Source organism: Brassica napus, chromosome C3, assembly GCF_020379485.1.
Source record: "Brassica napus cultivar Da-Ae chromosome C3, Da-Ae, whole genome shotgun sequence".
Lineage (NCBI taxonomy): Eukaryota > Viridiplantae > Streptophyta > Magnoliopsida > Brassicales > Brassicaceae > Brassica > Brassica napus.
In genome coordinates, this window is record NC_063446.1 from 72,926,411 (window position 1) to 73,041,888 (window position 115,478).

The window sequence follows — 115,478 nt, forward strand, 5'->3', positions numbered from 1 at the left end:
TCACATTCTTAAAATATATAATTGGCATGTGTCGCGATCATGTTAATTAAAAATTTTGAAGAACCAAACTTTAAGAAAATAAAAATTATATTAAATAAATGGTTTTCAATTTTTTTAAGGATTTTGTAAAAAGAAAATTTCTAAAATAATTACTACTAAATATTAAAAAAAAATGGTTTTCCATTTTTTAAGGATTTTGTAAAAAGAAAATTTCTAAAATAATTACTACTAAATATTAAAAAAAAATTACTATTAAATAATTTTTAAAAGTAGTTTTTATCAAAATTCGTTTCTATTATCTTATTATATATATGTTTAATCATTATATATTTAAACACATGTCACAATATTATAAGGAAAATTATTATCAAATAGTTTTTGGCAATTATCTTTTGATTAAGATTTTAAAAAAGGAAAATTACTATTAAATAATATTTTGATTACTTGTTAATAAAATTCGTTTTTGTTGATATCTTAGTATATATATTTTTAATTATGAGATAGATTAACACATGTCACAATCTTAAAATATATAATTGACATGTGTCGCGATCATGTTAATTAGCAACTTTGAAGAACCAAGCTTTATATAATAAGATGTTAATAAAATTCGTTTTTGTTAGTATCTTAGTATATATATTTTTAATTATGAGATAGATTAACACATGTCACAATCTTAAAATATATAATTGACATATGTCGCGATCATCTTAATTAGCAACTTTGAAGAAACAAGCTTTATATAATAAAATTAGATTTTGATATGCTCTATAAGTACTGAATTTTGTTTTGGTTGAGAAATCATATAATAATATTATAGATTTTTATAAGATTTTATGTATTAAGAAAATTTTATATACTTAATTTTCAATTATTATTTTAGGTGGACAATAACTTTGGATTTTGAAAATAATTGTAATTCAGAACAGATTTTCTAAAAAACCAAACCGTGAAAATCTATTTACATATTTGGTTACTATAACACAATGTAATAATCTTTTAAATGTACATTAATTTACTTGTAGATTCTAATAAACAGTTCTATGAATATTGTGTGATGCAAATTTAATATTTTGTGTTTTGAGTTAAATATTTTATTTTTGTATAAAATAACACATAATTTATTTATAGATTTTTGTATAAAACAAAACATGTTTTTATTTAGAGTTACCTAGTGTAATATACATAAGAGAAAATGAAACTAAATAAATAATCATAAAGACCGGATGGGACAGGTATGCATTTGTGAGGATAATATTCTTCTTGCTGCAAATGAACGTATAACAAAGACGTTATAAAATTTTGTCAACAATAGGCTATACAATACTATTTTATTTTTATACATAAATAAAACAATTTATGTGAATACAAAGTACAATATATAAAACGTAAGAGAAAAATCGTAAAGTTACATTTCTATTATATTTAATAAATAAAATAGAACATACAAAATGATATCTTATTTAAGAGAGAATTTGAACTATACTATTTGAATTTATAATATAATATAATATAGCTTTAAAACTTAGTTTATGTAATATAAATAAAATTTATAAAATATGTATGTTTTTAAATGTAAAAACATGCTATTTGTAGAAAACCATCTATGTTTTTAATATGTAAAATACAAAACTGAATTATTGTATTATGCAAAATTAAAATATATTAAAAATTGAAAGGAAAACATGATTATAAGAAGAAAAAAAGAAAAGAATGAAAATAACCCTAGACAAACCTAGATGTAAGGATGAAATGGCAATTAATATATAATGTGTAGGTTATATTCTAACCATTCAATTGTAATATATATTCACTTAATTATAGTTTTTTTTAGGTTATAGATCAAATTTCCCTTTTATTTATCCTTTGTGGTTTTCCTATATTTCTGTTGACAACTTTTTGCCGAGTTAGGTAATATGATTAAATAATAGCTGCAGAGAAAAAAAAATCCAACTATTGGTAGATATGAATTGCTTAAAGGCTAAAGACTCTCAGAAAGACACCATGCCACTAAGAAACTGAATACAGTTAATATATGGTATGTATGATTTGTAAATGTTTATACATCATAAATATATTTTAATTGATTGTTTAAAGTAATAGAAAAAATGTTAAATAACAAATAAGGAATACATTTTAATAAATTATGGCACGAATTTTCAAAATTTGTATGAATATTTTTTACAATTTTTAAAATCATGGGTTTCTATTGCATATTTTCCTATATTTTTAATTTCGATGCTATTGTATTAATTAACAAGCATAAATGCATAATATTTGTGAGATAGATGCATAATATTAACCATCATTTAGTATCATGTAAATGTATATAAAATATTAAGGCAAAATAGTTACTAAATAACTTACATTAACTAAACAGTTCTAGAAAGATTTAGTATCATAATAAATAAATTTAGCTGGAAATCACATGAACAATAAGATACGTGTTGATCATATTAAATTCACATAACTTTTTTAGTAACACTAAATGCATATAATATTTAATTTAAAAAATTGCTGATGGTCTAAATTTAATCTCCTATTTATAAATGCTTAACGATTTTTTTTTTTTTTTGATAATCGAGTGTCCTCACCCTACGAAGATGGTTTTGACTGGAGACCGAAGCGAGCAAGGACACTGCCAGGGCGTCACCATGTGACTCACTGTGAACGGTCTTCGGTCTCGGGCGCTGGAAAGTCCGCATGTGAATCCTTCAGTGATCGGATTTCAAACCCAGGTGGCAGAACTCACAACCGTGAGCCCTTTACCACCAGAACCAGAAGTCCCGGTTACTTAACGATTTTCTCTCATTTGAATTATGTGAATGCCATTAATAAAGAATTTAACTTTTGTCTAATCATGAGTGGCAATTTTTGTAATATTACATATGAGAGTAGAGGTTATTTCTAAAGTGAACTTAATTTTTAATAGAATAGATTTATAAATGCTACACGATTTGTTTCTCATTTGAATTATGTGAATGCCATTAATAAAGAATTTAACTTTGTCTAATTATCAGTGGCAATTTTTGTAATATTACATATGAGAGTAGAGGTTATTTCTAAAGTGTACTTCAATTTTGAATAGATGGTTTCTTGTGCATATTTTCTTATATTTTTATTTTCTATGCTATTGTATTAATTTAAAAAAGCATAAATGCATAATATTTGTGAGATAGATGCATAATATTAACCATCATTTTAGTATCACGTAAGTGTAAACAAATATTAAGGCAAAATAGTTAAATAACTTACTTTAACTAAACATTTCCAGAAAGATTTAGTATCATAATAATAAATAATAACAAATAATTTATAAATATTTTTATTTTGAATAGGATCCCGCAAATCTTAAGTCCCGCTATGCAGATACCAATAAAAGTCAATAAATTAGTGTCTATTAAAGCATTAAAAACAAAATGAAACGCATGTCCAACTTCCAAGTAATAGGCTCAGATCCATGCCAAATAGTGGGCTCATATAAATGTCAAACTCAGACCATTGTATAATGGTTTTTTTATTCTTTTTTTATCGTTAGAAAGGAATAAAGATAAATCTTAGTACGAATATGCCAAAAGAGAGTTGGCAGTATCCATCCAGTAGGGAACGAACGTGCTCACATATGAAAAAAACACGCTTCCTGGTTCGAGCTTGTCTTGCAAGGAAATCCACTTGAAAGTTACTGGTCTGGCCTCGTAGACCACTTTGGCGCCATGATAGGCCTCCTATAGAGAATTCGACTCACTAAGTTTTGAATCAAAAGCTGGCCAGTTTTTGGGCGTATCAATCATTTTGACTAATTCTTGAGAATCGGTAACAAAATGGTTGCAATAGCACTGATGGCGAGACAAGCATTTTAAAGCCCATGTCAGACTTTTAAATTCACCATGTAGTGGCGAAATTTCCTTGTGCCCACCTTGTAGTCCAAGCAAATCAATTGAGCCATCTTGCAGATGGAGAATCCAGTCCACTCCGCTTGTAGTTTTGTCATGTTTCCATGATCCATCCACTCGGCAGGTAAATGTTGGAAGTTTTATATGGTTACTTGCTAAGAGTTCTGAGACGGTTTCCCCCAGATCTTCTTCTTGATTGGCAATAAACCAAGCATTGCATTCAGGTAATCAAGATCAGTTGTGTCCACAAGAAAGAAATCACGTCCATTAAATAATTTTTCATTACGCACTTTCCATATGTACCAAATAAGCCAAGGAAAAACTCGGGTGGATTCCTCTATATTTCCTCCACCATGGGACTTTGTAAATGAAAATATATAATCTTTTATCTATTATTGATACAATCTGTGATTTTTTACTAAATAATATTTGATTAACAGAATTTATACGATTTAACCCTATGGTTACATATTAGAAAAACAAATTGTAGATTTTGAAAGCGAGCATGAAACACAATTTTTTTTTGCGCCGGGGGGGGGGGGGGGGGGGGGGAGGGCATTTTGTTTAAAAAGAAGGTTACATTTATTTTATTTTGGATTACATTGCATTTAATTTTCTTATAAAAAACTGTATTTTCGAAAGAATGTTAACTTTATTCCAATAAATAACATTTTTACAATAGTTCTGTTGTTTTTGAAGCTCAAAAATGTTGCTCAAGAGAATTGACGAATCATTTTACGAACATGATTTTCGTAAAAAGAACCATATTACCATTTTGCCTTCTTCTTGGGTGTGCTAAGACGAGTTGCCATGCATTTTAAGATGGCTCAACTGCTTTCGTCCATTTTTCTCCTTGATACTGAATGTACTACGTAGGCATGCGGATTCAGGTAGTTCTGGTAGTTTGATTCGAGTAGTTCTATTTTCGGGTAGTTCGGTACCATTAAAATCTTGCCGAACTGAACCATAAAAATTTGAATCGGTTCGGTATTTGGGTAGTTCGGTTTTTTATAAAATTACTGAAACTAACCGTAGTATTTAGTATTGATTATATTTAGGTTAAAAATTAAGGTAAAGTCAGTTAAATACGAATAATTTCAGTTAATTTGGTTTATCTAGTTAATTCGGTTCAAATTTTAGTTAATTTGGTTTGGTCGATTCTAAATATTTGGATAATTTTGGTTACCTCTCTTCGAAATTTTGATTAATTCGGGTTTTTCTGTACGAAATTTGGTTAACAAAATTATTTTCTGAAGAACCGAACTAACGATCACCGAACCCAACCGAAAACTAATGTTTTTTTTAATAAATATACAGAATCGAACTGAACTTCTCATCGGACTAACCTAAATTTCGGTTCTAAAAATTCCAGCCCTAGTACTACCACTTTGAAATAGAGGAATCTTACCTCGGGGCGAGTCTTGCAGAAGTTCCAGATAGTCAGAAACTCAGAACCAAGAAAACTATTTTTGAAGTAGTAGACTTTTTCAAATTTAACACAGGCACGTGGTTATAAATGACATGGGAGTCGTCCAAAAGAATGTTATGTGAAATACAACTGCCATTGCCAATCTCAAAAAAATGGATTAACTTCGTCAATAACTTAGATCTTACGAGATTCACAAGGATTATATTTTGAAGCAAGAAAAAGTATGGAATCATCATCAGCAAATACAGTTCTGGAAACTGAGTTACAAAGCTTTCCTCATGGTTATCCAAACTTGTTTGAACAAAAATGGTATATAATGCAAATTTTGAAGGTGACTTGCATTACCCTGTTTTTTTTTTTAACGTCTGATTAATTATGTTATTACAACGATGAGAAATATTACATAGACAATTCTACAGTCGACAATTCTACCATCATATGAGAATGCACGTCTGACTGCATAGCTCCGAGCCGTCCTATGAGATCCATGTTCGATGATACACACTTGCACCATGCTGAAGACCTCTTGTAACCATTTTTTTCCATGATTTGTATAATTTACGTTTTCTGAGGTTTGAATCCTAGACCTTCTAGTGTAGAAGTATTAACGAACTCTTAGTCAAAACATTGCATCATTACCCTGTTAAAAAAAAAAAAAAAACTTGCATTACTTTGAGTTAACGAGATAGGAGATGATAATGATGTTAGTATCACAGAAAATAATAAATGTCCACGTGAAGGCGAAATGTAGATGAAGTTAAAATATTTAATGATATATACAGTGTCAGTTTTGAGTTAATCGAAGTTAAAATATTTAATGATATATACAGTGTCAGTTTTGAGTTAATCGAAGTTTAAAATTTAAAACAAAATAAATGAGACAGTAGATAATAGTATACTTTTCCCTTTTTCACTGATACAAATTTTGTTTTTTCTTAACTTATCCGGTGAATTCGGTGAATTACATAAATGTCAATTAAAAAAAATGGATATTTTGAATATCTGTAAAAATTAGTTTCATTTCAGATAAATATCTAAAAATCAAAAATTTTGAAGAAAATCACAGGCAAATTCTATTCACATGTTAGTGTTCAAATCTAATATATCAAATTGTTATAGAATATAAATGCAGACTCGAAGTATAAATATCTGTCTAATATATATTCACTAGTTCGGTCTAAAAATCATCTAATTCTAGATGAACAAAAAAAATTATTTATTTTATTAAATTATGCTTTTGAGGTTTAATTACTTAAGACTATACCGATAAAAAAATATAATACTTTACTATTTTAGTATATGTAAATTATGTATAAAGTAAAAAATGTTTGATTTATTAAATGATAAACCATAAAATTTACAATAAATATTTCAAATCTCTCATTCTTAAAATTATAATAGATAGATAGGATATTATGAATAAACAAATATTAGACGAATAATTAAATCTCTCATTCTTGGAGCAAACTCAAAAAGAAGTGATTGAAATTTTGTCATGATATTTCATTAAAATATTTTTAGAAATAAAAATCAAGACAAAATATTCCATCTGAATGAAATAATATATATATATATATATAGTGCTTCCAATACTAAAAATCACTTCGATTTAAAAAAAAATGTATTTCTCGGATTGTCAGGATCAAATAACATATTAGAAACCACGTATTTAAAAATAATTTGTACACATAAAAATATATACATTAGAATAAGCGCATAAATTTTGTTTATTTACAATCATATTTTTGGTAAATAAAACAAAACAATCATTTTATTTTGCTTTATATGGTATATAATTAAACTTTATTGATATTGACATACATATATATAGTATATTTTTATATAAATATTTATTATTAACACTTCTACTCATATAATTTTATCAATATTTGTATATTTGTTGTAACAGAAATTTAAATCGTTAATCGCAAAACTTTTAATGTGAGATATATATATCAATACAAATTTAAAAATTAAAATATTAAAATCTCAATAAATTTTCAATGCAAATTTTTGAAATTAACATATTTATATATTTTATATAGTATATAATTTAATTAAATGATATTAATGTATATATAATATGAATATCGATTAATGAGAGTTCATATTCATACGATTTATGATCATTTGTATCTTGCTTGAACAAAAGAAAGTTAAACCGTTGATCACAAAATTTTCAATATGGAAATTTTACCATTTTTAGTAATTTATAGTCTTTTAAAAAAATTCAAAATATAACATATAAGAAAAAACTAAATGTTTTATTATATGCTTAATGTGATTATTTTATTTTTTTAATAATATAAAATTAAACTAAAAGAGAGAGGTTACAAAAATTATTATCAAATATGTATTATTAAAAATCATTAATTGTCATATATATGTTAATCATATCAGGTAATTTCGTAATTTTTTTAAGCAAAGAATTGGGAATATTATTTTGTACACTACTAATTAATTTGATATCTAGTTTAATAAAAAATATAATATATATTAATAAGGACCAACTTATTTTTTTAAAGATTTTAAGAATCATCATAGTGATGATACGTGGCTATTAAAACATGTTATAATGCTCCAGTATTAAATATAGGAGATTAAATATCTTGTTTTGTTAAAACCATGGATGTGAATTAGAAGTGCGGGAGAAGAGTAACGCATGGCGGGTAAAGCAGAATGTCACCTTTCACATGATTTTATTGCTAGTGCTTTTATAAATAAAATATTATAAATTAAAAAGAAAAAACTGTAGCATGACAACTTTTGGTCTAAACCGCAGTTGAACTTGAAAAGAAAGAGATGAAGTATGGTTTAGCTAATGTTTCAACCAGAATTATTTAAAATAAACGTTAGTTATCAAAAATACATTAAACCCATATATAATCACTAATATTTTGTCCATATAATATACAGAAATTGAAATGTAAATGATCTAATTAACAAAATTAAGTAGCATAAATTTAAATGATAATTATTAATAATAAATATAACATTAATAATATAGCATAATTGAATATGATTTTGTAAAGTTTTTCAGATAATTAAAATATTTTTATAAATTAAATAAAAAAATTAAGATTCTTAATTTAATATCATTGATATCTTAAAGTTGGCTTTTTGCAGAGTCTTCATGAATCTATTTATGTTGATGACAAGAAAAAAAATATTCAGATATCTTAATTTAATTCTGTCTAAAAAAACCTAGCGCAATTATAATTTTTAAATATAAAATAATTGGCTATAAATTTTAGTAATAGTATATTAACTTTCATATTTGAGATATATAAAATAATTAAAAAAAATATATTAGTATCACTGATTTTTTAGTTTGTAAAATATAAAAATATTATTGTTTTCACATATATTAAAAGCACATTAAATACTATCATAAATATATTATTTCTACAATTTTTAATTATCAAGATAATTATTGAGTAATAAAATATTAAATTTCATATACATAATATTTTAAAACTAATATATATGTATATATATATATATTAAATAATATTAGTTTTAATGATTTTTTAGTCTATAAAATATAAATATATTATGTATCCCGCAGTTACACTATTTATTACATATGTCACCATTCACATTTTGTTTTATTCGATTCTTTTAGACGAACCGTACTTATCCTGCAGTATGCATTTTTTTAACACAAACCACATGTAAACCGCACCGCACTAACCAATATGTTTGTCCTGCGCTGCTGAATCCGCCGTTACCATTCAGTACCCATGAAGAATTTAAAAAGAGATAACCAACTCGGTGGTGGAGTTGAAGGTAAGGTACAAGCACAAGCACAATCACATCCCGCACTTCATTTTCTGCTTTTTATTTCTTTATTTTTTTAAACAAAATAAAATCAAAAAGCTTGGTTGAAAGGTAACACATTATCCCTCCCGCAGTGTGTTCTTCTTGTTCCGCTGAAAATATTCGGACCCTATATAAACAAAATGAAAAAATCTTATATAAAATATTATTTTTTCAAATTATTAAAACATTAAAATTTGAAAAAAACATACAGTGTTCACAAAAATTAAAGTAAAATCTATCAGTTTTTTTTTTGTTTTTTAGAAGAGCCTTATAATTTCTCCACACTTTTTTAATAATAATAACAATAAAATGAACCTGAAACAATTATAAAAATTAAAATCACATTCATATTTCTTAAATATCTATAAACGTGTTTATATACCACATTAAATTTTTTAAATGTCCACATGCAGTGATTTGAAGATGAAAGTAAAACTAGGTTTTTAAATCGTGACAGCAAATTTGGTATTTTAATTGATATAGAATGAAAGTGAGAGAAACTATCATTTAAATCACCCAACTTTCAAATTTGGTTGAAAAAAACACGAACTTTCTCGTGGACAATTTAAATTATCAACTTATCTTGATTAGCCGTTTTAACTTCTAACATATTTTGATTAAACATTTATTAATATGTTTTTAAAATGGTTAACAGATTAAGTTAACGGTGTTAATTAGTCTTCCGTCTATAATTTCTGTAAAGTTCATGCGACGTCGTTTTTAAAATTTCAAAAATTGTTCTCGACCCGTGAATCCATCCCGTCACCAAAGACACACTTGTTACAAAGCTGAACTACTAGACCACTTATAGTTCCGTTGATTTATATAGATACTAATATTTATTAATATTAAACCTCCAAATCATCTTCTCTTAACATAAATCCCTAATTCGTTTCTGAATTTAATAAACTCCAAATTGTTTCTTCTCAAAACCTAAATATAATCGTATCAGTATATTATCACTCCTACAAAACGGTGTCACGTCTCCAAAATTGACTCTTCCTTTTCATACATATATATCAACAACTAAACCGAAAACTTAGACACCCGTAGCTCGTGTACCCCCAAAAGAAAGTCTTCAACTCTGGTTTGAAGGGAGTGTATCAACCTAAGGATGATACACCGATGAGCTCCAAGATTTGGCCCATAGATTCAGAAACTAATTAGGGATTTAGGTTGAGAGAAGATGATTTGGAGGCATGGGAAGAATTGGACAACGATGGTGCAAACTGCTCGTCAAATTGACAAGGCCATGAGGAACAGAATCTCATCACTTGGCTATAGAGCAGATCATAAAATGGAGGGGCTCATGAGACGTTGGTTTGAAGTGACGACCTGATATTCTTTTATACAACACAGTTAGTTATTTCTTTTTTTCCTAAACTTTCAGCTTCTAGGAGTTAGTAATTGATCTTCTTCACCTTAGGTAAATGTATATTCTTTGTTCATGATCAATAAATTTGAAATTTCATTAAAAAAAACTACGTTACAATTCAATACCTAAGAATATTCTTTTTCTAATTTAATTTATACGTAGTTTTGACTAAAACATAATTTTAAAATAATCACGTTTTACATTGAATTTTTATATTTAAAGAAATAATATGATCAGATATAAATTATATTTTTATTTTTTTAATTAAATATTATTATTTATTAGTTGTTTTTATATTGGAAATAACTTATATTGTGAAAAGAAAAAATCTTTAAAATAATTATATATTGTATTTAAATAGTTTTTATATGAGAAATGTTTAGAGAAATTGTTAGAAATACCACAAGTTAAGCATCACTTTTCAAAAATACCACCAATAAAAAAATATACTAACATTTGGGTTTATGCTTTAGTGATTATTGTTTAGGGTTTAGTATTAAGGGGTTGGGGTTGGATTTATAAATGATTTATAAATATTTAAAAAATAAACTTAGTGTTATTTTATAACAAATTTAGGGTATTTTCGAAAATAGTCATCCATTACTGGTAAATTTAAAAATTGGTAATTAAACTTGTGGTAGAATTGAAATTTCTCCAAATTTTTAAGATGATCCTAAAAAGTTTTTATCATAAATATAATTCGTAGGGACAAAAATGAGTAAAATGTTGGGGATTTTCGAAATATGATTCAAAATTTGATTTTAACCCCAAAAGTATATCCAAACTTTAATCAAATGCAAAAGTAATCCAAAAGGCTAGTGAAATTACAACCAGCCTCTTATGACCAAACGAAAAATTAAAATTCAATTTTACGAATATAACACCGTAAAGTCTTCTGAGGGTTTTAAGTCTTCTAAGGTTTTGGAAGTCTTCTCATATAGCAGATGTTAAAAATAATTTCTAAATTTATAAAAAATATTTTGATGGGGGGGGGGGGGGGGTGGAATTGAAATCATGTAGTTATAAACAGTTGTAAATTATATAAATTAAGATCTAGTAAAATTGAAATGTTTTTAACATAGATGAGTGAATGTCGTGTATCATGGTATTGTTTGGTTAAGGGTTTGGTAACATATGTTATAGTATTGTATGTATTGTTAGGGTTAGATTTTGGAAGTTAATTTTTTTCTAAAAAAAATTAAATTTTGACTTATATGTGTTTAGTTTTGTGTATATTAAACATTTTAAAGGTTATTTTAAGTTTTATGAATTGTTTCTCATTATAAAACTCTTCAACCTCTCTCTAATCTCTTTGAACTTAAAAACATCAAACTTTATATCATTTTATTGTTATCTCATGTCTTCTACTCATTTATTTTGTTTTTGTAGGTTTTTTATTACATGGTTCTCATCTACCATTTTTTTACATGGTTTTCATTTCATTTTTTTTTCATTTGGTAATCTCTTGTTGCTTAAAACTCTTACGTTTTGAAAACTATTTTGGTTGTTTTGAACTCTTACCTTATTTTTGAAGTTTTTCTATGTTTTGAATGCTTTTGGATATGCATGTTTTTCAGATCTGAAACAGACTTGGAAGACTTCCAGAGAAGTCTTCTTGGAAGTCTTCTAATATTTAATGCACTAAAAGCCTCATGGAAGTTTTCTGGAAGACTTCTGGCGGAGTCTTCTCCTATGTCCCTCTTTCATAACAGATATGAGTGTTTGGATAAGTTTCTATGTCTGATTTTTCTTCATTTGGTAACCTCTGATTGCTTAAAGTTCTTACCTTTTTCACAAATTAAAAATTTCCAACCTCTCTTGAATCTCTTAAAACTTGAAAACACCAAAATTTATATCAATTTATCATTTTTTATCTCATGCCATTCTTACTAATTCATCTTGTTTTGTAGGTTTTTCATTACATGGTTCTCATCTTCCACTTCTTTGAAGGTAGATCTATAAATCATATTTTTTACATTTGGTAACCTCTTGTTGCTTAAAGCTCTTACATTTTGAAAACTCAGTTGGTTGTTTTACGCTCTTACCTTATTATTGAAGCTTTTCTATATTTTGAAATCATTTAAATGCTTTTGGATATGCAGGTTTTTCATATCTGAAACAGACATGAAGACTTCCATGGAAATCTTTTCAGAATTTTTACAACCTTTAATGCACTAATTTTAGGTTTTTCTAGTCTTCTGGAAGAGTCTTCTCGCAGGTCAAGTGGAGTCCAACTTGTCTTTGTGAAAGAATGATCTATAATAGTTTTGTTTATTGTCAGTTTTGTGATTTGTAGGTGTACTTTTTGTTGTGAATTCTTTTGCAAATTTGAAGAGATATTAATATAAAAAAATTGGTGAATATGTTCATGTCTACAATATTATCTTGTCAAATTACTTGACATTATTGAAGTTATTGATGCAACTTCAATAGCAAAACACAATAACACAGAAAAAATTAGTCAAATTTACTACAACTAAGAGAAAAAAACTTCTTAAGAAAATATAGTCAAATTAACAAAAAGATCAAACATATAACAGTTTCACTAGAAGTCTTCCAGAAAACTTTTGGGATGTCTTCCGGAAGACTTCTCCTCAGAAGACTTAAATTTAAAGCAGAAAATTAAAATATAAGCGGGAAATTAAATATAAGCAGAAAATTAAAATTTAAGCGGGAAAGTAAACAAGTTTCATGAAAATTAAAAAGTACATCTTATGATCAAAGAAGACACATTAAACCATATGACTTGATATTCTTGAAGTTACTTAGCACTTTTGAAAGTTAAAAACCGTATCTTAAAATTACTTAACAAGTTTACAAAAACTAACGTAGAAGACTTCCACATAAGTCTTCTCGAATTAGCTAGAAACATTAATAAACATGAATGTTGGTAACCCCGTATTTAAAACCAATTAAGTTATGAATTTAAGTTAGGAGCCCCAATATTGACTAATATACACGAATTAACATGAAAATGTAAAAAAAAATCTTTATAGTTTAAGAGAAAATAAAAGTTTATTAAACATTGATGTAGAATTTTTCAATTTAGGTCATTTTTGCAATTGAAAATTTACAAAGGAAGACTTCAAGGGAAGTCTACTTTATAGCATACTTCTTTGGAAGTCTTCCTTTGTAAATATTGACTTACTTTTATTTTTGAAAAAAATCTCAAAAATACCAGAGAAGACTTTCCAGTAAGTCTTGTAGGATAAACAAGTTAGTTTTGCAAATGACTTAACTAAGTGAGGAATTTGACTTTTTCTACGAGACGTATACAAAACTCTCCTGTGATAACCAAAGTTTGACCAGAATCTCAGAATAAAACTCTGGAAGACTTCCGTGGAAGTCTTCAAAATAAAATTAAATATTTAAATTTTATTTTTCAATTGCAAAAGTAATCTGAGACGACTTACACTGATCGAGAAAATTTCCACCGACAGTTGAGAAAAGACTTCTATGGAAGTCTTATGGTGGAAAACTTTCATATAAGTCTTCTAGAAAGAGTCAAATTTCTGATAAAGTTTGTTCAATTTCAAAACTAACATGCTTATCCGAGAAGATTTACGCATAAATTTTTTCTGGTATTTTTGAGATTTTTTTGTTAACAAAGAAAGTTGGAAGACTTCCAGAAAAATCTTCTCTATAAGACATACACAAATTCAATTGCAAAATTAACATCTGCATTGACCAGAAGACTTTCGTATAAGTTTTCTACGGAAGTCTTATGGCGTATAGATCTAAAATAAAAAATTATTTCATACGTTCAACCAGTGAGATAACTTGCTTAGCTTTTCTAAGCACATATAAGTTCAACACGAAAACGACCCACTTGTTAATGACCAGGATTCTTGAGGTTGAATGGCTCTGTGAACCTTAAAAAGTTTAAAATCAAAATCTTTGGTTTTTTGGATGAATAAAGAGAGAAAGTGAAAGAGATGTTGTTTTAGTGCATAAGAAATGAGATAGGAAGAGTGAAAATCTATTTTAGGTGAATTAAGAGTTTTAAATTGGTTGTTCATGGTGGTTAGTGTATTGATGTCAATGGTAATATTGTAAATACTTAAGGAATATGAGGATTGTACAGTAAAATGTTCATTTCTGAAAAAAAAATTAAAAAAAAGTAAAGGCATTTTTATGAATAATCTAAACTTTTAGGGCGAATAGAAAAAAATGAAAGTTTTAAAAAAATCATGAGTTAATTTTGTGTTTGACTTTGAGTTTTTAAGTTATTTTTGCAACAAGCCCTAAAATATTTAGTAAATAAACATTTATACATTTAATGTTAACAAATATAGAAAAAGAATTTAGATTTGGAGGGTGGGTTTCGGGGGTGGGGTTTAGTATTTAAAAAAATAAATTAATAAATTAATATTTAAAATTTAAACTATTTTAAAAAGAATTTTTGGATTTCAAAATAAAATTTTAAATAAGAAAATTTGAAAGATTTTTTTGAAGAAAAATTCAAAAACTTATTATTGAAAATATTAAGAATTATTTTATTTATATAAATATTTATATTTGTATATCTATAAAATAAGGATGGAGATGTCTTTTGTATTTTAATAAACATACTTTGGTCATTTTCTTATCTGTGTGCATTTTTGGTGAAAAAAAACATATTTTAAAAGTCTTTTGAAAAAATTACTTTTTATATTTGGTTAATAATGCCATCGAAAAAATGAAAAAAATACTAGAAAATATATGAATAAGTTTCTAAACAAACGAAAACGTTGGTCACGTGGCTTAATCGTAGCTTTAACTAACCAACCACCGTCCATAGAAACTCAGATCAAACAAAACAACGTCAGTTTCAGTTTCTCTCAGAGCTTCTCACCCTCTTTCAATGGCGAATCCCAAACCTCACCTCTTCTCTCTCTCCTTCTTCTCGCTTCTTCTTCTCCACTTCCCCACCGTCTCCTTGGCCCAGACGCTCTTCGTCTTCGGCGATGGTCTTTACGACGCCGGCAACAAACAGTTCGTCTCTTCGAACCGTGTCGACGCCAGCTTCCCTCCTTATGGAATGACTGTCGGAGAACCTACGGGACGGTGGTCCGACGGTCGTATCGTTCCAGACTACCTCGGTAACTAATATTCTTCATCAAACTTGAAATCTATGGCTAAAGTTTAATCTGATCTTGTCGTTTGTTCTAAGCAGCTGGTTTCATGGGTATTCCTCACATCCCTCCGATACTCAATGGCACGGCGGACTTCTCTCACGGCGCTAACTTCGCCATCGCCGACGCCACCGTCCTCGGCTCCCCTGCGGAGACGGTCAGCTTTTTTTACTTTATCGTTAATCAACATAACTTGTGATCCAAGTATAGAGACTGCTTTAAGTGTGAAGAACTCTAGATCTCAGATTAGGTCAACGCTTGAAAGAGTTTAGGTTTGACTAGATCTCTGTTTCTTTTTTCCGACAGTTGACTTTTTCACAACAAGTGATCAAGTTCTCGGACAACAAGAACAAGTGGTCAGCTCAAGCACGTTCTGAAGCTGTCTACTTGTTCTACATCGGCTCTGATGATTACTTGAAGTTTGCCAAGAACAATCCAAACCCCTCCGATGATCAGAAACAAGCTTTTGTGGACCGAGTCATCACCGCTATAGAAGCAGAACTAAAGGTAAAACAGAAAATAACAGAAGCTACAAATCTTTAATATTTTGCGGGTTGTTTCTCTCATCTCTACTGGATCTTTCAGGTGATTTACGGGTCCGGAGGTAGGAAGTTCGCGTTACATAACTTGGCACCGTTGGGTTGCTTACCGGCCGTGAAGCAAGCAAACGGAAACGTTCAGGAGTGCGTGACGTTGCCATCGGAAATGGCAGCTTTGCATAACAAGAAGCTGCTGCAGCTCTTGGTTGAGCTTTCAAGACAACTCAGTGGCTTCCAGTACTCGTTTTACGACTTCTTCAGCTCCATCAAACACAGAGTTATCAAGTCTAAGACTTACAGTAAGTCTTTTACAATGTGATTCTCATGGGCGACCACGAGCATATTCAAGTGAAACATTGATATATAATTCCCAAAATTTAATAAATATAACCTCCAAATTATTTAAAAAAATTACCAAATTTTCTATAGAATGGCCGGCTCTGGTGATCCCGTCATATCATAATACAAACCATTTGGTGACATTTACCATTTATGTTGCAGCATTTGAGACGGGAATGGCTGCTTGTTGTGGAACTGGGTCTGTCAATGGAACTAGTTGTTCAACTAACAATGTATGCGCTAAGCCTGAAGACTACCTCTTCTTTGACGGTAAGCATTTGACGCAAGAAGGGAACCTTCAGGTCGGGCATTTGATGTGGGGAGCAGATCCGGTAGTGGTTGGACCGAACAATCTGAGGGAGCTTCTTTTCCTTCCTTTGAATACTACGGTCATGTTAGCTGACATACAAGACGCTATGGCTGCCATGAGCCCGAAGCAGAACAAAATAGAGTCACTTTATGATATCAAGATGATGGAGTCGGAGATGGAGAATCAGTGGCTTTATCAAGTTGGTAAAGCTGTCTCCTTTCTGATCTAAGATTTGTGTTTCAATATGTAATCAAATCCAGGAGCTACTGTAATAACAAACAATCTTTGTTTTGTTTTGCAATAAAATAATCAGCTTCTGAGTGATAGGAGATAGGTGGATAAAAAATGTTGCGTTTCATGGAGCTACTAGAAAAGTATCAGTAATGAGTCTTCTAGACATGAATACAAGCTATTTAGAAGGTATTTGTTGCCTGAAAAGGCGCATTGCCTGTTGAGCGGATTCTAAGAAATACCGGCAAGGATAGGAGATAGGTGGATCATCACAATTTGCGGCTTGCAGTTATCAACAAAATATAAAAGACAGTGATTAAGCATTGTATTCAAAAAATTAAAGCAAGGTTTGTTGATATTGATCAAAACATTTATATTTCATAGATGTTTATATGCAAGTTGTATAAAAATTGACTATGCAAAAACAACGAGAATTCTCAGACCAATGCGACTGAAACTGACATGTATATTGTAGTTTCTAAAGTCAATATGGTTGAGAATAACCATATAAAATGGTGGTTTTGATGGCACAAATAATATATTGTAATGATATGTATATTTGCTCTACAAAACGTAAAATATGTTTTTTGGAAAAATCCAAAACATACAAGTTTGATTTATTAATCAACTTGAGAGAACTATGAAAATAGTTGTATCAAAAATGTTAATTTCTAAGAATGAAACACATTTTAAAGAAAATTGTAATAATTTTCGAAATTGTTTTTTTATTCATTTAAATCTAAAGGAGTTGTAGATTAACTTTGTAAACTCTTAAGAGATGTTAAATGTAATTATGCATGTTTTTTAGTTATCTCAAAAAATGTGGAGGAAGCTTTGTTTACCATATAAAATCGTTGGCAAGAGGCCAAATGAACTTAGTTATAGTTATCACAATATTTTTTTTTTATAAAACTAGTGTTATACACTGGGTTTTGTGTATAATGGTTAACTGTATCTTCAAAACAAAATGACAAAAATTATTAGACAATTGAACTCGACTAATCTCAAGAGATTATGTTCACTATGATGACAATCTAGGATCCTTATATTAAATGGGTGTCATGAGATCATATTGTTATATCATCAAAATGAATGGGTAGTCTGTGAATTAAGATAAGGTTTGACAATAACTCTACCTAACTGACTGGAGATCCCAAAAAATATGTTCAAAGAGACAACTAAGTCAAACTAAATCTATCCAAATCACTGTAAGACTTCGGTCTATATCCAGTTCCTAGGATGATTAAACTATGTTGCATGTAAGGAATAGAAGATAAGCATTTGCTTTTAATAGTTTGTGTCCATTGTTTTGAAATATGAATGGAGTAGTGATATTCCTCAAATCACTTTGTGAGTGTAAAATGTGGCAGAAAATGCTATATTCTCAGATTTTTTATTTTTTATTTTTTTATTTTGTTTAACCTGGAGGGACTTCCACCTCCAGGGGCCAACCCCTCGGCGCGAAGCGGACCATTTGGTACTATGAGGAATTAGATACACCAATTGCCTGGCCAGCGTATCGAACCCGCGTGTTCCGTATTGGGGTTTTTTATTTCCCCTCAAGACCATCTGGACCAGCTACGCTGGTTTTCTCCGATATTTGTTTCAAACAAGAGTCTAGATGTTGTGGAAATGGTTTCTTTAGAATTTTGAGATTATGGTAAAACAACCGAGGTTCACACCAGTTGTAATAAAAAAATTTGATGAATGAAATTTAAAATTCATTCAAAAAAAAAGAAAAATGAAGCAGTAATCAGTGACTCTGTCAAGTTGGTAAAACTGCATCCTTCCTGATCTAAGATTTGTGTTGCATCATGTGATCAAAGCCAGGAGCTACTGTAATAACAAACTAGACAAGAAACTGAGATTTGGTCTTCATGACAATAAATCAATCAGCTTCGAAGCTAGGAAAGCCCAATTATGGGTCTATTTTAGTTGATTACGGCGCTCAAGTTCTTTATTTGATCTTCCGTTTCAATCTGAAACATTGGGGTTTTACAGACCGAACAAGAAACAGCTTTACAAGCTTACAAAACACGTAAACAAACCGGTCTACAAAACACGTAACACAAACCGGTTCAAGAAACCGCGATTTGAACCGTCTTAGACTTCGGTGGCTGCGGCGGCACTTTCCCAACGGTGACTGTCAAAACTCCATCTTGATACTTAGCCGCCACAGCCTCCACGTCAGCGTCTTCAGGCAACCGAAACTTCTTCACGAGATTCTGAGGAAGTCTCCTCTCGAGCCTTATGTACTTGCATCCTTCTTCGCTCTCGTCATGATCCTCTCTCTTCCTCTTCCCGTTACTCTTCATCACCAGCGTCCTCTCTTCCTCTACAGTCACCTATTCAAAAAAATCACACGAAAACCAATTAGCTTCCGTTCATATAGATTACACATGTCTATCGGTTATAATACAATATTAGAGAAGATACTCACTCTCTCAATTTTTGATTTAAATAAACTGTTACAATGATCACTCTTCTTATACTTTTTTTTTTTGTAACAAACTAATAAACCAATAACAGAATATTAAACCGGTCGGTTCAGCATATTAAACCGTACTCTGTTTTACAATACCTGGATGTCGGATTTGGAGATTCCGGGGATGTCGACGTAGAAGATGTACTCTTTGGGAGATTCAAGAATGTCAATTGGGATGTTGTTGTTGCTTCCTCCTCGATTCTCGTTACCTTCACCGGAGCGGGAAGTCGGGAAGATCAGCTTCTCGATGGTCTCCGGCAAACCGAACAAGTGGTTGATCGCGACAGCACTCATTTCTCGGACTTCGGCTTGAATCTTCTTGTGATTGTTGGCTTCTGCTTCGTTTTGAATTAGAGTGACCATGCTTAGCTCCAAACTTATAAAGAGAGATGAACCAATAAGCTGGAAAGTTCCAGATGGATAAATCTAGAATGTGCGAGTGGTTACGCGTGTCAATAAGATGCTTCAACCTCACCAGTCCCGTTTTCTTGGGCTGTAAAGGTTATGAGGCTATAGCCCATCGGATCCGAATTTCTATCTGTTCATTTTTTGGCGAGCATTTTACTTTTTATATATACAAATTAGTCAATTTCACCTCACTGTTATTTTAGTGGAGTCTTGAGAGAGACTTCGGACAACGTACCTAATAACTAAAGAATAGCTACATCATCACTTACGTATGAATCATATAAATAAACACTAAAGAATAGTTGATCAAGCCGTTTTAACGGTTAACTTTTAGTATATATATGAAATGGTTTATTCAAAAAATAAATAAAGTTTTAAATGGATAACATTGAAAAGTTAGAGATTAAAATTGCTTAAATGAAAGTTATGTTTTTTTCATTTTGAAAGATCTAAATTTTAAACGAATTTCTCCGTTTAGACCGAAAAAATCTTATTGTGTTTTACTTAGTTATCTTGAAGAAAACCACTTAATTTAGTTAAGTGCATTTTCCTTCTTTGTTTTTGCTTCGTTTTTAAAATAAAATTAAGAAAACATTTATAATAACGATGAATAGAATTAAAAAAAAATAAGAAACTGGTTTCATTTGTATTATCTACTACTAATGTTATAGCTGCAAAACCAAAAGTTAAAATCACTTCAAAATCTTAATTTAAAGACTTTTACTGATATATGTCTTTATTGTTTCGTCTCGATAACATGTGCATTGCTAATTAGATGACTATATTTAGCTATACTGATTACATGAATGGATTTTTATTTTAATTATGTTTATGTATTTTTTGGCTTAAAATGTTTATGTATTTTTACTAATTTATTGACAAAAAGTAATATCAATATTTTGGATAGATAGAAAACGAAATGCTGATTATAAAAAAAATACAAATTATTAGATCCAACCTAGCTATATGATCGTTTATGGTCAAATCCGGTTCAATAATTGAGGCAGTCCGGTTCAATGGGTTAAAGACATCACATAAAAGTTAACTTACCACTGCTGATCATGCGAATATTCACGTCTCAATTATTTGTTTTCTTTTTGTTATTAAAGGAAAGAATAATGGGCCTTTTCGTCAATTAACAAAAAAACCAATCGGGTCAATAACGGAGAATAATCATCCGGTGACCTTATCTCTTCGCCGGTGAGAAAATCTCAGATCTACAAAATATTCCAATTTCACATCTTTCACCTTCTCCGATCTAAGTTATGGAGGAAGAAGACGAGACTCAGCCATCTCCAGCTCCTTCCTCTCCCCCAGTTTTACCCACAAGCAACGTCACGGTGGCTTCAGCGACGAAACCGCCTCCCTCCCCACCGTCTCCGTCTAGAAACGCGTTGGCTTTAGTCGTCCACACTCCCTCCGTCACCGTGAACAAAAACGGACGAAGCGGCGGCGGAGGAGGAGGAGGAAGAGACGACTGTTGGAGCGAGGAAGCGACGAGAGTTCTAATCGACGCGTGGGGGGAACGGTTCGCCGAGCCGGGGAAAGGAACTCTGAAGCAGCAACAGTGGCACGAAGTAGCTGAGGTCGTGAACGGGAGCGGTCAGTGCAAGTACACCAAAACGGATGTTCAGTGTAAGAACAGGATCGATACTGTGAAAAAGAAGTATAAGCAAGAGAAGGCCAAGATCGCTTCTGGTGATGGGCCGAGCAAATGGGCCTTCTTCAAAAAGCTCGAGTCTTTGATCGGTGGTGGTGGGAAGGCTCAGGTGGTGGGAGCACGTAGCTCGGGTCCAATGCGGTGGCATTTTAGGAAACGGAGTGCTTCCGAGACCGAGTCTGAGTCTGATCCTGAGCACTCAGCTGAGAGTCTCCCTCCGTTACAACCGTTGCCGAAGCGGTTGAAGATGGGTGAGTCAGGAGTTGGAGAAGTGGCGAAGGCGATTCTTGGGTTTACTGAGGCGTATGAGAAGGCGGAGACTGGGAAGATTAAGCTGATGTTGGAGTTGGAGAAGGAGAGGATGAAGTTTGTTAAAGAGATGGAGTTGCAGAGGATGCAGTTTTTGAGAACTCAGATGGAGATAACACAGAAGAATCAAGAGGAAGAGAGGAGCAAGCCAAGGATCAATGATGATCGCAATGTCAAGAATAATGGCGATGTAAGTAGCTGACAGCTTGAAACAAATTATGATATTGATATGATTTAAAAGACGTCTCTAGATTGCTGGATTAGGATTTAACGTTATTGTTGTTGTTGTGCCTTGTGGGTTATGTAAATGTAGAAGCTTATTATGGGTTTAGAGAACTGTGATCATCATCTATCATGTTGTTGTTATGTTATCTTGTCTTAAAAATGGGCAAATTAAAGAATCAAACTTTTCTTAGTATAAACCTGAAATCTCCAGCTTGTGATTATAAGTTAAGACAGTAGGATATTCCCACATGGGTCATGTCTTAACAGTCAGAGAGATTAAAGAAACCTTTGGAAGAAACTGTTGATTAGTCAGCATCTTTATCCATAATTAAAATCTCCTTAATTTAACTAAATCTAATAATTAACCTCATATTGCTTTTCTCTGTCCCTTACCTCTCTTTCCCTCACAGAAGAAAAGGAAGATACGAGGCAATAAATGAGTTTTTAAAGGAAGATTATTTTAGTATAATGGGATTATCTCTCTGTCAGACATGAATCACAAGCTTTGCAAGGACCTTAATTATTTACTTTGCTGCATGATAAGAGTAACGGAATTAAAAATTCAATTTATTTACTATTACAGAACCACACTACTCTCTCAGACAACATGTCTAGACCCCAGCACATTTGGAACCCAAACAAACATCCTTTTTATTACATGTCATTTTATTGCTTGGCTTGCAATCCACGTACACACATAGGTTACAAACTAAGCATACATATAGAATCAACGACTTCAAATAAGAGGAGACACATACATAAGACTCTGAACAAGGTCTAGAAAAAAAGCAAGAAAGTGATGAAATTAAGTAGAAAAAATAGAAGAAAAAAGCATCTCAGATCCAACAAGAGACCAGAGTGAGTTTATTACTGATAGTACATGAGCTGCTGATGCGCCGCAGCTACATTCTGAAAACCACCATCGTACATAGCTGCATTTGCTCCAGCTGCATTTACATGCCTTAGAGAATGCTGAGCCTGAGGATGCATCTTGGCTAGAGCCAGTTGCCTCTCATAGGCTAAGAGGTCCATTGGGGACAGACCAGGGACTGGCACCGGCGCTGGTGGGGGAAGTGGGTTTGAGGGTGTTCCTGTTGGAGTTGGTTTGTTTCCCCATGAGCACTGCAAATTTTATCACAGAGTTGGGTTTAGGACCCAAGTAAGGTCAGTTCTAAGTAAATCATAACTGAAGTTAGTACCTTTATGGGTCTGCTAAAGAGGAAAGGCTGAGAGTTGCCCATTTGAATAGCAAGAGCAGCCTCGTCGTGAGTGTTATATCTCACAAAACCAAAGCCCTTGTCTCGCTGGACACGAACCTCTTCAATGACTCCAGCGCCAAGTGTATGGAACATGCGGTGTAGATCAAGCTGAGTTACCTGCAACATTGATCAACTGTCACGACATGCCAAAAAGACCGCCAAGAGCTGTCTCTCTGTGTCTGATATAGAGAAACTCCGAAAGGGTTTGAGAACTTACTTCTGGAGCGAGGTTTCCTACATAGACAGTGGTATACTGAGGATTGTTTTCAGGAGCTTCTTCGTTTGAGATTGAGATCTCTCTACCGTCCTCTGAGCCGTTTGTAAGTTCAACGACACTTTTTCCATCAGAGCTATGTTTTTCCTCGCCAAAAGTAGCACCTTTTGTCGCCCAGTTGCATCTGATTTGTCTGCTACTTATCCATTTACCTGAAATGAGGTAACAGAAACATAGATTACAATGCTGACAAAACTATATTAAGATAAAAAGAACTTAATTCTAGACACAGAACACCACAAAAGCTAAGCTTCTCTAGCCATGCTATCATTACACTTAAATGCATCCTTACAAAAGTGAACATTTAAAGCTCTAAACCCAAAAGCTGTTACCATTCATCTCATTTATGGCAGTTTGAGCATCCTGCAGATTACATGTAACAATTAAAAATCAATATAAAATCATGAACGGAGATAAAACAAACGGTCACAAAACCTGCTGATTGCGGAAAGAAACAAACCCAAAGCCTCTTGAGCGTCCAGTTTTCTGATCCCACATCACTCTTGCATCCCTACATACGAATAACAGATCTTAGTTCCAAACAAACAAGCTTAAATCAATCAGTAACAGCAGCTGATATAAGCACCGGAACTTACGAGCAAGTGTTGAAGGCAGAAAAGCTCTCAAACAGTGCTGCATCAGTAACCTCTGGACTGAGATCTCCAACAAAAATGTTGAAATGACCTGCATTCCATGGAAACAAACTCATTCAGCAACAAGCCTCTCTCACAAAACAAGCAAACAAAATGCGAATCTTTGTGTAATCACTCTGTCCTAATAAGAACTTACTTGATGTGTCTTCCCTTTGACCAGTGGCATACGCCCAATTAACTTTGATAGGCTGTCCAAACCTGTTAAAATACAGAAATACAATGTAAGAACGTATGAACAGAATTTAAACAAGAGGAAACATAAAGTATCAAGCCAGATGCTTACAGATGCCTTCCGTTAAGAGACATGATAGCCAAACCAGCAGATCTCCGATCAAAGTAGTGAACAAATCCATATGATGACTGACAAAGCGTGAAAAAAAAACAACATTTAGAAGTTAGCTCGAGATAGTAAGTTTTAGAGAAAATAGAAAGAAGAGTGACTCCTCCAACCTTATCCTTTCTGATGAGCTTACAGCTTTCAACAGGGCCGGTGCTAGCAAAAATCTCTTGAAGAAGAACCTCAGTGACCTGCGTATGGATGTTGCCAGCATACCTGCACACCCCACCAAAACTCAGCCTTTTACAAAACCATCTTTGAAACTAAAAATGTTTTGTTCAAACAATACTCACACACTACGACAAGTGCTGGGATCAAAACCAGGAGGAAGGTTTCCACTTGGCAGAGGCTCCATCTGAAGAAGAAAAAAATGCAGAAAGCATAAACCAATACTGTCTACGGTAATTGCAAAATCACTACTTTTCTATGCGAAAGTCCACATTACCAAATTAATTTAAGACCCAGAAGAATTAAATTGAAAATACACAAAGAAATTAAGAATCACTAACACGAAACCCTAACCCACAATAGAAAGCTCGAAACTTTTTATGTTAGAGAAAGTAACTCAGTGATACCCATTGATTCGGAATTTTCAGAACAAACCCTAATTTAGAATCAAAACCGATTCACAAACCTGAGGAGGAGGAGGAGGAGCCATAAGACTAGGATGATAGAGAGAGTGATGCTGCTGTTGCATCATCGCTTGCTGCATCATTGCTTGTTGTTGTTGCTGTTTCAGCCTCTGGTTCTGCATCCTTTCTCTCCTCACAGTTTATCTGTTTTGTTTCCCGAGAAAAGACCTCTCTTTCCCCTTAGCTCAGGGTCGAAATCAACTAAAAGAAATGGAAAAAAAGAAAAGAAAAAAGGAAAAATAAGAGAGGAAAGAGAAAAACAAAATTGCACGCTCTGTGAAAGGGCCGTACGAAACTAGTGACCATATATAGAAGAAGGACGATTTCTCTGAGACAGAGAGAGTATATACTAGTCTCACGAAGCTGTTACTGTTCGATTCCGTCACTGACCAATCACTCTAAGCTTAATGTTTCTTTCCAGCCCAGCCCAAGGCCCAGAGTGTGTACACAAGTGCAATATAGTTGCACAGAGACACAATTAACTGATGTCACAGCGCAGTAAATATTGGTTTCCGTGACAGACCAATAACTAATAGTAGTGACGGTCCAGCCCAACTTCCAAACTTGCTAAATTTTGCATTAGACAAGCACAGTCGATTTAAATTCATGTATAATTTTGTTTTAATAACAAGATCGTTACTCGTTAAAAAGTTTATCTCAGACCAATTTTGAACTAAAAATTTTATATGTAAAAAAACTTGACAAGTATCACACCAGTCTGTACTTTATTTAGTTTTTTTACTTTTGGTTATGACTGAATTTTTTTTTTCTTTTCATAATGATTAAATTGTATTGGTGATTACTTATTTACTTATTTATTTAGTTTTTGTCAAAAAATAGCATTCAAGAAAAAAAATGACCAGTATAGTTCTTTTTATTTTAAAATTTTTAATATTTATTTTTCAGTTTTTAAAATTTGAAATTTTATCCCCAAAACTTTACTCTTTAATTCTAAACCTAAGTTTAGATTAGTTAATCATATAAAAAAAAATTATTTTTGTTATTTTCTTTATTAAAAATTATTTTCGTCACAAAAACTTAAAAAAAAACTGACAAAAAAAAAAGCTATCTTACAGAATTTATCATTACTTAAAGTGTTTTATCTTCTTTTAATCTTCTTACACAACCATCAAGTGTTCCTTCCTTAATGTCGGCAGGGTTCTTTTAACGTTATTCTACAAAATCAATAAACAAATACAAATCACACACACAACCCACGAGCAGACCGTTGAAAATTCTGTTGACTATTTCCCTACGATGTCGTTTTAATGACTTTCCAATTATGCTCCTGATTCGTTTGTCCATTTCCGTTCGTTTTTATTCATTTGACGAGAATACGAATCGGATACGGCATCGTTTAACTCATTTTACATGTTTACCCCTGAGTTTACTAACCTAGAACCTTCTCCATCTTCGCGACCACGGTCATCTCATCTGGTCAGGCTCAGCTTTCCCCTTTTCGTCTTCTTGAACCACCTCCGTACGCTCGTTGATCTCCTCCGCTAGATCCGCTTGTGACCACCTTCTTCTCCAAAATCAAACTTACTGAATCGCCGACGGTTCCGTCTCTTACTCCTGCTTCTCCGTGTTAATCGCCGGCACCGCCGTCGAATTCAATCACCGTCTGAGCGGCGACCGTCTTCAGATCGCGAAGCTCTTGGCTCTTTGGATTATGGAATCACCGGATATTCGCGGCGGCGACGGTTCTGATTTCGCGACGCTCGAGACGGCGGAGAAGATAATACTCCGGTGGGACTCAACGACCTCCGAGGAAGCGAAAGAGAATCTCATCTTCCAAAGCGATCGCGAGGAAGTGGATCGCTACTTGCAAGCAGTCGACGAAGTCCAGCGCCTCGTCTCCTCCGTCTCCATCTCCGACTTCGATAGCCGCCACGAAGTCAAAGCTAGGTCAACGATACAAATCGCCATGGCCAGGCTCGAGGACGAGCTCAGAAACATCCTCCTCTCGCAGACCTCCACTTTCGAGCCCGACTCTCTCCTCCTCGATTCCTCAGCTTCCTCTTTCGCCACACGCGCCGATCTCGAAGACACCGAAACGGCCCCTCCTGACGACGGCGAGGGAGAGGAGCAGGAAGAAATGAATCTGGTTCTACCGGACGGTTCGGAATCAAATTCCGGTTCAGACCCCGGTTCGAGCCGGTTATCGAGCCGAAGAAGCAGTTGCAAATCCACAAGCAGTATACGAGAGATCGATCTCGTCTCCTCGGAAGCCGTTTCCGATCTGAGATCGATCGTTCGGCGCATGATCGGCGCGGGATACTCTCGCGAGTGCCTCCAGGTGTACGGCAACGTTCGCAAATCCGCCATGGAAACGATCTTCAAGCAGCTGGGGATCGTGAAGCTAGGGATCGGCGACGTCCAGCGCCTTGACTGGGACGTCGTCGAAGTGAAGATCAGGAGATGGATACGCGCGGCGAAGGCTTGCGTTAGGGTTGTCTTCGCGAGCGAGAAGCGTCTCTGCGAGCAGATATTCGACGGCGGGGAGGTGGAGGAGACTTGCTTCATGGAGATAGTGAAATCCTCTGCTCTGCAGCTTTTAACTTTCCCTGAAGCTATCAGCATTAGCAGAAGATCGCCCGAGAAGCTTTTCAAGATTCTTGATTTACACGATGCGTTGGCTGATTTGTTGCCGGATATGGAAGAGATCTTTAACTCGGAGTCGTCCGAGACGATTCTTGTTCAGGCAACTGAGATTCAATCTAGATTAGCGGAAGCGGCGAGAGGGACTCTTGTGGAGTTTGAGAACGCGATTTTTCGCGAGCCTTCGGTTGTTCCCGTCCCTGGGGGGACTATACATCCGTTGACGAGGTATGTGATGAACTATCTGAACTTGATTGCAGACTATAAGCAGACTCTTGTCGAGCTCGTTATGTCGAAGCCCTGCGCGGGTTTGAAGTGTACAAATGATCCGGTAAAGCCAGATATGGATATAAGTCAGCTTGAAGGATGTTCACCATTAGCTTTGCATTGTATATGGACCATGGTGATGTTACAATTCAATCTAGAAGGGAAGTCTTTGCACTACAGAGACGAGGCTTTGTCGCATATCTTCATCATGAACAATGTGCATTACATAGTTCAGAAGGTGAAAAGCTCGCCGGAGTTGAGAGAGATTATAGGAGACTTTTATTTGAGAAGGCTTACGGGGATATTCAGACACGCGGCAACTAAGTATCAGAGAGCCACGTGGGTCAGAGTGTTGAATAGCTTGAGAGATGAAGGGTTGCATGTGAGCGGGAGCTTTTCGTCAGGTGTGTCGAAAAGTGCTTTGAGAGAGAGGTTTAAAGCTTTTAATACAATGTTTGAAGAGGTTCATAGGGTTCAGTCGACGTGGTCTGTTCCAGATGCTCAGCTTAGAGAAGAGTTAAGGATATCTTTGTCGGAGCATTTGATTCCGGCTTATAGATCGTTTCTTGGAAGATTCAGGGGGCATATAGAGAGCGGAAGACATCCAGAGAACTACTTGAAATACTCTGTTGAGAATCTTGAAACCGCAGTGTTGGATTTCTTTGAAGGATATACCACGGCTCCACATTTGAGACGGTCTCAGTGAAGTGAAGACGGTATCACATTCTTTCCGCTTTCATGTAACGTTGTTCAGACAAATCTCTTGTACTTTGTAATCATATTTGTTGAGTGTGTTGTTTGCTTGTTACCAAAATTTCAATACTCCATTTGTTGATAAATGTTTGCTTTTGTTGTATATTTGTGACACGTGTGTGTGCTTACAGTTCTTCAGAAACACATCTAAATGCATTTTTTTATTATGGCCAAATCAACTATAGCTTAAGCCTTTACTGAGGCAATATCCAGAGTCTGACAACAATTAATTGGCGGCTTGGTTGGCCTGAACATATGCTGACCTGGAATATTAAGGAACAAATCCAGTGTTGTTTCTTATTTTTGATCATTTAAAATGTTATAGTCATGAAGAGTATGTGGAAGAGTCTCTGAGCAAATGTAATATAAAGGCTCTAGAAAGATCAAAGAGGCAATAATTTGTTATCATTATTTTGTTGAGATCAGTGTATATGTGTTGATTAAGTGGATTCTTGCAATCCTGCATGTGCGAACGCCAAATGGATTATTGCTAAGATTATTCGTACAGACAGAAGAAGATTAAGTGGGGACCTTTCTAAACTTGTCTTGGTCTTCACTCTTCAGTAATCAAAGATTAATGTCGTATCACCATAACGAATAATGCTTCGTAATATGCGGTACAAATATTCGAAATGATGGGTTGTTTTATAATATAGTTCTTGTAAGTATACTGTGATTATTAAAAAGGATCATAATCGTAACTTTGGTTCAAAGGTCGCCATACCAACATCGAGCCAAATACAACATTAGATCATTGTTTTTAAACCTTATTCAAATTAAAAAACGTAACAATCAAGTAACATTATATTATTTTTATTATTTAATTTTAGCGTTGTTATGTTTTACAAGTCCCAACCCATAGAAACATACAGCCAAATACAACATTAACCGGTACGCAAATCTCTGGGGACTTAACCGAAGTTGATTCCTTGTGCCAGAGGTAACTCGTTCCCATAGTTGATAGTACTGTCAAAAGATAAACCGGTTTAACGAATCAAAAAACTTAAACCGGAGGATCTATTTAAATCAAAACAGAGAGAAACTGTTACCAAGTGGAACGGCGCATATACTGCTTCCAAGAGTCACTACCAGCTTCACGACCGCCACCAGTCGCTTTCTCACCTCCAAAAGCTCCTCCTATCTCAGCTCCATTCGTCGGTATGTTCACATTCACTATCCCACAGTCACTTCCCATTGGTCTAGTAACCAAAAACCATCACAGTGAAACTCAGTTTCAGTCAAATAAAGGTTTTCTAAAGCTTGTTTGTAGCACTTACCCGATCCACTTGAAGATGTTCTCGGGGCTACGGGTGAATATCGAGCTGCTTAGACCTTGAGGAACTGAGTTGTTTATTGCAACAGCTTCTTCAAATGTCTGTCCAGAAGAAGAAAATGGTTTTGATTTACTTGTATGCATGGCTCTAAAAAGAGGCAAATCGGTCCTAGCCGTAACAATTTTCTTGAAATTCAATTATACGACAAAAATTTGTTAAAACCATTCTAAATCTGTTTAAACCGTCCTTAAATCTGTTTAGATCAATCTAAATTAGTTTAAATCTGTAAAATTAAGTAATAATGTTATTACAATCCACAAATTTGTATAACTTTTTTTTGTTTTATATATCTAATTTATCAAAATAATTTTATAATTAAATCTCAAAACTAAAATATCTTACAAAATATAAAAGATATATAAAATAAATCAATAATTCGTTAAACCTAGTCCATAAGCCCTGAATAATTTGCCTAGTTGCTAGTTATTTACAACTAAGCGATGGTATATAAGTATTTCTGAAGAAAATTTAAACTTTTTAGAGACTTTTTACCTTAAACTTTAGAGCATATAGAACCGGAGCAAACAGCTCTTCTTTAACAACAGCAGCATCTGATGATATCTCTATTATCGTAGGCTCCACAAAGTTTCCTTCACCGTCAACTGCTTTACCTCCCGTTAGTACTCTACCACCCTGCAATTGCAAAAGGGTTTTAATAAACATCTATAAATGGTTCTTGATTTACACAGCAAAGTACTTGCCTGGGATTTGATGACTTCGATTCCTTTCTCAAAGTTTTTCTTTGATTCAGGAGTATGTAATGGTCCTAACAACGTCCCTTTCTCGAGAGGATCACCGATCTTAACTTGTTTGTATGAAGTCAGGAGTTGCTCAAGTACTTTTTCATACACACTCTCATGCAATAGCTTCAAGACACCAAAAACAAAAGCTTTAAGCAAAAGGAACAGTTTAAGCATCAAAAATGGGATTAGATTCTTTCTTACCAGCCTACGGCAAGTTGTGCAGCGTTGACCAGCGGTTCCAACCGCAGCAAACAGAACAGAACGTGCAGCTAACTGAATGTCAGCATCGTCCATGACTATGATCGCATTGTTTCCACTCAGTTCAAGCAAAGTTTTGCCAGATCTAGCGCTCACTGTTTGTTGCACCGTTAAGCCCACCTATGAATGAGAGCAAAGAAGTAAGCTCAGTGTGTTTTTGGTTGAGTGGTGGATTATTAGTAGAGAGGACATGACGTACCTTGGAGCTTCCAGTAAAGGATACTAGAGGAATGCGTGTGTCTTTGGCTATTGCTTCGCCAATCTCAGCGCCACCACACATGGCAGTGAAAATGGCACCGGGTAAATGATTCTTCTCTAGAACCTCAGCCACTAGTTTGGCCATTGCGATGGTAATCAACGGTGTAGTTGGAGCACCTTTCCTGTGGAAACCAAACGTATTAAGGACAAATTTTACTTCACTAGTATGCAGTTCTCAGCTTTATATCATTTTCAGGGAACAAACTATAAAACAACAAGATGGATACTTAGAGAATCAACTACTAGATAGTAATTATTGACTTTAAATACAGCTTCTTAATGTAAGAGATTGCTAGAATATCCTCAAAGCTTGGATTCGAGTCAGGTTGATTACTTACCAGACAACACAGTTTCCGCAGACCAGTGCAATGCATGCATTCCAACCTGTAACACCACAACATTGTCCTTAAATTTATTGCTTGTATCATTAGTTCTTATGCTTCTCAGTGATACTTAGATAATCGTGGCACAACTCTAGTTGCCAAAATAGAGGGAGCTTAAAATATCTCTATTGTGTCTACTCTCATGTTGGGAATCAGAAAATGAGCCATCTTTATGAGACGCATTAAATCAGAGAATGTCCAAGATTTAGGATTGGACACAAGCAAGACTTACCAAGAACTGCACATGGGAAGTTAAACGCTGTGATAACACCAACGATGCCAAGAGGATTCCACATCTGCGTTACAATATCCAAGCAGAAGGTTAATAATCATGTTGTACCAAAAAGCATTCTACTATATAGTTCAGTGAAAGGAACTCATAGTTCACACCTCCAACATCATATGATTTGGGCCTGCAAGAAAAGATTTTGAAGATTTTAGAGATACATCTTTAAGTTCGAAAAACAGAAAAACAAGCATCTCCAAATCCAAATAATCAAGAGGAACTCACGTTCAGAAGGAATGACAGATCCATTGAGTTGTCGGCTCAAACCAACAGCAAAATCACACATGTCAATTACTTCCTGCAAAAGTTGCACACAATGTGTTATCTAAGTTATATGAAGAATCAGCCTTTTATATTATATGTCAAGGTTCCTTTTTTTTTTTTGGTAAAAAGGGTAACAAAGCTTACCCTAAGAAGCCTACATGTAAGGATGAAAAATAAGAAACTAAGTAGTAAAGATACCTGAACTTCACCAATGCCTTCGGCAAGGATCTTTCCCATTTCAAGAGAAAGAAGACGGCCAAGATAGTCAAGCTTGGATCTTAGTGCGTCTCCGATTTGCCTAACAATATCACCTCTCTTGGGAGCAGGAACCTGATCAAATCAAAGATATACTCTGTTAGCTAGCTATCAAGTGAAATTTGCTTAGAAATATGCAATTCACTTGGACATTTTACCTGCATCCATACTTTAGCTGCTTCCTCGCAAGCCTTCAGACCTGTTTCGTAATCTTCCAGAGAAGCTTCAACAACTTGAGCAATTGGCTGCATCCATAGTTAAAAGCATTTCAACACAAAAGAAAGAGTAAAGGAATCAACTTTAGAAAGTACATGCATCAAACAAGAACCTGATTGTTAGCAGGATTCAGAGTAGAAACAACAGGACCGTTGCCTAGCCATTTGCCACCGACGTAGTTTCCAAGGTTGTGAGAGCTGCTCAGCCCAATCTCACTCAGAAACTCGTACTCTTCGCACGAAGAACCCATCTCTAAAAAAAAACATCACTCAACCATAGCAAAAACACTGATTCAAGAAAAGAGTAGTAGATTATCACAGGAACAGAGAGAGAATCATTACCTCGTTATCGAAGAATGGGAGTTTCTGAGTACTTTTTGATCACGGAGTCTTTATAAGAGGAGTGAGTGAAAAAAAAAAGAGAGAGAGACGTGCACGACTTTGTGATAGCGATTAGATTGACAACGAAAGCTGAGCTGCTGAGCCAATCCTTCTGGCTTCACCTCACTCGGATCATATGACGTTTCGTCACGTGTCCTACGCTTTCTTTTTCCGGGTCGGAATCAACCCGAATAGGATCCGGATTAGAGCCAGGTAAAAGACACGCAATACAAGAAATGAGTTTGTTGTCTTCTTGTCGCCCTTGCCTTTTTTTCCTTTAAACACGTACGATTATATTAAATTTAAAAGACTTATCTATATATCTATGCTGTTAAAGCAGAATTCTATTGTCTTTTTTACAAAATTTATATTTTTCTTTATTAACATTGTATGTTTCATTAAAGACAATCAAGTAATATTAATAACACATCTATATTGTGTCAATTTTTTCGGATCTAGCCCACTGTCCACTTTAGATCTCTCTTGGGCCATTTGGGCCGATTAAGAAATCAGATCCAATTCTCACATTTTTTTCCGCTTGAGCCATTGAGTCCAAGTTCAAATAATTTATTTTCAACCATTCTTAATTATTTTTTTTATTTTCTTAATATAATTTAAGCATTCATAAAAAAATTATATTTTTTCATTGAAAAGTATAAATATTTATTAAAAGTATATAATTTTTTTTATTAAAGATATTAACCACATAATAAAATTAATTTATCAGAGTTATACTAACTTAATTCAGTAAAGAAATAAAGTTTAATTTTTTAAACATAAATAGTCATTTAAAATGAAACACGATAAAGAAAGATAATTTTTTTAAGTCTTTTATAAAATAAAACACAAATATATGAAATATGACATTTACTAAATATTTGTCAATTGAAAAAAAAGGAAAATGAACCCGCGTTTTGAAAGCGCGGATCAAAATCTAGTAAACCATTATATCCGGAGCGAAGTTCAACGGTAACAAGATATGAACCGGAAGGATCCTCGACGGTTTAATGAACATCATAAAACACAGCATAAAACAAGTGATAACAAAGCTAAATGAGAGAGTCTTTTCGGTTCTGTTGAGATTCACCTAGTCTCTTCGTGGAACCTCGATGTTGGAGCTAGAGCTGTTCATGCTCGTTTCACCGCCTTCCAAACTTTTCCGTTTGGTATAATCAACGTCGGTTTCGATTACTTCATGCTCATGGTAGTAACCTTTTCCTAGATTTTACGCTGCCAAACAAATATGATGGACTTTGAAACCATAGCGCCAGTGACAAAATGAGAGCTAATAAAGACTCTACCGACATGTGATGGATGTACAAATAATGTCAATTTAAGCACAACGTCACAGTTTTGGGCTAGGTGAACTCTTTGCACTGAGGCGTGATGACAGACTGTAAACAGGCATGATGCTTGAGAGAAGGAATAATGGTTCAAGTTTATATCAATCAGCAAGTTTAAGCTCCATAAATAGTTTTGGTTCAAACCAAAGTATGTGTCGGTTGAGTACCAGTGGCTTTTACGTTTCAAGTTTAATTGTGAATTTGGTTTAGTTCGGTAAATTACAAACAATTGTTTAAAAACATAGTTTTAATAAAGTTTTACCATTTCTAATTGACCGAAATAACTTGAATTTTAACCGTAATCAAACCATAACCGAAAAACTTTGATTAGCTTTCGTAAGTTTTTAATTAATTGAACTCAATAGAATTTTTTTCGGTTCAGTTATGTACAGTTACACCATCTAAACCGAATAACTCCAACCGGACTAACCGTTCTACCGGAACCTGCATTCATCCTCCCTTTCGAGTTTCTATGTTTCTTTAACAGGCCTCATATGACCCATTCAGGCCCATTAAAGGTTAGCGAGAGTCAACGTAGCGGTTACGGTCTGGTCAAACAAACCGAAACGAAGATCCGAATGAAGCAAGTAAAGAAGAATCAATCACACACAAAGCAATTATCATCACCGATCATCTCTCCTTTCTATTTTCCGTCAAAATTTCCAAAGAGAGACAGAGAGAAAGCATTCCTCCGGGTCAAACAGATCACGTCGATTAAACTCCGGTGAGCATTTTTCTTGAATCTCGTCTGATCGAATCCAGAATCCTAGGGTTTCATCAATCCTCAGTCTGTGTTCTCTTGTTCGTTTAGGTAGCCCTCAGCTTTGTTCCGGTGATCTATGGCGGAGTAATTGGAATATATAGGTTCAGATTTCGAGAATGAGAGCTGTGAATTGTCTATATAGCTCGAGCAATCCCAGATTCCGAGGGATCTTCAATGCCCTTTGTGCTCTAACCCTCTTCCTCTTCTTCTTTAACAAGAACCCTTTGCTAAAGAATCAATCTTTCGTTGATGGGTCTCCTCCTCCTCCTCGTAGGAGGCACATGATTGAAACTTACTCTGGTGACACTACTGCGATATGCTCTGGTTTACACCAACACATCGGCTACACCGACCAATGCCAGTTCTTGAAATCGAACCCTCTTTGTTATCCGGACAGCTTCTTCGACTACCTCAGCTTCTTCTACTGCACGTGTCAACATTTCAAGATGTTGGGTTATATTGCATTAGGTGTTTGGCTCGTTGCTTTGTTTTACCTCCTAGGAAACACCGCTGCTGATTACTTTTGTCCTTCGCTTGAGAAGCTCTCTAAGCTTCTCAGGCTGCCTCCTACCGTCGCTGGCGTCACTCTGCTTCCCCTTGGTAACGGAGCTCCCGATGTGTTCGCGAGTATAGCTGCTTTTGTTGGTTCGGACAAGGGGGAGGTTGGTCTCAACAGCGTCCTTGGTGGAGCTGTGTTTGTGACTTGCGTTGTCGCTGGGGCTGTTTCGCTTTGTGTTGCGGATAAAGAGGTTAAGATCGATAAGAAGTGTTTTATAAGAGACTTGTGTTTCTTTCTGTTCACGCTGGTGGCTTTGTTGGTGATTTTGACTGTGGGGAGAGTGAGCGTTGGTGTCGCCGCCGCGTTTGTTTCCATCTATGTGGTGTATGCTTCTCTCGTGGCGGCGAATGAGATTATCAGGAAGCATTCGAAGAGGTTGAAGCTTGATTCTTTCACACCTTTGCTTCCTATTCAAGGAAGTGTGTTTTCGCCGAGTGGTGGTGAAGAGGATGTGTACAGCCCTTTGCTAGAGTTTGACACTGAGGAAGGTCCACCCAAGCTGCACGACTCTCTACCGCAGTGGATGTGGGCTACTAATGTAGCCATCTACTCCGCGAAAGCAAATGTGCATGATGATGAAAGACCTCCATGGGGATGGACTGAAGACGGCGGAGAAGGTGATATCTCCTTGTGTTCTAAGATTACATACTTGTTGGAGACTCCGCTTACAGTTCCTAGACGGTTAACAATCCCATTGATCGAGGAAGATAGCTGGTCTAAGACGTACGCTGTAGCTAGCGTCTCGCTAGCTCCTCTCCTTCTTGCTTTCCTCTGGTGCAGCCAAGGTGAAGCGAGTCTTCTTATAACCTACTTTATCGGTATCGCGACAGGATCCACTCTTGGCTTTCTTGCGTACAGAAACACAGAACATGACCGTCCGCCTCAGAGATACTTAATCCCTTGGGTGCTTGGTGGATTCATCATGAGCATTGTATGGTTCTACATGATAGCAAACGAGCTCGTTGCTCTTCTTGTGACATTCGGTGGGATCTACGGAATCAACCCGTCGATACTCGGTCTAACCGTACTCGCTTGGGGTAACTCAATGGGTGACTTGGTCTCAAACATAGCCTTGTCGATGAACGGTGGAGATGGGGTGCAGATCGCGTTGTCAGGTTGCTACGCAGGTCCTATGTTCAACACACTTGTTGGGCTGGGTATGTCGATGCTTCTTGGTGCTTGGTCCAAGAGTCCGGAGACTTACATGATACCTGAGGATAATAGCTTGTTCTACACGATAGGGTTTCTGATATTAGGGTTGCTTTGGGCTCTTGTGATGCTCCCAAGGAACGAGATGCGACCGAACAAGGTGATGGGGATTGGTCTGATCGCACTGTATCTGATATTCGTCACTTTCAGACTTAGCTCTGCTATGGGGTTCATACCTTGGGCTGCTTAAAGAAACGCCATTGTAACGAGCTTCGAGATTTAAGATTGTTATCAGCTTACAGATCATTTAGTTAGAGAAAGCCACACTGGTTCTGAAGACGGTCTTGTTTGTTGTATTATGTTGATGTACCTGATAATGAACGTGAGACATTAGATCTTGGTCGCTGTGGTTGATCTCGATAGTAGATTGGACAAACGGATTATGTATTCGAAAATAAAGATGTGTTGGCCTTGTCTTATTGGGCCGACTTTCTCAACTCAATAACACTGCCCACTTGTTTTCGTTACAGAAATTACATCCAATAACCCCAAAAAAAAAACAAAATCTCGTTTTCTCCTCTTTTCTCTTTTTATCTTTCTTTCTACGCACACCAGATGTTTTTTCTTATAAATAAATATTTATTTGTATAAATAATAATATATATTTTAAAATTTATCCGTTTAAATGATTATTTAATATGATATTTCTAAACACAATAATTTTATAGTTTATATTTTGATATCATTCATATTTTTAAAATAAGATCCGTATATCCGTACAAATATATTTTTTGGAACCGTGCAACCAAACGGGTATTTATTTTGACTTTTTATAACTAAATTATTGTTTTTATAATTGTTTAATTAAATATGTGCTTATTTAGATATGTTAAATGGTAAGCTTATAAATGTATTACTACAATAGTAAAAATAAAATCATACAAGCTAAAAAATTATAATTTAAAGTCTAAAATTAAATAAAAAAGTAATAGTCTTATGAAGATAGATGATAAATTAAATCTAAAAGTCTAAAATAGAATAAAATAAGTCTAAATAGCATAAATAAATTATTGTTTAAATCCAAAACTAAGAGAAGTTTATATATACAATATAACCAATTTAAAGTGGAATTAAAATGGGACCCCTAAAATGTGTTATACAAGTTGGGGCCTAAGGCAGTTGTCTTTCTCATAACAAGGTAGGCACGCCTCTGTTTACAACAAACCTATTCAAACAATGTTCTATTCATTTCTATGAACTTATATAAGCACAGACGTAATGACTTGAGAGAAAGTTCCATAACACTTCACCTTTTGTATTTAGTAACTGCAACGCCTTTGATGTATATAGCCCAGCCAAACTTGAAGAAACCCATCAATAAAGCTCAACATTTTCACTCCTTTCAACGTTAAAGTTATAAAGGTGGAGACTTTATCATGAGCAATCATGCGTTGGTACTTAGACGATACAGAGCAAAACTCAAAACTTGTTTTCAGAGATATTACCGAATTGAAAATACGAAAATGTCGGAGAATCTAACTCAAGCCATATTTTCCCGAGGATTGAGATTCCGAAATGAAATGGCGAGATTCCGTCGATCACTTTGGTGTCGTCAGCGTTGATGACTCGATTGATCTACTTTCTCAGATAATTCCACCTCTATTGCTTTCTCCGCCGCGTCTACCTCCGGAAGCTCCGGCCAAATAACCCTGAAAAATCAATATCAATATAAAAACCATAAAAACCTCATATATCCCATTGAATCCCTCAAAAAAAATACTGAAAATAGATCATTGTTGGTTAATTGGCATGAAACCATTCACTAACTCAATTAAATGGAACCCAGCCGGTTTAGCGAATTGTATCGACGGAGAATGGAAACTCTCTGTGATTTCGATATCATCAGATCACCTTCTTCTTCGATAAAGATCTAGACTTTTGGTTCAAGTTTAAAATCTAGACAATCGATTCTTAAATATCCATCTGATTCCACCGCTGTCGACGAAAATCAAGCATGCATCTTCATCATTTAATTTCTTCTAGGGGTTGTCTTGCTCTACGTTTACAACACAAAAACACGCGAGATAGGTTGCGTCGGTTTTGTTTCACGTTATTTCAGGTCAAGGTGAGTCAAATTTAATTAGAACGTTTTTTGTAATGTTATGAAACGACCGTGTTTAACCCAGTGGCATAAGGTTGTAAATTTTGAAAAAAAATCAGGATTAATTCATTTTTGTACTCTTGTCTTAATATTTTAGATAGATTTGTTTTGTGTTTAAAAAAACTAATTTGTTTTTCTATTATTATTTCATAAATAACCTGTTTTTGTTATCAGTCACTTTGTACTCTATGTCACATGGTGCTGCAATATGCATAAATGCATAATCTAGAAAACATTTGTTTATCTTAATTTTTTATATAAAATTTTATCTGATTTTCAATTTTTTTTACTATGTATAATTATGATATTACAAACTATTCCATCAAAAACATTATCAGATCTATGAAAACTACAATGGACAGTATTTTTCACAACATACGCAAGATTTTTTTTTCATTAATTTATATAAATTTTTCTTCTCTTAATTTTTGGTATATAAATATTAGTGACCCTCAGTCAAACATGCACTAGTGCATCCAAAATTTTCAACTGTCATGAGACCTAACACAGAAACTGAAAAACATGTTTTTGCTTAGAATAATTTACAACGTGTTGAATTCACACAGATTATTAATTTTCGAATGATTAAAAAGTGTTAGGTTTGTGGATCAATACATTTTTAAAAACTATTTTCAAATCATATAATCTAGTTATATTTTGGAGTACAAATTAATTAAATGTCTCTTAACGCGATTTATCCAAAAAAAAAATTATGTTTAAGAGTGTCAACCAGTAAACCAACTCCAAAAAATATATTTACCATTTGATAAGTAAAAGGATCCCAAATAAAGATGTATATAGACTCTCTATAAATTAATATTCGATAAATTAATAAACATAATAAATTAATCAAAAAAATTGGTTTTAAGTTTGGCTGGTTCAAAAATTGACACAAATCGATAAGATAATAAGCTAATAACTTTATAGAAAATCATATGTAAATATAATATCTCATTAAAATTAATAATTTATATGTATATAAATTTTATATATGTACAAATAAACCATTACATGTTTGTTTTATATTCATAATAAAATGATCTTACATATTTTTAACACTTAATATATTTTGATGAGATTTTTTTTTTTTTTCGGTAACCGCGGGTTTCCGGCGACCGTGGTCAACCGACTATTCCCGCGAAGCCCACGACACTCCACGTATTCTTGGGATTTAACCCTAGCCCGAGTGACCAACGCGAGTCGAACCTGCGGGGAGCGTATTTTGATGAGATTTAGTAAAATTATATCTAAACTACATTTTAATTCTATAAAACATATTTTATATACACCAAACAATATAATAAAACCAATATGAATATTGAATTTCAAAAAAATAATTAATGTATATACAATAAAATCAAATATTTTTATTATTTTAGAAAAGAATATATTTCAACGTAGAAATTTTTTTAAAAACAACTTTTTTATAAATTAATAAAATGCTGTAATTTCAATATTATCAATTTATAGAATTTTTACTATAGTATGACGATAATATATTTACTCTTGTCACACAGCAAATAACAAGAAGTTGATGATAAAAATAAAAGAACAAGAAGTCAAATATATCATTTTCTTGGTGACTGTCCACATATTATATAGTCTCGTATAGATAAGATGAGATATACAGAGACATACACATATTGCATTAAATTTGTTGCCAAAGTACATATTGCATTGATTATCATGTAATATACTCTTTGTTTCATTAAGATAAATTTTTTTTAAAAAAAAATTGTATCACAAAAATGTATCTTTTATGTTTTTATAAAAAATTATAAATTTTGAAAAAATTAATTGATTTTATTGAATTACTATTAGTTAAAAATTATTAAAAATTACAAATAACGATACATTTATTATGATAGTTTAATGTATTTTTTTAATATGTGTAAAAATATTAAAAAATTTATATATATGAAACGGATGGAATATCATATTATCTGGCCGTTAACTGAATAGCTAAGAAAATGGCTCCATAGAGCTATGTAATTATGTGCCATCACTGGATTGGACGAAGGCGTAAGGTTAGTCGTGTCGTAAAAACTTATCTAACCATTACCCCTCTCTCTCTCTCTCTCTCTCTCTCTCTCTCTCTCATATTGCGTCATAGGCTCATAGCTTTTGTCACTGGATTGGACGCTCTTACAAGTACTATAATAATATTTAAGAATTTTGATGCCATATGTATCGGGCCATATGTATCACCATCTCGTAGCATTTTATATATAGATATTAGATACTATACAATAATTATAAGAATATGCTCAACTCAGGACAAGACATCCAAGACACATGTTATATCTTATTGATCTGTACTCGCAAAATGACAACTCTGACACTCATATGGTTGTGTTTAATTATTTTCTGATTTCATATATGCCTTTTGTTGTTTTAAGTTTTAACTGATCAGTTTAATGATTAGTTTATATATGTGTGCATAATAATTATTTTTACGTGAAACAGATCTAAAAACATTCGTAGGATAAATAATTTTCTCTTTTGGTTTTAATTGTATGTAAATATAGTATACCAATCAAAACTTTCAACCAACCGAGTTAAACGCGATTTTTATAAGCAATTGATAATGACATACAATACTACCATATAGAAAAAGTATCCGTCCCTGTATTATACTATGTAAGTTATGTGGACCGAAATAGAAGATGCGTATAATTAACTCAAGCAACTCTACAGTCAATCATTAAACCTTTTCTTTTATCGTGACAATGTCTATATATATAAAGTATGGTTTGCTCTCTTCTGGAGCATGCCACCTATGATTCCACGTCATAAAATCGTGATCCGTGGTGACGACACGTGTCCCTGTTTGAGTTTTTGTTTAGATACGAGATGGACCTTGCTGTTGGAGTTTTGTCTTAGGTTATTTAGGTTTTAATGTACAAAAGCCCAGCCCGTTTGTGAGCTAATCTTCTCACGACAACTACCAGTTAGGGTTCACCTCTTCTCCGATATCTGGAAAGCTTCAACAACAATGGTGACTTCTGATGGGTTTTTTTTTTGCGGTAGATCTTCATGGAGAATCTCTCATCGAGCTCAGTTCGTTTCGTGTATACTGGGATTCTTCTCTTCCGAACCGTTACAGAATGCATTGAATCGTTACCATTAATGAACGTCTTAACTCTTCGATCCACTCTTCCTCATTCAATGCATCTGCACTCTCTTCCAAGAGATGCATCTGCAACTATAAAAAGGTAATCCTTCGTACCGTAAACATCATCCTAAAAAAATTATCTCTTTGAGATTTTATAAGGTTTTCAATCTAAGAAAGTTTAGATTTTTATTGGTTTCTTGCTATTCTCCTTCAGTTAATTTGTTTGTTTCTAATTTACATTCTTATGTTCTTTGAGTTACTGTTGATTTCTTATAACTTGATCGTTTATGATTTTGCAGAATCTTCCAACTCTTATGCCAAAATATACAGTTTTGGATGTTCTCAAAATCTTAGTTGGTAAGGAATCGATCACCTAACACAGTCTTTTTGATTTCTATAGGCTCTTCTTATATGCTGTTTCATAAAAGTAAATGTTTCTTTTTCGCTGGGGATCTAAAAAGACATCCGATTCTCATACACTGCAAAGCAAGAAATGTAATCTACAGACATCAATTTTTTATGTCTTCTTTTTTTAAGAGAAGTTAATAAAGGATATTTTTTTGTGGTCTTTTATGAGATTAGTTCTCTGCAAGACATTAATGGTTTGATGGTTATGACGAGAACTCAATATGAATGCGGCATAGGAAAAGTTGTCTGGTAGGGTGCTTAAAAAAAAGTTCAGAGCTGGGTTTTATTATCGGTGAGTATAACAAGTTGCTTAGCTTCAAGTTCTTTCTCGAAAGCACACTGCTTTGTTCATCATCGTTAAAGCCTATATTAACATTTCAACCTTTCTCTTTAAGGTGAAATTGTTATAAACATGGTTGTAGGAGGTGAAGTAACCACTCTCAAAGGCCTTGAAGAAATCAGCGGCATTATCATCACAGAGATGCTAATCAATGTATAGTAGATTTAATCCATGATAAAACAATAAATTTTGTTCTGTTTTCTAATCTTTGTTGATTGGCTTAGAATATGTTTTCATTGTGCAGGTTTCTGAGAACTTACAAAAATTTAAGGACTCCTATGATCTGAAGAATACCATCAAAATTTGTTTGATGTCTCTTGAGCTTCAAATTATATGTTACCTGACCTTCTCTATGGAATCTATTGTTTGTGTTAAACTACAGAAGATGTCTCCATGTCTCTCTACTGCACTTAGCCATTAAGTTGATCACTATGGTCTACAAGTATGCGTGTTTTAAATTGGAAGTGGAGACGAAGGGAATCAAATTCACGGAGACATTTGATATCATGCTCTCATTCCTAATCATCTAAGCAAATTTATAAAGAACATTGTACTTCTCTCTCAAAACCTTTCTAAACACCAAAGTGAGATTTTAAATAATGTACTAACTGTTTTTATTCTTTTCACTTATAAAAGAAAATAATCAGAAGATAACGTAAAACAAACAAATGCATGAGCTATTTGTCTTTGTTAAACGTACAAAATTCTCAATATTAACTTCAAGACATTTAATAGTCTGTTAACTTTATTGGTAAAATGATAGTGATTCGTTGTGACTTTTCTATTCCACAAAGGATAGAACAATTGTTGTGAAATATTTTTTGTTTATAGTATAAAACAATTATTATTGCAATAAATATTTTCTACTTCATCAAATTCAAGCCAAGGAAAAAATGAATGAAATAATCAAAGGTTATCCTTTTCCTGACCAAATTCAAATTTAGATAAATTAAATATTTAATCGAAAACCAAAAAGAAAAAAATAACACACCATCAAAAATAATTTTGTAAACAATTATCCAAAATAGTAAATATAAACTAAATAGAATTACAATTTAGTGAAATACACAATATAACAAAATACATAATATAGCACAAATATGTAATTTAACAAAAATATAAAGGTTTACCTAAAAAAAATATTTTTCAAAAACACACACAATGGATTAGTTCAAGCATCCGATGAACCGCCATAAGCCTCAGTAACAGCAGGTGAAAACAGATGTTTTCATGTTTAAACAGTGGAGGCCGTGGCAACTACAGGACAAACGTTTATGTTAATCTAAGAGACACTGCGAGTTGTTTACTTCTACTAAACCGGCACACATTCTATTTTCAGAAAGTAATTATCCAATATTGACATCGTACTTATACAAAATAAATACCATAAAAAAACAATTTTATCAAAACAGATCTTAGCTAAGTGAGATGCAGACCCGTTTCAATAAACAAAAGGAAAAGACGACATATGGCTCGGAGCATAACCTCCCCTATAAAATTCCCCACCCACTAAACATTTGTTTACTATTTTAAATATACGTAGTTTTATTATTTTAATATTTAATTAGTTACGCCACATATCTACTAAAAGAAAAGTTGAAAAGAGTAAACTAAGATCTTTGATTAGAATGATTATTCTTTACTTTAGTTTATAAAATTAAATACTAATATCATATTATAAATTATGCAACTTTGGTCCAAAGTAGGCCTAAATTTGAATTTTGTTTTTCTCAATTTATGTATTTCATTAGTTTATGAACTTTAAAGTGATTACTAAGTTTTTATAATTCGTAGAATCCCTAAAACATTAACTAAAATAATCAAAATATGAAATTACAATATTAATAACCATATATATATAACCATATTTAACTAACTATAACAAATTTAAACCAAATTAGAAGCTGAAAAATAAAAACATGCCTAAATTGAATATTTTACAAAATCAAATAGTTAAAATACCCAACAAATTTAATAAATAACAATAAATTTAAATAAAAAATACAGAAATATTGTATTTTATTTTTTTAATAAATATTCATGTTTGCGTGCAGGTGTGGAGGTGAAAAAAAAAAACCTAACCAAAGCGAACCGATCCCAAACCGAACCAAAGTATATGCCTAAACCATTTGATTCAAAATTTTGCCAACCCAAATAGTTTGGTTTGGTTTTAAACCAAATTGAACTGAAAATGAAATATTTTTAAATTAGATTAATTATACTAATAATATTAAGATTTAATATATTTAACTATTTAACCTAAACAACTATATATAATTTATACATTTTACTTCTAAATGAATAGAATAAAAACAACTAAAAATAATAAAAAGTATGAATCTCAAACATTAATATCAGAACTGAATAATTATTTATGATATTGGATTACGTCTTCTACATTTTTATTGTGATGTTTGGTTTTATGTATAAATGTAAAGAAAATAACGATTTAATGTAAAATGATGATTTGTTTGTGTTGAATACATATATTTTGTAATTTAACTTAAAGAAAACTAAAAGATCGAACAAACTGATAAACATAAATAAAACCAAATTAAACTGAACCAAACACAAACCAAACTGCAATAAACCAAGCCGAACACAAACCAAATAGAACCAAACCGAACATAAACCAAATCAAACTAATATAGATTAACTTTGGTTAAATTTTTCTTAGACTTAAATAAACCAAACCGAACTAAACCCAAACCGAATTCATAATTAAACCAAAATGTTCATCCTAATAATGTTCTTTTTATATAGAAATACATAACAGTTATAAAAAACCCTTAAATAAATTTCTGTGCAAAAGTAAAATAAAAATATTATTATTAGTACCTATTCTTCTCTAAGCAAGGACCAAGATTCATGCTAGGGTGATTGGTCTATGGTGATGGTTTTGTAAAAATGATTACCGGAGACATAACCTAACGAATTATCTATGGAGTTAAGTTTTTTTTTTTTTTGACTAAAGAAGTATCACATGTTTCAACTACAAACATTACTACAAGTTAACCCCGTTATTCATAGACTCGATAATTGAATTATATATTAATCATACGAATTATGATTTCATCCTTATAAAAACCATAAAACTTACACCAAAACAATCTAAATATAAAAAAAAACAAAAGAAAACAAAAATATCCTAAAAAAACACAGACACTATAATGTAATTCTCTACTACTTTCTTATACAACACACATACGATTATAATTTATAAAACATAAGTCGACACATGTAGAGCATATCCCGCGCGCGTAGCGCGGATCGACCCTAGTTATTATATAAAATAGAGTTATCTCTCTCCAGGACGCGCCACCTCAGCAGACAGCTCAGAAAATCAAGCTCTGTGAACGTGACACATGTCCCAACTTACAAAACTCACTGTTTCGCTACCGTGCGTTCCTTATTGCATCTACTATGCTTTCTTATTTGGGCTTCGAAAGATATATGAACGGTCTTCTAATATATTACTGGAGCCCACCAGTCTTCGTCTTCAACTCTTTCTCTACTATCCTCTGCTTAGGGTTGCAGAACGACTAAATTTCCACAGAGTTTAAAGCTCCGGTTGCCTTACGTGATCGATTATCTCCGAAAAACCTCTGGTTGACAGGTTGGGTCAAGTCTTCGACTGTTGGGTTCCAGTGTTGAAACACTTGAAGTTCTTCTTTACACGCTATGAAAGCTTCACCGTTACGGAACTCCCCTTCATGCAATCATTGTCATTAAAGCTGTAATTAACTCCCTCTCTCCACTACTTCCACGATTTATCATTCAATGAATCACCTACTTTCTTTGGTTCTCTGAATCTACATATATAAATAGGTGAATTTGCCTTCGTCAAATGCATCATTCCATTCCTCCAATCATACTAATCCAAAACTTCTGCATATTAGAATGATGATTTCCTCTCTCATCCTCGCTGATTTGGGTGTTGTAGCAATTTCGGTGAGCAACCACAAGATCATCTTCCAGTTGCTTGCAGAGTTTAAACTTTCCAAAACTTGAGACAATTTAAATCTATTATGGATGCATCTTAGCAAGGAGAAGCTAACTGGAAATTTCATACTGTATTTATGGCTGTGGAGGTTCTTTTCACTATCCTAAGCCACAAGGTTTGGCATATCTAAGCAGAAGTTCAAAGTGAAGAAGCATTTGAATAGGCTGAACAAACTTGTCGTCTAGATCATTCAGGTTAGATAAATCGATCATCTTATTCTTTTTGAGTATTTTTTTTCTGCTTGAGTTGATTTTGGAACGTATCATAATCTCATGATTCTTGCTTTCTCTCTCATACTACACTACACATGATGATTTATTATACCTTTTGTTTTGTTTATTTTGTTATAATTGAACCAAGTTCATATTGTGTCTAAATTTTTTTTAAAAAGGGTTTATAACTTTTGGATGTGATTAACAGCCCCAGATGATGATGCAATTGCATGTGTTCCTATCACAAAACAACCAGCTTCTGATAATCCTTTCCTCAAAAATCACAAGATTCAGGTACATGAATACATCGTTTACTTAGATTTTATTTGGGCTTTTTATTTATGTTCTAAGTGCTGATGTTTAGTTTACTTTACTTGCAGTTTCATCTTTAGATGAAGCCTAACTACTATCCAGAGGGATTCTTTAATTTGATGACAACAAAATGTCTTCTACAAAGTCAGGAAAAGAAAGACATACATATCCATCAGTTATGACATCAGTATGGTAAATGTTTCGAAGGAACCATTCCCATGAGGAGGACAAAGGAAGATGATTTCTTGAGAGCAAGTTCATTCAAAAGATATGGCAAGAAGAAGGAATGAACTCTCCCGTTTCCTAAATCTGCTGAACCTGACCTCATTAACCAAAGAGGTCACCAGATGAGCAAAGTTTTTTTTTTTTTGGTTTCTTGATCTCATTTGTATTTTTTGTTTCGGTTTCTTGAACTGTAGCATGAGTATGACATAACGTATGTGGACGTGGATAAGAACTATGGAGCTAAAGCAACTACAAATGTGTGGAAGCCAAAGATAAATAAGCAGAACGAGTTCATCTTCTCGCAAATATGGCTCCTGAGTGACTTAATTATTCGGACAATACCTTATTAGCATAGAAGCTGGTTGGCAGGTATACTCAGATGTGAATATGATTTTGTTTCTTATGTCCTGTATAATGATTTGTGTTTGCTTTACTACAAGTTAGCCGGATCTATATGGTGGCAATAACACAAGACTATCACTTACTGGATTGTAAATTCCTGAGATTACCGTCTAATCAAATTCTTATGGTCGTGTGCTTCTCTTCACTATAAGCTAACTGAGTGTACCTTCCAACCAACGGTTACACATCTCTATTAATAAACGGCTTACATGGGGTTCTCTCATTTCTTATTTCTATATTCAAACATATGTTTATTTTCGGATATTGTTTGCTGTCTATTTTTCACATGTGCAACTGCAAAGTACTTCTTAACCTCCTCATTGCAGTGCCTTTACTTGTTATATACAGATTCATTTTTTATAATTTGCTTATGGATCCTCACAACACAGGTCCAAATCTCCTTGTCTGTTCCTAGAGTTGTTGTCTGTTCCTAGAGTTGTTAAGTCATCCCAAATATTTTACTCCTTTCAGCTATTTCCAAATCCTAACCATAGTTTAAATTGGTTAGCAGTTAATTTAATTATAAATTGTTACATAAAGTACATAACCTTAATTATATCTATAATAAAACCAGTGTAAAAAATTATACCTTGAAGACTAAACTATAATATTTGTTTTGAAAAGTCCTAATTACTTTGGTTGATATGGTTTATTTGATAATTTAAAAAATGTGTAAATCTTTAAACAATAATGTGTTATGTTTTAAGTTGATTAAAAATGCTAGGTAAAGTTTACTTTTTACATAATTTAAAATAATAGATTTCAAAGAGAAAGTAAAAAAAGGAAAAAAATATATTAAAATATATAAAAGAGAAAAAACTTATATGCTGAATCTCTACAGCAATTCTGAATAATATCAGTATTGAAATACGTAAAATAATGACATAATAAAATGATTTTTAGTTAGTTAAACATATGTTTTTAAAATAAAATAACAAAATCGAATAATAAATATATTTTAAAATTATTTTCAAATTGAGAATAAATAAAAGATTTTTTTTACTTCCCGCCCGTAGGGCGGACCTATCCTAATATTTTATAAATATATGAATAACCCAGGTATATCGCTGAAGTGTTTTAAATTAGAAATATTGTTTGATTGATTCATAAAGAGACGACATAAGAACAACTTCATGCTCTCTACATGAGCTCTCTAAACTAAACCCTCCTTCCTTTACTGTATTATTGGGAACAAGGAAAACATAAATGTCCTGGCCATTTCAAATGTAGATGATCATATACCTCAACCCTAACTCACTTTAACAAAACAAAAGGAAAGCTCAGACAATTCCTTCAGAGGTTGATACCGACGAATAATCCAATCCTAGTTTTCTAATTGAGGTCTAAAACATAACCCATGTTGTATGACCAAGAAAATAACAACTTAGTTCCTGACAAAATCAAACCAATAATTATCGGGAGAATTGCCAAGTGTGACTCAAAACTTGGAGTAAAACCCAAAACAATACCCCAACTTGGGTCAAAGGCAAAAGTAACCTAAAAGGCTATTGAAATTACAACTATCCCCTTGTGACCAAACAAAAAAACGGAATTCTTTTTACGTTTCTACCCCTCGCAAGTCGTCTGTTTAGACGACTTGAAAATAAGTCGTCCAGACGACTTAACTTAAAGTCGTCTGGACAGTTAGTCTTAAACATAATTTAAAAATTTTGTAAAAAATATTTTGATAAGTGAAAAATGGGAATTATGTAATTAACATATGTCTTAGGAGGTATAAATTAAGATATAACAAATTTCAATTGTTTTCAGCATAGATGAGTGAAAGTAGTGAGTCATGATATTCTTAAGTTTATGTTTCATCAACATATGTTGTAGTATTGTATGTGTTCTTAGGGTTAGATTTTGGAAAGCATTAAAACCGTTTTTGAAAATTTTTAAAATTACTTATGCGTGTTCATTTCTGTGTATAGTAAACACTATTTAAGTATAATTTGATTTTATAACGTGGTTAGTTAGTTAATCTAGTCATTTTAGTTTAGGGGTTCATTTTAGGGTCTAGGACGACTTAATATTTTGTCGTCTGAAAACAGACGACTAAATATTAAGTCGTCTGTTGTACATTATCAGCCAGAATAAGTCGTCTAAACCGGACCAAACCTTAAAGTTTACCAATGTAATTTTAAAGCTAACCGGATTATTTACCCAATATATAAGGTGATTTTTTTTTTTTTTTTCATTTTTCGCGATATTCAGAAACCCTAACAGTTCTCTCTCAAAGGCGATTTCGAATTCCCACGATTTCCGAACAAACCATCGTTCTCAACATCGGCTATCTATCTCACTTCATTCTCACCGTTGTCGCCGCAGCTTCTTCTAACCCTAGCGCCGCCGATTCCTCTAAACCCTAGCGCCGCCGATTCCTCTAAACCCTAGCGCCGCCGCTTCCACTATTTCCGAACAAACCGTCGCCCTCGCCACCGTGGTCACCAACGTTCTAAACACTAGCGCCGCCGCTTCTTCTAAACCCTAGCGCCGCCGCTTCTTCTCTGTAAACCTTAGCGCCGTTTCTCTGTAAACCCTAACGCCGCTAAGTCATCAATCTCGAGGAAAAGATGAACATAAAACGTTGTCTCTATCAATTTACTCATTCTCACCGTTTCACGTTTATTTTTTCAGATCTATAACCGCAATGACGAGTACTCCAACTCCTTCTGCGACTGGAAGACTTGTAAGTAATTTAAGTCGTCTGGAAAGTCTTCCAACTGGACGACTTAGTAGATGACTTAAATATAAGTCGTCCATTTGGAAGACTTTCCAGACGACTTAATTATAAGTCGTCTACTAAGTCGTCTGGACTTATATCGTTGTCTTTGATTATTTTGCAGACAAAAAGGATGGATATTCCAGAACTCCCCCGTAGGTTATACACATCAGGGGAAGAACCAGAAGCCCACAATAGCATTTCGTATCATACGGATAACAGCAAGTTGCATACTGCTCTTAGGAAAGCTCTTACTGATGACGAATTTGAAGAGCTCAAGGAGTCGAGTTTGGGAGTTTTCATCAAGTTCAAGGAGCAGGGATTTGGTTGGGCTTCAAGGCTGGTTCACTACATGCTCAGTTTCAAGCTGGACATTAAGAAGAAGTATGAGATGTGGTCTCTCGTTGGTCCAGAACCTTTGAGGTTTTCACTGTTAGAGTTTGAAAACCTCACTGGTCTAAACTGCGAGTACATCGAGGACCTTGAGACACCAAAATGTGATGTTACCCCAGAGATGGTTTCTTTCTGGGGGATGCTGGGAGTTCATCTGGAAGCTGGGCCAACTACTGATCAGATAATAGCAGCACTGCAGAGATGCGGGGATTGGTCCAGGGAAGATCGCAAGCGGCTCGCGTACCTCTCCATCTTCACTGGATTCATTGAAGGGAGAAAGTTTTCAACCGCTACACGATCTACTCTGGCAAGGCTAGTGATGGATTTAGAACGGTTTGAGAATTATCCATGGGGGAGAGTCGCATTTAAGGTGCTGATGGACTCTTTGTGGAACAAAGAAATTGCTGGCTGTTACACCGTGGATGGGTTTATACAAGTTCTTCAGGTCTGGACGTACACAGCTATGCCGGAATTGGGTGCTAGTATTGGTGGTCCCAGAGCAGACAGTCCGTCTCCACCGATACTGGCTTACGAGGGCAGCAGAGGCCGCAGATCAATGAAAGCTGCTATCTTGAGTCAGGTATTTACTTCAATCCAAAAGTCTGCGCAGACGACTTATTATAAGTCGTCTGGAAGGTCGTCCAGCTGGACGACTTATCGGACGACTTAATTAAGTCGTCTGGAAAGTCTTCCATCTGGACGACTTATTAGACGACTTATTATAAGTCGTCTGGAAAGTCTTCCATCTGGACGACTTATTAGACGACTTATTATAAGTCGTCTGGAAGGTCTTCCAGCTGGACGACATAGTAGACGACTTATAATTAAGTCGTCTATTTAGTATTTTTTTTCAAATATCTAACTCGATTCTTCTATTTACTGCAGACCCGCGTGATCAACTTTGTTGAGAAGGACATTAGTGAAATGTGGCCAAAATGGGACTCTGAGGTTGAGGACCTGCCCGCGGAGAACATCATTAAAGTCATGTATGAGCGGAGACCGTGGAAGTGGACCATGGATTGCTGGGAAGTCACTGGTACTAAGGTCAATACAAAACCTAAGGTTGTGACTCCATCAAAGAAGGCCAAAGAGATGGTTGTGTTGGAGGAGGAGGAGGAGGAGGAGGAAGACAATCCAAGACCTCGGAAGAAAGCTCGTAAAGAGGCTCCTAAAGTGGCTAGTGAAGAGGCTAGAGAAGAGGCTAGAGGGGTGACCAGAGAGGAGTTGGAAATTATGTTCAAGGGCGTAGCTGACTGCATGAAAAAAGGGTTTAATAAGTGCATGAGGGAGTTTAGGAAGTTGTCCGATAGATTGGAAGCTGTGGAGAAGAAGGTTGGTGTCACCAATCAGGCTACCCCTCAAGATAAACAGCCTACCCCTCTTGCCAAAGAAACCGGGGGTAGAAACAAACAGGCTACCCCTCAAGATAAACAACCTACCCCTCATGCCAAAGAAACCGTGGTTAGTAACCAGCCTCCTCCTCATCAAACCAAACAGCAGCCTCCTCCTCCTCAAAAGAAACAGCCTCCTCCTCAAAAGAAACAGCCTCCTCCTCAAAAGAAACAGCCTCCTCAAATCAAAGAGGTTAGTATCAAATCCAGGGTTAACTAGTTGTCCAGACGACTGTAAAAGTTGTCTGGACGACTAGTTGACCCTGGACGACTTAAACGTAAGTTGTCTGGACGACTAGTTGACCACGGAAGACTTAATTTTAAGTCGTCCAGGTCCAACTAGTCGTCCAGACAACTTTTGTTTAAGTCGTCCAGAGTTAACTTGTGTGCAACTTTTATTGCAGAGATGGTTGCCGGAGGATACAGCAACCGAGGCATTCTCGGTAAATAAGACCTCCAAAGAGATTGTTGCTGTCACTTCCACCGATCACCAACCGAGCCTCGCTTCCACCGATCAACAACCGAGCCTCGCTTCCACCGAGCCAAGCGATCCAGTTTCAGAACCGAGCCTGGTTGTATTGGACAAGCGTGCAAAGAGTAAAAGAGCGAAGAAACCTGCTCCCACTGTGAGATCTCCTTATACGGCAGAGAAAAAAAAAGATAAAGTGGGAGCCTATAATCCATTTCCGCCAGTAAACAAAGATCGGTTGAAGGAACTCGCTGATTGGTTGAAAACTGATCCGTAAGTGATTGCTTTACCCATAATAGCTTGATTTAGTCGTCCAAAACTGATTGCTTTTTTTGTTTGCAGTCATTATTTAACTAAGACCGAGGACAAACCACGTACATCACCAACAAGGTGGTACCACTTCCTCCGGACAGCCAGAGGATGGCTGGAAGACTGCGTAAGTCTTCTGCACACGATTTAAGTCGTCTACAAAGTCGTCCAAGTAGACTACTTTCCAGACGACTTATTATAAGTCGTCTGGAAAGTCGTCTACTTGGACGACCACGTAGACGACTTATATTTAAGTCGTCTGGTAACTTCTAACTTGTTATATTTAATATGCAGCATATAGATGCTTGGATTAATGTGCTAAGGCAGAGGTATCAGGAGAACCCACAAGCTTTCAGGAGCGAGCGAATGTGCTTCCTGGATCACAACTTTTCCCAGTCTTGGAGAGAGCAGTATCACCTCTTCAAAACATCGGAACCTGATCACAAAGGTTTAGGAAGAGTTCTACCTGGTGGGGCGTCGTATTTTTATGACGGATCAATACCTTCATTTTGCCAATCAAACAAGAAGTGGGGGGAGGACATTGATGATATCTATGCGCCAGTGAACTTGGACGACAAGCATTGGGTTGCTATTTGGATATCGATCCCTAAGAGGCACATAGTCGTCTGGGACAGCATACCTTCATCTAGTGTACCAGACGCATGGGATGCGATAATGGAGCCTTTTCTCCAGATGGTCCCTTATCTGCTTGTTGAGTGCGCAGCCACCGACGAAATACGGGTCAAATACGGGTTGGAGCCATACACATATGAGAGACCGCTGAAAGGTGTACCCACGGCCAACAATGGTGATTGTGGCGTGTACACTTAAAGTACATTGAATGTCATGCTCTCGGTGTCTCCTTTGACCCTAAAGACTTTGCTAGGTGCAACGCAAAGAAAATGAGGGATAATATGGCGGTGGATATATGGAAGGAGCTTGTTGATCAGCATCTAAAAGAAATGTGGATGGTGATAGGTTCGTGGGCTTGTATGATTAGATTAGTGTTTGTATTTGAACTTGTCTTTGTATTTGAATATATAAGTTGAACTTGTAAATATATAAGTTGTAAATATATAAGTTGTCTGGAAGATTAGTGTTTGTATTTGAACTTGTAAATATATAAGTTGTCTGGAAGAAATAAGTCGTCTGGAAGGTTTTCCAACTGGACGACTTACAAATAAGTCGTCTAGAAGGTTTGGACGACTTATTATAAGTCGTCTGGAAGGTTTTCCAACTGGACGACTTACAAATAAGTCGTCTAGAAGGTTTGGACGACTTGAAGGGATAGTAGAAGGTAGTCTAAAAATAAAATACACTTGAAGGGATAGTAGAAGGTCGTCTAAAAATAAAATACACTGGACGACTTAGTAGAAGGTCGTCTAAAAATAAAATACACTGGACGACTTAGTAGAAGGTCGTCTAAAAATAAAATACACTGGACGACTTAGTAGAAGGTCGTCTAAAAATAAAATACACTGGACGACTAAAAATTTAGTCGTCTGGACGGGTAATCAAGACGGGACGACTTAAAAATTTTGTGTACATTGTGGTTTCGTATGGCCAGTTTCCTTGCAGTTTGAGCATCTCCGTGCCCTGTGTTTCTTCCTGGGTTTGTGTCCTCTCATCCTAGATAGCTCCAACCAAGATTGCCATCTTGATTTCTTCGGTCTCCCCCGACCACGCTTTAGTTCTGGAGGAAAGCATTCTCGTTCCTCAATATGTTGTGACACGATAGGATATATATTCTCTGAGTATCCTGCATACAGATAATTCTTTGAGTACAGTGGACATACAAGTGTGGAGATATGCAAACCAGCATGTATTCCAGCAGCTATAGCATGAGAGCAAGGTATTTTCTCCACTCCATAGACACCACAATCACACTTTGCATGTTCCAAATCAACCACACAGTCCATTTTGCCACCTTTGACAAAGAAATGCCATCCATCAATTGGTTCGACCGTCATCGTACCCGCTATCTCTTCTCGAACAGCAAGCAAGTATTCAACACCCCCGCTATGTTCAGTTGTGAGACTCAAAGCATCTTGTCTCCTTTTCCAATACCATTTTCCTAACTTCTGCCTTATGAACTCCAGCAGGAACGTAATCGGAAATCCTCTTGCTCGCTTCAGTGCGGAATTAATAGATTCAGCAATGTTGCTTGTTTTTATGTTGAACCTGTTCCCCTTACAATAAACCCTTGACCATAGCCTGACGTCGGCTTTCTCCAAATACGTTGCAAGTTCCGGGTTTGCACTCCGTATCTCAGCCATGTACCGGTCAAAATCGTAAACCGTGTGAGCATAAGCAGCCCCTTTCACCAAGTACATGAGATGTTTCCCTTTAAACTTTTTGACAATGTTATCTTGAAGGTGATAATAACATATTCCTCGGGTTGCCCAAGGAAACACCTTATCACACGCACTTTTAATGGCCTTGTGCCGGTCGGAGACTATCACCAGAGGCTTGTCATGAGATATACAACTAGCCAATTTTGTGAAAAACCATTCCCAAGAAGGTATATCTTCCTCATCCACGATCCCAAAAGCCAATGGGAATATCTGAAAATTGCCATCTTGTGCGGCTGCAACTAACATAGTTCCTCCATACTTTCCACTTAGGTGAGTTCCATCCACCACAATGACCCTTCTCTGATACTTAAAACCTTTGATAGAAGCTCCAAAAGAGAGAAATAGATACTTAAATCTTTTCATAGAATCAAGTTCTATCGCCGTGATAGAATCAGGATTTGCAATGGAGATTTGCTCGAGATATGATGCCAGACGCGAATACCCTTCTTCTGCTGATCCTCTCACCAATCTTTGTGCATATAACAGTGCTCTGTATGAAGTGGTGTAATCAAGCGCCATGCCAAACATGTTCCTCATTGCATCAGTGATATGCTGCGGAGTTATCCCATCAATGATTCCAACACGATCAATGAAAAGACTACCTACATACTTCGGAGTACAGTGTCTCCGCTGAGCGATTCGGTCTCCCGCTGAGCATAAATGTTTTTCCACATACTTTGTTACCCAAAACGTGTTTGTCCCATGTTTGACACTCGCTCTGACCTTCCATCCACAATAGCTAACCGGACATGTTGCCACAACGAGAGTTTTCGTTGATTTGTATAATTTGAAAGAAAACTTACCCCTCACTGCTGCCAACCGCAGCTCTGAAAGCAGAGCACCCTTGCTAACAAAACTCTGGTTGACATAGATACTGGTACCATTCGATTTTCCTCCTTCAATAGCATTTGTCTTAGCATATGTCTTTTGGATTTCTTCAAAACAAATATTATCATCATCTTCCTCGTCCTCATCTGGAACCTTTCCATAAAGACTGTAATCCCCACCATTCTGATCCGTTTCACCAACAATAGAATTATCAGCATCCTCCTCCCCATTTTCCTCCTCCCCATCTTCTTCCCATTCACCAGCTTCATCATTATCACCAACATCTTCTTCCCATTCACCAGCTTCATCATTATCACCAACATCTTTTTCCCATTCACCAGCTTCATCAATATCCCTTTTCTCTGAAACCGTTTCGACCTTGCTGCGGCTTGATACACAAAGACATACTCTATGGGTTTTGAGTATCTCCAGCAAGTTTCGAACTTGTCTATCACTTGTAACATGAATGGGAAGACTGCCTGGAGCCATCATCATTTCTGCTGGTAATGAGTAGCTAATCTCCACACTCACTGTTCTCATGTCCAGGTTATAATCTTCTTGAGCCATTGCAACAAGTTCAGCATGTGTTGAATCTTCATTCAATAAAAACAATCTTCCTCCTTTGAGATCATCAACCACAAAATCCCAACGGAAATCTCTCAACAACCATTCTCCATACACTGCATGTAACTGAAAAATCATCTGCAAATTTTCAAAATAAAACACATTAGTAAACATAGAGAAAAGGGAAATGAAGAAGTTCAATAAACATTGCCGCAGACGACTTAGCATTAAGTCGTCCCGAAGACTTAAAGGTAAGTCGTCTAAAGAGGTCACTTTTGCAATTGAAAAAGTCGTCTAAAGTCGTCAAGCTTTGTTTGTTAAAAAAAAAACTTCAGACGACTTATATATAAGTCGTCTACGAGAAACGGGCTAGTTTTGCATTTGACCGAATCGTGTCAGATCTTTGACTATTTCTGGACGACTTATAATTCAGTCGTCTCTGGGAAAGTTAAAATTTCAATATTTTATGAAAACTTGACGACTTACACGTAAGTCGTCCTAGGTTAGTTTTGTAATTGAAAAATAAAACTTGAAATTTAACTTTCTCCAGACGACTTAGATGAAAGTCGTCCAGCTAAACGACTTAATTTAAGGTCGTCCGGGATAAGCAAGGTTTGACCAGAAAATTGGGAAAAATTCTGGACGACTTTGCTTTCCCCGGACGACTTTAAATTAAGTCTTCTGGAGGGACGACTTTATATTAAGTCGTCTGGTTAAAGTTAAATTATGAAGTTTTATTTTTCAATTACAAAACTAACCTAGGACGACTTACACGTAAGTCGTCAAGTTTTCATAAAATATTGAAATTTTAACTTCCCCAGAGACGACTGAATTATAAGTCGTCCAGAAATAGTCAAAGATCTGACACGATTCGGTCAAATGCAAAACTAGCCCGTTTCTCGTAGACGACGTATATATAAGTCGTCTGAAGTGTTTTTTTTTAACAAACAAAGCTGGACGACTTAATTTAAGTCGTCCGTTTGACCAGAAGACTCATCAGTAAGTCTTCTACATACAGATGACTTACTAGTAAGTCTTCTACGCGAACAGATCTTGAAAAAAAATTCAAATTCGTACCTTAAACTAGGTGAGATGACTTCGTTTGCACACAGGGTCTTCTCCAACCACCCAGAACCTCAAACGAAAGCAACCGTAAGTCAAAACGAAAGAAATATGGCTCTGCAACCATAGCCCATATTTTGAATCAAAAGCTTGAGTTTTTTGGATGAATATAGAGAGAAAGTGAAAGAAATGTTGTTTTTAGTTCATAACAATTGAAACAGAGAGAGTGTAAAGAGATTTACGTGCATTAAAGGGCATTAAAAGCTCCAAACAGTTCGTACAAGGTTGTTGCCACTATTCATTGCAGTGGCAGTATTGTAAATACTTGAAGAAGATGAGGTTGAGACAGTAAAGAAGCCATTTTCGAAAAAAAAAAAAAAAAATGTTAATGGCATTTTCGTAGATAAAGTGCAGGTGTGGGGTTAAAATCTCAAAAAAAAAAGGAGTCAAAAGAAAAGGTTAGTTTTCTGTTTGACTCCAAGTTTTGAGTCACTTTTGCAAAAAGCCCATAATTATCAGATTTACCCTTTGCCCTAAGATTTTTTTTACCACAACATTATGAAGCCGTTTAGTTTTTTTCCCTATTTTTACAAATGGCATTTTACATCATGTATATCATGCATATATAACTATTTTCCTTTTGTTTTTTGTCATCATGTATATCATGTATATATAGCTGTTTGGACACGGTGTTGAAAGGCACGTTCGCCCATGTCAAACAGATGAACTTCCAAATGGAGTCCCTTCCGAGCACGTATCATCCACATGGTTGATAAATATAAAGTTGGTCCTAACAATAGCTTTACGTATGTACTAACATTTCAATGAATATCTATTCTGTTTCAATTAAGGTTTACAGCTAATATTAATAAAAACCGAGGTTTCAAGTCAGGCTAAACCGATGAATGCATGCCTACGTAAACATAAAGTTGATTATATTGTTTGAATAACGATGAATAAATGAAGGAATATATTTTTGAGAACAGTAGATAAAGAAGAATCAATCTCTACGAAAAAATCACATGTCCGAGCAATCCAATCGTAAAAATAAAATAATAACATAAGTTAATGCAAAGTATGGCCTAAACTAAAGCAGCTTCTGAGCTTTAATGTCTTTATTCAATATATATATATGAACTGATTAATTTAGAATCTGAAACAAACAGTTTGATGTGTGGTCCAGTTGATATTAGTGTCGTGGTATATAGACCATACCCCTTATACCAAAACTGCATATACAAACAAAAAGCATTGTAATTGGTATTGTATCATTCAGACCTTGAAAATGTTATTTTACATAAAATGTCACATGTCACATGAAAGGTCTCTGACCTCAAAACTAAAACATATGTACACACACAATATCTATATTATATGTGTGTATATATATAAGTTTCCTAATGTGTCTCTCCAAACATAACTAATATATTTCTCCCTTCTTCTTCTTCTTCTCTCACGATTAGCTAAACAAATGGATCCACGCGTCCCCGCAACCTCCGTGTTCCGGTGGTCCCGGAGTCGCCGGAAGATTCATATCCGCCGTCGTAAGACACAGGTGGTGCGTCTTGGTGAGAAGAACAATGTGGTGTCACGTGGTGGATTCTCGTTGAAGAAGATGGTGAGGAGGATGAAGCTGAGATGGTTGAGACTACACTACGTGAGACTTGTGAAGAAGATGAAAGGGTTTTATTGTAATCTGGTGAAAGAGTTCGTAGACGCAGGAGGAGAGCTCGAAGCGATTCAGACGCAAATGGCGGTTGAAGCTGCTGCGTTCGCGGTTCCGGGTTTAGGTCTCTCCTTCTCCTCTCTGTCAGCTCATGACCGAGCACGATATTTTCTTGCATAGTCATATATTATCATATTCTTTAAATAATTACTCTTCGTAACATTTATTACGTTTGTTGTTGTATCTTATAAATATTTTATTTTGTTGTGATTTCGTTATTTTTTGGAATCATGAGAATGAGAAGTCAAGTTGGTAATAGATAAATATAATATACATAAGTTGTTGATTTGTATAAACAAAAATAAATAAATAGACTATACATAAGTTCTCCAATTAACTTATCTTTCTCTATCTACTAGACTACTACATCGTATTTACTGTTCAGTGTGGTACAGATGAATTCGGGTTGTCACAAATTTGACACAAAGGTATTATAAAGATTGCATACCGACATCCGATCCATAAATAAAATCTTTAAATTAATGAAACTATGAGATGTTACAACACATGTATAATATACACAACAGACAGATGTAGGCGTAGTCTGTGTGTTGTGACAAAAAAAGACGAAGATGTAGGCGTAGTCAGGGTCGAATTTGGACACAGTCTAGTAAAATATTGGTCTTGACTCCTAAATTTTTTGGACATTAAATACGTATACATATTATCAAAAAATGATAATTAAAGTTTATAATAAATATTAATAATTCTGAAAATTTCAGATTCAGATATGCGTAGGTGAGACTGTGTTTATGCCGGTAGGTCAAGTAAACCCTAATTTCCACCTTTTCTTTTACTACACGGAGAGGGACACTTGTACAAGAGTCGATATTCAGGGGTTGGAAGAGTTTAAGTATCATAATTTTCATATACCACCTATCTGGACTATGTAGAGAATATTATGCCTCTGTAAGTGTGTTCAAGGCTTCATACTATTTCATGGGTTTTAACTCTTTTGATATTAATTATTGTTCATCTTAATATTGTATTGATTTCAACTTTATAGCATACCTAGTTTTTGTTCAATTCTCATCACATGATCATGATTCATGGCCTTTAGATTTGCTTTGTCTGTACAGATTATAGTTTTTTTTCCCTTAAAGCTTTGTCTTGTTTAGTTGATTAGTTAGTGTTTAACTGTTTATATTAGAGTTCAATTTGTGTTGTTATCTGCCTACACGCATGTTATATTGTTTTCTCTTTTTGTAAACGTGATCGTTAGACGTTGGCGTCCATATATCTTCTTGTTAAAGTATTCAATATTATAGGGGAAATTGCCAACTTAAAACTTCCTTTTAATCATGAATATATATCCCAAATTTAATCAAATGCAAAAGTAACTCAAAAACTTGGTGAAATTACAACATCTTATGAACAAACAAAAAACATGTATTGAGTTTTACCATTATAATCATTCACGTGAGAAAACTTCTACAAGTCTTCTCGTACAGCAGATCTTAAAAATAAATTATAAATTTTGTAAAAAATATTTATTTGGAAGAAAAATTTAAATCATATAACTACAAACATTTATAAATGATGATATGGCGATATATCTATAAAGACCTTGATAATATGCTTTGATGTTGGATATGATAAGTTTCATAAACATAGAGGACGATGATATACCGTTCTAACCTTTTTATTGTATTTTTATCAACTACAAGGTTAGACATAGTTCGAATGACTAATAAAGGTGAATTTGTGTTGTCACCGTGCTTTTAAAAAGACGCATTCTACGTTATTTTACTGCAATGTTGAGAGAAACATTTTCACAAGGTCCGTCCTCTACTACGCCCTTTCCGGTCTCAGGTATCCACCGTAGACCTTTTCTTATTTGAAACCTCGAATTTAGTTAAAGCTATGCCATCCTAAGATGCTGCTAAATGGAGTGGTCTTGAGTTCCTCGGCCTTATAACTTAAGATTAGTCAGTTCAACTTTTTTACAGGATAAGGGATATATCTTCAGCAGTAGAGTGTTACTTTGCGTGGTGGAAGTCATCCTAAATTCTATTTGTATAAGAATCAAAAAATTGTAGAAGATGTTTATATAAGTGTTGAAGGCTCCACAACTTGAGATAAATGACTCCTTAACATTCTCCACATCTTGATACATAACAGTTTTTTTCAGTGTTCTCTCTCTCTTTACTTATTTAGGTCGCCTAGAGAGAGGGAAAGACACCCTTTGAGGAGTCTGGCTCGGAAGCTCTGATGTTTGTTGTTCCTGAGATGATGATTGTGCAGGATCCGCCATCTCTTCGTCGTCCTCTGTTTCTTCAGGTTCTGCTGAAGCTGACCTCTTCGGAATGACGAGCTGGTAGTTTGGACTAAGCAACGTGTCCTGTTCAGGCGGGAGCGGAATGCCTGGTCCTGCTATCGATTTAGGCAAAGGAATCTTGTTCCTGCTCGCAGCTAGCTCTAGCAGTACCTAAAAAACAAACATCAACAGAACTTTCATAAACCGAATTGAATTTTCTTCATCTCCGGCAACATTATGTTCGAACCAAAATAACCCAAATCCAAATTATCCAAACCGAACCTGCAGGCCTAGTAACAAAGTCATTGTTACTTCACAAATCAAAATCAAGATGGGCAATAACCATCTTACATGGTAAAAATGTCAAATCATTCACATTGCCATTACCAAACACTAGTCATGTCTATTTTCAGACAAGAATCTAACTACCTTAAAACAGAACACCAACAAGGAATCGTCAACAACGTATAGTTTAGTTACCTCTCTCGGAGGAGGCTGCGAGAAGCTGAAACTAACTTTGGATTGAATAGCTAGCTTCACATCATCACAATCAATAGTGGATTTGCTGGCATGCTCTGAGTAAACCTGAGCATCGGTCAACACTTCGACCACATAACGGTACCATAGTTCAAGAAACTGGTGGACCACGCGAGGCTCGTAGTCCTCCACGCCCATCGACTTGAGCAGAGACTTGACAATCTTGGCGTCTCTTGGCACATCTTCTTCACCCTCTCCAGCCATTGCTTTTTTTTTTCACTAACACAGAGAAACGATAACGATCAATGGTTTGGTTCGAGAAACGAAGAAGGAGATTTAACCTAGCTCGAAACAGAGAAGATTATATGCCCTAGATCGAATAAAATATCAAAATCACATCTGATTAAACCATAGCGAGGGTTATAGATACCTAACACGAGCGAAATACGGTGGAGAGCGGCGACACTGCACGACGGAGATGAAAAACGTCGGCGAGTTAATTGCTCTCTCCCTCTCTCTCTAGAAGTAGATCTTATTTTGGTATAGTTTGTAAATATCTGTAACGTTGAGGGTGAAACTGGAATTTAGTAGAACGCAACGCTATTTACTACTTGCGTTTTTAAATAGGTGGGCCAAAATGGGCCAGTGTCTGTTGTTAACTTAGGTGTTCACGTTTTTGGGTCTGATTCAAATCGGTTTTTATCGGTTTAGGTTTTTCAGATAAAGGAGTTTAAAATATGTAGATAGTTCCATTTGGATTTGGGATTTGGTTCTATTCATTTCTCAGTTTTTAATCCCAAATTGATCAAATTTATATGACACTGTACAAAATAACTAAAAAACTCTATAATGATTAATATTTCTGAATACTTAAAAATATCACAAAATGATAAATTTACAATAAAAATTCACAACAACTAAATCATAAATAAAGTATAATAACAGTATATATAAAATCACAAATTTGGGCATTTGGGATTTAGAGAGATTCTAAATAGTTTTACCGAGTCTGAATAACAGTTTTTGTTGGATGTACTCTAAATACTTGGATTAAGAATTTCCAAGCTTCTATATGTATGTATGGGTAAAGCTTCAATTAGGTTTTTATTTAGAACTTTTTTTATCTCTCTTGTCGAAATTTTTGCATTTGGATGAAATGTAGACTATGTACATCTAAATATATATGTAGGAACATGGCCTCCAGGTTTGGTTTGGCTCTTGAAGAAATAGTTAGGATACTCTTTCATTATGTTATTTTGTTTTGTTTTCTAGATTTCAAATACATCTGCAATGAAAAATACACCAAATGTAGCAGCCTTTTGTTTGAATATAATTTCACATTAAAATATAGGTGAATTGCATCCGAACCCTTTGTTTTTCTCTCTCTCAGAATCATATAATTATGGGCCACTATACTCTTCTTTTATTGCCCATTCAAGGCCCAACTAGAATGACCGCCATATGTACATCTTAAATGCCGATAATAGCCTTCTCATTTTCCTCCTGACTTGTCCGTGTTGGGGGTAACGTAAAATTACAGTAATGTCCTTGCCAGATCGTGCCGTCCTTTCCCTGTTGGCCGACATCTTCTTATCCTTCGACGGAGCCATCCTCGGCGTAACCCTAGCTTTCGGCGCCGTTCGTGCTGCTTCCAAGTACGCCTCCGCCTCCGCCGCCTTGAATAAGATCAAAGACTCCCCCGAAGTCTCCGTCTCCGACCTCCGATCACTGATTCCGCCGTCTGATGGCGAGAGTAGCCCTGGTAATCAGCGTGTCGTGGTGGTTCGCGGAACCGTCGAACCTAAAGTCACCGGCGATGGGAGTCACAAGAACAACAACGACAATAACGTGCTAATCTCTCAAGAGACTGGAGAGAAAGCTCTTATCATCCATAGAACTCAAACTGTACGTTTATATATAGAAAGGCTTAAGCTTTTGGTGCTTGCTTAGAACAGCGTCTGTAGAGGAAGCATTCTAGTGTCAATCCGTTTTGTTACTCTATAAAGGCTTAACCTTTGGTGCTGCTTGGAACAAAGACTGTAGAAAGAAATGTAGAGGAAGCATTCTAATGTCAAGTTGAACTCAAACTGTACGTTTACATATAGAAAGGCTTAACCTTTGACGCTGCTTAGAACAGAGACTGTATAACGAATTGTGGAGGAAGCATTCTAATCTAATTATGATCTCTTTACAGTATATATATAGTGGATGGAAGAGCTCTAACTTTAGGTTTACATATAATATCATATAACTTTGCATTATGTTGCTCTATAAAGGCTTAACCTTTGGTGCTTGCTTAGAAGAGAGACTGCATAACGAATTGTATATCTCATAGTGGAAGCATTCTAATGTGTATCTGTTTTTCAATTTGATGTCTTTGCAGTATATGTATAGTGGATGGAAGACTCTGTTTCATTTGTCAAGTGGTCACCGGTTTCTTTTGGAAAGATCTTTGCCCAAACAAGGAGCTGACTTTATGAGAATGGTGAGCTTTTGGCTCTATCTATGTTCATCAAACTAGTTTTGACATCGTGCGCCTGTGTGCAGGTCCCGTTTGTTATTGTGGATAAGAACCAATGGTCGCAGTCTAGTTTCCTCGTTGTTAACATGGATGGTGCAAGGCAGCCTCTCCCTCTTACCACTGTGTATAATCGTCTGCAGCCTATTAATTCATCTCCCTATTCCTTTCTTCAAGCCTTATTCTTCCCTGAGTATCCTGTGAGTAATCTATATTCGAAAACATTTCCGCTTCTTGAAGATTTCCTCCCCTAAATTTGTGATCTTCTTTCTTCCAAGGTTGGTATGCTTGATGTAGAGAAGATCTTACCACCTGGGAGAGACTTAACAGCTCTTGGTATCTGTAGTTTTAACAATGGAGTTCCTGAAATCAAGTCTTGCCAAGATCTTCCCTATTTCTTGTGAGATCACTACTTCTTCTTTCTCAGTCTGTTAAGCTCTCTTGCTGTTCATCTATTAATCTTTTTGAATGATCTTTGCAGATCAGATATGACTAAGGACAAGATGATAATGGACCTTACGGAGACTACCAGTGTATTATTCTGGGGCGGTGTTATCTTGGGATGTTTGTCTGTTGGCATACTTGGCTTTGCTGCTGTCAGGTACTTGGCTAATGAGACACAGATAGTTTTTGGGTTTAGACAGTGTTTTGATTCGAAATCTGTTTACTGTCTTTTACCTTCAGGGCCTGGAATAGATGGAAACTAAGGAGAGAACTGCTACAGAGACGACCAGATCAACACATGGTCGATGATGAGACAGAAGAAGATGCTGATGAGATTCCAGATGGAGAATTGTGTGTGATCTGTGTGACAAGAAGGAGAATCCCTGCCTTCATTCCCTGTGGACATGTTGTATGTTGCAGATACTGCGCCTTAACAGTGGAACGAGGGCTGAACCCTAAGTGTCCTGTTTGTCTCCAGGCCATTAGAGGATCTATGCGCATATACTACTCTTGATGAATGCTAATCTTTACCTCATTTGTGTATATGTAAATCTCAGAGAATCAGAAAATGTTGAAAATAACAAAATAGTTTGACAAAGTTCTTCAATTTAGAGTGAGATTGCAGATGATGTAAACAGAGTTTTGCAATAACAATTTTATAGCCAAGGATGACTTCCCTTCTTCTCAGATGTCTCAAGTCCCTGACATGAGAGCTGATACATGGTGTGTTGATGGGTACCCTGAGAATCTGAACGGTGTGTTTGATGAATCTTGAAGCTTCTTTGTATTGAGGAAACGCCCACCGGAGCCTCTAGCTCTCTTCAAAGCATGAAGATGGCGAGACTCATGAAGGTAAGGCTGCAAAAAAATAACAAACTCTGTAACTCATTAAAGATCTTTGGTGTTTTAAGCAAGAGGGAAAGTGTAAAGGTTCATACTTTACGGCTCTTGATGAGTTTATTCCGAGCTTCAAGCTTAGCACGATGCTTCCTACGACGTAGAATGGCGTGGTACTGTTTAGCATTGACGAATATTGGTTCGTTCTCTTGAATGTTATGAGGCAATGGCACCCTTGAAGAAACCAAACCCATCATTTCTAAACGCGACAGCGCCTGCAAGCAAAAAACTTTCCCAATATAAACCAACCAACGCCACTACTTTGTCCAAGGACAAAGCTTTACAGTATCTTACCTTTGGTTGAGATGCATATTCAGGAGCCAAGAAACTACTGAAATGTGGTGTTTCAGGACATTGAGGAGGCCAAGATGCTAGACCAGAAGCAGGAGGAAACACAGAATCTTGTGAGACCATCGACGAGGTGGTTGTATAACTTTCAATACCCTTTCCCTGGTTCTCCATGTAACCTGCATCAACCAAAAATATTCAGCGGTTTTTGTTCGGTAATAAGACTCAAATGTTCAAAACAGTTTACATTCTACAAAGCTAGCAACTTCACAGCCACCGCCTGATTCTCCAGTAGATTGCGTTGAGGAAGAATCTTGATCTTGCAGCTGCAAACCTGATTGTGTAGACATCATCATCATGTCCTTTGTCAAGCTGAAAGATTGAGATCCTTGAATGTTTGGGTTTGTTGGCATTGAATCTTTCCTTTGGAACACTTGCATTGTCTTCTTGATAAGCTAGTGTGTCCAAACCAAGCAAAAGTCTAGTCAAGTGTCACTTTTGTCATGATCCAAATGACTTAACAAATCTATACTAAAGTCCAGATTCCAACTGCTCAATGACATGAAAGATTCAAACTTTTTGAAAACCCAATTTTGGTTAAACAGAATGATTCACTAAAACTTGCATAGAAAGCATAACATGCAAACCCCAAATCTCTGAGGGTGAATATAAAAGAAGAGCTTTTTAAAGAGAGTGGACAGAGAAACTATATTGAAAGATTTTTAACTCAATCAAATCTCTGAGTATAAAATATCTTTGAACTTACTGATCCAATCAAACAGAGACAAAAATGGGCATGGATATAGCAAAGAGAGAGAGAGACCTTTGGTGTTTGGATTTGGTAAAAGATGGAGAGATAGAGAAGTTAAGTAACAAGTTTCAGATGATGATGATGATGCATGTCTCCTTCCTCAAAACATGGCTGTTTCTTCTCTATCTATCTTCCTCTGTCTCTGCAGTCTGCACATATGTGTTTTATTGGCTATGGATTAAAAGTTAAAAGACTAAACCTGACTCTTTTCACCTTTTTATGTGTCTATTCTTTTTTCCTTTTTAATCTCCCCCACAAATATCATTTTATAGACAAAAGCTTAGATATATATTTAATTTGTTGTTTCCAATTCAGAATTTTTGTAAAATTAACAACTTCATCTGTGGTAAACTTTGCTTATCTAATGTTCAGAAAAATTAAATTTGCTTCTCTTTTTATTTATTTATTTTGTCTATAATTTAAATTTTAGTGTATTTTAAATTTAAACACATCATACATCACTATTTCATTTAATTAATTTGTGACGCTTTTAATTTTAAAACTATATAGGATTATATTAATAATAGTAATAAAATATAACAGATATGGATATAATTATTTTTATGACTAGGAGATTTTATATAATTTTACGATGCATATATTTAGACAAAAAAAAGATAAAAATAAGAGGTGATAATATAGCTAATATAATGTTAAATGAAAAAAAAAATTGAAAAGCATATATGAAACCCTTTTTCATTATTCACCATAATTTTATTCTTTATTATATCTTAGCTAATGTTTTTTACCAGCGGTTAGAATATATGTTGGTTAAACATATTTGAAATTCAAGACTATAATGCCTAAATTATAGTCACCTTTGTTTATTTATTTATTTAATTATTTATTTATTTATTTATTTATTTTATATAAAAGTTCAATTTTAATGAAAACAAATTAAGCATGTCAGACAACATTTTTTACAATGTATTAAGTTGCAACGCGTATACAATTTTAGTTAGAGAAATATATATATATATAAAGATATATGTAACAGAAAAAGATCTAGTAAATGTAGATATAGGTTTAGTTATACAATGTGTATAATTATATATGACAAAAAATTATATAAAAATTTATAGGTGATTATACAATGAAGATAATGTTAAGAAAAAATGATTTTCCGTTTTGGGAAAAGGGTTCTAAGGTCCACAAAAGGAAAATATGAGTTTTTATTCGAAGTCTCTCTGATGTGTACGTTAAGAATGCTCAATTGAGAGTTAAAATTCAAGAAGCAAATAGGATTGAGTGGGACAGACGAACCTGTATTCCTATATATTGTTGAATGTTTAGTTACGATAAATCAGTTGGATAACACAGCAAAAGGAATGTAATATTGTTGAATGTTTAGTTACGGTAAATCAGTGGGTAACACAGCAAAAGGAATGTAGTTGAGACTCTTCTTTTACCTTATCTAAGTGAATAGATGATTTACATTTCTTCCTCTCTAAATGTCATTTTATTTTGATGGCCTCTCTTCGGCCAACCTCTATTGGATTCTCTATTTTAAAAGAGATTCTTCATGCTTGGGCTTTCCGAATTTTGGGATAGTGGTATTCACGGGCGGATGTAGGAAGGTATTTAGTTGGAGGCACATACATTATTGTTACGCGGAAACTTGATCGTACGAACTCTCTCTCCCTCTATCTCTCTCGTTTGTATTTCGCAAGAAAGAAAACAACAATGACATGAGAGTTTTGTTTACCCAGTGCGATGTGCAGAGACTAGAATCGATCCAGCAAATCCACTAGATCACAACTTGAGCTCTCGATACAAGATGCTTTCTCCGAGAAGACGACTCGCACACACTTCACCGCATACCTATTACAATCTAACAACTCTGCTTTATCCTTTTATATCTCAAGGATGGACAAACCGGATTAAACCAAGACTCTAACTAACTCAATTACTCCAAACCGGATAACATAACCGAATTAGCTCGAACCTTCAGTATTCTGCAGTGTTTACAAGATGCATTGTTCAGTATAAAGATATCAATACTCAACAATCTCCACCTTAGCTGAAATACTGCAACTCTTGAAACTTCAAACTCCACCTTCACTGCAAGTCATGATCTCTTCCCATGGATTCACCTTCTAGATTTACACCTCTAGCTAGTGCCATATGATGTTTTGTCCGAGGAAGATTTTCACATGCTTCATGAAGTACAAAATCACACTTGGAGTCTATGCAATTGTAAACATCATCACCATAAACTGGAAGTACACATGCTAGACATCGTTTATTTTCATCGTACAATATGCCAGTGGTCCACTTTTCAAACCTCATGTGATGCGAATGGCTGAAATGTTGTAAACTGGTAGATTCGGGTTTATTATGGGCTTCCAACTCAAAACCAATTGGTAATTAGTGGATTGACCCTAACCCTTTATATATTACTTAATATCCCATTGATTGTCCAATGTGGGATACATTTCACTTAATACCCCTCATCGAGATGATGGCTCTTATCGGCCAGAAATCTCGGAACACAGTTATACTCGGTCGAGCGAGTCAATTACGACCTATATACCCGGTCGGGTAGGGTTAATATTAATTAAGGGTTTAACTTATTAGGATCTGGGCTCTGATACCATGTTAGATTCGGGTTAATTATGGGCTTCCAACTTAAAACCAATTGGTGATTAGTGGATTGGCTCTAACCCTTTATATATTACTTAATGTCCCTTAGAATTCCCGATGTGGGATATTGATGTCTTGAGATTTTACATGATTTACTTGCCATTTTCATACTCATTTGAATCACTTAGAATGCATTTAGAGTCAAATTTGGTGCATAGCATATGCATGTGTGGTATTGTAGGTTTAGTGAGGCTAAGTTGGAGATATGAAGGTTTGGGCAAGAAAAATGGACTTGATGGAATTGAGTAGATGAGATGGAGTGAAGCTGATGCAGCGCGGGCATGAACTGCGGTCTCAAACCGTCCGCGGAATATGATCCGAGAGACCCAGCCCGTGGGGACAAACCGCGGCCTAGCTCCGCGGCCTTAAGCTGTCCGCGGTGATGGATGCGCCAAGCGACGCGGACGACGGACGCGGGTCAAGCCAAGCCGCGGAATTTGACCAGAGGCATCGTGTTCTGAAGCGTGTACCGCGGCCGTGTAACGCGTCTGGGAGCCGTCCGTGGTGAAGGACGAGACAAGCGACGCGGGCGTGTACCGCGGACTGAGGCCATCCGCGGCCGATACCGAAACTGACTTGTCCACTTGTTTTTCGGGTCAAACCCGGGCTTGTCGGGTTGACCCGGTTCGAGTTTTAAACATCTATAAGCACCTTCAAGACTTATTCTGAGGATATATCTTGTTTTTCCAGAAAAAGAACACAAAAACTCTACCAAGAGAAAAGCTTGAATCTTTAGTATCTTTTCTTCTTATTTTCTTGTATTTGTTTGATTGATCACCAATCATGATTAACACCAAATCATCTTTGATTCTTGGGTTTATCATGAAGAGTAGTGAGTAGTTACCCTTGGATTCATGGGTTAAGGAAGATTAGGGTGATTAAGTGTAGATCTAGGGTGTTTTGTTGTAGATCCTTCTTATTCCTTGCTAGTAGAGTGATCTAAATGCTATTTTAGAGTAGGCCTCTCTAAAGTTGAGCTCTAGACATTTCATACCTGAAAAGTGTTGATGAAATGTCTGATCCAACTCTCCTAAGCTTTTAACACTCTTTACCAAAGAGATTTGTTGTTAAAGGTGTTAAAATGGCTATTAGACTTGATTTTAATGATTGCTTAGATGATATTCAACCAAAGAGATTTGATGCTTGAGTTATCTTGGTGAATGAACATCCATCTAGAGATAGAGTTTGTTTAGGAGTGTGTCTAAGCCTAAGGTTGATAGATTGATTGAAAGGTACCACCTTTAGATTGAAACTTGATCACCCAAGGTCAATTCCCTTAGCCCATGGGTTCTCCCATCTCATAAAACAAAAGAAAGTTTGTTATTATTTGCTTTTTAGTAGTATTTTAGACCAAAAACATCTTATCACTTGATTGCACTTAGATTAAGTATGAACTTGTATTCTCTTTGATTCAAAATGCTTAGAAATGGATTGACATCTTAAGTACTACTTTGATTTGAAACATTGGACCCGAGAAAAGTCCATTTCAAATTTGGCGCCGTTGCCAATTCTAAGTTATTTTGACATTGAGATTTGGTCCTTACTTGAGACTAAGTCTTACTTTTATTATATCTAGTTACTGATACTCTATCCTAGCCATTTTGTATCTCAGGTGCATGAACTTGAGGAGCAGAGGCCCAACAAACCTAGTTCCACCAGTTGAAGACATTAAAGCACTTGAAAGGCAGATCGCAAGGAGAAGAAGAGAAGAAGAGCAACAGGCTCACCTAGACAGATTGGGATTTATGATGGAACAACATCAGAATCAGCCTCAAGAAGGAGAGGCCATTGGCCAAGGAGCTGCAAACCTTCGGCCACAACACCCACAACGACAAACTAGAGCCATTGGCACCTATGATCAGCCTAATATCCATGGGAACAGGATGGGCATTAGAGCACCAGCTGTGGAGAACAACAACTTTGAGATCAAATCTGGTTTGATCAACATGATAGAGAACAACAAGTTTCATGGTCTTGCTTTGGAAGATCCACTTGATCATGTGGACAGATTTGACAAGTATTGTGGTTTGTCCAAAACCAATGGTGTTTCTGAAGATGCTTTCAAGCTACGATTGTTTCCATTCTCATTGGGAGACAAAACTCACACATGGGAGAAGAACATCTCAAGTGACTCTATCACCACTTGGGATGAATGTAAGAAAGCTTTCCTCACCAAGTTCTTCTCTACTTCAAGGACTGCCAAGCTAAGGAATGAAATATATGGATTTCAACAAAAGAATCTTGAAAGCTTTGGGGAAGCATATGAGAGGTTCAGAAGCTACTTAAACAGATGTCCACACCATGGCTTCACCAAAGAGAGCCTGCTTAGTACTTTCTACAGAGGTGTCCTACCAAAGTATAGAAGCCGGCTTGATACCGCCAGCAATGGATTCTTCCTAGGATGAAATGAAACAGAGGCCGAGGAACTTGTAGAGAACATGGTTCAGAGTGATTCAGTCTACAATGATGAGCATGATAGGAGCAACAGAGGCAGTGGGGGTGATGACTCCAACACAAAGAGAGAGTTGAAGGCTTTACAAGACAAGATGGATCTACTTCTTATGGACAGAGCCAAACAAGAGAAAGTGAACTATGTTGGTGACCAGAAACAAGAAGAGGTAGCTGTTCTTAATGAAGTTGATGGTCTAGAAGGTCAAGAAGAGTTGTGCTTTGTAAATGCTAATGGAACATGGTACAAAAAGGAACCTAACTTTCAGTACAACAACTATCAACAAAAGCCCTTCTACAACAACAACCAACAAGGTGGTTACCAAGCTAGACAAAACTACTCTCAAGGTTTCGCCCCTAAAGGAAATCAGTCTACACAAGGACAAGCCGGATCCTCTACATCTGCCCCACAAGAAAGTAGCACTGAACAAATGTTGAAACAGATATTGGAATCTCAAACTAGAAGTGAGAAGCACATTGGGTATGAGCTAAAAAACCTTCATAACAAAGTTGATGGAGGCTACAATGATCTCAACAACAAATTCTCAAATCTTGCTTCCAACTTCAAAGCTTTGGAGAACCAGTTTGCCTCTATGAGTAGTAACTCCAAACGCCCTATGGGATCACTTCCCGGAACTTCCGAGCAGAACCCCAAGGAGACAATGAAATCCATAACCCTAAGGAGTGGTAAACAATTGCCTCCTAGAACTCTCATTAGGGATAATGAGAACCAAGACGGGGAGGTGGTCATCAATGTGGATGATGATGTGGTTATTGTGGATGAGAAAACCAATGAAGAGATCTTAGAGAAGATAGTTGAAACTAAAGGGAAAGGAAAGATTGGAGAAGAAAAGAAAGTTGAGAACAAAAATGAAGTCGCAACTTCATCAAAAGAAGCTCCGTTCATTCCTCCGCCATATGAAGCAAAACTTCCCTTTCCTGGTAGATTCAAGAGGAAACTTTTGGAGAAATACAAGGCCTTGTTTGAAAAGCAAATGAGTGAAGTTCAGATTACCATGCCCATTATTGACGCCTTCATGCTAGTACCTCAATACAGCAAGTTCCTCAAGGATGTTGTCACCAAGAAGAAGAAAGAGATGGAAGGTATGGTAGTTCTCACCCATGAATGCAGTGCCATTATACAACGGTTAACCATCCCCAAGAAGCTTGAAGTTCCAGGAAGTTTCACACTACCTTGTGCCATTGGGCAATTGACTTTTCAGAAGTGTCTATGTGATTTGGGAGCAAGTGTGAGCCTTATGCCTCTCTCCATTGCTAAAAGGCTTGGGTTTACACAATACAAGAAGTGTAGACTCTCTCTTGTGCTAGCCGACCGCTCAGTGAAGATTCCCATTGGTATCCTAGAAGATCTCTCTGTTATGGTTGGGAATTGTGGGATTCCTACAGACTTTGTTGTCTTGGAAATGGATGAAGAACCAACAGATCCTTTGATATTGAGGAGATCTTTTTTGGCTACCGCAGGAGCTGTTGTGAACGTTAAGGAAGGGAAGATTGATCTTCATCTTGGAAAAGGGGACATCATGCATTTTGATATCAAGGAGGTGATGAAAAAGCCCACTACCCAAAACTAAGCATTCTACATTGAAGAGATGGAAGCTCTAGCTGAAGAGTATTTGGAGGAATTAGCTATTGAAGACCCTCTTCAACATGCCCTAACAGTTGATAGAGAAACTCAATTGATCGAAGATGAGGAGAGTGCAAGGTATGTGAAGATGCTAGACTGCCACAAGGAGAAAAGTGGAGAAGACAACTTCATAGAGCTTCCACAAGAAATTCATCATGCTGCCTCAGTTGATCAACAAGAGGACCTCCAAGAAGATGATTGGACCGAGCTGAAGGCCCCAAAAGTGGAGATTAAACCTCTTCCCCTTGGTCTAAGGTATGCATTTCTTGGACCTAATGAGACATATCCTGTCATTGTGAGTAGTGAACTGAGTGAAAACGAATTGTCTAAACTTTTGAATGAACTTAAAAAGTATAGAAAGGCAATAGGTTACTCGCTAGATGACATTAAAGGGATATCACCTTCTTTGTGCATGCATAGGATACATCTAGAGGATGAATCTATGACTTCTATTGAACATCAAAGAAGGTTGAACCCCAACTTGAAAGATGTTGTTAAGAAAGAGATTTTAAAACTCCTAGACGCAGGTGTAATCTATCCTATTTCAGATAGTAAATGGGTGTCTCCTGTGCATGTTGTCCCAAAAAAGGGTGGAATAACTGTGGTTAAAAATGATGTGAATGAACTAATTCCAACAAGGACAATAACAGGACATAGGATGTGCATAGATTACAAAAAACTCAACTCAACATCTAGAAAGGATCATTTTCCATTGCCATTCATCGATCAAATGCTAGAGAGACTTGCAAATCATCCATATTATTGTTTTCTTGATGGGTATTCGGGATTCTTCCAAATCCCCATACATCCAAATGATCAAGAGAAAACGACTTTCACATGCCCTTATGGTACCTTTGCTTATCGAAGGATGCCATTTGGGCTATGTAATGCTCCAGCCACCTTCCAAAGGTGCATGATGTCTATTTTCTCTGATCTTATAGAGGATGTCGTGGAGGTGTTCATGGATGACTTCTCTGTCTACGGATCTTCGTTTTCTGCTTGTTTGTCGAATCTGTGCAGGGTCCTAAAGAGATGTGAGGACACCAACCTTGTGCTGAACTGGGAGAAGTATCACTTCATGGTTAAAGAAGGGATTTTGCTAGGACACAAGATTTCAGAGAGGGGGATTGAGGTAGAAAAGGCCAAGATCGAAGTAATGGTTGCATTAGCTCCACCAAAGACGGTTAAAGACATTAGAAGCTTCCTTGGTTATGCTGGATTCTATAGAAGATTCATCCAAGACTTCTCAATGATAGCAAGGCCAATGACTAAGCTTTTATGCAAAGAAGCTGCATTCAACTTTGATCGGGAGTGTCTAGAAGCATTCAAGAAGTTGAAGGGTAAACTGATTAGTGCCCCCGTTGTGCAACCACCGGATTGGGATCTCCCCTTTGAGATCATGTGCGATGCTAGTGATTATGCTGTGGGAGCTGTCCTTGGTCAGAAGAAAAACAAGAAGACTCATGTGATCTACTATGCAAGTAGAACCCTTGATGAAGCCCAAATGAAGTATGCTACAACTGAGAAAGAGTTGCTAGCCATTGTCTATGCCTTTGAGAAGTTTAGAAGCTACTTGGTTGGGTCAAAGGTCATCGTATACACTGATCATGCTGCGTTGAGACACCTTTTGGCCAAGAAGGATGCTAAGCCAAGACTGTTAAGGTGGATCCTGCTGCTACAAGAGTTTGATCTTGAGATAAAAGACCGGCCAGGGGTTAAAAATGGTGTAGCTGACCACTTGTCTAGACTAAAGATTGAGTGTGGGATCCCCATTGATGAAGGGCTTCCAGAAGAACAGATCATGGCAATTAGAGCAGTGGTAGCAGCTTGTGAATCCAGAAAGAAGCTTGAAGAGGTGAAGGCAACTGAAGCGAAAGGTCCTTGGTATGCCGATTTGGTGAACTACTTAGCCTGTGGAAGAGAGCCATTGGGTCTTGAGGGATATGCCAAGAAGAAGTTCTACAAAGATGTGAAGAGATACTATTGGGATGAGCCTTACCTCTACATACTTTGTAGGGATCAACTATATAGAAGAGTAGTAGCTGGAGAAGAAATCGATGGGATCCTTACGCACTGTCATGGGTCATCCTATGGAGGTCATTTCGCCACTTTCAAAACTGTTGCAAAAGTGCTACAAGCTGGGTTTTGGTGGCCTCATATGTTCAAGTACACTCAAGACTTTGTATCGAAGTGTGATTCATGCCAAAGGAGAGGAAACATCACCAAAAGGAATGAGATGCCTCAAAACCCAATTCTAGAAGTGGAGGTGTTTGATGTGTGGGGCATCGACTTCATGGGACCATTCCCATCATCTTTTGGCAACAAATACATCCTTGTAGCCGTTGACTATGTCTCCAAATGGGTGGAAGCTGTAGCAAGTCCCACCAATGATTCTAGAGTGGTGATCAAGATGTTCAAAAGCACCATCTTTCCAAGGTTTGGAGTTCCGAGAGTTGTGATCAGTGATGGAGGGTCTCATTTCATCAACAAGCTGTTTAAGGGTCTTCTCAAGAAGAATGGTGTGAAGCATAAAGTTGCAACCCCTTACCATCCTCAAACAAGTGGTCAAGTTGAGATCTCCAACAGAGAGATCAAGTCTATTTTGGAGAAAACTGTGGGAACTACAAGAAAAGATTGGTCTATCAAGCTAGATAATGCACTTTGGGCTTATAGGACTGCTTACAAGACCTCTTTGGGAACCACACCTTTCAACCTTGTGTATGGAAAGGCTTGTCATCTACCCATTGAGCTTGAGTACAAGGCATTGTGGGCTGTTAAGTTACTGAATTTTGACATCAAGAGTGCCAAGGAGAAGAGACTTCTCCAACTAAATGAGCTTGATGAGATTAGACTGGATGCTTTTGAAAACTCGAGGATTTACAAGGAGAAAACCAAAGCTTTTCATGACAAGAAGATCTTGAAGAGAGAATTCAATGCTGGAGATCAAGTACTCCTCTACAACTCTAGACTGAAGTTGTTTCCCGGGAAGCTCAAGTCAAGATGGTCCGGCCCTTTCAAGATCAAGGAAGTTAAACCATATGGAGCAATTGTATTATGGGACAGGAATGGTGGAGACTTCACAGTCAATGGACAAAGAGTTAAGCTCTACATGGGAGACACAACAGAGGAGGAACGAATCTCGGTTCCACTCTCCGACCCCATTCCCGCCTAACCAAAAAGAAAGGAAGTCAAGCTAGAGACTTAAAAACAAGCTCACTTGGGAGGAAGTCCCATGTCTATCCTTGTACATAATATTTATATTTATATTTTTCTTGTTATTGCTATGTTTCTTTGCTTTGTTTCTGGTTTCAGGTTCGAGTTTCGGGATTTCCCGACATGATTAGCGGTAACTCGGAAATCTCGGGGTTAGGGTGGCCGACCGCGGACGTCGACCGCGACCCACGCCCGTCCACGGAAATTAATCTGAGAGGGGCAGTTTGGGACCAAATACCGCGCCCTAGCTCCGCGGCCTGAAGCTGTCCGCGTCCCAAATGACCCAAGAACCCGCGGCCAGTCCCTCGGCCTTACCCTGTCCGCGAAAGACGGTCCGAGAGCGGCCTGTTCTCGCGCCCAAACCCGCGGCCAGTCCCGCGGCCTTCAGCCAGTCCGCGAAAGATGGTCCGAGAGCGGCCTGTTCTCGCGCCCAAACCCGCGGCCTGTTCTCGCGCCCAAACCCGCGGCCAGTCCCGCGGCCTTCAGCCAGTCCGCGAAAGATGGTCCGAGAGCGGCCTGTTCTCGCGCCCACATCCGCGGCCAGTCCCGCGGTTTCAGCCAGTCCGCGTCCTCGCCCAGGCAATGACAAAAACAACAGGTGCTTTACCAAAGAAGTTTGGTCCACCAAAGAAAGGTTCACTAGATGTGGGAGATGCAAGCACTTCGAATAACAAGAATGGGCAAGCTCAAGCAAAGAAAAAAGGTTGATAAGGGAAAGGATGTGGTTATTGCGGCTGAGGAATCTGATCATAGCTCGAGTGGAAGAGAGGGGCGGGTTCAAGCCAAGAAGAGGAAGAGAGTAGCTACGAAGCCAGCCGTCAAAGTACCATCCGCTACCACAATCAACAATAAAATTAGAGCCATGGAGATTCAGCCCTCTCTATTTGTTGATGAGGAAATACTTGAGAAGTTGGGGATCCTCTCCGATGTGCAGCTTCTTCTTGGGAACATGGGACTTTGGAAAATGATGTCTACATGCCAAAGAGGATACCCGGTACCAGCCAGTCAATTCCTATCAACCCCTGAAGCCACATTCCACATCTCTCACGATCCTCATGAAACGGAAGGTCATGGCTTTATCACTTTCAAGGTGGATAGAAAGTCTTACAAAATGGGTTTCAAAGAAATTGCAAGCGTAATGGGGCTTCGGGACAGAAAGAGGCATAAGTTCAAGAAGTTTGAGGATGAACTCAATAAGTTTTGGAAGGAGATTGGAGCCGGTGAGTACGACATTAGCGCTATCAAATCCGCTGACATCCTCCACCCGGCTCTTCGCTATGTTCATAAGATCTTGGCAAGCACCCTATATGCAAGAAAAGAAGTGGGGAGAATTGTGCAAGACGAACTACACTTCCTAATATTCGGGATTAGCTCGGTTACCAAAGATTATAGACAAGGGTGCTATGAGCATCAACCGGGGACAGTTGGGATCTTTATCGAACGTCTCATCTATTACAAGAAGTGGGCATGGACGAACCATGACAAGAAACCGAAGTTGTTCATCTTGGGATTCATCACACCCTTGCTTGAAGCGATGAATATTTCACTAGTCGGGGACGAAATTGAATTCACTGTGATGGATGAGGTACATTTAGACCGGACTGGTTTCTTGGATGGGATCCTTGATGGGAAGTACATCTATCGCTACAAAAAAGGGTCGAGGAAAGAATCTTGCAGTGTGCTTCTCCCATGCCTTCCTTCAACCACATTGCGATACAGGGAAAACCTCACATTCAACCCTCCTTCTTCAGCACTTTTTCATCCAGCCACACAAGAAATACCCTTGAAGATTTCAAGAAAGAAGAAGCAGCCAGATGATGATTCTACTCAGTCCGAAGATGTTGAGCAGCCTCCTCCGAGCACGGTTTATGGGAGCTCTCGTTACTACTTTGAGCCGCTAACAACTGCTCTCCCCGACGGTCCACTTCGAGATGCCCACAACCAGATCCGAGCACTCCAGCGAGGTCAAAAGTATCAAGATAGGATCATCTCAAGGCTAGTAATATCAGTAAACTACTTAGCGGGAAAGCTGAAGAAGTTGACCATGAGGACAAGGAGATCCCATGCTTCCACAACAGAAGCAAGTGAGGAGGAGATCCGGGATGACGTGCAAATAGAAGCGACTGAGCCGGTACAAGATCACCGACATTCTTATCATGGAGATGCCACTCAGTCCTACTATGAAGCGCCTCGCTCATCAGTCCGCGAACCACGTGCGCGCAGACACCGACGCCAAAGGCATCCAATCCCTTCACTACCTTCTCCGGACACTGACAACGAGTCACCCTTTGTCCCTACCTCGGACACAGATGAGCAGCTCGGCCACACCGAGCCATGAGGTACCACACCTCTTCCCTATCATTGTATATACCATTTTTCATTTCATATTATCCTTATTTTCGGTATCTTTCTTGATCTTAATTACACAGAGACTGTGTGATTTAAGTTTGGGGGAGGTACCAAGTGTCTAATGTTTGTTTGATTGAGCTTTGAGTCATGCATTGTTAATAAATATTGCATTGCATTGTTAATAAATATTGCATTAAAAAAAAAAAAATTCAAAATTTGAAAATCACAAAAACAAGCATCATTTGCATTACTAGGATCGAGTCTAGAGCATTTAGGATTGCATCATGCATAGGGGATAAGGATTAAACCTACCTTGCAAAGAACTCATGTTTAGAACTCAATTTGATATCCTTTGTAATCATGGCAAGTAGCTTGAGCATCCTTTGAAAAACTTGTAAACTTCGAGCCTTGTAAACTCCTCTTGAAGCTCATTGATTGTTGAAATCTACTCATCTTTGAAGCCAACTCCAATCTTAATTGAACTAAATGAACTTAATGCTCCTTGCTTATGGTCTCTTGAGTGCTAAGTCATGGCTTCATACGCACTTGAGTTTGTCTCTCCATTTTTATCAATTCTATTCATCTTTTGACAACTCAAGTGGTAGTACACTCCTTAAACCCTTCCTTCCTTTCAAGCCATCATTAATTGTTGAGTGAGGTCTTTTTGGAAAGTTTTACATGTGCATAATGTTGAGAGTAATCGAAACGACAATTTTTAGTCTCCATTATTGCTAGCTATAAGACTCACATTGTCTAGCTTCTAGGATGAGATGATTTTGATTTGAGAGTTTGATCTTGGGAGTGTGAGCAAAAGTATGAAAAAGAGTGAAAAGAAAGAGTGCTAAAGCGTGTACAAAAATAGTCTAAAAGAAAATTAGTCACTAGGGACAAGTGAAGAGAGAATAAAGAAAAAAGTGAAAAATCCCTAGTTGACAAAGAAAAGAAACAAAGAGGTCAAGTAGAGAGAGTGTCTTTTAAGTGATCTTAGAGTTTTGGGTGACTGAAAAAAAAAAAAAAGAAAAAAAAAAAAGAGTTGGTCATTGGGAAATAAGAGTAGAACTTGTATAACATTTGGGAAAAGGATAGAACAATATAGATTGAGCATTGTATGCATAAATTGTTCATTTTCTTAGATATATTATGCATAATGTCAAGACTACTAAGTTTTTGAGAGTAAGTCACCTTAAAAATAAATCATTTAAGCCTCTTGATTCACTATGCATTCTAGCCATTTCATTCCAAACCAAATGATTTGGACCAATTGACCATTTGCAAGAATTCACCTATGATTTTGCTAAATGAATGTGAGAGTTGGTTGATTTGTTTGTTTGTGGATCCATGATGATGAGTGTAGAGATCAAAGGAGTTAAGATAGGCCTAGAGAAGTTAGAGTTGGAAAAAGTCTTTGCTCTTGCTATTTGATATTATTACACTAGGATATCAAGTTGATGGTTAAGAAGAGTTCTTTTGATGATGAGCCCCCGCCTTCAAACTTCTTCTCCTTCTTTGCTTTGAAAGTTTACTTGTGGACAAGCAAAAGTCTAGTTTGTGGGAGTTGATGTCTTGAGATTTTACATGATTTACTTGCCATTTTCATACTCATTTGAATCACTTAGAATGCATTTAGAGTCAAATTTGGTGCATAGCATATGCATGTGTGGTATTGTAGGTTTAGTGAGGCTAAGTTGGAGAGTATGAAGGTTTGGACAAGAAAAATGGACTTGATGGAATTGAGTAGATGAGATGGAGTGAAGCTGATGCGGCGCGGGCATGAACTGCGGTCTCAAACCGTCCGCGGAATATGATCCGAGAGACCCAGCCCGTGGGGACAAACCGCGGCCTAGCTCCGCGGCCTTAAGCTGTCCGCGGTGATGGATGCGCCAAGCGACGCGGACGACGGACGCGGGTCAAGCCAAGCCGCGGAATTTGACCAGAGGCATCGTGTTCTGAAGCGTGTACCGCGGCCGTGTAACACGGCTGGGAGCCGTCCGCGGTGAAGGAAGAGACAAGCGATGCGGGCGTGTACCGCGGACTGAGGCCATCCGCGGCCGATACCGAAACTGACTTGTCCACTTGTTTTTTGGGTCAAACCCGGGCTTGTCGGGTTGACCCGGTTCGAGTTTTAAACATCTATAAGCACCTTCAAGACCTATTCTGAGGATATATCTTGTTTTTCCAGAAAAAGAACACAAAAACTCTACCAAGAGAAAAGCTTGAATCTTTAGTATCTTTTCTTCTTATTTTCTTGTATTTGTTTGATTGATCACCAATCATGATTAACACCAAATCATCTTTGATTCTTGGGTTTATCATGAAGAGTAGTGAGTAGTTACCCTTGGATTCATGGGTTAAGGAAGATTAGGGTGATTAAGTGTAGATCTAGGGTGATTAAGTGTAGATCTAGGGTGTTTTGTTGTAGATCCTTCTTATTCCTTGCTAGTAGAGTGATCTAAATGCTATTTTAGAGTAGGCCTCTCTAAAGTTGAGCTCTAGACATTTCATACCTGAAAAGTGTTGATGAAATGTCTGATCCAACTCTCCTAAGCTTTTAACACTCTTTACCAAAGAGATTTGTTGTTAAAGGTGTTAAAATGGCTATTAGACTTGATTTTAATGATTGCTTAGATGATATTCAACCAAAGAGATTTGATGCTTGAGTTATCTTGGTGAATGAACATCCATCTAGAGATAGAGTTTGTTTAGGAGTGTGTCTAAGCCTAAGGTTGATAGATTGATTGAAAGGTACCACCTTTAGATTGAAACTTGATCACCCAAGGTCAATTCCCTTAGCCCATGGGTTCTCCCATCTCATAAAACAAAAGAAAGTTTGTTATTATTTGCATTTTAGTAGTATTTTAGACCAAAAACATCTTATCACTTGATTGCACTTAGATTAAGTATGAACTTGTATTCTCTTTGATTCAAAATGCTTAGAAATGGATTGACATCTTAAGTACTACTTTGATTTGAAACATTGGACCCGAGAAAAGTCCATTTCAGATATCCCTAATACCCCTCCTCGAGATGATGACTCTTATCGGCCAGAAATCTCGGAACTTTTTAAAACAGTTATACTCGGTCGAGCGAGTCAATTACGACCTTTATACCCGGTCGGATAGGGATATATTAATTAGGGGTATAACGTATTTAGGATCTGGGCTCTGGTACCATGTTAGATTCAGGTTTTATTATGGGCTTCCAACTTAAAACTAATTGGTAATTAGTGGATTGACCCAAATCTCTTATATATTACTCAAGTCCCTTTCATATTTCTAATGTGGGATCTTCTCTCCAATACCCTCCCTCGAGATAATGGTGCGTATAACCATTAATCTCGCAGAATCCATCATATTCCCTCCGAAATCATGCTTTATTTTCTAGCGATCTCGGCGGAACTGAGCCTTCTATGGGCCATCAGCTAATGGGATGATCGGACCACTGTCCGGGCCGGATCAATGGATCAGGGTATTTGATCCGCTCTGATACCATGATAAGTTTCCTGTTTTATTATCTAACAATTGGAAATAATTTAGTTCTTCATATTCTTCTTCTTCTGGTACTTCCTCGAGCTCTTTTCTATCCCACACATCTCTCCGAGTTGCACATTTGGAATGCACTACTAGAAGGAGAATATGTAAAAGAGAGACGGTGGTCATGACGTGATATTCTTATGACAAACGGTAAGTAGATACATTTTGCATGGACACCAAAACCCACACTGAACACATAGGTAGATGAGAAATTTGCCGTCAACTAATCCACAAACGTCACATGTCAAAACAGTCTTTATGGGAAAGTGGTTGAGAGTATGCTCATGCCGTTTTGCATAGTTCAGGAATGAGGGTCTTATTGCACAAACGAGATCCAAACTAAACTCACAAATAGTACAGCAGTAAAATAAATGACTACCTCCGAAACTTGATCCACAGTAAGAACAAGACAAATCGAGATAAGGAGGAATAGTTAAATAGCTATACGTGATAAGTTGGAGATGGTTTTTAGGGTGAAGGGGAGATTTGAATAGATGGGAAGACTCGACACATTCTTTGTGGTAGGATCAGTTACATTCATCGCAAAAGTAATAGGTTGTATGGAATTTCTTACATTGACAAGCACCACACCAAGAAAGCTCATCTTCTGATTCTTGGTTGTTGCACCAATACAAGGGATAAAGGTTGTGCTCACACCAAGAAGGCTGATCATAAGAACTGCCAATCATGTAAAATTTCGCTCTATTAATTATTGTAAAATCAAAAAGCCTACTAGATATGGATCGTATGTAAGGGCAAATGAGGCGAGAAAGCGGAGGATGTTCCATGGCTATACTATATAGAGAGTTTAGTTGTTTGTATTTTGTGAGTAAATGCGAGTTGTATAAAAGCGTTTAGTGATAGGATATCATATGTATCCTTTACATATCCCACTATATATTAATTGAGAAATCACTTAAGTAATTTATGCTGACGTGTCGCTCATAAGAGAGATTTTCAACTAATTGTTATAATTTGATTGGTTGATGGTTTTTATTTTTTATTTATTTAATTAAAGTTTTTAAATGGAAACTAACCCTAGAATTACCAAATCTAATATATGTTTCCAAACATACGATTAAAAATCTTAATTATAGATGGATTATATAATTTATTTATAGAAACAATTAAATATCATAGATTACATTATATAAATTGATAATATACAATTCAATACATATGATACTACAAAAAAAAAATTATAAAAAAGGTGCTTAATATATTTATATTAGTAGTAAATACAATAAATCATAGATTCCAGAAAACTAATTAAAGTAAACCTAATAATATTAATTAAACTCCCTCATGCACTCTATATAAATATATTCTAAAATATTTCAAATGAATGCAAAACAGTCAAATATATAATTTTAAAAAATTCTCATCATAAATTATCACTTTTAGAAATGATTAAAATATTTTATATTTTAAAACATAAAAATTATATGGTAAGTCATTTAAAATTATATTAATCAAGAAATGTTATTTAATTAATCTATTAATATAAATAGATGAATTAAATTATTATATGGTAAGTCACTTAAAATTATATTATATGGTAATTCATTTAAAATTATTATATAGTAAGTCATTTAAAATTAAATTAATCAAAGTATTTTTCACATGCTTTTCCTAGAGTTAATACTCTATTAAAATAATTCATATAGTTTTGATTATAATAAAATTAACATGCTTGTTTTTAATAGTAAAAAAAATAAAGGAGACATAAATAAAAACATGAGGGAAGAATAATAAAATATGTTTGTTGCATTCTTGGTTTTTTTATATTGTTATGTATTTAATTTTATTTGTCTGTCGAGATGCATGTATTTTTGTGTTACTATAAATGTGAACTAATTAGTTTTATGTGTTTTTAAAACATTGTGATAAATTGAGTAAGAGAGATCAATAAAAATGACATGTTCTACAACTGTTAAAGTCAAAGATAGAAAATATAATGCAAAATGCAAGTAGGATAAATTATTTAAAAATAATGAGATGTATATTTTCCGGTATAATAAACTTTTAAAATGTACAGTAAGAAATTTTTAACAAATTTTATACAAATAAAATTATTTTATTTTGATATAATATTGGATCTCACATTAATATTAAGTATATATGCCTAAAATAATAACATTTCGTTATTTAAAAAATATTTTTTTACCAGATGGGTATGTTTTAAAGGAATAAATGGTTTGTTTGACCCATTTAACTTTTATGTTAAAGACTAACATTTTCCTAATATATGTTTACATTAACCAAATTTATCCTTGGTTTTAAAGAGATAAATCATATTATATATTAATTGAGAAGTCACTTAAGTGATTATTTCTTATGTATTGTTAATATACTAAGTTTTAAAAAATAGTTATAATTTGATTGGTTGTTGACGTTTATTAGTTATTTATTTTAATCAGATCTAAAAATAAAATGTAACTATAGAACTAATTAATATATAAATTACCAAATAACACATGTAATACTACAAATATTGATTTATGGTAACAAATTGGAGAATTGGAGAAATAATATATATGTTTTATCAATTATTTATATATAATTAAATAAAATACTTTAATTTTTTCTTATTCAAGAAAATTTAATGGTTATATATTCTTATATAAAAGAATTAGATTTGTAGGTAAAAAATTATTAGAACTTTTTATGTTTTCTAAAGTCCACACAAAAATGTTTACAAAATATTTTCATGATAAAAGTATCCGATCATTGTATTTGTCTTACACAAAAAATTCTATTTTTTTTTTAAAGCTAGAGTATTCCCGGTTTTTTTACCTGTTAAAATAAAATATAAAGTAATTATATATCTAATTATCTGAATTAATTATAATATTGCTTTTCTATAAGAGAAATATTTGTAATGACTAAGGTTTACGTTATTGAACTATTTTAAATCCCACAAATCTTCTAAAAATATATACTGAAATTTTTGATTATTCAACTATTTGAAATTAAAAATTAAAATTTTAAAATTTTAATTATTATTCAAAAATTATAACAATGTAAACATAATATATATTTCTTCATATAATATAATTATCCGTAAAATTGCGGACAAACACCTAGTATAGAGATTAGAGACACATGCACGTCTCACGTCAAGTATTTTAGTCATTACATGTTTTAAACGTCTCAAATAAAGTACTAATTTTATGCTTTTACATTCTTCTCTTGATTCTTGCACTTGGCACTTTACCTTTTGTTACGGTTTAAGAAGTTAAATATATCTCTTGTCAGCGACTCAGCTAGTCTTAAATATGTCTATATTTAAATATATAAATTCTAATAAATTTTGAATTTTTGCTTGCTCTAGTTAAAATAATTTAAACTGGTAAAAATCAATTTATTATAAATATTATGAACCGATAAATTTAAATAAAATTTTAATCATTAATTAAGTATATGCTTAATTTAAAATTCAAAAGATTATATATATATATATATAAATTTTATTTTATTAGATTTTAAATAAAATATATATTTACTGTATTTATAAATTATTTTAATAACTATTTTCATTTATGAAAATAAATAGTAATATAAAATTTTATATAAATTATTTTAAATTTGTACAGTACTTTGAACCGTCTTTTATCCACTTTCACCATTCAACCCATATGTTTGGACCGCTAAATCCGCTTGATCCACTCTTGAACAGCTACATCCGCTAGAACCACTCTTGTTCCGCTCAATCTATTTGTTCCGCTAGATCCGCAACGCTTGATCCGCTTTTCTCATTCGAAGCCTAAAAGTGTTACTATTCAGCTATTTTCTTTCTGTTTTTATCTTAAATAAAATAATCAAATTTAATAGAAAAAAAAAGAAGGCGGGACAGATTAGTTCCTTGACCGCACCTAAAACTGAACAGAATCAAATATGGTGTGGTTTGATACACTATAGCAAACTAATATATCAAAAACTATTATTTTATTGCTACAGATTAATGAATAATGCAAAGAAAACAACTGCAACCACTCTATTTGATATTTTTGTTATTTCACCTTTTAGACAGTATGGAAATTTGATTCTTTTTTTTTTTGACAAGAAGACATTTATAGACTCATATTCTTATGTACTTTTATTTAATTATCCAAATTAAATCTACTAATATTTTATTTAGTTAGTATAAATTTAAATGATTTAAAATAATAAGTATACAAAATACTAAATATGTTTGGGTTTAACTAAGTGTAACTATAATTTTGTTTTTATAGTTTGTTGGTAATAAAGAAATATATGTGTGCATTTACAAAAATTACATATTTTATCAAATATAAAAAAAATTACACATGCAGATTTTACATAAAGTAATTAAATGTATATGTATCGTTTTATTTTATGCTAGAAGATACAAAATAACAAGATCCCAAAAAGTTGCTAAATAACAACCGCCACAACTTTGAATATTGTAAGATCCTTTAAATGAGAAAACAGGAATCAACCCAAACTCAAACTGAAAATTATTTTATTTTATTATAAATATCTTTAAAGTATCACCTATACAATTTTGAGAGTCCTTAAATAAAGTTTTCAGTTATAAAATTGTAATAATAGATAAAATAATTATTTAAATTACACTAGTATAATTTTATTAAACTATAAAAATATAATTTATTTAATTTTGTTTAAGGATAATGTACACAACTTTGGCAGTCTTTATATATTAAACTAAAAAACGTAAATATAATTTTTAGGGGTTAAGATATATAACTTTATGATAAATAAAATATTTATTTAAATATTTTTTATTATTAAATTTTTAATTTATAAAATATAAATAATATTATATGTATCCCACAGTAATTACTATAGATATTACCATTCACATACTGTTTTGACCGCTTTTTAGTTGAGCCGCAATTGTCCTGCAGTATGCATTTATCTCGCACAAACTGCACTTAAACCATACTGCAATACCGACATAATTTTTTAGATACATATTTTGCTAAAATAAAGGAAGAGACATGAAGATTCAACACACAAGGAGATACTGATTTTCATACTGATTTGGATGATGTGAAAACAGTTGAGATGACAGATGAATGACATATGACGCAATAATAGATAATATTGCAAATATGTTATGAGAAAATCAATAAAATAGACTTATTTTCTGATTGTAATTTATTTGTACTTTAAAATATGTAAAATATTAGTTTATATTTTTCAGCACTATTTAGTATATAAATACTATTCAAGCATTTGTCCCGCACTTTTTATTATTTTGGTCACCATTCACATATTTTTTAAACTGCTTCTTTTAGACGAACCGCACTTGTCCCGCAGTATGCGTTTTTCTGACACAAACCGCACTTAAACCGCACCGCATTAACCAATATGCTTATCCCGCACCGTCCAAACCGCTGTTACCATTGGAAGCCATAGATTGATGTTCGAAATCTTTTTGACCGTTTTAAGATTGAAATCAGTGTTTTCCCATACTTTTGAGAGGCTTAAAGCATCAAAGAAAATATGGCATGCAATACAAACAATATGTAGTTCAAAATTAATTATAGATGAAAATAAATAGGAAGTTTGCTAGAGAAAGATTCGAACTGTAACCAACAGGTCAAGCTTTAGAATATTTGATCTTAGAACCAAACTAACATTTTAGAAAATGTAGCCTTCTAATTACAATTATAAATTTGTGGCCTAAAGCAAATGCTTTATGTGCCTTACGGAACTGGACAGACTGAAATGGTACACATAATCCTCTTGGATGCAATTGGTATTATATCTCACAAGGTTTATTATTGTTTATCCCGAATTGGAAGTATTAAATAAAATAATTACGGTGAAATATTCCACGTATCTATTAAGTTTGACTTTGAGCATTCAAGATTTCAGGTTAGGTCCAAGTGAATTCTGATAGAATCCGGATATTTTGGATATAGGGATATTAGATGCATATATTTTATAGGAGAATTTGCCAAATATGATTTAAAACTTAATTTTAACCCAAAAAATATCTTAAACTTGAATCAAATGCAAAAGTAACTCAAAAGGCTAGTGAAATTACAATCAGCCCATTCTGAAATTACAACCAACCAATTCTGACAAAACAAAAACCATAATTCATTTTTACGAATATAACCCCGTAAAGTCTTGAGATTTTGTAAGTCCTCCGAGGTTTCCAGGAAGTCTTCTCGTATAGTAGATCTTAAAAATAATTTATAAATTTTGTAATAGATATTTTGATAGGGAAAACATGAAATTATGTAATTATAAACTGCAAGTGATATAAATTAAAATATAATAAAATTGAATTGTTTTCAAGATGAATGAAAGTAGTGAGTCATGATATTCTTTGGTTTAGGGTTTGACAACATATGTTGTAGTATTGTATATATTCTTAGGGTTAGATTTTGGAAGCTTAACATTTTTTTGAAAAATTAAAATTTGACATATATATGTTTAGTTTTGTGTAAATTAAACACTTTTTAAGTTTAATGAAGTGTTTGTTTCTATTTAATTAGTTATTTGAGTTTAGGATTTATATTTAGGGATTAGTATTTTATCAGTTAGAAGACATCCCTGAAAGTCTTTTAACTCTCGCTAAAAATATTTTAGTTTCTAGAAGACTTAGGAAGTCTTCTATTAAAAGACTTACTTGAAAGTCTTCTGAATCGAAAAAAATTAATTTTATTGGAATTTTTGTCTCCCTGTATAAAATTTTTTTTACACATTCTCTCTCTTCCTCTCAAATGGCTGTAACAAAAATGTAATGTTTCTCATTCTAAAACTCTCCAACCTCTCTCTAATCTCTTTGAATTTAAAAACACCAAACTTTATATCAATTTATAGTTATTTCATGTTTTCTCACTGATTTATTTTGTTTTTGCAGGTTTTTCATTACATGGTTCTCGTATTCCATTCATTTAAAGGTAGATCTATAAATCATATTTTCTTATTTGGTAACCTACTGTTGCTTAGAGCTCTTACCTTTTGAAAACTATTTTGGTTGTATTAAGCTCGTACCAAAAGAGTACCAAAAGACTTTATATTTAGGGTACTCTCAGAAGTCTTATGGCGGAGTCTTCTCCCATGTCTCTTCTTTTATTTCAGATCTGAGTGTTTTGTTAAGTTTATATGTATGATTTTTCTTCATTTGGTAACTTCTGGTTGCTTAAAGCTCTTATCTTTTTTCACAATTTGTCATTTTTGGTAAACGCCAAATTTTATATCAATTTATCATTTTTTGTCTCATGTCATTCTCACTAATTTATCTTGTTTTGTAGGGTTTTCATTATATGGTTCTCATCTTCCACTCCTTTAAAGGTAGATTTCTAAATCATATTTTCTTATTTGGTAACCTCTTGTTGCTTAAAGCTCTTACCTTTTGAAAATTCTTTTGGTTGTTTTAAGCTCTTACTTTATTTTTGAAGTTTTTCTATGTTTTGAAGTCATTTGAATGTTTTTGGATATGCATGTTTTTAAGATCTGAGAAAGACTTGGAAGACTTGCCTGGAAGTCTTCAAGTCTTCTCAGAAGTCTTCTAACATTTAATGCACTATACGACTTCCTTGAAGTCTTTTGGAAGTCTTCTGACAAAGTCTTCTCCCATGTCAAGTGGAGTCTAAGCTTGTCTTTGTGGAGCAATGAGCTATAATAGTTTTGTTTATGGCATGTTTTATAATTTATATGTGTACTCTTTTAGTTGTGAATTCTTTTGTAAATTTAAAAACATATTAATAAAAAAATTTGGTAAATATGTTCATGTCTACAATATTATCTTGCCAAAAGTATTTGACATTATTGAAGTTATTTATACAACTTCAATAGCAAAACACAATAATACAAAAAAAATAGTCAAATTTACTACAACTAATGGAGAAAACTTCCCAGGAAAACTTAGTCAAATTTACAAAAGATCAAACATTACATTAGTTCAAACCTATAACAATTTCACTAGAAGTCTTTTGGAAAGTCTTCTGGAAGACTTCTTCTCAGAAGACTTTTCGGAAGACTTAAATTTCAAGCGGGAAATTTAAATATAACGGGGAAATTTAAGCGAAAAATTAAAATTTAAGCGGGAACTCAAATTTTAAGTGAAATTTCAAATTTCATGAAAGTTAAAAATTATATCTTATGATCTAAGAAGACACATTAAACCACATGATTTGATATTCTTGAAGTTACTTAACACTTTTGATATTCTCGGGAAGTCTTCTCTCATTAGCTAGAAACATTAATAAGCATGAATGTTGTTAACCTCATAATTATCACCAATTAAGTTATAAATTTCAGCCAGGAGCCCCAATATTGACTAATATACATGAATTAACAAGAAAATGTTAAAAAGTCTTTATTTTTTCGAGAAAATGAAATTTTACTAAATTTTACATGAACTAATATACACGGAAGTCGTCTGGAAGACTTACACGAAAATCTTCTGGTCAATGCATAAGTTAGTTTTGCAATTGACTTTATGTGTTGAAATTTGACTTTCCTAGAATAAACCAAGGTTTGACCAGAATCTCGGAATAAAATCCTAGAAGACTTCCGTGTAAGTCGTTTACAGGAAGACTTACATGGAAGTCGTCCGGATAAAATTAAATATATAAGTTTTATTTTTCAATTGCACAAGTAATCTGAAACGACTTACTTGGAAGTCGTCTCGTAAAAATTAAATATTTAATTTTTATTTTTCTGTTGGACGAATTCCGTGTAAGTCGTCTAGGAAAAGTCAAATTTCTGACACAATCCGGTCAAATGCAAAACTAATATGTTTATCCTAAATGACTTACCGGGAAGTCTTCTTTATTTTTTTTTTGAAAACAAAGAAAACCGGAAGGAAGGCTTCCACAGAAGTCGTCTATAAAAGACACACAGAAAGTCAATTGCGAAACTAACCTATGCATTGACCAGAAGACTTCCATGTAAGTTTTCTCGTCGGAGAATACTTATCTGACAGACATATCTGGAAAAAAAATTCATAGATTTAACCAGTGAGATAATTTGTTTAGCTTCTCCAACCACACAATACTTCACCACTAAAGCAACATACTTGTTAATGACCACAAATCATGAGCTTGAATGGTTCTATGAATCTTAAAAATTTTAGAATCAAAATCTTGGGTTTTTTGGATGAATATAGAGAGAAAGTGAAAGAGATGTTGTTTTTAGTTCATAAGAAATGAGATAGAATGAGTCAAAATCGATTTTTAGGTGCATTAAGAGCTTCAAATTAGTTTTTCATGGTTGTTGGTGTATTGATGTCAATGACAATATTGAAAATATTTGAAGAAGATGAGGATGAAAGAGTAAAAAAAATATTTTAGAAAAAAATAAATAATAATGGCATTTTCGTAAATAATCCGAACTTTTGGGGTGAATAGGACAAATGAAAATTTTTTAAAAAAATCATGGGTTAGTTTTGTGTTTGACTTTGAGTTTTGAGTCATATTTGCAAAAAAAAAAAACCCTATTTTATATCTACAAATAAAAAAAATTGAATGTCATTTGGTTTGTTTTTTTATTCGAAATCCAACAAAATTTATCCAAAATTGCAAAATAACCGAAATTAAACATTATGTAAACTTCAAACTAGACATCTAAATTTTCATACTACGTACTGGAAAACATCACAAACATAATGGAGTTAACAAATAATACTACAAATAAATTAGAAATAGAAGTTTATAAAAAAAAAACAGAAGAAAATTTTGTCCAGTTGGTTAGGTTGGGTCGGTTCTTACCATTGGATCCGAGTATTTGAAATATATGTATTCATAAAGTTTGAGTTAGATTTCGTTTTTGGACCATATATGTATTTATAAAGTTTGAGTTAGATTTCATTTTTGGATCGTTTCCATTCGATGTACTCTAAGCTTGGTTTTCCTAGCGCAGCCAAAGCAGTGTACAAATAATCTCGTTTCATCAACACAGCAAGAAAACTAAATGCATCAAAGCTTGTCACACTAACACAAACCATAGATGAACTGTGAGGTCTTTATAGTCATTCTATGAATCAGTTCTATGGTTTTAATTTGAATGCGATATAACTTCAAATTTATGCATCTAAATATATAATTTGAGAAGGAAGAAAAGGAATAAAAGTAATATTAGAAAAATAATAATATGGGCTTGTGTATATGCTCTTCATTCGGAGCTAAAGACGGGTCGCAAGAAGAATTATCCATACCTGAACCAAGCTCTGAACTACAGATAAAAAAAAAAACACTAGTTACCAATTTAGTTATTTTTTTTTTTACTTCTTAATATCATAACTATGCGGAAGAAAGTCATCTTATAAATATTTATTACTCTCTCCGTTTTTTAATATAAGTCGTTTTAAAATTGTGCACATAGATTAAGAAATCATTAATTTTTTATATTTTCTAAACAAAAACATCATTAATTATTTACCTAACCACAAATCAACCAATAATAAAATAGAATGTATATTATCATTGGTCATATAACATTAAGTGTTAATAAATTTTACATAGAAAACCGAAAACGTCATATAATTTGAAACATAAAAGTTTCTATAAAACGACTTATATAAGAAAACGGAGGGAGTATTATTTTATTATCAATTCAAAAGCCATTACAATTCAACTCTATTGCTTCAATTATGACATATAAATTCTATTAAAATTTTCATAAAAGACATAACTTTACAACTAAAGTTTTAACACAACTGAATATATCCCTAATAATTTGATCTAAAATTTCAACATTGTTTGATCTTTATCCATATAATGAGTCAAGATTCTTTAATCAAAGCAAATAATAGTATAAGTGAACCAACACTTATAGGACACATTGAAAGAAAAATTATGATGTGTTCGGTTTGTTTAAGTTTGAAAATTTCAAAAATAATTATGTGGACACTTTATTATATTGTTTTGAAGAGTAGAACATTACATAGTGATGTTTATTTTAGTATTATATGTACAAAAATATATAATTTATTTTTTGCAATTTAACAAGATCAGATGGAAAAATACATGTATATAATATAATATATATTTCGTTTTAATATAATAATAATCATCCAAAAATATGAAAGGTAAATTTGTATAAATATTACTTGAATAAAAAGAAATTGAAATCTATATTATCATTATCCAAAAAATATTATTTATTATGTTATTATCCATAATTAATAAAATAGAAAGATAAATAATTGATAATATAATAAATAGAATTAGTTATTCATTAAAGGTATAAAAGACATTAACCACTCTAATTTTCAACGTGAGAGCTCGAATGCGAAAAATCTCTTGACAAATAATATTATAGATTTGTTTGTTGTTAATTTTTTTTTTGCACACGGATAACTGTTTACTTTACTTATCTTAGTCCAAATAGAAAATAGAAAATAGAAAATCTGACTATAAATTAAATACTATTGCAATTGTTAAGAAATAATGGTGACTTATTGAAGGTTATTATACGACTTTGACTGTTGTTATTGCGGAGAAAGAGAGAGATCATGGAAACTTATTTCATTGTTTTGATAGCCTGTTGTTGTGCTTTCTTTCTTGCGATTGTTTTATTGACGTTTTGTTTGTGGAAGAAGGAAGCAATCACTGATGGGTCTGGGCACAACCAGAGAAGCAGTGTTGTAACAAGCAGCAATGGCGATTTCATGCTTTTTTCTAGTGACAGCACTGGCGGAGTGTCTTCCTATGATCTGTAGTTAGTTCTGTATAACGATTTCTATTTAGTGCTGCTGCCATAATTTGGGTAGATATCATTAAATTATTGTTTCTTTTCGATTAGTAATTTAAAAAAAAAAATTCAACCTGACATATTCTTATTTTGTTTTCTCATTTGATTCTCATGGACGGAATATTATGTAAATAGTTTTATATCTACCGAAAAGTAAAGATAATGGCAAAACTATAATATTAGAGTATATATTATTATCTGTGATCTCTTATGAACATCTTTTTCTATACAAAATAATAAAAATAAGACTCTTAATTTTTTTTATAAAGTCGTGTATTATTTTCTCATTGATATATTTGCTTTAAATTTTAATTTTTAATGACACAATTAAATTATTTAAAATATTATTATAGTAATACTTAAAAAATTAGTTTAAGAAACTCAAACTGAGAATGCTTTTATCGTGAAATTTTTAATATATACATATGTAATATTAATTATTTTAAGTAATCTCCTAAACTTTCTTTCAAGTTATAAATTTATTGTGAATTAGAAAATATTACTGTGATTAAAAGAGATTTTTAATCAAAGTTCTATATAATATCAATCATGAAAAATACTACAAAATAGCACCATTCACCAGGCCCAGTCCTGAAACTTGTAAAAATATTTTGGGCCGGAAGCTTAAAAAAATTAGACCAGAATAATTTTGGAAAAAAAAATAGTGTAGTTGCATAGCTTCGAACCCTTGAACGGAATTTTACATGTTTTGCCGCCTATACTAATGAAAATTTTAGAAAAATAAAGACCAATAATTTATTTATTTTAAGAAGGCTGGAAGCCAATGCTTCTCCCGTTTCCTCCTAGAACCGGTATACCTTCACATATAATGTGTTCTACAATTGAATTTCTTTGTATCTTACCTATTAAATATAGAAGTACACTAGAGAATAACTCTATCCTCATCCTTTATATACTAAAGCGTAAGTCGTCTGGTGAATCAAATATTGACATGTGGAAAAATGAAATAATTTTGTTTTGAAAAATACATAAAAAACAAAGCACGATTCATGATGTGGAAATGTGTAATAATGGTTGTTCTGATTCTTCTTTCACACGATCACCTTACCAACAATCTCTAAATAACCACCTATTTTTTATTATTATTTATATTTGCAAGAGGTTAATTTATAACTGCATCTTACTAAAAACACAGTTCTCTGTTCCTCTAATCCACAAACTCAATGTTGGCATGGAATGCTTCTTCTCTGAGATAGATTCTTTTTTTGGTAAAATTTCGAGATAGATTGTTATTCATATCACATTTTTATTTTGTCTTTTGCATAATATCTTTGGATCTTACTTTTTTCTCTACTTTTACCATGACTTTTATTTATAAAAGCTTACTCACTCACGTGCAGAACTTTCTTCAAAAATTCAAGGTTATAGTTCTTTTTCAAAACGATAAATCTGAGTTCGAGAAGGAAAAATAGATATATCAAAGTTGGTCTTTGTCTCAAATATTACTCTTCATAAATTTCTATTTTGTTTTTGTAGCTTTGCATGCTTAAAGAAATTATTTACCTTAGCTAATAAATAATGATTGACCAATGCAGATTCCAAAGAAAAAAGATGTGAAAGAGCAAAGAATCTAATAGTACCAAAAAGTATCAACGAAAGTGGAATTACAGGTATAAATACCGTATTTCCAGTCTTACGAACCTTTTTATCATAAAGAAGTAGCATATTTTTGTATTGTTTCTTTAGGATTGATTTTTGTTTTTTTTTTCTGGCAAAGATAAAGTAAAAATCATGAAGATAACATCTATAGTATCATTCCTTTTGCCATTTCTGTTGAAATGCTACCTAAATAACAAGTATATTGGTTTATTTACTAAATTAAATTTATGTATAATAAGTAGAGAAACTAGAATGCAAATTGATTTTCCATAAAATAGTAAATTTTGGCACAAGAACCAAAAGATATGTACTTTGATGAAAATATGGTCCATTGTATAAGGTTGTATTTTTATAAAGCAATTAGATATCAATTGATGGTGGAGTTGAACCCAGACTTTTTCTTACTTTTGTTAAAATTAAAATCGAGTGTAAATTGATTTAGGCACATCATGTCATGGTCCCGGATGTGTATTAGTTCTAGATTTAATAATAATACTTCACAAAATATGAGATAGTTTATGTTTATTTAAGCATAATGATTACATGAGCTAAATCTCTAAACTTTTGTAAGAGAACATAACAAAAGCTAACACAAACATTGCAACCAAGTAAAATGAATTAGAAACTAAAAGGAAATTTAGAAGAAAACTATTAATCACTTTGTCCGTTGTAAAAAGAAGAGAATGCTACTGTTATTATAATAGAACTTAAGTACATATATATATTTGTTGTCTACAAATCTCACAACACATTTTGTTACAGAATACACTGTTTTAACATAAAAAAATATCAGTTTTTTTTTTCGTACGAAGTACGGGACACAATACTAGTGTGTAATATTACAACGAATGCCGTTCAATTATAACTAAAACATTGTATCTATATATAATAGCAAACCCACTTTTTGTTTTGGCTGATCTCAGCATTTTTTTTAGGAAAATAAAAATTTAAATCTAATGGTAGAGATTGCTTCCTTAAAAAATCTAAAGGTCAGAGTTTTAGTTTTGTTTAAATGTATGACATCATTAGTTACTACTCTAAACGGTGTGTTTTTCTTTTTTGAATCATTGATTTAAAAAAGACACAACCCTTTTTCATTTTTTTTGAAACACCAAAAGAGACAACCCTTTCAAAATAAAAACACACCCTTTAGAGTAGTAACTCATGGTGTCCCACAAGCAACACCTCTCGTAAACCACAAACCTTCTTACAGTCATGTTTTTTTACATAGACTTCTATTTTCCCATCTCTCTATGGGCATCATGGATTCATCATCATTCGTCAACTCTGCATTTATATTCTATTTTGATTTTACTGTTGCCAAACGTTTTCGGTTATTTCTTTCTTCGCTCACTTCCGTCCACCCACAGCCGCTGATTAAGTGAAAACCCACTGTAACGACCCGATTATCACAAACCAGTTTGATTTTGTTTATTAATTAAACCAATTGTTTCTTTTCGTCCAAATTAATTTATTTGATCGTCACATATATTTATTCTCTTTTGAGCAAACCCTACAACAACATGAAAAAAGGATGAGAAGTCACAGAGAAAGATCACTTCTTCTTCTTTCTATTTGTTCTCCTTGTGCGACACCCATTGGTGTTATTGATGACGAGACGTTGTGTTGTTGACGATGAGACGTGATCAATTATTCATCACTGGAGACAAAGCATTGACGTTGACGTTGCTTGTTGCCGTTATGGAGAATGTTCGTAAAGGAGCCACCGTTCCAACACGACCAGCCACAATAATCAATCATGAGCCACTGGATGCGCATGCAATGACACCGGAAAGCCGCGCTGTGATACACCAGAGATCATACCAGCCATTAATGTGAAAGGTTGTGTTTTAAGGAGATCACCAACAGCAGAAAAAGCCATTGACAATAGCATGAAAAACGGTAGACTGATATAAAGAAGAAACAAATCTATTTTTCATCAAAAGATGAACTTGATGACACATGAAACATCAAATGAGATATTTCTATATTGTATGCAATAATCACGTGAAAAAGTTTTGGTGTCTGTTGGCTCCTACTTTCGCCCTGAGAGAAGACAGTTTCTAATATTCTCCTCTCTACTTTAGGAAGTCTACTTTTTACTGGTTTAGATTAATATTTAAACATGAATTATTTTATGTAGGGTTCATACTGGAAATAAAAGGCATCTGTTCATTAAAATAATTTTCTCTCTTACAAATGGTTACTTTATTTATGATTATTCTATAATATATTTTTCTTAAAAAAAAATTTATCTCGGAGAATTCTATGCAACATATATTTTGTACTCTATTTTCGTTACGTAATATTTCGCACCCATCATATTTTAATCTAATCTTAAATTAATTTTATTTCGTATTTTTGGGTTATAATATAGGGGAACCCACTTTTAAATTTTCTTATATAACCATTATATAATGGAAACTTTTTAATTAAATGTTTTAGATTAATGTATTTTAAATATGAAGTACTTACGTAGGAGATCAAAATTTAAACCATCCAATCATCTAAGCACTGTATAAAACTCTATAAATTAATATTTGATAAATTAATAAACATTATAAATTAATAATTTTTTGGGACTCGAGTTGGACCGGTTCAAAATATGACACAAATTGATAAGATAATAAGACACTAATTCTTGGTAAACAAGCTTGGAGGATCATGCAACATCCAAATTGTCTAATGTCTAGAGGATTGAGAGCAAGATATTTTCCTGATGGAAATATTTTAACGGCAACCCTTAAGAAGAAGGCTTCATATGCGTGGAGATCAATACTACATGGGAGGGATTTAATCACAAAAGGCCTAAAATTTATAGTAGGGGGCGGAACAACAGCTAATATGTGGACTGATCGTTGGATCCCCGATCATCCACCACGCCCACCAAGACCTCAATTTGAAGGTAATCCAGATTAAAAGGTTAACATCTATTTTAATGCAATGGGAAGTGATTGGAATGAAGAAATACTTAGGCAATTTGTGGTTCCAGAAGATGTAGAACGAATACTAGCTCTCAAAATAAGTTCCAAAGCAGTTAATGATCTGGTTGGTTGGCATTATAATCAAGATGGGATCCACACAGTGAAATCAGGTTATTGGTTGGGAACCCATCTCCCTGATAATAACAATCCAACACCGATCCCAGGTAATCCTCAACTGAAGCACAAGATATGGAAGACAACTTTACCAGTGAAGATAAAATATTTCCTATGGAGGATTCTATCAAAAGGTCTTGCAACAGGAAGTAATCTAAAAAGAAGGCATGTGATACACGATGACCAGTGTAGGAGATGCTGTCAGACTGAAGAAACAGAAGATCATCTTTTCTTTGAATGTGATTATGCTAAACGAATTTGGAGAGCTTCAGGATTTATGAATTTGGTAGTTATGGGACAGAATGCAACGCTAGAAGAAAAGATAGAAGCATGTCTATCAAGCTGTTCATCCATAAGATTAGCTCATTTTCAAGAAATTCCTGTATGGATACTATGGAGAATATGGAAGAGTCACAATTTTATTGTCTTCCAACAGAAGCAACTACATTGGTAGTCTGTTATGGAGTATGCCCGTAATGACGCTACTGAGTGGAAACAAACAGGCCGAGCATCAAAGTTAACACAAGGAGGTCTGAATGGTAAAAGAGAAAGTTCACGACGAGAAAGTCATTGGACACGACCCCCAAAGGATTGGCTCAAGTGTAACACATATGGATCTTTTATGAATATAGGAGTACAGAGTACTGTTGGATGGATTATCAGAGATGATAATGGTGTGCATAAAGGAGCGGCTCAAGCTTCTGGTAAACGAGTTATGAATCCATTAGAGAGTGAGCTACAAGGCATTTTAATGGCTCTACAGAATTGTTGGGCATTGGGATTTCGTAAGATCATACTGGAAAATGACTGCAGCAAAGCAATTGATATCCTCAATGGTAAAACGTTACATTTCAGTTTTTATAACTGGATCAGGGAGATCAAGTGGTGGGTAATGAGATTTGATGAAGTTTGATTCCAATGGACATCACGAGAAGCAAATAAGTGTGCTGATAAACTTGCAAGAAGTAGACTCCTACAATCGGAAGCCTTTGTTTTCCATAATTATGTACCAACGATATTATCAAATTTTCTGCATGAAGATTATGTAAACTCAAGTATTCAATAATAATAAAGTATGATGTTATAAAAAAAATAAGATACTAATTCTTTTAGAAAATTATATATAAATTTATTGTTTCAATAAAATTATATAATTTATGCAAGTACAAGAAAAATCTTATATTATTTGATTTATATGCACCAATGGGGTTCGTTTCGATTTTTTTAACACTGCAATATATTTTTATAATGTGTAGAAAAATTATATTTAAACTTACATTTAAATTCTATTAAATACATTTAATATACACAAAATAGTATAGTATAAATTTGACAAGTCGAATTTCTAAAATTTAGTTAATATATATTATAAAATTAACTATTTTCTTATTTAAAAAAAATATAAATTCTAAAACAGAGATATCAAAGAATGAAACTTTTTATAAATTAATAACTCTAAAAATTAATAAAATATCATAGTATCACATAATTAATTTACAGAGTTTTTACTATAGTTACATTTCTTAGAATAGTCAGTTCATTTCCTTAATTTTTTAAACAGTTGCGTCTTCTAAAATTGCCATTAATTTGTCTAGACAATTATATCTCGAAGAACCTAACAAATTGTATAAAAGTTCTATACAATTCGTAAGACATTCAGTTAATCTTTGATTAATCCTATATATTTTTATAGAAGTAAAGATATATATTGTTTTGGTAGATCATTAAAACACCTCTACAAAATTCTTGTTCTTCTTTTGAGTATCTAATATTGATCAGTATTTTAAATAAAATATAATGTAAACTTAAACTAATTAAAATTAATTTTGTATATGTGTATAGTATATTTCGCAAACTAGAGCATAATAAAAAATATTTATAATTAAAATATGAGAGATAAATGAAAGACAAATAAAGAATTTTATAAAGTAAAAATAAATGTAATTATAAAATATACATGTTTTGTTAAATTAAATAATTTAAGAATTTCATAGGAAAAGAAGTTACATCCAACGGTTCAGTTTATCCCATTTTATAATCTAGCGAACAAGATTTTATTTTCTTTATAAGACATGACATAATCTCAGAAAGTCCATATCGTCTATATACTATAAGAGCAAACTTGTTTTTGTTTTCGGCTAACATCAATATTTTTATAGAAAAAAAAGTCTTATCTAACGATTAAATATATAAAAAATTTGTAATCGAACATACAAGATCTTCTTCTTTTTATAAGATATGACTTCATCTTAACTCTTTTATCAAATGCCATTTCATTCTCGACATACCCTTTTACATGCTTCTTTTAATTTCTGAACGATGCACCCTTTCATTCGTCTCTTTTAACTTTTAAACGAGGCACCCTTTCAAATGTTTATTTTAATATCTGAACGATGCACCCTTTCTCACTCCTCTTTTATTTTCTTAACGACACTCCCTTTTATTTGATTATAAATCCTCCGCTTGAGAAAGTGTTTTGCAAAAAAGCAATTGGGAGAGGTGAGAGAGAGAGATCGTCAAACTGTTTTAGCAAAGGATGTGTCATTCTCTAACACACCCTTTATACGCCTCTTTTAATATGTCAATGATGCATCCTTTCACATGTTTCTTTCCTAATGAGGCACCCTTTTAGTAGATTATAAACCCCCTGCTTGAGAAAAGAGTGTTTCGGAGAAAAGAAAATGGAGATCCGCTTGAGAGAGAAAGAGATATATCATCAAACTGTTTTAGCAAAGGACGTGTCCTCCTCCGACACACCTATTTACACAACTCTTTTAATTTTTGAACGACATACTTTTTCACAAGCTTCTTTTAGTTTCTAAACGATGCATTTTCACATTTCTTTTTTTTTTCTGAAGGACACACCATTTTGTAGATTCTAAATCCTCCACTTGAGAAAAAGTGTTTCAGAAACCAAAATAAACAAAGAAACGCTTGAGAGAGATAAAGAGCGTGAGAGATGGAGATTTATATATAATACACACCATTTTGTATAAAAAGTTTTGAGTAATTTTCAACCTATTTGGCATTTTATTTTCGTCATATAATATGTGTATATCTCCCAAATTTGTGTATAATAAACAAAGAATAAATGTATGAGATAAATAAAATAAAATAAAAATTTGAATAAGTAAAAATTATAAATATTAAGTATAGATATATTATTAATCTTGTTAAAATAATTTAAAATTTTATTAAAAAATCCTTATGTCCGCGCGGATGTGCGGTATTGTTTCCTAGTATATTATAATAATAATTGATAAGTGTCGAAAATGAGCCGTTAGTGGGCGATCAAAGATGCGATTGCCTTCGCTTTTCAATTGATCGACTTCTTGCTCTGGTTAAGGCATCAAAGTTGTGATTGCCTTCCTGTAAGATGATCGTGATGTTGTCAATGGCCATGATAATGGCTCTTATACACAAACGCATCTGTAGTACCTTTATATTTCTTTTTCTTCTCACCAAGCATGTGAAGGATCAAGTCTTGATGATGATGATTCTTGACCAGAATTTGGGTATTCACAATTCGGTTAAAACATCATCAACAGCACGTTGGGTTTATCACATATACTAGGTGTTTTCCTGCACCATGCAGTGATAAATTTTTTAAAAGTTCAATTATATTTAAAATAAAATTTATTAATATTATATATTTTATTATTTTTGACTAATATTTAATATAAAGTTGATTATTTAAGCATAAAATTAAGAAAAATAATAATTTTGTTTATTTAAATTATATTTAATAATATATATGTAATATATTTAAAATTCGAATCTTAGATAAATTTTTTATCTATTTATTTTAATGTATTAAATCAAGTTGTATAAAATTACTAAAAAATCTTGTAAAAATTGTATATTTATTAAAAATTATAACTAAACAATATTTATAAAATTTGTAGATATCTAAAAGAAACTAATGAAATTACGATTAACAATTTATTATTTTTTTAAAAAAGATGTAGAAAATTTTGAAAATATTAGTAATAAAAATTGTACAATTATAAAAATAAAATTAAATAATATTTCAAAATTTATAATGCATATTTCAATTTATTTATTTTAGTGATGATTTATGAGTTATTACCATAGAAGTTTACCAAAAATATAAATCAACATTAAATGTAATGTATCAGTTATTGCCATATTCTATAAAGTTTACCAAAAATATATATCAGTAATAAATGTAATTGTTCTTGTCATATTAACTATAAGTCATGTTATCAATTTTGTTAGCCATGTCATCATTTTTTTGTAAAAATGATTGTAGAGAGGACATGTGGCAAATCACTTCGCAAATATAGTCTAGGGGATATCATGTTACTAGAATTCTATCACGATGTCAAGGTGGATAAATTCCATTGCGATGTTCGTTTGACAAAATATTGTCAAATGTTGATTGAACGGTTGAAACCATGGAAACCACCACAGAAAAAACAACTGTTCAGATTGAAAGATATATTCTCTTTGTTGTATATTCTTACAATCGTTAAAAGTTGACTATCTCAGATTTTAGTTTTCATGGTTGAATCAATACATTGGATTCTATACCGAAAAATATTTATAGCTCTAATCTGGGATAGGCTCAACGTAATACAACAAATGAAATTGGTATCAATGATGAGACAAAGATTTAAAGCCCCCAAGGAAATTATTAGAGTTGACACTATTAGAAAAGAAGACATTTGAAGAAGTGTATCCAGGAAGATTTCACTTGATCTATTGTTGTCTTCTATTTGTTGTTGTTGTTGTTTTTATTTTCATATGAATTATGTATGTATTTGTATTACCTTTTAACACTATAATTAATAAATTTAAGTTGATAAAAAATATATATTATAATAATAATCCGTCCTTTCGTACAGATATACCATTGCTTAACATGTTGCATTACAAACAGAGAGAATAAAGCCAACAGAACCAAAATGTTGATTCTTGCAGATATATACGTTTGCATCTCTACAACTCGCACAAACAGACCTAAATCATAACTCTTTCATATCCAAAAACAAAAATATAAAGTCACAAAATGTTTAAAAGAACCGACAGAGAAAAAGAGAGAATTAATTCAATCGTTAAAGTGAGAAGCCGTGCTGTGGCAGCCGCGGCGTTGCTTCCGCTTCAGCAGCAGCCGGTGGTGCTCTCTTTCCGACCATCGTTCTTTGTCTTGCGGTAACGATAGTAGAAGAGACATAAGATGAATATTATCAAGAATATTACTCCAATCACTATGTCCATAATCTTCAGAAGAGTCTTCGCCTTCTCGTTTGGTTTTCTAAAAGAAGCAATAATCTTTGTCTGTTTACTTCTAATTATATTTACTTAAAGTTTTTGGAGGTGAGCCATTTTGAGACTTGGTAATTGTTCCATTGACAATTGACTTTAATTATAATACTTGCGGAGATTTTTAGGTTGCGTATAATGTGCCTTGTGCCAGGAAGCTAGTAACTGAGAATAGGTTGACAAAAAGGGTGTTTATAATTGTGATTTAAAAATTTGAAATATTCAAGAGATCTTTGGCTTGTAATTAGTATTTAATATTTTTCATAAGAAAACGCGGAGTCAACTAACATAAATAAATGTTTTAATTGGTATACATAGGGGTTGTATCGGGTACCCGTTCGGATCGTTCCGAGTTTATTCGGTTTCAGCTTTTCAGTTTTAAAGATTTCAATCCTTTCGGGTATTTATAAATTTTGGTTTGGGTTCGGTTTAGATCTTTTGCAGATTCGAATATATCCATTTAGATTATGTAAACAAATTCAAAAATCCTAATATACCTTAAAATCTAAAAAAGAAATATTGTTAGGATATTATATCTAAAACTAATTAATATTTGGATGGAGAATTAGTATGTATTTAGATATTTGGATGGAGAACTAGTATGTATTTAAATTTGAATATTGAATTCTAAATATCTAAAATTAACATGATAATTAGTCTAATTTAGATATTTGGATGGAGAATTAGTATGTATTTAGAGTATTTCTCGTGTTTTAAGTATTTTGGGATATCTTCGAATATTTACTTTTAGCTATAGTTTCAGAGTATTTTTCGTATATAATTATGATTTTAGTTTATTCAGATATCCGAAATATTTTGGTCTGTGTTGGGTTTCGATCCGATTCTTCTGATACCAAAATTTAGACCCGTTTGAATATCTTACCACTCTTGGCTCGGATTTGTTATATTTTTTCATGTCTGATTCGATTCGATTTTACGGGTTCATATAATCATATTGCCCAACTCTAGTTGTACACATGCAGTGCCGGCCCGGAATATCCAGTGGCCTAAACCAAAATAAAAAAATGTGGCCTTTAATTTATTTTCAGAAATTTTGAATTTTTTTTATCATTACTATATTTTTATTTTATATAGGAATAAAACCAAATATAAGAAACCAAATTTCTGTTATCTTTTAAATCAAACAAATATAACAGTTTAGTTGTGATTGTTGTAAATTTTAACCTGGATTTTTGTTAAGTTATTTTACAATTATATAAAGAATCAAGAAAATCATAAAAATTTAAGAAAAATGCATTACTATATGTGTTTGAAATATAAAATATGACTGTCTTTAACTATGATAAGTTAGATGACAATAAATGATAGTTAAAATGAAATATATATACATGATTATTAGTTATACAAAAAGACACTAGGAAAGTATGAGAAAAAGGAAAATGACTAAATATTCTTTAGTATCAATTATATCCAATGGGATTCTATTGAAAGAAGACACCAAGAAAGTATGAGAAAAAGGAAAATGACTAAATATTACATCTTATAATAAAGAAAATATAAAACGACCACTTATGTTCCTTACACACATTAAAAATGTTAAGATTTTGTGGCCCTAAAAATGTTAAACATAAATGTGGCCTAAAGCAACAGTTTAACCTGCCTTATGGCTAGGACTGGCATGTACACATGGATGGAACTGGTATTATATATTGGGTCGTATTTTGATGGAGGCCCAAGCGGGAATAGCCATACGAAACCCGCTCGAGAATGCACACAGGTATATGAGTTGTGGTGCATTTTAAACTATCAGCAGTTAAGGTTTAAAACTTAAGGGCTTCAAGCGCGGGTTCTTTATGGTTTTGTGGCAAACCGGGTCCGCTTTGGTTTTTAGTTTGGTTTAATCTTTTAGAGAAAGTAGGTTACATATCCATAAGTTTATACATATTACAGCAAACATGCCAGAGTATTCTGTATATTTTATATAATATTATATTGTTTACCCTTGATCACCATCGGCCGTTTGATCATCCCTCCACAGAGGCAGATCCACTAAGAAATTAGATGGATCAGCTAACACATGTTAAATTATGAAAAATAGTTCTTTTGTATATTAACTATCAAAATAATTATTTGTTTAGTGTTACATTGTTACTTTAATTGTATATTTTTTGAGGCGCACTTACAACTAATTTTGATTATATATATATGATATATAAGTTGATGTAAAAAATTATATTTGTAATGATATTTAGTCTATTTTTTATTAATGTGACATGTATATATATATATTAAAGGGCTTTTTGCAAAAGTGACTCAAAACTTGGAGTCAAACAGAAAACTAACCTTTTCTTTTGACTCCTTTTTTTTTTGAGATTTTAACCCCACACCTGCACTTTATCTACGAAAATGCCATTAACATTTTTTTTTTTTTTTTTCGAAAATGGCTTCTTTACTGTCTCAACCTCATCTTCTTCAAGTATTTACAATACTGCCACTGCAATGAATAGTGGCAACAACCTTGTACGAACTGTTTGGAGCTTTTAATGCCCTTTAATGCACGTAAATCTCTTTACACTCTCTCTGTTTCAATTGTTATGAACTAAAAACAACATTTCTTTCACTTTCTCTCTATATTCATCCAAAAAACTCAAGCTTTTGATTCAAAATATGGGCTATGGTTGCAGAGCCATATTTCTTTCGTTTTGACTTACGGTTGCTTTCGTTTGAGGTTCTGGGTGGTTGGAGAAGACCCTGTGTGCAAACGAAGTCATCTCACCTAGTTTAAGGTACGAATTTGAATTTTTTTTCAAGATCTGTTCGCGTAGAAGACTTACTAGTAAGTCATCTGTATGTAGAAGACTTACTGATGAGTCTTCTGTTCAAACGGACGACTTAAATTAAGTCGTCCAGCTTTGTTTGTTAAAAAAAAACACTTCAGACGACTTATATATACGTCGTCTACGAGAAACGGGCTAGTTTTGCATTTGACCGAATCGTGTCAGATCTTTGACTATTTCTGGACGACTTATAATTCAGTCGTCTCTGGGGAAGTTAAAATTTCAATATTTTATGAAAACTTGACGACTTACGTGTAAGTCGTCCTAGGTTAGTTTTGTAATTGAAAAATAAAACTTCATAATTTAACTTTAACCAGACGACTTAATATAAAGTCGTCCCTCTAGAAGACTTAATTTAAAGTCGTCCGGGGAAAGCAAAGTCGTCCAGAATTTTTCCCAATTTTCTGGTCAAACCTTGCTTATCCCGGACGACCTTAAATTAAGTCGTTTAGCTGGACGACTTTCATCTAAGTCGTCTGGAGAAAGTTAAATTTCAAGTTTTATTTTTCAATTACAAAACTAACCTAGGACGACTTACGTGTAAGTCGTCAAGTTTTCATAAAATATTGAAATTTTAACTTTCCCAGAGACGACTGAATTATAAGTCGTCCAGAAATAGTCAAAGATCTGACACGATTCGGTCAAATGCAAAACTAGCCCGTTTCTCGTAGACGACTTATATATAAGTCGTCTGAAGTTTTTTTTTTAACAAACAAAGCTTGACGACTTTAGACGACTTTTTCAATTGCAAAAGTGACCTCTTTAGACGACTTACCTTTAAGTCTTCGGGACGACTTAATGCTAAGTCGTCTGCGGCAATGTTTATTGAACTTCTTCATTTCCCTTTTCTCTATGTTTACTAATGTGTTTTATTTTGAAAATTTGCAGATGATTTTTCAGTTACATGCAGTGTATGGAGAATGGTTGTTGAGAGATTTCCGTTGGGATTTTGTGGTTGATGATCTCAAAGGAGGAAGATTGTTTTTATTGAATGAAGATTCAACACATGCTGAACTTGTTGCAATGGCTCAAGAAGATTATAACCTGGACATGAGAACAGTGAGTGTGGAGATTAGCTACTCATTACCAGCAGAAATGATGATGGCTCCAGGCAGTCTTCCCATTCATGTTACAAGTGATAGACAAGTTCGAAACTTGCTGGAGATACTCAAAACCCATAGAGTATGTCTTTGTGTATCAAGCCGCAGCAAGGTCGAAACGGTTTCAGAGAAAAGGGATATTGATGAAGCTGGTGAATGGGAAAAAGATGTTGGTGATAATGATGAAGCTGGTGAATGGGAAGAAGATGTTGGTGATAATGATGAAGCTGGTGAATGGGAAGAAGATGGGGAGGAGGAAAATGGGGAGGAGGATGCTGATAATTCTATTGTTGGTGAAACGGATCAGAATGGTGGGGATTACAGTCTTTATGGAAAGGTTCCAGATGAGGACGAGGAAGATGATGATAATATTTGTTTTGAAGAAATCCAAAAGACATATGCTAAGACAAATGCTATTGAAGGAGGAAAATCGAATGGTACCAGTATCTATGTCAACCAGAGTTTTGTTAGCAAGGGTGCTCTGCTTTCAGAGCTGCGGTTGGCAGCAGTGAGGGGTAAGTTTTCTTTCAAATTATACAAATCAACGAAAACTCTCGTTGTGGCAACATGTCCGGTTAGCTATTGTGGATGGAAGGTCAGAGCGAGTGTCAAACATGGGACAAACACGTTTTGGGTAACAAAGTATGTGGAAAAACATTTATGCTCAGCGGGAGACCGAATCGCTCAGCGGAGACACTGTACTCCGAAGTATGTAGGTAGTCTTTTCATTGATCGTGTTGGAATCATTGATGGGATAACTCCGCAGCATATCACTGATGCAATGAGGAACATGTTTGGCATGGCGCTTGATTACACCACTTCATACAGAGCACTGTTATATGCACAAAGATTGGTGAGAGGATCAGCAGAAGAAGGGTATTCGCGTCTGGCATCATATCTCGAGCAAATCTCCATTGCAAATCCTGATTCTATCACGGCGATAGAACTTGATTCTATGAAAAGATTTAAGTATCTATTTCTCTCTTTTGGAGCTTCTATCAAAGGTTTTAAGTATCAGAGAAGGGTCATTGTGGTGGATGGAACTCACCTAAGTGGAAAGTATGGAGGAACTATGTTAGTTGCAGCCGCACAAGATGGCAATTTTCAGATATTCCCATTGGCTTTTGGGATCGTGGATGAGGAAGATATACCTTCTTGGGAATGGTTTTTCACAAAATTGGCTAGTTGTATATCTCATGACAAGCCTCTGGTGATAGTCTCCGACCGGCACAAGGCCATTAAAAGTGCGTGTGATAAGGTGTTTCCTTGGGCAACCCGAGGAATATGTTATTATCACCTTCAAGATAACATTGTCAAAAAGTTTAAAGGGAAACATCTCATGTACTTGGTGAAAGGGGCTGCTTATGCTCACACGGTTTACGATTTTGACCGGTACATGGCTGAGATACGGAGTGCAAACCCGGAACTTGCAACGTATTTGGAGAAAGCCGACGTCAGGCTATGGTCAAGGGTTTATTGTAAGGGGAACAGGTTCAACATAAAAACAAGCAACATTGCTGAATCTATTAATTCCGCACTGAAGCGAGCAAGAGGATTTCCGATTACGTTCCTGCTGGAGTTCATAAGGCAGAAGTTAGGAAAATGGTATTGGAAAAGGAGACAAGATGCTTTGAGTCTCACAACTGAACATAGCGGGGGTGTTGAATACTTGCTTGCTGTTCGAGAAGAGATAGCGGGTACGATGACGGTCGAACCAATTGATGGATGGCATTTCTTTGTCAAAGGTGGCAAAATGGACTGTGTGGTTGATTTGGAACATGCAAAGTGTGATTGTGGTGTCTATGGAGTGGAGAAAATACCTTGCTCTCATGCTATAGCTGCTGGAATACATGCTGGTTTGCATATCTCCACACTTGTATGTCCACTGTACTCAAAGAATTATCTGTATGCAGGATACTCAGAGAATATATATCCTATCGTGTCACAACATATTGAGGAACGAGAATGCTTTCCTCCAGAACTAAAGCGTGGTCGGGGGAGACCGAAGAAATCAAGATGGCAATCTTGGTTGGAGCTATCTAGGATGAGAGGACACAAACCCAGGAAGAAACACAGGGCACGGAGATGCTCAAACTGCAAGGAAACTGGCCATACGAAACCACAATGTACACAAAATTTTTAAGTCGTCCCGTCTTGATTACCCGTCCAGACGACTAAATTTTTAGTCGTCCAGTGTATTTTATTTTTAGACGACCTTCTACTAAGTCGTCCAGTGTATTTTATTTTTAGACGACCTTCTACTAAGTCGTCCAGTGTATTTTATTTTTAGACGACCTTCTACTAAGTCGTCCAGTGTATTTTATTTTTAGACGACCTTCTACTATCCCTTCAAGTGTATTTTATTTTTAGACTACCTTCTACTATCCCTTCAAGTCGTCCAAACCTTCTAGACGACTTATTTGTAAGTCGTCCAGTTGGAAAACCTTCCAGACGACTTATAATAAGTCGTCCAAACCTTCTAGACGACTTATTTGTAAGTCGTCCAGTTGGAAAACCTTCCAGACGACTTATTTCTTCCAGACAACTTATATATTTACAAGTTCAAATACAAACACTAATCTTCCAGACAACTTATATATTTACAACTTATATATTTACAAGTTCAACTTATATATTCAAATACAAAGACAAGTTCAAATACAAACACTAATCTAATCATACAAGCCCACGAACCTATCACCATCCACATTTTCTTTTAGATGCTGATCAACAAGCTCCTTCCATATATCCACCGCCATATTATCCCTCATTTTCTTTGCGTTGCACCTAGCAAAGTCTTTAGGGTCAAAGGAGACACCGAGAGCATGACATTCAATGTACTTTACAGTGTACACGCCACAATCACCATTGTTGGCCGTGGGTACACCTTTCAGCGGTCTCTCATATGTGTATGGCTCCAACCCGTATTTGACCCGTATTTCGTCGGTGGCTGCGCACTCAACAAGCAGATAAGGGACCATCTGGAGAAAAGGCTCCATTATCGCATCCCATGCGTCTGGTACACTAGATGAAGGTATGCTGTCCCAGACGACTATGTGCCTCTTAGGGATCGATATCCAAATAGCAACCCAATGCTTGTCGTCCAAGTTCACTGGCGCATAGATATCATCAATGTCCTCCCCCCACTTCTTGTTTGATTGGCAAAATGAAGGTATTGATCCGTCATAAAAATACGACGCCCCACCAGGTAGAACTCTTCCTAAACCTTTGTGATCAGGTTCCGATGTTTTGAAGAGGTGATACTGCTCTCTCCAAGACTGGGAAAAGTTGTGATCCAGGAAGCACATTCGCTCGCTCCTGAAAGCTTGTGGGTTCTCCTGATACCTCTGCCTTAGCACATTAATCCAAGCATCTATATGCTGCATATTAAATATAACAAGTTAGAAGTTACCAGACGACTTAAATATAAGTCGTCTACGTGGTCGTCCAAGTAGACGACTTTCCAGACGACTTATAATAAGTCGTCTGGAAAGTAGTCTACTTGGACGACTTTGTAGACGACTTAAATCGTGTGCAGAAGACTTACGCAGTCTTCCAGCCATCCTCTGGCTGTCCGGAGGAAGTGGTACCACCTTGTTGGTGATGTACGTGGTTTGTCCTCGGTCTTAGTTAAATAATGACTGCAAACAAAAAAAGCAATCAGTTTTGGACGACTAAATCAAGCTATTATGGGTAAAGCAATCACTTACGGATCAGTTTTCAACCAATCAGCGAGTTCCTTCAACCGATCTTTGTTTACTGGCGGAAATGGATTATAGGCTCCCACTTTATCTTTTTTTTTCTCTGCCGTATAAGGAGATCTCACAGTGGGAGCAGGTTTCTTCGCTCTTTTACTCTTTGCACGCTTGTCCAATACAACCAGGCTCGGTTCTGAAACTGGATCGCTTGGCTCGGTGGAAGCGAGGCTCAGTTGTTGATCGGTGGAAGCGAGGCTCGGTTGGTGATCGGTGGAAGTGACAGCAACAATCTCTTTGGAGGTCTTATTTACCGAGAATGCCTCGGTTGCTGTATCCTCCGGCAACCATCTCTGCAATAAAAGTTGCACACAAGTTAACTCTGGACGACTTAAACAAAAGTTGTCTGGACGACTAGTTGGACCTGGACGACTTAAAATTAAGTCTTCCGTGGTCAACTAGTCGTCCAGACAACTTACGTTTAAGTCGTCCAGGGTCAACTAGTCGTCCAGACAACTTTTACAGTCGTCTGGACAACTAGTTAACCCTGGATTTGATACTAACCTCTTTGATTTGAGGAGGCTGTTTCTTTTGAGGAGGAGGCTGTTTCTTTTGAGGAGGAGGCTGTTTCTTTTGAGGAGGAGGAGGCTGCTGTTTGGTTTGATGAGGAGGAGGCTGGTTACTAACCACGGTTTCTTTGGCATGAGGGGTAGGTTGTTTATCTTGAGGGGTAGCCTGTTTGTTTCTACCCCCGGTTTCTTTGGCAAGAGGGGTAGGCTGTTTATCTTGAGGGGTAGCCTGATTGGTGACACCAACCTTCTTCTCCACAGCTTCCAATCTATCGGACAACTTCCTAAACTCCCTCATGCACTTATTAAACCCTTTTTTCATGCAGTCAGCTACGCCCTTGAACATAATTTCCAACTCCTCTCTGGTCACCCCTCTAGCCTCTTCTCTAGCCTCTTCACTAGCCACTTTAGGAGCCTCTTTACGAGCTTTCTTCCGAGGTCTTGGATTGTCTTCCTCCTCCTCCTCCTCCTCCTCCAACACAACCATCTCTTTGGCCTTCTTTGATGGAGTCACAACCTTAGGTTTTGTATTGACCTTAGTACCAGTGACTTCCCAGCAATCCATGGTCCACTTCCACGGTCTCCGCTCATACATGACTTTAATGATGTTCTCCGCGGGCAGGTCCTCAACCTCAGAGTCCCATTTTGGCCACATTTCACTAATGTCCTTCTCAACAAAGTTGATCACGCGGGTCTGCAGTAAATAGAAGAATCGAGTTAGATATTTGAAAAAAAATACTAAATAGACGACTTAATTATAAGTCGTCTACTATGTCGTCCAGCTGGAAGACCTTCCAGACGACTTATAATAAGTCGTCTAATAAGTCGTCCAGATGGAAGACTTTCCAGACGACTTATAATAAGTCGTCTAATAAGTCGTCCAGATGGAAGACTTTCCAGACGACTTAATTAAGTCGTCCGATAAGTCGTCCAGCTGGACGACCTTCCAGACGACTTATAATAAGTCGTCTGCGCAGACTTTTGGATTGAAGTAAATACCTGACTCAAGATAGCAGCTTTCATTGATCTGCGGCCTCTGCTGCCCTCGTAAGCCAGTATCGGTGGAGACGGACTGTCTGCTCTGGGACCACCAATACTAGCACCCAATTCCGGCATAGCTGTGTACGTCCAGACCTGAAGAACTTGTATAAACCCATCCACGGTGTAACAGCCAGCAATTTCTTTGTTCCACAAAGAGTCCATCAGCACCTTAAATGCGACTCTCCCCCATGGATAATTCTCAAACCGTTCTAAATCCATCACTAGCCTTGCCAGAGTAGATCGTGTAGCGGTTGAAAACTTTCTCCCTTCAATGAATCCAGTGAAGATGGAGAGGTACGCGAGCCGCTTGCGATCTTCCCTGGACCAATCCCCGCATCTCTGCAGTGCTGCTATTATCTGATCAGTAGTTGGCCCAGCTTCCAGATGAACTCCCAGCATCCCCCAGAAAGAAACCATCTCTGGGGTAACATCACATTTTGGTGTCTCAAGGTCCTCGATGTACTCGCAGTTTAGACCAGTGAGGTTTTCAAACTCTAACAGTGAAAACCTCAAAGGTTCTGGACCAACGAGAGACCACATCTCATACTTCTTCTTAATGTCCAGCTTGAAACTGAGCATGTAGTGAACCAGCCTTGAAGCCCAACCAAATCCCTGCTCCTTGAACTTGATGAAAACTCCCAAACTCGACTCCTTGAGCTCTTCAAATTCGTCATCAGTAAGAGCTTTCCTAAGAGCAGTATGCAACTTGCTGTTATCCGTATGATACGAAATGCTATTGTGGGCTTCTGGTTCTTCCCCTGATGTGTATAACCTACGGGGGAGTTCTGGAATATCCATCCTTTTTGTCTGCAAAATAATCAAAGACAACGATATAAGTCCAGACGACTTAGTAGACGACTTAAATTACTTACAAGTCTTCCAGTCGCAGAAGGAGTTGGAGTACTCGTCATTGCGGTTATAGATCTGAAAAAATAAACGTGAAACG

General features: G+C 34.7%; 11 protein-coding genes, 1 long non-coding RNA gene and 1 other non-coding gene across 16 annotated transcripts; 7 read left to right on the forward strand and 6 right to left on the reverse strand.

Annotated features, from left to right (window-relative positions):
* Positions 1–15,213: 15,213 nt before the first annotated feature.
* LOC106377321 (inactive GDSL esterase/lipase-like protein 25) lies at positions 15,214–17,145 on the forward strand. The gene is made up of 5 exons (XM_048751447.1): positions 15,214–15,600; positions 15,675–15,790; positions 15,940–16,140; positions 16,219–16,471; positions 16,674–17,145. The coding sequence occupies exons 1-5, from the start codon at positions 15,363–15,365 to the stop codon at positions 17,048–17,050; spliced, it is 1,185 nt and encodes a 394-aa protein (XP_048607404.1). The 5' UTR covers positions 15,214–15,362; the 3' UTR covers positions 17,051–17,145.
* A 1,836-nt stretch (positions 17,146–18,981) lies between these two features.
* On the reverse strand, positions 18,982–20,036 carry LOC106377322 (17.4 kDa class III heat shock protein). Its single transcript, XM_013817529.3, has 2 exons — positions 19,634–20,036; positions 18,982–19,397 (listed from the first exon to the last, which is right to left on the reverse strand). Exons 1-2 carry the CDS (start codon positions 19,898–19,900, stop codon positions 19,131–19,133), a joined length of 534 nt encoding a protein of 177 aa, XP_013672983.1. The 5' UTR covers positions 19,901–20,036; the 3' UTR covers positions 18,982–19,130.
* A 974-nt stretch (positions 20,037–21,010) lies between these two features.
* On the forward strand, positions 21,011–22,336 carry LOC106377324 (trihelix transcription factor ASIL1). The gene has a single exon (XM_013817530.3). The coding sequence runs from the start codon at positions 21,211–21,213 to the stop codon at positions 22,114–22,116; it is 906 nt and encodes a 301-aa protein (XP_013672984.1). The 5' UTR covers positions 21,011–21,210; the 3' UTR covers positions 22,117–22,336.
* Positions 22,337–22,685: 349 nt separating this feature from the next.
* On the reverse strand, positions 22,686–25,605 carry LOC106377325 (oligouridylate-binding protein 1A). Its single transcript, XM_022698386.2, has 11 exons — positions 25,297–25,605; positions 24,956–25,017; positions 24,776–24,878; positions 24,609–24,685; positions 24,462–24,523; positions 24,269–24,356; positions 24,108–24,183; positions 24,005–24,035; positions 23,616–23,824; positions 23,339–23,515; positions 22,686–23,261 (listed from the first exon to the last, which is right to left on the reverse strand). The coding sequence occupies exons 1-11, from the start codon at positions 25,414–25,416 to the stop codon at positions 23,007–23,009; spliced, it is 1,260 nt and encodes a 419-aa protein (XP_022554107.1). The 5' UTR covers positions 25,417–25,605; the 3' UTR covers positions 22,686–23,006.
* A 1,005-nt stretch (positions 25,606–26,610) lies between these two features.
* On the forward strand, positions 26,611–29,018 carry LOC106377327 (exocyst complex component EXO70A1-like). Its single transcript, XM_013817533.3, has one exon. It carries the CDS (start codon positions 26,967–26,969, stop codon positions 28,866–28,868), a length of 1,902 nt encoding a protein of 633 aa, XP_013672987.1. The 5' UTR covers positions 26,611–26,966; the 3' UTR covers positions 28,869–29,018.
* Positions 29,019–29,707: 689 nt separating this feature from the next.
* LOC106377328 (aldehyde dehydrogenase family 7 member A1-like) lies at positions 29,708–33,469 on the reverse strand. Its single transcript, XM_013817535.3, has 15 exons — positions 33,254–33,469; positions 33,025–33,164; positions 32,855–32,941; positions 32,640–32,771; positions 32,403–32,475; positions 32,282–32,304; positions 32,124–32,187; positions 31,847–31,892; positions 31,450–31,630; positions 31,194–31,370; positions 30,951–31,115; positions 30,742–30,882; positions 30,193–30,290; positions 29,965–30,114; positions 29,708–29,881 (listed from the first exon to the last, which is right to left on the reverse strand). Exons 2-15 carry the CDS (start codon positions 33,160–33,162, stop codon positions 29,827–29,829), a joined length of 1,530 nt encoding a protein of 509 aa, XP_013672989.1. The 5' UTR covers positions 33,163–33,164; positions 33,254–33,469; the 3' UTR covers positions 29,708–29,826.
* Positions 33,470–35,199: 1,730 nt separating this feature from the next.
* LOC106377329 (cation/calcium exchanger 4) lies at positions 35,200–37,608 on the forward strand. 3 transcript variants are annotated; one of them, XM_013817537.3, is made up of 2 exons: positions 35,200–35,359; positions 35,447–37,608. In XM_013817537.3, the coding sequence occupies exon 2, from the start codon at positions 35,515–35,517 to the stop codon at positions 37,354–37,356; it is 1,842 nt and encodes a 613-aa protein (XP_013672991.2). In that variant the 5' UTR covers positions 35,200–35,359; positions 35,447–35,514; the 3' UTR covers positions 37,357–37,608. The 3 variants fall into 3 exon arrangements, with proteins under 3 accessions (XP_013672991.2, XP_013672992.2, XP_022554106.2); XM_013817538.3 differs by having other exon boundaries at positions 35,213–35,359; positions 35,451–37,608; XM_022698385.2 differs by having other exon boundaries at positions 35,257–35,446; positions 35,500–37,608.
* A 4,015-nt stretch (positions 37,609–41,623) lies between these two features.
* LOC111209914 lies at positions 41,624–46,289 on the forward strand. Its single transcript, XR_007320926.1, has 2 exons — positions 41,624–43,283; positions 43,375–46,289. It is a non-coding gene; the product is annotated as an uncharacterized LOC111209914 (long non-coding RNA).
* Positions 46,290–59,653: 13,364 nt separating this feature from the next.
* On the forward strand, positions 59,654–60,388 carry LOC106377331. The gene has a single exon (XM_013817541.3). It carries the CDS (start codon positions 59,848–59,850, stop codon positions 60,220–60,222), a length of 375 nt encoding a protein of 124 aa, XP_013672995.2. The 5' UTR covers positions 59,654–59,847; the 3' UTR covers positions 60,223–60,388.
* Positions 60,389–62,133: 1,745 nt separating this feature from the next.
* LOC106377330 (transcription initiation factor TFIID subunit 9) lies at positions 62,134–63,424 on the reverse strand. The gene is made up of 3 exons (XM_013817539.3): positions 63,267–63,424; positions 62,840–63,115; positions 62,134–62,530 (listed from the first exon to the last, which is right to left on the reverse strand). The coding sequence occupies exons 2-3, from the start codon at positions 63,098–63,100 to the stop codon at positions 62,252–62,254; spliced, it is 540 nt and encodes a 179-aa protein (XP_013672993.1). The 5' UTR covers positions 63,101–63,115; positions 63,267–63,424; the 3' UTR covers positions 62,134–62,251.
* A 901-nt stretch (positions 63,425–64,325) lies between these two features.
* LOC106377332 (E3 ubiquitin-protein ligase SPL2) lies at positions 64,326–66,464 on the forward strand. Its single transcript, XM_013817542.3, has 6 exons — positions 64,326–64,741; positions 65,220–65,321; positions 65,384–65,554; positions 65,633–65,754; positions 65,836–65,955; positions 66,039–66,464. The coding sequence occupies exons 1-6, from the start codon at positions 64,379–64,381 to the stop codon at positions 66,310–66,312; spliced, it is 1,152 nt and encodes a 383-aa protein (XP_013672996.2). The 5' UTR covers positions 64,326–64,378; the 3' UTR covers positions 66,313–66,464.
* On the reverse strand, positions 66,358–68,253 carry LOC106377333 (nuclear transcription factor Y subunit A-5-like). 2 transcript variants are annotated; one of them, XM_048751449.1, is made up of 5 exons: positions 67,750–68,253; positions 67,231–67,438; positions 66,990–67,162; positions 66,737–66,910; positions 66,358–66,656 (listed from the first exon to the last, which is right to left on the reverse strand). In XM_048751449.1, exons 2-5 carry the CDS (start codon positions 67,421–67,423, stop codon positions 66,492–66,494), a joined length of 705 nt encoding a protein of 234 aa, XP_048607406.1. In that variant the 5' UTR covers positions 67,424–67,438; positions 67,750–68,253; the 3' UTR covers positions 66,358–66,491. The 2 variants fall into 2 exon arrangements, with proteins under 2 accessions (XP_048607406.1, XP_048607405.1); XM_048751448.1 differs by having other exon boundaries at positions 67,807–68,246.
* Positions 68,254–72,638: 4,385 nt separating this feature from the next.
* Positions 72,639–72,745, reverse strand: LOC125584722. The gene has a single exon (XR_007321631.1). It is a non-coding gene; the product is annotated as a small nucleolar RNA R71 (small nucleolar RNA).
* Between the last annotated feature and the right edge of the window lie 42,733 nt (positions 72,746–115,478).

Coding starts and splice junctions, on each gene's coding strand:
- LOC106377325 (XM_022698386.2), bottom strand. CDS start 25,416: ATGCAGAACCAGAGGCTGAAACAGCAACAACAACAAGCAATGATGCAG. Junction 24,686..24,775: donor AGCTCATCAGAAAGGATAAG/GTTGGAGGAGTC, acceptor ACGCTTTGTCAG/TCATCATATGGATTTGTTCA. Junction 23,825..24,004: donor TGCCATAAATGAGATGAATG/GTAACAGCTTTT, acceptor ACCTCATTTCAG/GTAAATGGATAAGTAGCAGA.
- LOC106377321 (XM_048751447.1), top strand. CDS start 15,363: ATGGCGAATCCCAAACCTCACCTCTTCTCTCTCTCCTTCTTCTCGCTT. Junction 15,791..15,939: donor TCGGCTCCCCTGCGGAGACG/GTCAGCTTTTTT, acceptor TTTTTCCGACAG/TTGACTTTTTCACAACAAGT. Junction 16,141..16,218: donor CTATAGAAGCAGAACTAAAG/GTAAAACAGAAA, acceptor TGGATCTTTCAG/GTGATTTACGGGTCCGGAGG.
- LOC106377330 (XM_013817539.3), bottom strand. CDS start 63,100: ATGGCTGGAGAGGGTGAAGAAGATGTGCCAAGAGACGCCAAGATTGTC. Junction 62,531..62,839: donor CGCAGCCTCCTCCGAGAGAG/GTAACTAAACTA, acceptor TTTGTTTTTTAG/GTACTGCTAGAGCTAGCTGC.
- LOC106377328 (XM_013817535.3), bottom strand. CDS start 33,162: ATGGGTTCTTCGTGCGAAGAGTACGAGTTTCTGAGTGAGATTGGGCTG. Junction 32,188..32,281: donor CAAATCATATGATGTTGGAG/GTGTGAACTATG, acceptor ATTGTAACGCAG/ATGTGGAATCCTCTTGGCAT. Junction 31,371..31,449: donor CCTTTACTGGAAGCTCCAAG/GTACGTCATGTC, acceptor TCTCATTCATAG/GTGGGCTTAACGGTGCAACA.
- LOC106377331 (XM_013817541.3), top strand. CDS start 59,848: ATGGATCCACGCGTCCCCGCAACCTCCGTGTTCCGGTGGTCCCGGAGT.
- LOC106377329 (XM_013817537.3), top strand. CDS start 35,515: ATGAGAGCTGTGAATTGTCTATATAGCTCGAGCAATCCCAGATTCCGA.
- LOC106377332 (XM_013817542.3), top strand. CDS start 64,379: ATGTCCTTGCCAGATCGTGCCGTCCTTTCCCTGTTGGCCGACATCTTC. Junction 64,742..65,219: donor TCATCCATAGAACTCAAACT/GTACGTTTATAT, acceptor ATGTCTTTGCAG/TATATGTATAGTGGATGGAA. Junction 65,555..65,632: donor TATTCTTCCCTGAGTATCCT/GTGAGTAATCTA, acceptor CTTTCTTCCAAG/GTTGGTATGCTTGATGTAGA.
- LOC106377327 (XM_013817533.3), top strand. CDS start 26,967: ATGGAATCACCGGATATTCGCGGCGGCGACGGTTCTGATTTCGCGACG.
- LOC106377333 (XM_048751449.1), bottom strand. CDS start 67,423: ATGCAAGTGTTCCAAAGGAAAGATTCAATGCCAACAAACCCAAACATT. Junction 67,163..67,230: donor AGTTGCTAGCTTTGTAGAAT/GTAAACTGTTTT, acceptor TGGTTGATGCAG/GTTACATGGAGAACCAGGGA. Junction 66,911..66,989: donor AATATGCATCTCAACCAAAG/GTAAGATACTGT, acceptor TTTTGCTTGCAG/GCGCTGTCGCGTTTAGAAAT.
- LOC106377324 (XM_013817530.3), top strand. CDS start 21,211: ATGGAGGAAGAAGACGAGACTCAGCCATCTCCAGCTCCTTCCTCTCCC.
- LOC106377322 (XM_013817529.3), bottom strand. CDS start 19,900: ATGGTCACTCTAATTCAAAACGAAGCAGAAGCCAACAATCACAAGAAG. Junction 19,398..19,633: donor TCTCCAAATCCGACATCCAG/GTATTGTAAAAC, acceptor TTTTTTGAATAG/GTGACTGTAGAGGAAGAGAG.